We start from the raw sequence: 144179 nt of genomic DNA on the forward strand, positions 1-144179 counted from the left end.
CCTCAATATGTCTGTATGCTTTTACATTAAACTCTTTAAAAACCCCCACACAGAATCTACACCATAATTTAGGGAATTGGATGTGAGTGAGGGCTTTGCCGGGAACACAGCATCTATACATGTGACCTCTCACTATTAGTAGTAATGTTATCCCTCAGGAGAACTACCCTTTTGTCCTGTCCTGGCCATGGCACTGTAAAGTCCCAGAGAACACACCCGCCATGTGACCCACGCCAGTACTGCTCTTTACTGGGTGTTCATTTTGACATCAGGAAAATAAAGCTTTATCACTCAAAGGGTTTCTGCCTCCGTGGAGTTTCTCCTAGTCTCCTCAAAGGCTGGGAGTTAGCGACCCCTGGGTGTCAGCAGTGGATGGTGCGATGGTGTGTGTGGTGGTGGGCGGGGGTGGGGGTGGGGGTGGGTGGGTGGGTGGGGAGAATGCACGGATGTTTGGCCCGTTTCCTCAGGAGGCAGTGTGTCATCTGCCTTTCCCTGGACAGAGGGTGTAGAGGTTAAGAAAACCCGGTGGAACAGATGCCAGGGACAGATGTTATCTAATCTGGTCAAGGAACATAGTGTAAAACATTTGGAAACCCTCAATGGTGCACGGGGATGGGGACAAGCATGGAAGAGCAGAAACAGTATCACCCAGATCTTCCTGGTAGAATTGCCGCAGCTCAGAAAGTGAACATAATTGCCGTTTCAAACGGTCTGGATTTGATACGGAATCTTCTGGAGTGGAAGCTTGACTGCACCGATTATCTGGGCGATGTTGCTCAAGGTCCTCCTCCATGGCTTTCAGCCCCAATTTCCTTATCTGTAAAACCTAACACGAGGCTGTGGTGAGGGGGAATCGGGCAAGGCAGAGTGGAAACTTGTTAAACAAGAGCTGTTCTTGTTAAAAGAAAATGAATCATTTTTCTAATTCCTAAGACATCTTCAGGTTTACTTGTGCCTTCTTAAGAATTCTCAAACACTGCAGTAGTTTTCTCTACTGATAGTATTTACTGACTCCCCTCCTCCCGCCCTGGCCCCCCAAACCCCCCACCCCAGCCTTGGGCTGCGGGGTGGAAGGAGGGAAGACTGGGGCAAACCTGGCCTCCTGGCACCGTGGGGCCTGTCATGGCGGCCCAGCCACAGCTTAGGTGATGATCTCAGACTGCAGAGCAAGAAGAATGGAACGCGCTGGGGGTCCGCGCAGCTCACACGCTGCCCCACCTGCAGGCCCGCAGGCAAGCTGGGCGGGATCGCCGCTCTGTGGGTCCCCGCCTCCAGCCGCGCGGGGCCCACTCGGACCCCGGGCTCATCCTCGCGCTCCGGTGCCCACCTGGGGAGGCGGGGGTCCATCCAGGCCAGGGCCCAGGCGCGCTTGGCCTGGGAAGGACGCCGGCCTCCTGGAGCGCCCCCGGCCCGCGCGGGGCCCGACCGGCACCCGGCCGCCTCCCCGCCCCCTCCGCGCGTCGCCCCGCCGCCCTCGGCCCCCACCCACCGCTCCTCCCCTCTCCCCACCCTCCTCCTCCGCCCCCTCCCCTCCCCCTCCGCCTCGCCCGCTGCTCGGAGGAGCGACGGAGCCGCCCGGGCCGGAGCGCAGGCGGCGAGGCCACCGCACCTGCAGCGCGCTCGGCGGCCGCACGGGCACCTGGCCTCCTGCCTCCCGACCTCCTGCCCCCGGGCGCGGGTCTCCCCGGACGCCCGAGCCCCCTGATCGGCTACGATGACCACTTCCCTGCAAGATGGGCAGGGCGCCGCGGGCAGGGCGGCAGCCGGGGAGCCGCCGCTGGCCGCCCAGGTGTGCGGCGCTGCCCGGGGGAGGGGCGACGCCCGCGACCTGGCGCGGGGCCCCCGGCTGCACGCGCGCGCGCTCCTGGCCCCGCCGGACGGGCCCCGCGGCTGGGCGGCCGACAGGTAGGCAGCCTCCGGGGCGCGGGGGAGTGTCCGGGGTGGCGGCCGGCGCGGGGGTGAGGAGGCGGTCCTCGGGGGTGAGCCATGTGCCCAGAGCCGGGCCAAGTTTGTGAAAGTCTCTGAAGACAAGTCCCTCGGAGCTGGCTGCTGCCCGATCGGCGGGACATTGCGATCTGGCAGAGCCTTATAAATAGCATCGCCGGTTCAGGGAGAGCACCCGGGCTCGCGCGCCTCTGCCCACCCGTGTGAAGTGGGAGGCCGAGCTGCAGGCCCACCGCCCAGCTCCCTTCCTTCTTCCTGGCCGCGTATTGAAAAACAAATAAACAACGCCTTTTATTTTTATAGATTTACAAAATCCTACCGTAAACGAGTTCACCTCCCGCATAGAGTCTTACAGCGACCCTGAAGGAGGAGAGCAGGGATGGACACTTGAGCAGTCTTGCTGTTCAGCAGGAAAGAATAGAGGCTTTGAAAGGTTTCCCAATTGCCACAGCATTCAGCTCTAAGTGCCTTTAGAGTTCACAATTTTACACGCACTTTAGAAAAGGAAAAGGCTGCAACAATACACGATTCTCTTAGTCCTTTACATTCATACATTTAATTGGGACTTCTTTCAGATGTTCAAAGTGCTTCAACTTCACTGAAGTTAAAATTACTTTCAGTGGACTAGATATTTCCACTAGCAACTTCTATCACTTACCTCCTCAAAAACACTGACTTGCGATTTAGTATCTATAAGTACTTGAAAAACCAGCAGACTGTGTGTGGGCAACATTGTGAATGAAATTTGAAGTGAGATGAACCACAGCTATAATTAATAAACCATAACTTCCAAAAGTGATTAGTAAAATGGCATAGGGATGAATTCACTCTATTTTTATAGACTTCGTCAATTCAATGGATGCATAACAATGCCTAACTCCTAAGGGTGATTTTTGCATTCATAAATATATAGTATGTATTTGGGCTTCAGGGAAATTATCAAAGTGCTGGAAATGGGGTTTCCATGCCTGGTGACTTTTTACCTGCCCCCTCTTCCCAAAGGATAGGATACTATACATGATTGTATATTAATTAGCATTTTATCTTAACCCACAGAAAGTACATCGCAGACTGTTGTCACAGAGTGGTGCATGTTAGCCTTAGCTTTTTAATTCTGACAGCAATTATATTTTACTTTCTGTTTTATGTAAATTTCATCCTGTGTTCTCTTGGTGTAGGAGAAAAAAGAAAGATCTTGATGTTCTGGAAGTGTCCTCTATTCCAAACCCTTTTCCTGAGCTATGCTGTTCTTCATTTACATCTGTGTTATCAACAGACCTGTTTCCCCAAACAAATTCAAGGAAAAAACAGGTATGCATTTAAAAAAATCTTCTAATTCAAAATTATCAGGAGTTCTACATCTATATAGTCTTTACAATGCTCAATAACTTGCAATATTAATAAAGGCCTATTTTAAATAACTCTATTGACTGACATAGTTCTTTGGCATTATTTGCCCTTAAGGCCTCAGTTTTCACAGTTGTATAATGGGAATTTAAAACTTATCTGTCAGGCCGGCCTGGTGGTTCAGTGGTTGAATGGCGACCTATGACCCAGGAGGTCATGGTTTGATTCCCAGTCAGGGCACATGCCCAGGTTGTGGCCTTAGTCCCCAGTGTGGGGCATGTAGGAGACAGCCGATCAATGATTTTTCTCTCATCATTGATGTTTCTCTATTTCACTCTTCCTCTCCCTTCCTCTCTGAAATCAATAAAACATATATATAGCTTAGCTGTCAGGTTTTCTGGATGGTTTAAATGAGAAAATATCTGTATAGTGCAGAGTCTGAGAGCTATTATTCACAGAGTAGGTGGAAGAAGTCTATGGGATAACTAGATTATCAATTGTAGGTCAGGAATTGGAAAGGGGGGGCAGTGATATGGGGGATGAGAAAGGGTTTGGCTGTTTGTTTAATACCAAACCAACCTCATTTACTAAAGGAAAGTGATATAGTGAATCTGTGGCAGAGGTAATTGGAGTTTAGGACCCCATGTCTTCTTTATTTCAATGAATTCCTCTTACTGAAGGCAGAAGGCAGATGACTTGTAAGTGATCATTAGAAGAAGGACTTTTATTTTTATGATTTTCTTTCTTTATGAGTTTCTAGTGTGGGACCGACTTAAGCAAATTAGATTTCAAGGTTGAAGCAAGTAGGGGGAGATCCATCACAATTACACATTTTGCAAAGGAAAACAAACAAACAAATCAGTATATTCTAGAATAATCCTATCTCTTCTTAATATTCTTCCTCCCAGTTTTGAATCAAGAAAACAAGGAGAGGCTTCACTAGGCAAAATGTATCTTGTTCTTGCAGGGTAGAAGCAGTAAGTTTAAACAGTCAGATGCTTGCAGCGAGGAGAGAGGGGAATCATTTTTGCCCATCTGTTGCTCCCTTTCTTTTTTTCTGCACTTTTACTACCTGTGGTGGGTTCGGTAATGTATGCTTATAGTTTTAGGGATGGAGGAAATGCCCCAGGAAAGAGATGAATCCTTCTTGGTAACATGTAGTAGTAATTCCATCCATGGGATGTGGTGTTTTGACAGAAGTCTGGTATAACAAGGCATATATACTTCTCTTTGGTGGAGGGAGGGTGAAATTTAATTGGTGCATGTACCTTTTGGAGAAGGACTGGAGAGAGTGGGAATAAACATTCCCAGAGCAGACGAATGTTATGAGTTAGTCCTTAAGCGGTGGGACTGAGACTTTGGACGGGGAGATGAACAAGAAAGAGACTCTCTTGAGAACTTTATTGTCAGAGTGAGGTTTAAAGGAAGAGCCCAAGGGAAAAATGCCATTCTGAAATGTCTGGGCCTGTTGGGAGCTTGGCTTTTTGGGATATAAAATGGAAGTATGGATGACAGATTTGACTGTGTGTCAGTGTGGTGGAAAGAATTGATTCTGGATTGTCCATGTGACCCAGAATGGGAGAAGGAAATGTCTGGTGGAGTTTCACAGACTCCCCTGTGTATGGAGGGCTTGTTATGTTCCTTGCGCCTAGGCCAGTGATGGCGAACCTATGACACGCGAACTCATTTTTTTGGTTGATTTTTTTTTTAAATGGCATTTAAATATATAAAATAAATATCAAAAATATAAATCTTTGTTTTACTATGGTTGCAAATATCAAAAAATTTCTATATGTGACATGGCACCAGAGTTAAGTTAGGGTTTTTCAAAATGCTGACATGCCGAGCTCAAAAGGTTTGCCATCACTGGCCTAGGCTCTGAGACACTGAGCTAAGCAAAAATGCCATCCAGAGGGTGTTTACTGAGGTGGGGCTTTGATTTGGGGTTGGGTTAATTTTGTGAATGGATATTGAGAATGCCTGTGTCTAAGAGATGCATCCATGGGGCAGGTTTCTTTTGAATAGAGAGATAATCAGTATTGTATGCTTATGTTAATAGAATTAAAAGAGAAAGAGTGGGTGTTGATGTGTGGCTAGTCATCATCCTAGAGTAAGACATCTTATCTTGGGGAAGGACATTTCTTCAGATCAGGCTTAGCAAATGGCAAGATGGGATAAGGGTGCTGTATTACTGTCTCTGACTGATTTCTTGCTCAGGCCTTGTGCCCTGTTTCCCCAGGGACCTTCTCAGAGAGCTCCGCACCCATACAGACAGCTGTGCCGTTTCATTTCATGAGCAGAGTTCTGGCCTGAGTCCTGGGGACCAGCCCCAGGGGGGTGTTCCCACCAGAAAGGGCACTTCCTGCTGATCTCTTCCTCCAGCCCAAGGGTTAGGGTCTCTAAGTAGAGAAGGCTGTCCCAAAGTGGAAAAGAGGAAGGTTCTTTTTCATATATTTTTTTAATGTTTTCTTTTCCCTACCGTGACTTTGCCTTAAGAATTTATCCTTTGTTTTAATTCCTTTGTATATGCTCAGTTCTTTGGAATGAGTGAAGTTTTGGGAACCCATGATTCTATGTCAGTGATTTCCCCAAGGTTGTGTCTTGGTAACACTAATTACCCTTTTACAAGATGATATTTATGGACCAGTTGTCTCTGATCTTTGGTTGAGATGATGCAAAAGACAGTATGGAATAGGTACTATTGAATATTATACGTGGGTGAAACATTCTAGGGAACGATGTCTCTTTTCTTTATATTCTCTCTTTCTTTTGGTTTGACTATTCCAGTCATTTTAGCAATTCTTTCTCCCCTTAGAAATGCTAAATTTTATGTGGCTTTTCAAAACCACAGTCAAATCATTTCACAGGGTATATATATATGTATATATATATATATACACACACATACACACATACATACACAATATGAGTTGCCTACATAATTCATGAGTGGTAAACTGCAATGAAACCACAAATAAGATATGCTTTATCTCTTTTTGCAAATACAGTATCCCAGAGTATTCAATACTGTTGGCATCTCGTATTTCTTTTTTAAATGAGAGCTGGAATGAGATAAAATCTGAATTCTTCACTTACTCTTCCATTCTAGTATTTTTATAATATTGGCCAGATATATTTCCCAGGCATATTTCTTTGTGTTCACCAATAAAGCAATTCCAAAGTGTATTGTCTTTTTGTACTTGGACCCGGCTCGTATAGTAACTCTGGTTAATTGCTTCCCAGGACTATGTAGTAAAACTAATTCAAAATAAAACCTCTGAAGATTTTAAAGATAAAAAGACACCCGTGAGAAACTGTGTCATGGAATGTTCGAGCTGGAAGAAGTCTTCAAGATCATCTAGTCCAGCGGTTCTCAACTTGTGGGTCGCGACCCCTTTGGCGGTCAAACGACCCTTTCACAGGGGTCGTCTAAGACCATCCTGCATATCAGATATTTACATGATGATTCATAACAGTAGCAACATTACAGTTATGAAGTAGCAACGAAAATAATTTTATGGTTGGGTTACAACATGAGGAACTGTATTAAAAGGGCCAGAAGGTTGAGAACCGCTGATAGTCGAATGAACTTCTTTTACAGATGAGCAAATAGAGGCTAAGAAATGCTTTGGCTAAAATATGGCTTTCTTTTTTATTTTTAAAATATATTTTTATTGATTTCAGAGAAGAAGGGAGAGTGAGAGAGAGATAGAAACATCAATGATGAGCGAGAATAATTGATTGACTGCCTCCTGCATGCCCCACACTGGGGATTGAGCCCACAACCTAGGCATATTGACTGACATGTAATTGAACTGTGACCTCCTGGTTTATAGATCGAGGTTCAACCACTGAGCCACGCTGGCTGAGCAAATCTGGATTTCTTGAGGCTTTGACCATCTTTTTTTGAGGAAGATGCAATTTCCAAAGAAATGAAGAACCATAAGCGTTCTTCAAGTAATAAACTTATGGTAGTGTTGTTAGTGATAACTCTGCCCCTTATACAAGAGTAGGGGTGACAAATACCATTTGTTAATATTCTAATAGCTAAGGACCTGAATCTTTTTATTCTTTGACAAAGATAACTGTGTCATTGTGTTTTCCCCTTCTAGCTTTCTTTTTTTTTTTTTTTTTTTTTTTTTTTTTTTTTTTTTTTTTTATTGCTTAAAGTATTACAAAGGATATTACATATGTATCCATTTTATCCCCCCACCCTAGACAGTCCCCTAGCCTCCCCTATCACCCAGTGTCTTATATCCCCTTCTAGCTTTCTTCTCCATCTTCAACCTAACATTGACAGGAAAAATTTACCAAATAATTAGTCATCTCCAAATAAGATCTATTAGCATTGCTAATAACTAGCTTTTGTATGTGGTTTATGGTCCACAGGATGTTATCTCACAAGCACACCAGTAAGTGGGTCTCTTATCCAAATTTTAAGCTTTAAAAAAGGAAATGCAAAAGCCAGAAGTGATTTGCCTATACATCTGCAGTTTAAATAAAAGGAGATCAAAAAGATGATTATGTCTCAATGTGCTTTGCCTCTTATCACACTAATTCTAGTGTATTCTGTATGCAATTAAGCCTTTTTGTTACTTAAGAAAAATGAAAAATATCTTCCAAATAATTAAGAAATGACTTTTCCATAAGCTCTGCCTTTGAATTTTTTTCCTTTAATTTGTCAAGGATGATAAAAGGAAGTTCATCTCTTCCCAAATTAAGGGCCTCTTCTTTCAATCCTTTGTGATTAAGTAATTATTCCATTTTGTGCCGTGCTGAAACTGTGGGTATAATCCATTAGCCACACTCTCATATACTCATTTCTTCAGTATACACAATAGAAAACAATAAACTCTAGCCTATGTTCCCATTTATCAGATTTTGCAATTATCAAGATTTTTTGTATCCTTTATTTCATTTATTCCTCTTTAAAATTTTTATTGTCTTTGTTGAAATTTTATAAAGTAAACCCTATACATACTGTTGATTGTATCTTTACCTAGTTTTGTCTGAATCTCTGAAAAACACACACATTTCCTTAAAAGGCCATTATTCCCTAACAAAAACATTAATTTACTTTTAAAACCATCTATAATCAAATTTTCTCATTTACAACCACCTAGAATCAAATTTCTCAGTTGGAATGGTACATCAAATGCTAAAATTATAAACTGGCTGTATTTCAAAGTCTTTAAATTAGTGTTTTGGAAATTTAAATTTATTTTCACATGAAACGACATTATAAGTTATATTTAGGCCACCCAAGCCATTTTACAAAATCCTATTTGATGTGAAATGAAATGCAGATATCATGTAAAGGCAAAAAAGAATAATAGAAACAGTACTTGCTTCTATTAGGGTTTGAAACAAATACGTCTTTCCAACAGCAATTACTACTTTTGAATGTTGGCACTTGATGAATATAATTTTTCTTGGAGAGGAATTTGAAAGTACACAGATCTTTGTAGCAATATTGAAGCAGGCTTTAGAACAGTACTTCTCAAAGTGTAGTCACTGGACCAACCTTCCTCAGAATGAGCAGGGATGCTTGTGAAAAATATAGAAACTTGAACCTGTTCCAAAACCCACTGAATAACAACACTGTGAAGGGCATAGGAATTTGACCTTTTATTATTTTTCTCTTTGACATACGTACAAAATCAGCGGTATTCTTATCCTCTGTTGCTTTCAAACTCTGGGGGCAATCTGACTTTTTAAAATTGTGGACAATTTCATTTAGTTGGTGAAAGGTAGGAATACTACAAATGGACTTCAGCCGCTATTTTGACCTGGTATTGATTGTTTGGAGGAAACAGAACCTCACATGAACTGGCCTGAAAGGTTATGGTATAGTGCTTGAGGGCCAAAAGTTCACTGATCTCATGAGAAATTGGAATTGGAAACTGGAAAGTCAGCAAAAATCACCACAGGCACTTTCTCCCTTCTCTTTCTTTTGTTCTCCCCCAAGCATAGCACATAGTCTCTGCTTCGTGTACATCGATTTCACTTCATGACATTCTGCAGTCCTGCTTGTCTTGATTGCGTGTCAGTGCAGGTGTCCCAAACGGCCACCCCGATTGGAATAAATATTTCCTCCTGGTAACTGACTGGAGTCTATACCTGGACAGAGATTTTAACCCAGAGTGTTAAATTCTTATTCAGTCAGCTGTGGTCAAAGGGACATAGGGACCTGGACCAAGGCTCACGAAGCAAGGGTTGTGGGAACACATTTTGTGAACTGGAGGTGCAGGTTCAGTAGGTATGGTATATAGCGGTGGAGAGAAAACAGTGGACGGCTAGTGACCCAGAAAAAAAGATCCCACAAAACAAATTCCTATAATAAGTGCATGACGTGGTGACCCATTGATTGGTTTGGCTGACCAGTTTCTTCACCTCAGATCACTTGATTCACTTGAAGTCTATTTATTTGATATGGTTTCAGTTGATGCCACCCGTCAGTGATGGGAAACCGCCTTGGCCATTGTTCTGAGCTTGCATCTTAGTGAGGCCCCTTAGCTACCAACTCTAGTTTCTCCCTTGTTCATGTTAGTTACTTTCATTTGTAGCAGAAGACAGCTGTCTCTTCCTATTTTACAACTTAAATCCCTGGAAAATATTCTGTTTGTCAAGGTTTTATTTCCAGTTCGAAGATTGCCTCTAAGTTTTGGTTAATTTGAAGGGTACATTGTTGTACATTTGTCTCCAATATGTGTTTTGTTTTCCAGTTCTTTGAAAGCTCAGCTTCTGGTTTGTTTTCTCCTTGGGGCATATATTGTTCTATCAAGAGAAGGAAAATTGGAAACATTCATGGTTCAATATCAGTGTGGATCTTAATTAATATAAAAAAGATTTCTGCAGTCCTATGCATGTTGGTTTCAAAAATATCAGTTTATGCCTGGCTGCGGTGGCTCAGTGATTGAGCATCGACCTATGAACCAGGAGGTCACAGTTAGATTCCCGGTCAGGGTACATGTCCTGGTTGTGGGGTCGATCCCCAGTGTGGGGCATGCAGGAGGCAGCTGATTAATGATTCTCTCTCATTATTGATGTTTTTTTCTCTCTCTTTCCCCTTCCTCTCTGAAATCAATACAAATATATTTTAAAATAAGCCAGGTTATATGAAATAGTAACAAATTATGTTGTGTAAGCATTTGATCAGGGATAAGCAGACTTGGGAATTGTTCTTTTGGCACCTAGAGAAAGGACAGCTCAAGGGAGAACCTGGGAAGTGACTACAAGCCTTTGCCAAGGTGTGGGAGCCGAAGGGAAACTTTTGGAATGAATTCACAAGAGAAATGGGAGAGCCAGTATGGGGAGAACAGCCATTAGTTCTTGCCCTTCCCTTTGGTCCCACTTATTTAGTATTTTTTCAAAGCCGCAGAGAAAATAAGAACACAAAGGAGGATATTCTTAACAAGTTTATGACTGTTTCTATCTATTCCACAAGATCATTTGTAAGTTGGCTGTTTATTTACATGCATTTTCCTATAGGTGTAATGTTACATGTGGTGGTTAGATAGGTATGGCAGTCAGTAAAAAATTTTAAACCCATAATAGCTCCAAAGAATAGTACATGTACAACATCCTGTATACCATTTTTAATAAGTTTCTATGGAAAGAGGTGAGTCAATATGATGTGATTAAAAGATATTAGACTGGGAATAAAGAAGCCTAGTTTTTTTTCTCTTCATTGATTTTAAGGTATTACAAATATGTCCTTATCCCCCCACTGCCCCCACCCTACCCCCCAATCCTGCCCTCACCCTCAACCCCTGTTGTCTGCGTCAATTGGTTATGCTTATATGCGTGCCTACAAGTCCTTTGGTTGATCTGTCCCCCTTACCCCCACCCTCCCCTACCTTCCCTCTGAGGTTTGAGCATCTGATGGATGCTTCTCTGTGTGTAGTTTTTAATAGGGTCCTGCTGCTGATGGGTGAGTGAGAAGAGACTACTGCCTACACTTTCTGGGCCTTTGAGCACTGCGATTTCTTCCTGTTCTGAGAGCAAGAGATTCCGATGGCTCTTGAAGAACTAATGACTCCATGTAGTACGTACAGGAGTCTTGGGAGGTTTCTTTGGTTCCATTGCCCCAGAAGTTTTTTTCTAAGCCTTTGTTCCGATCTTCCCACATGTTCACCACACCTTTGATAAAGAGTCCATTGGGATGCCATGGGGCAAGGAGCAAAGGAGCCACGATTGTGGAAATGATGGGGGCAGGCGGGGCTAGTTAAACCACAAATTGTGTGTCAAAGTCAAGGTCCAACTATTAGAGAGTCAGAAAAGGTATATCTGGAAGTGGGGCCAGATTAGGTGGTACAGTTATATTTAAACTTAGATGTATGGATATAAGATTAGATGTGGACACTTGAGGCTGACGTAGGTCCAGTATGTACCTGGCTGTTCTCCACTTTCAAGTCATCCATTGGTTGCTCAAACCAGAAACCTAGGAGACCTCTTTCTGATCTTTGTCAAGTACAGCTCCATCTTTCATCACAATAAACTAGAAGCCATAAACTTGTCTCTGTCTCCACTGCTATCATCCCAAGTTAGGTCCCTGTCTCTTCCTGTACAAAAGCCTCATAAATGGCCTCCTTGCTTCTACTTTTGCCTGTTTTGGTCTATTCTCCATTCACTTGCTACAGTAAACTTTCAGAAATATAGATCATATCATGTCATTCCCTGGTTGAAAACTTTTCTATAGCTGAGAATGAAATCTAAATTCTTATCTTAGCCCATAGGTCTGTACATGGTTTAGCTTCTGTACACCTCTTAAAATTCACCTGCATTCTACTCTTTGTTCATTATACTCCGGCCATGGAAGGGCGATCCTACCCATTTGTGAACTTGGCAAGCTTTTTTCTACTTCAGAGCCTTTGGCTTGATTGTTTCCTCTGCCTAGAACCTCTTTTCCTGACTCTTCACATAGCTGACACCTTTTTAATCTTAGCTCTCAGTACAAGATCATCTTATCAAGGAGGCCTTTTTTTGACTAGTCTACCTAAGGTATCCCTCTACATCTGTAAAGGGTATGCATTTCCCCATTTCCATATTATAAACACTAAATAATTCAACTATGCCACTACACCCCCACCTCCATCACACAACCTGTTGTATTTTCCTAGCTGTACTTACCATAATCTAAATTGTCTTTTTTATCTATTGGGTCTAATTATTATTTTCCTCTCTAAATAGAGTGTGGTAGGTTCATTGTTTTGGAGTTCGTTGGGAAAAGAATAGATAATTGAGTTATTGAAGATAATTAAAACCAATTTTAACAAATTGTATTTTGACATATTTTTCTAATCATGATCAATCATTTTCTTCCTCTTTTCATCAAATTAAAAAAAATATATCCAATTATATTAACAGAGTCTATGAACAAAGATAAAGTTATATGCTAGAATACTGGACCAACTGGATTTAGTAGCATATACATTTTGCTTTCATTACACACATAGGATCATGTGTAATGAAATTAATGATATATTTCTGACTTTATACATTATTTCATAGAGTTATAAGTGAAAAGTGCTTGATGGACTGCTGTACTTTCTTCCAGCTTACTGTGTATTAACAAAAATCCAGCCCTAACCGATTTGGCTCAGTGGATAGAGTGTCGGCCTGCGGACTTAAGGGTCCCAGGTTCGATTCCGGTCAGGGGCATGTACCTTGGTTGCAGGCACATCCCCAGTGGGAAGTGTGCAGGAGGCAGCTGATCGGTGTTTCTCTCTCATCGATGTTTCTAACTCTCTATCCCTCTCCCTTCCTCTCTGTAAGAAATCAATAAAATATATATATTTTTAAAAAAATTCACACATTTAGCAGAGTTAAGTGGAAATATCCATTGGGTTTATAATATAAGTCTTTCAGAGCAGGGGATTGGTGTTAGCACATTTTTTAATTATTAACTATTAATGGCGTAGTTGAATTATTTAGTGTTTATAATATGGAAATGGGGAAATGCATACCCTTTAGTGTATAAGACTTTCCAAGGGGTGTACAAAATCATAGATTTAAGAAAATCTGCTTCTAAATCCCCACCTTCCAGTGTACTTTTTTCTAAAACTTATCTTCCTGAGAACCCACCAGTGTTCACAATAACTTTCTCACCTGGTGCATTACCCAGGGGCATGTAAACCTCCAGGGCATCACATACAGGGAAAGCTTCTTTTAATAATGAATCAAAGCACCACAAATCAGAAGCACTTCCTATCTTTTTATGCCTTACACATATTTCTCTGAAAGGGAGATAGGGTTGGAAATAAGAATTTTGGCTAGTGTTGAAATGTTCTGATTTAGATAAATGATGGTGTGATGGGAGTAATGACAAATTTTATTTATTTTTTTGTTTTTCAGCTTTCAATTATTGACTTCAGTTCTTCCCTCTCCTGTTGTCAGAGAATGGATAACCTTTGAGGGAGAGTTTCCTAAGAACAAAGCAATAGTGCATCAGGGAGAGATATTGAATGCTGAAAGTGGCCTTTGGTCATGTAGTTAAATGTATTTTCCCCTGTTCTCAATACTTAGGACCCATCAGTAGCTGAAAGAAAGCACACTGACAAACACCTGATGTGACAGAGGTTACTGCTGTGGCGAGGATCCTTGGGAAGCCAACCTGAAGAGTGGCTTTGCCTGTAGAAAGTTTACTAGGGAGAGCTCATGGAAACATTACCTGTGGGAATAGACCCAGGGGATAGGCACAGTGCAGCCCCAGCAGAGACCTTAGCCAATCCCATAGGAGCTCTGGATCTGGGATGACCCTTCAGAATGATTCACAGTTAGGGCCGAGGAGCGGGGCTGTCCAGGAAGGACTCTCTTCAGCCTAGTGCAGTGGCTGGCAGGGCGGGCTTAGCCAGGCGGTCTTCATGGCTGACACTCTAACAGCTGGGAGAACGAGTGCTTCAGGGCCGAAGGGTTGGGACGGTGTGCCGCAGCATCTGCCACAGTCAGTAACTGATTCCTTTAAATGTAACAAATTCCTTCGGGGACTACCACAATTTTTAGATACATTAGATAAAACTCAAGGAAGTAATATGTACATGATTTTTTTTCAGATTTTGTGCATTTTATTTAATATTGTGGTTAAAACCCATTTTATGAAATCATATCGTGAGATATTTATTCGTATGCTAGTCAATTCCCATTCTATTTTATTAAAAAACTTTAATATTTCTTAATTTCTGTTGACAAAAAATATTCTAGCTGCTAGACTCATTTTTAAAAAACATATACCTTTTGCTTTCATTAAAAACATAAAGACATTTTTATCACAATGTAATTCCAATTAATGGGGCTATTTCTAATTTTATACTTGATTTTTATTTAGTTAAATAAAAAAGCTGAAAGTCAAGGTGGAAATGACACTCACGCAAAGGAATTTCATGCCCTTTTTGACACTTCATCATACTCCTCAGAACTCTTAGTTCTGTATTTAATTTTGATTGCTTTCAGCTATTTCTCTTATAAGATATAGTCAATAATTTTCAGTAAAGATTTTTCTTTCTCAGAATGCCTATTGATAATCTCTTATTGAGAAAAGTAAAGCGGATTTTATCTGATAGAGACCCTAATTGCTTTACTGGATGATGGATCATTAAAAAGATTCTAGCTCAGGTGGAATTTAAAACCGACATTGCTTTTCACCACCTCTGCACTCTTTTCTCTCTCACCCAGATTAATTTTTCTTCCTAGCTCATCATAGTTTGTCACATATATGTGTTCATTCTCTGCCTTTTCCCATTAGGAAATAAACCTTAAGAGAGGGTAAGGACTTTGGTTTATATATCACTGGATCAGTGGAAACTGCAATGCCTGGCACTGAATACATTTTGCTGAATGAAAGAATAAATGAATGAATAAATGAATGGGGAAGGACCAGAGAAGTGGTTGTTATTAAGGACAGAAATGAGGGGATATTTTGGAATTTACTGATAGTTTAATATAAATGATAAAGAATTTGCAATGAAACTTAGAAAAGTGAAAGTAACTAACTTAGTTTAGTTACCATGAGGGGTCTGATATTGTTGTTAAAAGAGATCCTAGAGAGGATAAACATTTAAGTATTGATTTGTCACTTTTAGCACCTTCTAAATTTGGGTCATCCTTACTCAGAACAAATTCTATGTTTTTGTCTCTTTGGTCCCCTTGTAAGCATTTTCAGTTTTACCAGCTCATGTGTGCCAGTTAAGAAGCATGTATACTTTATGGGGCTGAGTCCAGTAAAAGCTTTTCGCTCAACCCCCATTCACAGTGGAAGATTACTTTCATTCTTGGGAAGGGTGACATCTGCGTGTGAAGCCCAGTATTCAGATGAAAGGGTACTTTGGTATTATTCAACTGTGTATTGGCAAGACTCAGGCCAGTATCTAGTTTCTCTTTAGAGACATTTTGCATTATATTACAGTACTCTTACTGTGCTGTGCCAGGGAAATTAAGATCAGCTGGAACACTCTGTAGGTCATTGGCTTGGAGTCTTAGGGCACTGGGAACTTGATGTTTTGTTTTAATGACCTCATTTAGGCTGAACCTGCCTTTGTTCCAAAGGCATAAGGGTCTCTTACAAAACCAAGTCTGCACCTTTGGAGAGGTTTAGAGAAAGTGACCAAAATATTTAAAGGCATTGGGTCGACGTCCAGGTAAAGAGTACTTGATAAATTATGGCTCTTGAGTCAAGAAAGACGAAGAGGCACAATTCAAGTCTCCTCAACTTGGTTGTAGCCATTAAATGTCATGGTATCCGAAACCTATTTGGAAGGTTGAAGGAGGTAGTTTTAAGAAAAATGGAAGGAAGAAATGTTGATGGGTCATGGGACTTGTGCTCAGGTAAATCGTCTCTGTAGAGATCTCCAGAGGACATCACTCCTGTGGAATGAGGCACCTCCTGCATATTTCTCCCAGTGGGACATGTATATGCACGTGGGGTGTGTGAGGATTGTGGGAGGGCCGTACGGAAAGTTGTATGATGAACACGGAACATCTTTCTGGAACATAACTTTTAATTGAAAATAGGGGGAAACAGTTTCATATTTATACCAGAGGCCTGATGCACGAAATTCATGCAAGGGGCTTGGCCCTCGCAGCTCTGGCTTCATCCAGAAGGATGTCCAGAAGATTGCTCGGCTGTCCAGTTTAATTAGCATATTATGCTTTTATTATTATAGATTGTTATATTTATATTTATATTTACACACTCCTATTTTTAGAAGTAGAATTCACAGGTTATGTGTATATTTAAGACAGATTAAATACCTTAGAGTTATTGCCTACCCTGAGATAGACAGGGCTATGTGATTACTTTCTTTGCATTCAGTAGTTCTGGTGGAAAAATTAAAAAAAAAAAATTAGTTTTGTTTTCAGTTCTGTGGGAAGTGGCTCTTTACAATCCTCAGGACATTTGGTTATCATCTCTTTTTTCCCTCTCAGTTCTTCTCTAGACAAAGTTCTTTATCTCTAAAGCTTCTCTTATTTTATTAGTATCTATGTCATTAATATTGAGTATATTGGCCCAACTGGAGTGGCTCAGTTGGTTGAGCATTGTCCTGTGCACTGAAAGGTTGCTGGTTCCATTACTGCTCAGGACACATACCTGGGTTGCTGAGACATCATACTTTCATGGTATAACTGATGTGCCTGATGGAACAGAACCTGTTTTAGATTTAAAAAAAAATATTTTTATTGATTTCAGAGAGGAAGGGAGAGGGAGAGAAATATAGAAACATCAATGATGAAAGAGAATCACCTCCCACACTGGGATAGAGCTCACAACCCGGGCATGTGCCCTGACCTGGAATGGAGCCATGACCTCCTGGTTCATAGGTCGATGCTCACCGCTGAACCACACTGGCCAGTCCCGTTTTAGACTTAGCCAAAGGTTTCTTTCACTTAGCATTAGCTTGGACTCAATTAGTTTAGTTCTAAACATATCAAATTGTAGTCATATAAAATTTAAATATAAACATGCTTTTTACTTCTTTGAGAAAAATGATTCTTCAAAAGCAATGATTAAGACTATGTCCTGGATCACGGAGGTCGGTGCCGCTATAACGCAGCGTAGTTTCGCTTATGCTGGTTTCCAAGGCACATACATCCTGCTTTTATATTAGTGGCGATACAATTTTCAAGGTACTTTTGAACATGTTATCATTTCTATCCTTTGAATATCTGACTATAGTAGGTATGTGAGTTAGTTTTGTCTCAGTTTTACAGATGGAAAGGGATAGGGTCAAAAATCCAGGTTAAATCGAACGGTATTGCATGACAGAGCCAGGACTTGAACCCAGATTTTCAGATTTCAATTCCAGCCCTGAATGCCTAACACAGAATAGATAGGTGAACTTATATTTAAAAACTAGACACAAAAGCAATATTGCAGATTTTTATGTGGTGAAACATGGAGTGTGACAATAATAAAAAGAGTTGTCCTTTAAGATGCACATGAAACCCATCCTTAATATATTCTGATATCCCATGACCACCAGTTTTTTTCCTATGTGTTGGTATATTGCTTTCAGGAGACCAAACCTTTTCATTATGGTTTCAAAAAAAAATGTCAGAAATCCTTATTGTTATTTTTTAATTTGTAGCATTTTGAATGATTTTTAGAAACCAGCAGGAAAATTGGATGATTCTCAAATCAGAATGTGTTTTGACTGAAAGAGTTTAGTTATACTCTGAGGTGTTAAATTAATTTTCATTGACAGGCCCTTGCCTGGGATTTAATTGAGATTTAAGTTAGTAAAAGTCCTGCCCTGTGGCCTAGAGAACAAGGCCGAAGTAGATGGAGTGAAGAGGAATGTGTTTTCTCTTGCTTTTTTTCTCTTGGGCGGAACCCAGGTCACCTCAGAAATTGTAGATGTTTGGTGGTGGACCTGTCCTGCCACCTTAACAAGTCCAACACCCATCGTTAGAATAATTACAGGTCTATAATGTCAGTGTAGAGAATAATGGTTTTAAATCATGGGATAAAAAATGATTCAAATATTTAGAGATAGAATTAAATTCCATTATAAAAAAAAGTTAGCAATCCTTTACTTATCAATATGATTACCCATTCATCTTCGAAAAGTTGTGGGTTTTTTTGGTTTTGTTTTGTTTTGTTTTAATCCTCACCTGAGGATATTTTTCCATTGACTTTTAGAGAGAGTAGAAGGGAGGGAGGGAGGGAGGGAGAGAGAGAGAGAGAGAGAGAGAGAGAGAGAGAGAGAGAGAGAGAGAGAGAAACATCAATGTGAGAAAGACACGTGGATTGGTTGCCTCCTGCACACATCTCGACCTGGCGGGGAATCGAGCCTGCAACCGAGGTACGTGCCCTTGACCTGAGTTGAACCTGCAACCCTTCAGTCTGTGGGCCAATGCTCTATCCACTGAGCCAAACCGAGCAGGGCAAAAAAAAAAAAATTTTTTTTTATAAGGCTTTAGGGTGGCAGTTTTCAAATCTCCGTAAGCATGTCACATGCTATGGAGTTTTTGATATAAGCATAAATGATTGGTCCTCATTTCTGAGCAGTCTCTTTCCATAGGTCTGGAGTGGGGCTGAGTTACTAAAACTTTTAACAAGCACTTGCCTGGAGAGTCTTATGATTCTGAGGCAGGCTCTCTGTAGAACACTTTGGAGGAAACCATGGGATAATCTGATTGAAACAGCAGTTGGCAGGGCATTTCCCCAACAGAGGAATAATTGGGAAATACACCTTCCTTTCTGGAGGTGGTCTTACTTGTACATCCACATACTTTATACAGTATATGTTTGTGGTTCTGTAATATTTTTTCTAAAGGATAAATCTTTTTTTTTTGTATTTAAATGGCAGTTTATTTCTTAAAATATCAACTTAATACATTAAACATATCACTTTTTACTATTATATTTTTAGAAAATTTTAAGTTTCCCTAACAAAAAAATGAATCATTCACAGTATGTTAAAGAGGTTCATTTTTACTCTGTAGTCAATATAGTTGGGTCAGGAAACTTTGGGTTGGGCACAGGGGAGGAGAGCCTATCATACATGCTCTGAACGAATGCTTCATAGTTCCCATTCATGTCTGTAACTGCACTTAAAAAATTGATACACACATGTACATACACATAATATTTTACATAGTCTATAACTCCTTTTTACTTATAAAAGTATAAAGGATAAATCTTGTCTAAATATTTTTTGCTTCATTTCAAAGCTGATTAGCTTTTGGTTGAACTTTAAATTGCATTATTTTTAAAAGATAAATTGTATTTGTTGTTTGAAAATGAACCTCAGTGGCAATGGGAATTGTCGGGGCTCCATGACTGTGAAAGTGGTTGTTGAAGTAGGTCACACAGGGGCGCTGTTGAGATATACTTTTGTCTGTGGTTAAGTTCCAAATACAGACAGCAGAGGGGGCATGCTTTAAATGTCCCAAAGGATCTGTGACCTGATTGTTTTAGTATAGATTAGTCTAGATCAGCAGTTCTCAACCTGTGGGTCGCGACCCCTTTGGGGGTTGAACGACCCTTTCACAGGGGTCGCCTAAGACCATCGGAAAACACATATGTAATTACATATTGTTTTTGTGATTAATCACTATGCTTTAATTATGTTCAATTTGTAACAATGAAATTGGGGGTCACCACAACATGAGGAATTGTATTAAAGAGTCGCGGCATTAGGAAGGTTGAGAACCACTGGTCTGGATTGTATTGTTCATTCATGTCATTTAGACTATTAGAGAAATATCATTCGTTGAAATAAATGATTTAAGAAAGGACCACGTGATCAGAAGCCTTTAGCAGTTAATTATTTGAGGAAAAGTATTTTAATCATGTATTTAAATAATTCTGATTTCTATTCACATTTTCATAATACATTATGAACAATGGTTCTAGATACCATTATTCTTAGTTGTTAGAGTCTGATATGCTAAAGTGTTAGTTGACCCTAAAACTGGAATCGACAGATACGTCCTATAGATTATTTGTTGAATAAAGTTTTATAGTGTTTTGCTTAAGCATTAAAGATATATGTAATTCAGGTCATATTAGATGATTAAAAACGTTTGAAATAAATCCCATATCCTATAACTTTTTTCCCTCTCCTTCCAGACTTATTTATATAACCTTGATATTTGCATTTTATGTGGCATTTTTACATACATGCTTTCATCAATAAGTGTTTAGTAATAATAGAATATTATTAATTATTGTATTATTTTCCATATGAACAACTATAAACCTGCTTTTGCCCCACCCGATATAACTAAGAGAAATTATAGGCATTTCTACTAGATTGTAAACCCTTGATAGGTGGGCTTAATTTTTTTCTTTATAATCCATTTTCACATAATTTTGAAACACTTAACAATATTAATCGTATAAATGAATAAAGATTAAAATTGTGACCTCTCTCTATGATTGCATATCTGTGCTAGAAAGAGGTTGAATGCACCGAAGATTATTTTGAAAGAGGTTGAATGCACATTCCCCTCATTTCTAGCTTCTGTGTTGAATGCAAGTGTCTGTGAAAGTTAGTCAGTTTTTGCCTTTGGCTTTCTCTTTTACCATTAATGTTTCCTCTCACTGATGGTCTGGGGATACTGCCTTACACTCTTGTTATGATACTATCAAAATGTGGAGCTGTGCAAAGGCATCGGTGTGATGTGGTTAATCCATTAATAATAAGGGGAATATCTGACATGATTTCTATTCATTGGAGTAAGATTAAATAAATGAAAGTTTTGTAGGTTATTTCAAGGATTCAAGGCTAGATATTGGAAATATTTTTTTTCAGCTGTTTTTTTTATAACAAGTGAACTATAGTTCTTTACTGAAGCAGAGTAATTTGCACTATGACCATTCCAGCTTTCCTCAAGGAGAAGACAAAAGTTATGCTTTAAAGTTCAAGGTAATTTTTGTTTTTTATGTTTCCTTGAGCCTGATTTGAAGTGTAAAAATAAGATTCCAAGAAGTCCCAAGTTAAAGAACATATTATTCCACAAAATGATATCTTTGTGTATTTATCAGTTTTTTGCTCTTGCTATTCTAAACTATTTTCTATTTTTATCTTCTAGACAAAATGTACTTTAAATAATCCTTCAAGTACTCAAGAGAGAAAACACAGCAATGAAGGAATCCCAAAGAGTAATTTTAAGAGAGACTTAGACTATGTAAGGAAACATTTTATTAAGGCTCTTGGTAATTCTTAGGGTTTTTTTTGTTTTGTTTTTTAGGACAACGGGAACTAAAGATACTTGGATTCTTTAGACATCCAATTGGGCACAAATTCTTTAGAAACTCAATATTTCAAAAGATGGACCTTAGCTCTATTTGCTTTACTAAACCTTGACTCATTAATGTCATAGCTTTTATAAAAAGCAACTGTTATGTCCCTAATCGCTTTTGTTTGGGAAAAATGTATATGTAATTAGCATGTTCCAAGTTGAAAGTTGAGATATAGGTACCAAATATTGAATGCAGAAGATTGGGGAATAGCTGGTCAAAGTGGCAGGTGCATGAGATGCCAAGAGAGAAGTAGCACGATGATAAAGAAAATAAGGAAAGTGGAGATGGGTATTTAGGACAATTTTCAGAGACTGAGGAATATTCCTACTTGTTCATAATAAAATAGTTTGAAGAGTACATACTTCATCACATATACAGCGCATACAAAGTAAGCAAAGGGAAGAAGGTTAGTCTTACCATGACTTCCCAGAATACCTAGTGAATAGCAAAGTATGAATCAGAAAGTCTTACCACTTGCAAAAGAGAATACCTGTCTGTACACATCCTGAAGAGTTTTGATAGACTTGAGATTCTTAAAAGGGTTTCTGTGATTTTTGGCTTCCTACATGTATAGTCAGCAATAAATATCATTCAATGATTCAAAATGAGGATGACGCCTTCAAGGAAATTACTTTCCAGGCGTCTGTAACATCATTCTACAAAAACAATTATTCAAAGACTTTACTGGTGGAAATTCAGATAAGGATGCTGAATAAATAGTTCCATCAGGCTTTGTGTATGTGTAAGTAAGAAAGCTCTACTAAAGCAGCATAAAACAATATAAAAAAATGTTTGGTGATTTGAAAAAACCTTGCCTGATTTCTTACATCAATCTATATTTGTGAAAGAATATAATTTTATTTTATATTTATAATTTAAATTTACATTTCAATAATTTATTTGAACTATTATATATTATAGAAAATTAGGAACTATATACAAATAAAAGATAAAACTAGAACTACTGAACAAAATCTAAAAACACAATTGTGTTGCTTAGAGATAACTCCTGTTGATGTCTTGGGTATCTGGCCCATCCTTCCTACCTTTTTAATGGATCTAAACATAATTTTAAAAATGTTTATCAAATACTCTATATTGATCTAGAGTCACAAGCTTTTAGCAGGAAAGGGCTTTACTGAGGATTTCTTTTCTTGTTTTACAAATGTAGGGACTGAGCCCCAAATGAATTGAATTACTAGCCAGTACTTGGCTGTAATCCTTTATCAACCAGAGTGAAGGCAAGAGGAGAACCTGAGTTGATCTTTGTACAGTGTCACTAAATGCAGGTCCCACACTTCCTTTAATTTCTCAGATTGTTAGCAGGTTGCCATGCACACAAATGCCAGACTGCGAAGATGCAGGCTGCATGAACACAGTGTGCCCAGTGGCTGATGCCAGCCACCTGCTTGGATCCCAGCCTGGCAGTGCCCAAGAGACAGGGCCTCCAAGTCAGAGCTGGCTTGTTCAGGGTTGGGCCCCAGAAGACTCTCTCAGATGAGTAGTAGCCTATGAAGCAGAGCCCTGGACCAAATTTACCAAGTGTGGGGCCCAGCTGCCCAGAGTAAAAGCTACTCTACTGCTTTGGAGAAGGCAGTGGGGTCAGGAAAAGATTTCAGAGAACTAGAGAGGATGATGGAGAAGTGAACTGGTCTGAGGCCTTCGGAAACCTCTGGCCTCCAGACTAACTGCCTGAGGATTGGAGGATCCCAGTCCTTCCTACATCAGTCCTCTAGTTCTCTGAGGATTAGCAAACAAATAACATGGTGTTGTAGGACACAGGGGAACCTAGGCAGAATAACTTTTCCCCTTTCCCTCTTTTATTGAAAAAAGTAAGTACTGTTAAGACACATTGAGCCCAAGGCTCTGCTTGAGGTGTTATTGATGTGCACAAGGGGGAGGCAAAGAAAAGGTAACTGTGTTTTGTTTCGGTTTTTTGTTGTTTGTTTTTTTTTTAGTCTTGAAACACCCCAAGACTTTTGGTACTCAATAGACACTTTCAATGCAATGTTTTGGTCAAAACCCCTTACTTAATGGCCTGGGATGGAAGGCGGCCTCAGTGAGATGCTGACAATAAAAGCAAACACTAATGTAATCTGCCTGAGAACTTTTTCCATCCCTAGTCTTAGAAAGCCTACCATTCTGCACACAAGACTGATGTGGAAGAGGTTTTGTTTTTGTTTTTAAGTAAAATAGCTATTTATCCAGCCTCTTGTCATACCAAAATGTTTTGTGCATATACCGTTGCAATTAGCACACAGGCAAACTTAGACATCAAGTTACATTTCATGTTACCTAATTATATAAAAATGTAAAGGGAAGATGATGTATCAATTCCTTTTAACACAATGAGCAAACAATTCAGCAGTAGATATGAGGCACAAAATCTTAGTAAAATGACACAGACAAAACAATAATGTAATTCTCACTTAAGTTTAACTTACCATATTTTTTTATGACTATACAAAGATAAACTTTTAAAATGTTATATTTACTAAGATTCTGGCAAGAGCTTTATGTAACAAGACACAGCATACGAGGCCTGCCACTCGACTTGTATATGGTAAGCCTCAATGTTACAAACAAAACAAAACAGAGGAGTATTTTTAAGTGTCAACTCATCTCATTCACTGCGAGGTTTGAGAAGAACTGTCATTGAAATATACAGAAATTTCCATGTATTATTCCAATCAGTTTAGTATTAAAACTGAAAGAAATTTCTTAAGCTTGATAGAAATTCATTAAGGCCAAATACTTTACTGGGTCAACCATAATTGATTAGGATTACAGCCACGTATTGCCATGCTATTCTTACCCATGCGATGTAGATGTTTGCAAAATAATCAAGTGGCAGTTTTGCAAATATGGATTAGAATAGATTAGTCACCATTGATCTGGTCACCATCAGAATAGATCAGATCACCATGACTGATTTTAATAGAATATTGTAATAGCAAAATAATGGAGTTAATGTTTTCATACACTGAAGACTATAATGTGTCTTGTTTATCAAATTTAAAGAAGTGCAACTACTTGCATAAAGTGCTGTCAAAGTAGTTTCAGTTGTAGGAGCAGATGAAGCAGTGCAGCAGAGGAGACGTGTTGACTCTTGCAGGATTTCTCCAGTGTCAGGGCACCATGTGCTGACTGTAGAGTATAGATTAATTCGCTCCTGATCATCATCTAAGTAATAGTTTTGTTGTTTTACTCTTCTCCAAACTATCGAATGCAGTTTCATTTGGGTGTGGCTTGATGCCATTCTGTTTATTAATGCCAATTCTATTCCGGGATTCATACATCAGAATGAGTTCAGTCTCCTTCCAGGTAGTCACTAGGAGATGATGTTGATTCCAGGGATGGTGTTACTACTCAGGAGTTTCGGAACAACTGACTTGTTTTAGAGATTGATAGCAATCTTCACAAACATTCCCACGGATGGCTGATCTTAATTCCTTGTGACTATCTGATTTTGAGAAAGAGCAAAAGGTTGCTGAGAGCCAATTCTGGGGAATGACAGGAGCCCGCAACTGAGGAAGAGTACGTAGTTAATGAGGCTCTGCGTTGCTTGCTTGACTTGAACGTTTTTGGTATTCCCTGGGGGGATATAGAGACTGCTTGTGGAGAGGCACATTGTTAGAATGAGGACATAGGATGTCTGAAACTTTCTGTGACATCTTCTGGAGAACTGCAAAGTGGAATATTTTAACTAGGATAGTATTTTTTCCAAAGGTAATTTCAACTAAATACATCCTAGCAGGACAGCATCATGAAAGCAAACGTACCATAGCCGCAAATCCCTGTAAATAAGCAGTTTTTGCCGAAACCAGTTTGGCTCAGTGGATAGAACGTCGGCCTGTGGACTGAAAGGTCCCAGGTTCGATTCCGGTCAAGGGCATGTACCTGGGTTGCGGGCACATCCCCAGTGGGAGATGTGCAGGAGGCAGCTAATCGATGTTTCTAACTCTCTATCTCTCTCTCTTCCTCTCTGTAAAAAATCAATAAAATATATTAAAAAAAAAATAAGCAGTTGAATACAGTCTTATAATTCAGCCCCTTTAAAATGTCTGTAAATATACACATTGGCTCCTGGCGAGACCTCTATGCCCTGTGATGTGTACATCCAACAGGTAAAAGCCGTAATTCTACTCAGTTTTGTTGTGCCACTGATATGTATCATTATGTGAATTTTATTTAAAATACATTTCTTAGAATAATTTATCTGAATTGGGGATTTTAATAAAGATCTGGGATGTTTAAACTGAAAGTATCTTTTTCTCAAAATAGCTTTTCCTGCAGCAAGCTGAACTCAAAACTACTGCATTGACTTTAGAACCATGTTACTAAAATAGCTTACAACTCCTTCCCTTTATGCCAGAAAATAAGAGTCTCTTCTTTGTTAAAGATAAACGGATAAAGATGGCTGAAAATAAAGATATAGGTTTATTTTTAAACATTTTAGAATGAAGCACCACATGACAAGAGCTACATGAATAACTCCTGAGACAGTCACTTTAAAAAATATATTTTTATTGATTTCAGAGAGGAAGGGTGTGCAAGAGAGAGAGAAACATCAATGATGAGAGAGAATCATTGATCTGCTGCCTCCTGCACATCCCACACTGGGGTTCGAGCCCGCAACCTGGGCATGTGCACTGACCCAGAATTGAAGAGTGACCTCCTGGTTCATAGATCGACGCTCAATTACTGCGCCACACCAGCCAGGGTGCGACACTCACTTTTGAAGGTTTTGCTCATTTGCTGCATCTATATATTCTGCTATATTTGTTAAATCAGTATCATCGCATAGTCACACCGCATAAATATTTAAACATGTGGTCAAAATGCATATTCTCCCACAATTACAGTTAAGAATATTTTTTCTCTCTCCACCTACAGACGGCTCTGTAATGATGTCCACATTTGCTTTCTTGAAGTTTCTGCTGTGACCACTGGCAGAAACAGCATAGCGACCAGATGGTCTGTTGCATTGAGTAGAGAAATTCTTTGGCCGTTGCTTAATTCAGTAGTTCTACTCGGCCTGCACAAGAAAGTCTAATGAGGGAACATAAGGATGCTGCTGTTAAGAGGAGGTAAATTGGCAATATTTCTGCATTTCTTGCCTACCCTTGGCTGGGCATCATTGGAAGTTTCTTTATCTTTATAAAACCATTAAATGAATAATTTAAATATTAAATGCATTTTTTTCTCCATGTGGCGTAATATTTTAAAAGGTTGTTCTACATTTAAAATGTTACCTAGAGAGGATATGAAGACTGGAAACACAAATTTGTCTCTTAACAATTGACGAGAAGTTGGCCATCTCATTGGGCTTAAGAAATATTTTGTGACCACTGTGATTCTAATGGGGAAGGACTGGGATGAGTAGGAGTGAAATCCGGAACAATACAGGGACTGTCTTTGGGACTCTCTATGTTTTATATCAGACGTTATCATGACAAACACCATCTTTGGAAAGACCCTTCGCATCCTCACCTCCTTCTGATGTTGTCTGCAGTGATTCCATGCCACTCCCTATGTGGTCTTTTACTTCTGTGAGAATATTGTCATGGCAGCTGCAGTTTTCTTTACAGTTGGTCCTAATATCTAGAGTAAAATTTTGCTTTGGAAGATAATGCTAAATGTCAGTTTCTGATGGTAAGTTTAGCAGACTGAATTTGGGGAAAATAAAAGTGAGTAAGTATCTGTGCTTTGAATTATTTCCTGGAGCTTCACTTATTGACTGCCTGACTGACTCCTCTCTCCTCTCTCTCTCACCCCCTTCCCATCCCATCCCATCCCATCCCATCCCATCCCATCCCATCCCATCCCATCCCATCCCATCCCACCTCAACCCTTCTCCTCCATTCCCTTTATTGCCAGTAAAGTTATTTGTTAGTTTGTTGTATGAGAGTTGATGGGTACAAACATTAATACATTTTTTGTGTCAATTTCAGTATTAAAAATACTTATTTGTAGAAATATTGGAGATGAGGATGTTTGGGGAATACAGCATTCCAATAAACTTATTTTAAAAAACAATCCTCACCTAAGGATCTGTTTTATTAATTTAGAGGGAGAAGAAGAGAGAGGGAGAGAGAGAGAGAAACATCGACGTGAGGGAAACATCAATTGGTTGCCTACTACATGTGCCCGGACCTGGGATCAGACCCACAAGCTTTTTTTTTTTTTTTTTTTTTAAATATATTTTTATTTATTTCAGAGAGGAAGGAAGGAAGAAGAAAGAGATAGAAACATCAATGATGAGAGAGAATCATTGACCGGCTGCCTCCTGCAAAGCCCCCTACTGGGGATTGAGCCCACAACCCAGGCATGTGCCCTTGACTGGAATCAAACCCGGGACCCTTCAGTCTAAAGGCTGATGCTCTAACCACTGAACCAAACCAGCTAGGGCCCCACAAGCTTTTTGATATATATAGGACAACACTCCAACCAATTGAGCAACCCAGCCAGGGCCAATAAACTGAAATTTAAAAAATATTAATCAAAAGACAACTTTTTATGCAGAAAATCTGCCTTGGTCAGAGTAGTGCACTTGAAATAATGAATGCCAGGCACCATGCCTGAAGCACATAGGGTATTTATAGTGCATTTGAGAAAAAAGCTCTATTTTAAAGGATTTTTTTTTCACTTGACATTCACTCTTGTTTAATAATTTGTCTAGGTATAGAATTCCAGGCTCAAAATAAATGTACTCTCAGACTTTGAAGCTATTAATCCATTGTCCCTCAGCAATCAGTTTTGAAAATAAAAAGTTTGTTGCCAGTTTGATTTCTGTTTATGTGTAAAACCTTTTGTCTTGATTTTGGGAGCTCTGTAGTCTATTTTCTTATTGTTGGAGTTATGACATTTCACTAAAATATGTTTAAAACACTGTCTTAAAACATTCACTCTTCCTGCTCTGTGCTTGGTTGGCTCATTTCATCTGAAACCTACAGTCTTTATTTAGCTAAAAGAACATTATGTGTTTCATTATTTTCCCTCTTCTGTTTTCCCCTTCTGGGTCCCACTTTTGCCAAGCATTATGTCAGCACTGTGGTTTTGAGCAAGTTAACCTCTAACATCTTTGATCATCAGTTGCATTACTATAAAGTGGAAATTATCATCCCCAGGAGGCCAGTACCCAATATGGTAATTATTCTTTCTCCTGCAGATGCCTTGCTCCTCTAGGCTTATCGTTTTGATCAAGGCACTTGAATCTAAATATAGACTTCTGGCTCCTAAAGTGATGTCTGGGCTGTTTTTAGCATGAAGGTTATTGGACATGCCTCTGTTCTTCTTCAAGGTAGCACTGGCTCATTCCTGAAGGCTTCTTTGGATACTGTAGCCTGTGTTATATGGCACATTCAGAGATCAGCACAAGAGGAGACAAAGCATATGTGGAAACAGGAGGTAGAATGTTAAATGACAGGGTGACACGGCACTTTGTTATAAGGTAGAAGTCTATGAAAGAAAACAGTGGCATCTACAGTATTTTCATATGGACTCACCTGATGAATGTGTGCCAGATTAATTTCCCCAGAAGGACAACTTTAGTCACATCACTCTGCTCAACAATCTTCACTGGACCCCCATTGCCTACAAAATTAAAGTTAATTTAAGATTCTTAAAGTTAATTTTCTAGTTGTCCAAAATATTGACTCCAGTGAACCATCCCAATCTTGTAGCCTGCTATTCTCTACCTATTCCTTTAGTGTAATCAGAATATATTACTGTTTCCAGATCTATGCCATGTTCCTTTTCCATGCCTGGAATTCTCCCTGCCTCCTGCTCCCACCAGTGAAATCCTTCCCTTCGAAGGTCCACGGCCTCTTCCTTTAGGAAGCCTTGGTCAGTCTCTGTATGGTTGAAAGCACATAATTTGTGCATCTCTTCTGGCACTTAACATACTACACTGAAGTGACTTTAGGTAGGAACTATGTCATACTCACCTGTGATCTACTTAGGTCTAACAGTGCTTCGTGTGTAATCTGTACTAGGTAAATATGGTTGAATGAATAAATAAATGCATGCATTACAATCACACTGCATGGTGACATTTTACATGGAGAGGAGTAAATTTGGAGTGTTTTTTTTGTTTGTTTGTTTTTTGTTCTTTTGTTGTTGTTTTTTAATGGAGCTGACGTGACCAAAATTGTACTTCATTGACTATTTTTATTAGAGGTTTTTATATTGTCTGTATGATCACTTCTTATTTTTTGTGTGAATAATGATAAGTGTTTGCTAATGACACAGGAATGATGTCAGCTACTTGGGAAATAGTTACTCAGCTTTCAGTCCGTTTTCAATAGTTTATATGAAAAAAATGAAGATTAAATATAATACTGCTGGCGACTGAAAATATTGTATGCATTTCAATGAAATCTCTTGTGCCATCCAACTTGTTTGCTTGGGAAAAAATAAACCAACTTGTTACTTGGGATTGATGATAATAAATCTGCTGAGAGTTGAGGTCTATTTTAAAATGCATTCTGTCTTCTACTTCTTTTCCCCTGATGAAGTTGAAGATACTGAAAGATCTTATTCTTTAAGTTACAGCATTCCCTGTAAAGAAGTGTGTAACTTTTATACAGGCACTTGGGGTTTCTTGATGAATATGAAGAGGAGTAGGGAAAGACATCCCCTGGGAGTTTGTTATGAGTGATTTATAATATTTGAGAGAAGAGCAGCCAAAATTTTGTCTTTAGTTGGTAGGCTGACATTGATTTGTGGCAAATCAATGTATTCCTTTATATTTTTGCAACATTGATGACATTTAAGAAAAAAAAGTGTTTAAACTTTCTGTAATGACTTATTTATTTTTTAAACAATGGAGAAGACTTTTTAAAAAATATATATTTTCATTTATTTCAGAGAGGAAGGGAGAGGGAGAGGGAGTTAGAAACATCAATGATGAGAGAATCATTGATCGGCTGCCTCCTGCACACCCCACAATGGGGATCAAGCCTGCAACCCAGGCATGTGCCCTTGACTAGAAGCGAACTGGGACCCTTCAGTGGACAGGGTGATGCTCTATCCACTGAGCCAAACCAGCTAGAGCTGAAAATGACTTTTAAATTGTAGGAACTTGCATTATTTTAGTCATCTGATAAATATACACATATATTAGTTTCTTTCAGGTCGTGAATATGTTTATAAATTCATATTAACATTTTTCTCTTTATGACTAGGAAAATACTTAAAGATCATTTTGTGTAAATAATTCATTTTACAGATAAGGATTGATTCTCTGAGAGTTGGTAGAGGACTAGGGTCAAAATTCAAGTCTTCCAGCTTGTACTGTAACAGAGACGTAACTTCTGGGGATAAGCACATGGACATTTTGGGAAGAACCAGTATTCAGCCTGCCTCAGGAAACAAAGTATAGTTGGAGAGACAGGCTCTAGAGAAAAGAAGGGGGCATTTTCGAATTTACTTGAAAATATATTTTGTTTGGTCGTGGAAATCTATTTTGTGGTTGATGATTCCTCTTAAAATGGAGTATGTTTCACTTGCTTGAAGGGAGGAGCACAGATAGGAGATCCACAGATGACAGTGCCACCCTGCCAACTAGCGCGCTCTTGCCTTGAGCTAGTAGTTAATGAGAGCCTGCTAGAGACAGTAGGCTCAGGAATACAAAGGTACCAGCACATGGTGTTTCTTACTGTCCTCTGACTAGAGGTTCTGAGGGAGTTTTGAATGACCATTTGGCCAGAGGTGTTTAGAAAAGATTCCTAGGTACTAAGTGACATGAGATGACTTCATAGACAATTCAGATATTTGCTGATTGTATGAGTAAAGTCAACTTTCTAAATATGATACTAGTATATTGTAAAGATATGGATAATGTATCATAGAATGTACTAGTATTAAATTCAACCGCAGAGATAATTACTCAGAAGTAAAGGATACAGGAAGAATTCTTAAGGAGCCATTGTCAGTATTAGAGCAGTCAGAGCTTGTGGCTTTTTACTTTCTTTTGACTTTTAATTTCTTTATTGATTAAGGTGTTACATATGTGTCCTTATCCCCCCATTACCACCCCCACCCCACTCAAGCCCTCACCCCCCTGTTGTCTGTGTCCATTGATTAGGCTTATATGCATGCATACAAGTCCTTTGGTAAGTGAAAGATACATATCACATGATCTCACTCATTTGTGGAATATAATGAACAACATAAACTGATGAACAAAAACAGATCCAGAGACAGAGAATCATCGATCAAACTGTCAAACCTCAGAAGGAAGGTAAGGGGTAGGGGTAAGGGGAAGAGATCTACTTTCATTAAGTACTTTACCTTTAACTTGAGTAATCTTATAGGTTTTTTTTACATTTTAATTTTTATATGAATAGTAAATGAATTATAAAAATTAAATACCTGAAAATAACCAGCTCATGATCACATCTCTTCTCAATCTCACCTTTCTAACTAGAGATGAATATAATTAAAAATTTGGCATGGATTCTTCTAGTATTTTTCCTATGGGCTTACCTATACATACATATATAGCTTGATTTTACACAAATGGGGTCACACTAAATTACTGTTCTGTAATTAAAAAAAAATTCAACAGTATGTTTGGCAACCTTAATTGTTAATCCAAACCTTAGTTCTATCAACTGCTACCTAACAATCCATAGTCTGTCTGCAGTACATTTTATCAATCTGTAACCATTTTTAACATACCAATTATTTTCAAAATTTTCCTCTTATAAACAGTGATGCAGTAAACATTCTTCCAGATGCCTTTCTAAATATTTATGCTAGTCTGTAGATTATGGAAACAGGAAGGAAGTAGTAATAGCAAAGGGCATGGCTTCTCAAGATTTTTATAGTTGCCTCAAATGTCCTTCCAAAGTCTGTTCCCATTTATTCTACTTTCATCAGTATCTGAGAGTATTGCTGTCTTCCTAACACTGTGTCATAATTTGACATTTTCAGTCTTTGATATTTTTGTCCAGTAGTGAAAATGCCTTGTTTTAATGTTGAGACAGAGTATCTTTTTCTGTTTCTATATTCAGTGAGACAATATGTTTATGTGTGTGTGTAAATTGTGTAGTCATATCTGCCCTTTGTTCATTTTTCTTTGGGGATGTATTTTTAGGAACTCTTTGTGTATTCAGGACATTAATTCTTTCTTAAATATCTTGCACGTGTTTTCTCTCAGTCTGTGCCTTGTACGGTATTTGGATTTTATATGCGAGTCTTCTATACTATAAACATTAAAGTATTTATGAGTTAAACTTGTTAATTTTTTATATGGCTTCTAGGTCTGATTTAGGAAAGTTTTTTTTTTTTTTTTTTTTTTTTTTTTTTTTTTTTTTACCAGAAGATTATTCAACTACTCTAGTTATTTCTTCTAACATGTTTATAAATTAGTTGATTTTTAGAAATTTCTCTATAGTTTTCTAATATTGGGAGTGTGTCATGTTGGGCTATTTTAAAAACAAAATTCCACTGAGTGAATTTGAAGATCTAATGAGCTTTATTAAGTGATCATGAATCAGGCAGTGTCCCATCTAGAAGAAGGCTCCAAGGGGTTGTACAAAATGGAAGGTTTTTATAGGAAGAAGCGTGTAGCAAGGAATTATTATCAAAGGACAAAGGATTATTTTTAGGCCAGGACAGTTTTGTGTGTGTGTAGGGGGGAGGGGGGGCAAGGTAGGGGGAGGGGGAGACAGGGTTTTATGGGTAGATTGCATCTTTTATTTATTTATTTATTTATTTATTTATTTATTTATTTAATTTTTTGGCAGGAGGATGGAGAGGGATTTTGTCATTCTTGTTGACCAGAAAATTCGATACTTGAGTAATTGAGATTACATTTCTGGTGAAGTTTTGAAACTGCGATAAAGTCAGGTATTTAGTCTAGGTTTGTTATAATGGGGGTTAGCACAGGTGATACCATTTTGGGCCTGTGATTTTCTCTTTAACAGTAAAAAAATCTACATCTTTTGTTTACGCTTATGGGAATAGTTAGCCTTTTTTGGTTGTCTCATCTCTTTTCCATTCATTTCAACTGTTGTATGTGCACATGCATTTGTCAGTACCTTTTAGAATTTGCATGACTATAGTTTTATATTATATCAGTTATGGGAAACACTTTCTTCTTCTAACTTTCTTGGCGATAAGTGTACATTTTCTTTACACTGAAATAGTTTGAATAGCATATAGTTTATTTTTTCCTTAAAGGTTGTATAAAATTTATCTGTTAAAAAAACAATTTGGGACTGGGCCACTTTATTTTTGGAGTAGCTCTGACAACTTTTTTCTATGGTAATTGAATTTTCTATTTTCTGGATTCAATTTGTATAAATTATATTGTCCTAGAGAATTATCCATCTCATCCATGTTTTATTTTTAACTTTATTTTTATCGATTTTAGAGAAGAAAGGAGACGGAGGGAGGGAGAGAGATAGAAACATCAGTGATGAGATAGAATCATTGATCGGCTGTCTCCTGCATGCACCACACTGGGGAAGTGGTATCTTAATATTCTTTTAATTGCTTTATTTCTCTGGAGTTATTTCTCATTTTATACACTGGTACTTTTTTCTTTTTTCCCCCTAGATTTGTTTCACAGATCTACTTAGTTTAATGATATTTTCTAATTTTGGATGTCAATTAATTTATTTTCACTTTTGTTTATTAGTAGATAAGTTTAAGGATATGAAATACCATATGATGAGATGTTATCTGTGACCTGAAACTTGACCAAGTTTTTTAAACATTCTTTTAAACACAAGTTATAGTCTCTGATTTAACCTTAAGAGTTCAATATGTAACAGTTAAAACTATTTTATTAATTACATCAATCTTTTATTTTTTATATTTATACTCCTGTTTTAATCCACTGTTGCTTAATGGTTTGAGAGGGATGGATAATAGTCTATTAATAATGTTTTTCTATTTGATTCTCCTCATATTCCTTGTAAGGTATATTTTACAAATGTGTATTATATGATACCTAGATATTCATATCAGTATTTCTTTGTTGTAAATCACACCATTCAACGTTATACATTGCTTGTGCAGTGCTTTTCTGTTCTGAGTTCAGTCTTGCAAGATATTGACCACTGCATTGTTTTCTTCCTTCCTTCCCTTCCTCCCTCATTTCATTCTCCATTGTTCCCTCTTTTCTTCCTTCTTTACTGTGCCCCCATTCCTTTCTTTTCCAATTTTCTGAATCACTTGGTTAAAGGAGTCTCTTTCCCACAGACTAGAGTGCAATCTGCTTTATGCTTCAAATGGAAACTTTGTTTCTTTTCAGTAGGTGAATTTAGCTCTCTGACAGTTACTGAGATAAATAAAATTTTGGTATTATTACTGTTATATTATTTTACAGTATGTTTTAAAATTTATAGATTTTGAAAAATTTCACAATTTGTTCTGCTTTCTTAGCTTTGTGTTCTTTTCATTAGAAAGGTTATATTTCTGTTGTCATTATGACTAACTGCATGAAAACCCTTAATCCTCTTATTTTTAACTTTATTTTTATCGATTTTAGAGAAGAAAGGAGACGGAGGGAGGGAGAGAGATAGAAACATCAGTGATGAGATAGAATCATTGATCGGCTGTCTCCTGCATGCACCACACTGGGGATCGAGCCTGCACCCAGGCATGTGCCCTGACTGGGAATTGAATCGTGACCTCCTGGTTCTTAGGTCGATGCTCAACCACTGAGCCACGCTGACTGGGCAATCCTTTATTTTTAAAACATTACTCATTAATCTCCTCTGAGGAGCAATAACAAAATTAATATTTTCCCTCTTCCTCCCCCTATTCTACTAGCTAATTTTAGTATCATAAAATAATTTACTTATATTCTTCTGTGATTCATCAGTTTGAAATAATATCTTTTGATCTCAGTAACATTTCATGTTCTTAGTTTTCACCTTCTTTTTTGGGGAGGGATTGTTTTATCATTTCTGCATTGTTAAGGCTTATGTTACTTATATTTTATTATAGCAACATAATCACTTAAGGATTTGGTTCCATAATTAGTTTCAGTGTTTATTCTAGTCCTTTTACTTTGATTTTTCAAACCATCTCTTAGATGACTACAGTTTAATCTTTTAATAAATTCCTGAAGAAGACCCATGGGAACAAGATTTTGTATTTTTCATATGTTCAAAACTTTTGAACATTGTCTGTTGCCTTAATGATTAATGAGTTTGGCTGGATTTAAAAATCTCATATAAATTTTCTTCCCAAAGGATTTCATGGGCATTACTCCATCTTGTGGAAATTATAACTAGTGGGGTCTACTGAAACATGTTGAATGTTGTGGAGAAATACTACAACAGAGACTGCCCCCCCCCACCTCCTCATACACACACTGTAAGATACTAGAGGCCCCGTGCACGGATTCGTGTACATTGATAAGAAATTAATTAGAAGGTGGCTGGTGGGGCAGGACTGGGCGAGACTGGCCAGACATGCCCTGGAGCCAACCTCCCACAGTCCCTCCCCAGCTGACCGCACCTGGGGTGGCCAGGGCTCAAAGGGCATCTGCAGAATGAGCAGGGTCCCTCCAGCAGGTGAGGTACCTTGGCCTGGCCTGTGGGGATCAGACCAAAACTGGCAGTCCCACATCCCCTGAGGTGTCCTGGAGTGTGAGAGGGCACTCTGCAAAGTTGCTGTTGTTCGGCAGCTCCTGCGTTGAGCATGTGCCCCCTAGTGATCATTGCGCATCATAGCTACCGGCCGGTCAGCTGGTCAGCCGGTTGGTTGGTCGGCTAGTCGCTTAGGCTTTTATATATATAGATTAGAGCTTTTTTGCCTTGATCTCCAAAGGATTTTAAAATTTGAAGTCCAGTAACTTTACTAGGTGTCTTGTTGACTATTAAAGTGAGTTTCTCTGGGGAGCTGGGCAGCATTTTCACTAAGTACTTTATTACAAAAAGTTTTCTTTTCTTTTATCTTTATATATTTATTCTTTTCATTATTTTGATTTTCTTTTGTGAAGATTCCAGTTGCATGTATTATATAGATATCCTTTACTTGTCTTTAGATCACTGTTTCTAATATTTCTTAAATTTCTAGCACTTTTTCTTCTCTCTTTGGCTGCTGTTCTTGTATCTGTTATCTATGTACTTCAACTCTGATTTCACTATAGATTTCAATACATAGCAATTAAATCTCTTGAACTCTGCCATCTAATGCTTCATCCCCTCTTATTATCTCAGTGTTTCTTATGCTTTAATTTTCTTCTTTGTATGTGAAAGATATGATTTTGCTTATTTCTTTTACTCTTGGTTTAACGTATGACCTTATGTCTGATTGTAGGCAGTACTTTTGCTGTAAGTGCCCTTTGTCTGCCATTTGCTTTTCTTGTACCTTTTCGCTTTTCGTTAATACCGTGTTTGCACAGATTCAATCCGTTGTTTCCGTCTTATTATTCATCTTTAAAGGGGGTGGGTTTTTCTTGGACTATATTTATGGGAGGATCTTGGGGAAGACAATCATGGTAAAAAATATTTTCCTCTTATGTGTTTGAATTTTTTTGTCTTTATTTCTTCTAAGCTAATGAGAATGGAAAGGTATTACTCTCTCTTTTGTTAATATAATGACTTCCCACTGCTACAGAGGTATGGTGTTCCCTGAAAAGATAGATTTCTGATCTCCTGTGGTTTCTATTATTATTATTATTATTATTATTATTATTATTATTTGTGTGTGTGTGGGGGGGGTGTGGTCTATGCTCATGAGGGATATTGATGAGAAATTGGATAATATTCTGCTACAAGTGTGATTCTTATACCTTGCAGGTAAACATTAATTTTTCTCTAAGGAAGTGTTAAGAATTTTATTTTTTCTCTTTGAATTTGTCACATTTTCTACTATTTTTTCATTCAAATTACTTAACCATCTATGTGATAACTTTCATAAGGTCATTGAACTTCTCTTCTACCTCTTCTTTTTTTTATTTTTCCACTTTCTTTTTTTAAATTCTTTCTGTAATTCATATTCTGTATGTGTTGCTCTTTGGGGATTTTTTTCTTTTTCTTATCATTTCTTTGACTTTCTTTTCACATTATATGAGATACTCAACTTTATCTCTCACACTACTTATTAGTTTTTAACTTTGTTTATTATAATAATATCTTACATTATCACATTTCTATACTATTTATAATATCCAAGAATGGGGTGGTTTTTTGATTACTACTTTTACATAGCAGAACATTTTATTTTATCAGTACCATAGCACCTTGAATCTTAACTCTATCTGAGGAGTTCAGTTAGACTTTTCAAAACATTTTTTCTCCTCAAATCTTTCTCATATTTTTGGAGGGGGTTCATATTTACATTCTTTTTCAGGTTGTTTTCTTCAAATGTTTAGTGATCCTTTCATGTCTACTATTAATGTACAATTATTTATTTAGATATATATTTTTAAATTTTTCATCTCTTGTCTCTTGGAAGTTCTGGGTTGTCTCCATCTCTGCATTACTTTTCTCTTAAGTATTCACATAATATTTATAATGAGCTTGGATTTTCTTTAGGTATACTCTAAGTATAATTTCTTGGATCTGCTTTCATCTCATTTCTTTGATATGTAAATTTTGGCTTTAATTTCATATATTCTTCTCAACTTAATCCCAATAACTTTCTAGCTTCTAGAAAATTTTAAAATTAATGATATACTGAAGGTAACTTTCTTTTGTCCCAGCACAGTTTAAAAAAAAAAAAGGATTTCTTCTTTCTTAGCAAATTTTTCTTTTTCTTTTTTCTTTTCTTCTTCCTTCTTTTTCTTCTTGTCATTTTAAGGTTTTGGTGATATGAGGAAATATAGGCACTTGTTTTCTGACTGTTCTCTTGACCCATTCTCTGTAAAATTTTAATGAGTATTTTTCTTAAAACCTTAAAGTGTCTGAAAGCTAAAGAGGTTAGACAAAATGTTTATATTTTTATAGCCTATACTTTAAAAAATTGTAACTTATTTTGTAAGCTTATAGTCAGGAAAATGTAATGACCTTTGTATGCACTTGGCTACCTGATCCTACTATCATCGTTATTATCTCTGAACTCTTGACTTCTTTCTAATCTGGTAGTACAGATTTCTCTCTCTTTGGCTCATTTAAGCCTTTCTGTTTTCCTTGCTTCTAGTTACCATTCTGAGAAATAACACAGTTCATCTTCAACACTGAGGTAAAATTCACAACCTATCAAATATTGTTGCCTTCAAGGACAAAGTTAAAGTCTTCAGCATGACTCTTCTTGCCTGGTCACGCCCTCCATGTTTTTCCAGACTCATCTTTGTATACTTGTCCTTTACCTGGAATTGCACATATTCTTGAAATGTATGTCTTCCTGGGGAATTTGTCTACTACCTCATGGTGAAGTTCAACTCTTTCTCTTTTGTGGTTCCAGAACTTAACATATTGGTATAATTATTTTTAACTGTCCATCTGCCCTCCTGCTGACAATAATTCCTTGGTAGGTAGCATAATGCTCCTCGAAAAATATCAGGTGTAGAAAGCATATTTTTATTTTTATTGTTTTTAATATGTTTTTATTGATTTCAGAAAGGAAGGGTAAGGGAGAGAGAGATAGAAACTTCAATGATGAGAGAGAATCATTGATCACCTGCTTCCTGCACGCCCACCACTAGGGATCGAGCCTGCAACCCTGGGCATGTATCCTGACCAGAAACTGAATCGTGATATCTTGGTTCATAGGTTGATGCTCAACCACAAATCCACGCAGGCCAGGCAAATGGGCATTTAAAAAATACTTGAATGAACTATGGATTGCTAATACTTACCATCACTTGAGCTTATAAGTCATTCAGTGATTCCTTTGAAAGAATAAATTTTTTTTAAAAAAATATATTTTTATTGATTTCAGAGAGGAAGGTAGAGGGAGAGAGAGAGAGAGAGAAACATCAATGATGAGAGGGAATCATTGATTGGCTACCTTGCAACCTGGCATGTGCCCTTGACCGGAATCAAACCCGGGACCCTTTATCCTCAGGTTGACGCTCTACCCACTCAGCCAAACCAGCTAGGGCAAAAGAAGAAATTTTTTATTAGCGTTCACATCAATGAGAAATCCTGTCTCAGAAGGAAATAGCTATCAAAATGGAGGGGAAAATAAGATAGAGGTAGATCAGATCAAACTCATCAGGTATGAAGACCAACGCTATGTCCTCTACCTAGGGAAGTGAGGGGTCTTAGTGGAGTAAGTTGAGCAGGTACTGAGTTTAGATATAAGACTTAGACTGCCAATTACTATATCAAAATATTTTAAGATTTTTATGAAACTCGTGTTCTCAGGATGAGTTAAACTTAGTGCTCACTCTACTGACTACTAGCAGAACTATGTCAGCTAGCAAAAGAATATCCAAATGTTCCTGTGAAGAAGACTGTGTGCTTTCATTCAGAATAAATCATAAGGCCAGCAATTGTTAAGACGAGAAAGGAGTCTTGTTTGCTATGTAACCAGAGTGACTAATCTTTCCACATTGATTGTGCGTGAACATAATGCCTACTGTGTACAGAGAGAACACTCTGCAGAGGAAACTGGAGACTAGGTCCAGACTGTAAGGTTTAATTTTTTTTGTTAGGCTAAAAATAGGGCATATGAAAGGATTTGTTGGCTATCAAAGTAGTGTAATAAAAAGTACAGAGCATGACATGAAAAATGGAAAAGTTTAAGCCTTAAAAAGAGTCCAAAACAAAGGAATGCTATAATTGCAGATGGAAGAATGGCTTCTTGGAGGGGTGAGTTTTAATGAGTCTTTGAGGGAGATAATGGACCTGGATAGGAAATGCTCTATAAAAACAACAACAACACTTTTCTGTTTTAAAGCTTTTTTTTTTCTTTTCTATATCAAGCCACCAGGTAGATAGTATCATGGTTAAAGAGAAGTTAGACATGTCCTACCCTCAAGGAGCCTACATTTCAAATGATATAAAGTGCATACATAGCCCTGGCAAGTTTGCTCAGTGGTTAGGTGCCAGCCCATGGACCAAAGGGTCATGGGTTTGATTCCCAGTCAAGGGCATGTCCCTCAGTTGCAGGTTCCCCAGTCTCAGTAGGGGTACGGGAAGGAGGCAAACAATCGATGTGTCTCTCTCCTGCTGATATTTTCTCTCTCCTCTTCCTCCTCCTCCCTCCCTTCCATTCTCTCTAGAAATCAATGGAAAAATATCCTCTGGTGAGGAAAAGAAAAAAGATAATAAAGTGCATACACATAGGAAACAGTAGCTGAAGCTTGGCTAACCTAGTGTATTATAAAGAGTAAAGAGACAATATGGAAAAGTTGGATATAGTTTGGATCTGTAAAATGGGATTAAGTAATACCTGCTTGACAAGTGTGTTAGAATAAAATGAAATAACACGTGAAGTGTCTCACTTGATAGGCAATTGATGTGCACGCTGTCTCTCTCTCTCCTGTTCTACTTCTCAATTCCAAGGTAGTTTGTGGGGGAAGGGGGAAAGAAGAGATGCTTGAAGGATGCATGATGAATGAAACTGTCCGAAGGGGTGTGGCTTGTCTTGGGCCTTGAAAGATTGTGGGGTTTAGTGAGTGAACATACATACAAAGAAATAGGAATACAGAATGCGCTTTTGGGAGCTCCAACAAGCTTTTATTAATATTAAGTGGTAGAGGTGATTTGTAAGGCAGGCTTGGAACCTGGAGGCTTGGAACCTGGAGGTTGGCTGTGCTTATGTAGCATTCTTCTTCTGCTCAGATCCCAGTGTTTCCAATACTCGGACTAATTGCTTACATGTCACCATGTGTCAGCTTCATAGTAAATAGGAATCAGAAGTTGATCACCTTTGGGTTCCACATAGCAAATAGCATAATAGGTTATACATAGTAAGGCCCTCCATAGATATTTGTGCAGTTAGTAAAATAAACACTTAGGTACATCAGAAACAAGGGCTGTTGAGTATTATGTGCTGATATTATATCAAATTCTGTAGCACAGTGTGAGAGAGAATATTGTTGGGTGGAATAGTAGAGTGTCTTGGGGATGGCCAAATGCTATTTTCACCTTGGCTTATTGGCTTATGTATCTTATGAACTTGAGCAAGTTCTTGTTCAATATGTACTTTTATCTGAGTCCATTTCTTAGTTGTCTGCTCTTCTGACCTTAGTTTCATCATCTATTGAATAACGAATGCCTCTCTCATAGAGTTGTGAAGATAAAGTGAAAACTAGCTCAGTGCCTGGCTAATATTGGGTGCTCACATAAATATTATTAATGATCATCATAATTTTTATTTTTGTTATTATTAATTCACATTGAAACCTTCTTATGCACTTTTGTGGTGGCAAAATTCACAGTTGTTCTATTAAAATATTGAGCAAAAATTGAAATGATGGACAGTACTATTCTGTAGTGCTTCATAATTAACCCTGCTACATTAAGTTCAAAATGATGTTATGTCAAAATTTCATTTTTGGAAATAAAGACCTGTGAAAATCTAAGGAGAATGCATCTTAGACCCAATACTTTGTGATAGGAATTCAAAGAGTGTTTTTCAGCACCTTCCTGGGGCTCTTCCAGGCCATATACTAACTTGATTTCCTTGTTGGCCATAGCTTTTTATCCTCATTTTTGCAGCAGCTGAGGGAATGAAGGCTCAGGTGACAGCTTAGTGATTGTGAAAGTCATAGTAATGATAAAAAAGTTAAATTTTGAATCAGTGTCTACAATAACTAGGAAGTGAGATAAAGCAGGGTCATTATGAACACTGAGGAAGGATTACTGAACAATGAGACTGTTTATATTGTTTGGGTGTCATCTCAGTCTTTCAGCCTGTTGACTATGAAAAGTATATGTGAGTTTTTCAAAGATAGATACCGTTTCGGTAACATCGAGTCACAGAATGTCACATTTTGTTCTTTGTGATTTTCACTGAAAATTTATGAACTAGTGTTCCAAAGAGATGACATCACACATCAGCAGCTAGTTGTCTGTAATGTTTTTTAAGCCCTTATAGAGCAGGTATGCTGCATAATAAATAATTACAGACATAACTATGGACATTGTTTTGACTTGAGGGATTCAGTTTAGTGTTTTAAAAGCTCCATAGTGTGATATAAAATAGCAACTCTGATTTCCACATACCCAGTTTCAAACTTTGGACTCAGCTTTGAGAACCTCACTCTGTATCCACATCAGTTATAAAATTCTGCATATTCTTATCCCCTTATCACATTTCAAACAAAATGCCATTTCCTTCTTGAGGCCTGCCATGATCTTACTTCTCCTACCTTGGCGCATTCCTGGTATTTGGTATTTAATCACTATTAGACTTACCTGTCCCCTCCTGAGGGTTATTTTTTAAAAAACCCCTATATTTCATATGTCCCTTGGCCTTCCTATGCCCTCTTTTGAAAAGTATCTATTTAGGTCCATTGCCCATTTTTTGATTGGGTTGTTTATCTTCCTTTTGTTAAGTTGTATGAGTTCCCTATAAATGTTGGAGATTAAACCCTTATCAGTGATAACTTTGGCAAATATGTTCTCCAAGGCAGTGGGCTTTCTTGTTTTGTTGATGGTTTCTTTTGCTGTACAGAAGCTTTTTATGTTGATCTAGTCCCATTTGTTTATTTTCTCTTTAGTTTCCATTGCCCTCGGAGCTGTATCGGTAAAGATATTGCTTTGGCATATTTCTGAGATTTTACTGCCTATGGATTCCTCTAATATTTTTATGACTTCCCATCTTATGTTTAAGTCCTTTATTCATTTTGAGTTTATTCTGTGTGTATGGTGTAAGTTGGTGGTCTGGTGCAGCCACTGTGGAGAACAGTATGGAGTTTCCTCAAAAAATTAAAAATGGAACTCCCATTTGACCCAGTGATCCCACTTCTAGGAATATATGCCAAGAAACTGGAAACACCAATCAGAAAGGATATATGCACCCCTATGTTCATAGCAGCACAATTTACCATAGCTAAGATTTGGAAACAGCCTAAGTGCCCATCAGCAGATGAGTGATTAAAAAACAGTGGTACATCTACACAATGGAATACTATGCCACAGTAAAAAAGAAGGAATTCTTACCATTTGCAGTAGCATGGATGGAACTCAGGAGCATTATGCTAAGCGAAATAAGCCAATCAGAGAAAGATAAATATCACATGATCTGGCTCATTTGTGGGATATAATGAACAACATAAACTGATGAACAAAAACAGATCCAGAGACAGAGAAGCATCTATCAGACTGTCAAACCTCAGAGGAAAGGTAGGGGAGGGCGGGGGTAAGGGGGAGAGATCAAGCAAAGGACTTGTATACATGCATATAAGCCTAACCAATGGACACAGACACCAGGGGGGTGAGGGCATGAGTGGGGGTGAGGTGGGGGGGGGCAATGGGGAAATAAGGACACATGTAATACCTTAATCAATAAATAAAATAAAATTAAATTAAAAATAAAAAATGAACTATAAACAAATAATCTCTATTCTACTATGAGGCAGTGACCATACCTTATTCATCAAGTGTTTTTACTGCCTGACTCAGTGCCTGGCACATCGTGGGCACTTCGTTTCATGCATTAGTAGATGAACTGCTTTGATTCTGTTGGAACCCCATTTTTGAAATTGGAGATCATACTTCTTTGTAATAATCAAAGGCTAAATGGAACAAAGAAGATTGGAAAAACCAAATATAGGTAATAAACTTGAAAGTATGTGGTTACTGTGGGCTTTGTCATTGTTGGCCTGACAAAAAGGTTAAATTAGAATCTTTTAGTTCACAAATGGTATCTTTGCTCCCAGTAATAGTAGATTTTTGTTGTTATGTAGTTTTATTTTTAAAGACCATGACAAATCTAACTGGATAAGGATTAAATGAATGCCCACAAACTAGATCTGTTTGTGACATTTTTCTTTATTTCACATTAAAAAACATTCTTTTCAATCACAGTTTACATTTAATAGTGTTGTGTATTAGTTTCAAAATACTGTATAGCAGCATAGTGGTTAGAAACCATATACTTAAAAAAGTGTTCTCCCTTATATTTCCCAGCACCATACATAGTTATTACAGTATTACTGACTATATTCTCTGTGCTGTACTTCACATCCCCATGACTAGTCTGTAACTACCAGTTACAGTCCCTTCTCAGTCCCTTCATCTTTTTCACCCAGTCCCCCAACTCCCCTTCTGGAAACCATCAGCCTGTTATCTGTAGCTATGAGTTTGTTTCTGTTTTGTTTGTTCACTTATATTCTTTAGATTCTACATATGAGTGAAATCATATGATATTTGTCTTTCTTTGACTGATTTATTTCACTTAACACAGTACCCTTTAGGTCCATCCACGCTGTCACAAATGGTAAGATTTCTTTCTTTATTATGGCCAAGTCATATTCCATTGTATATATGTACCATACTTTTTTTAATTCACTCATCTATTGATGAGCACTTGGGTTGCTTGCATAGCTCGGCTATCATAAATAACGCTACAGTGAACATAGGGGTGCATATATTCTTTCAAAGTAGTGTTTTGGGTTACTTTGGATAAATCCCCAGAAGTGGAATTGCTGGATCATAAGACAGTTTCATTTTTAATTTTTTGAGGAACCTCCACAGTGGTTGCACCAATCTGCATTCCCACTAACAGTGCACAAAGGTTCTCTTTTTTCCACATTCTCTCTAGCACTTATTGTTTGCTGACTTATTGATGATAGCCATTATAATAGGTGTGAGGTGATAGCTCATTGTGATTTTGATTTGCACTTCTCTGATGATTCGTGATGTTGAGCATCTTTTCATATATCTATTGACCATCTGTATGTCCTCTTTGGAGAAATGTTTATTCATGTATTTTTCCCATATTTTAATTGGATTGTTTGTTTGTTTGTTTTTTTGTGTTGAGTTGCATGAGTTCTTTATAAATTTTGGATATTAACCCTTTCTTAGATGTATCATTGGTGAATGTCCTCTTATTCAGTGGGTTCTCTTTTCATTTTGTTGATGGTTTCCTTTACTGTGCAAAACCTTTTCCATTTGATGCAGTCCCATTTGTTTAAATCTATTAAGATTTTATTCTTGTATATGGTATAAGGTGGTGGTCTCTTTTTTTGGGATATATTTGTCCAATTTTTCCAACACCATTTATTGGATAGGCTGTGTTTACCCCATTGTATATTTTTGCCTTCTTTGTCAAATATTAATTGACCATAAGGGCATGAGCTTATTTCTGGGCTCTCTAATCTGTTTTATTGATCTATGTTTTTATGCCAGTACCTTGCTGTTTTGATTACTATAGCCTTGTAGTATAGTTTGTTATCTGATAGAGTGTTTCTCCAACTTTGTTCTTTTTTCTCAAGATTGTGTGTTTTGTGATTTCATTTACATTTTTGGATTATTTGTTCTAGTTCTGTGAAATACACCTTTGGTGCTTTGATAGGAGTTGCACTAAATTTATAGATTACTTTTGCTAGTATGGACATTTTAACAATGTTAATTTTTCCTATTCATGAGCTTTCATTTATTTGTATTTTCTTCATTTTCTTTCTTCAGTGTCTTATAACTTTCTGAGTACAGTCGTTTACCTCCTTGGTTAAATTTATTTCTAGGTATTTTATTTTATTTTTTGATGCAGTTATAAATGGGACTTTTTCTTTAGTTTTCCTTCTGATGGTTTTTTTTTATTGGTGTACATCTGTGACTTGTTATATCAGGTGAATTTTATTCCCCCTAGATACCATTGTGAGGAATTATAGGTTTTGAAAATCAAAGTAGGAAACCCTAGAGTTTGTGAAGAGTGTAGTGTTCCTCTTTCTTCCTTTCTTTTTTAATTGAGGAATATGAGATCACCATGCATATAAAACACACCCAAGTGTAAGGCAGTAAAGTGAACCCTGACTAAAAGCAATCTGGATAATGAAGTGGAAAGTTTGTGTCTGAGTTGCCGAGAATCTTTCATTTTGTCTGTGACTACAACAATTACGTTGTGTTTTAGGAATTAAGAGGAGTTCTTCATGATGAAGGCAGGGGGTTCTTCCATGTGTTACGGTTGAAGAGCACTGAGTAGGTGCTAATTAAAGGATCAGTTCATGAGAAATTTTATAATTATAAAAACTCAGATTACCTTTGATCATTTTTAGTGTTTCTCTTACTTTTTATTTAGATATTATAGAATTTTTTCTTGTCAGAGAGCAATGTTTAGTTTTGACCCTCCTGCAACTCTCAAAAGCATAGAATACAATTTTTAGTTATTGTAAGAAAAAAGGCAAGATGATCATTAAAATGTTGGTATTGCTTTGAGCAGTGATTATTGTTTAAGTGGTCTTCATTGAACGAAATATGCTAAGTTACACATACCTGTGCTTTTTAAAAACAAGCAATTTAGACTCATAGTTTACTATCCCTTTTATATTTAGCGTTATTTTTAGGTTGATTGTTTAGGTAATATTCAACAGGAATAGTTAAATGTGTAACCTCATGGATAGCTAAAAGGTTCATGATACTAAAATTTTAGCTGTTTAGGAGATGAAATGCATATAAATATATTAAGAATCTTTTATTATAACTTGTAAATTAGCACTTTTGGACCAATTCTAACTTCAGGATTATTTTTTGTCCCTCTAGAATGCATTCCAGTTGACTCATTTATCAATTTTATGAGTAGCATAAATAAATTTAGTTCATCTGTCTATTTATATACTTTAAGTAGACCAATGTAAACAGTTTCTTATCTGCCATATGTTGAAATGTTTTAGTAAAGTAAAGACAAAACTGGCTAGTCAACAAAGATGGCATTGAATTTCATTGTTTTGGGAAAAAAAGTTAAGTGAACTAGATGCCTGTTAATCTGGCTCTTTAAATATCATCAACAAAAGTATCAGAATGTGTTTCCAAGGACAAAGGCGGAGTTTTCCCCGCTTTGATTGGTTGCTGCTCGGTCCTGTCCCGCAGCCATCCTTAATTGGCTTTGGGTAGACTGGAATCACATAAGCAGGGTGACATTTATTGCTTGCCTACTTGTTTCTTTGCACTGAGCCCTGAGCTTCTCAAGGAGTCACTGTAAAAGATTTCTTTCATTTCGTCCATGGTCTGCGAGAGGAGATCATACTGAGAAGAGCAGGCATGAGCATGAGTGGGAGGAGGGTCACTCTGCCTGCAATTACACCCTTAGTTCTGCAGAAGAGGGTATGTGCTGCTTTCCCTTTATTCCTCGCTGTTTTCTTTTCCTTGTTACTGTGTGTTTATTAATATGTTGGAAACTTTGGTTACATATCCTGAGAGAGACTCTAATTCGTTGAGGCTACAGGTAATTAAAGAATATGCTATTAGCTTTAGACAAAGGGAAAAAATAACATCTTTGCTAGGACATCTTTGTAGTAAAAGCTGCCTGTAACAGCAGTTTGGGCTCCATTTCAGGGCATTGTGATTTAGAGACTATTGAAGCTTTTACTTTTTTTCCCCCTTCTATTGTAACTTCAGGCCTCTTTGCCTTTAGTGCAATAGGAAATCTGCTAGCTATTATGTTTTCTATTTGTCTACTGAGGAACAGTTTCTTTGTTTGACTGTAATTTCTTATACATCCATCTTCATTTTTGTATGGACTATATATAATTGTTTTTACTGCTTACACATGTAGCGCCAGTTTATTACTCTGTGATTTCTACCCATTTGGATTGAGTTTCTCCCTATTTTGCTTAAGAGAAACTTCCCAGTAAATTTCCCTGCGAAAGGGCTTTCTGTTAATTATTAATGCAAGCAAGCCTGTGTATGAAAATAGTTTTTCTGTTAGTTTTTTGCAAAGATTATTTTCATGTCTTGCAGCAATGTATTTTATAAGGTAATAAATACACTGTGTAATGTACCATTTAAGTAAAACTGAATATACTAAACTTCTCTTGAAATTACATCAAATAAGAATATTGTATTGAATTCTTTAAAGAAGCAAATCTCTTGCATAGAAAAAGAAAGCACAAAAACACATTTTTGGCAATATTTTCTCTGAATTTATTTTGGTGCTACTAGAAACTGCAATATTTATTTCCATGCCTGACTTTTAATAGTTAACTGTTGGTTAACTATTAGTGTGTTCCACTAAGTCAAAGGTCATGGTTTAATTTATTTGAAAATGACAACTGTAACGATTAAGATGAATTTTAAAAAATAGAAGTATCTCTCTTTTGTTATTTTCAACTTTTAGGTTTTCAACTTGCTTTCTTATCCTATCCACCAATTTATTCACTACGGACATTGTACTTGGCACTGGAATAGTATATGGTAATTTTCCCAACATTTGTTTGCAATCTTTCTTGATGCCTTTCTCTCATTTTATTATTATTTTTTAATATACTTTTATTGATTTCAGAGAGGAAGGAAGAGGGGGAGAGAGATAGAAACATCAATAATAAGAGAGAAGCATTGATCAACTAGCCTTCTGCATCCCTTCCCCCCCACCCCTCAACTGGGAATTGAGCCCACAACCCGGGCATGTGCCCTGACCGGGAATTGAACCATGACCTTCCTGGTTCATAGGTGAATGCTCAACCACTGAGCAACACTGGCCTTTTCTATCATTTTAAGCAAATTTAATTTAAAATATTGTGCTTTGAATCTTTATTTTGATTTAGGCTTGGCAGTGCATCGATGATGACCATATAGGTTTTCTTAATCACTGGGGATGTGAAAAGGCACATTAACATATGTCAAATCTATGTTCTTATGTTTTTCTTCTTTGTCCAGTTAATATTGCAGTGTAGATTGACCATGAAATGCTCATGAGAATTTTGGACAGTGTGCTGGTGTGGTGGAAAGCATACCACCTGGACTCTCCATTGATTGGCTCTGTGACCTTGGCACGTCACTTAAACTCTCAGGGACATTATTTCCTCACCTGGCTGAGGACAGCTGAGAGATTTTCATTTAGTGCTCTCTTAAGTCTTATTTGCATGTAATTCTGTGAATCAAATCATATATTTTGCATTTTCATAGTTATAGAAAATATTGAAACCATTTTTTTATTTTCTTAGAGTATAAAACATTACAAAAAGGTGCTGTCATTTTTAAAGATTTTGAGCAGTTAGTCTAGGGCGGGCCCTTCCACAAAATACCAACTTCTGTGCATGGGCCATGAAGTTTCAATCACAGGTCTAGGGAAAGTGGTATGAGTACACCATGGCTCTGCCTGGTGAGTAGCAAACCAAGCATACTCTGGGAAGCCGTGATTATAACTGATGTTAGTTCTGAGCTGCCACTGGACACATCACTGGGATTTCTCTTGGTCTTTTGATAATAAGCTTCTTGCTAGGTTTCTATTATAATAATTACAGAAGTCAAAATTCCCTAAGCCCAAATCTATGTTACTCCTTTCCATTGAGCACAGGTATTAAATGTTCATATATTTTAGCACATTGTCATTTGCAGAAAGCACTTCTTTCACCTGATATTGTAACCCCCAAAGGACCCATCTATAATAATAAAAGTGTAATATGCTAATTAGACCAGATGTCCTTCCAGACATCCTTCTGGACGACCTTCCGGACGAAGCCAAGGCCGGAGGGGAAGCCCCGGTTCTAGGTGCCAGAGGGAAGCCGGGGTTCTGGGTGCAAGAGGGAAGCTGATGCCAGCAGCTGGGGGAAGGAAGGCCTACTCTTGCATGAATTTTGTGCATCGGGCCTCTAGTTGTGTATAAAATTGTTCTGAAAATTTTAGAACCTCGTATTTAAAAAATCAAAAAATTTTAAAAACCTCTTATTTTTCTGACTAAAAAACATACACCTGCTCTGGTTACAGCATACTTCCCTCCCCCCCCCCCCCCAAGATAGAAAATCATTCCACACTTGTAATTAACTTGTCATTTCCTGTATGCACCATAATATTTCTCAGAGTGTTTTGGGAGCAGCTTTTTACGTTCCCAAGAAGGTAGGTACTTTCCCCACAGGTTTGGCATAAAGTTTGCTCATCTTTAAGGAGTAGTTCTTGCAAAATAACTTGCCAACTGGAATCCTAATCACTTGAAAAGCTGAGGGCATTTCTGAAAATGCTCAGCAGCACTAAGGAGTACATTTCTAACCAGCTAGTGTATCTGGCTGTAAGAGTCTCCTGGGAGTGATTGGGAACTTGAATTTTAAATATGGCCCTCAACATTATATGGGTCTTTTTTTGTGGCAGATCAAATACACTTTGATTTTTGAAGAGCAGAGTATTTTGGTAGATTTTCCGTCAAGCAAATTGTAAATAAATTTTTGGCTTTCTCTAATTGTATTTAGAACTGATTTCCTTGATTCTAATGAGTCGAAATTCTAGTGAAGATGGTTTTATCACATCTCTTATAAATGATCACATCCTCACCAAAGGTTTGGAATGAATCCTTTACCTCATTTTTTCTCTGATAACTACTAGGTTATGCTTTTTTTTTTTTCCAGATGAGAAGACTGAGTCTCATGGGTGTTGAGTGACTTATGCGAGGTCACTCAAAAGGTCAATGCCAAAGCTAGAAATAGAATCTAGGTCTTGTGACTTCGTGTGTTTCTCCTAGATACCTGTTACCTCCTGAAGTTAACATGTCAATGAAATTGCCTTATAGTGTGTGTAGTTGCCATTCAACTTCTAGTCTGAAAGTGGTTTAGGCAAATTCTTTCATCTTTCTTTGTACCTCCGCCAACTCCCATATGCTCTAGTGTAGAAAACATATTATTCAGAAAGCAATTGCAGGCAACAGAATGAGTGTGTTTGTGTGCCTGTGTGTGTGTGTGTGTGTGTGTGTGTATGAGAGAGAGCGAGAGAGAGGGGGGGGGGGATTTAGAGAAACAATTTATACCCAGAGCTCTAGATTGGTACATTGCATCAAGAAAACACATGTTAAGGTTCCAAAGAGTTAACTAAAGACTCAAGCTAACTAACTTGTAAGGTATACATTAAGTGCAAAAGAAAATCTGCATGTTTTATAGAAAGGCTGCAAAGTCATAAGGCCAGATGTCTATATTCTGATTCGGTGGGTAGAAATGTTTCATGCCTCTATCAGATTAATGTTGTTTTGTAGATTATGCTTCCAGGCATTTCTGCATTCTTTATCTAGACTTTAGTTACAGATATATTGATAAACACAAACAATCCTGAAGAGTCTCAAATCTCAGAGGAAAAGGAATAATTTTTAGAATATATTTTTCTTAAGATTCATATCCTTTTGAAAATATGAAGTTTGTGAGTATAATATGGAGTAATGCCATTTAACAGAATATTCAGTTCCCCTCTATACAAGAGAATAGTTATATTCATTTCCTTCATACAATTAGAATCATTGCTGTATTAAAAAAAAAAAACTGAACATGATTTTGCAAAGAATGAAACATCCTATCACTATTTTGTCCAGAACCTTTCAAGTATGTACAGAATAATCCAAATGTATGCTGCATTCACTGTGCTTCAAGGCCTGGACCTACCGCAGTTGCCCAGCTTCACGTGACACCTCCCTCCAGCACATTGTTGTTCTCCTTGTGCTCCCGGCAGCATTCGCTGTTGGTCCTTCTGTGCTCCCAGCCTTGTGCTCAGTGGCCTATAGACCACTCCAGGCTCCTGTTTGCTTTTCCGAAGGTTGCTTATTGCCTGTGTCTGAGCTCTGGTACCATCGTGAAGCCTGGAATACTCTTTCTCATCCATTATAATGGTATCTCGATTCAGCATCAGTGGACATGCCTCTGTTACTCATTTCTCAATTCAGTAACTACTGTCATGTGACCAATTTATTGTTACCTTTTTTGAGATTTAAGTCTTATCAGCTATCTTATGCTTTCTGGCTTTTCAAATTTGACTTCAAGTCTTCTTTGTGTACCTTGGGTATTTTTTGTATATCTTATCCTATGTGGTTTTTAAAATTTGTCTCTTTTTGTCTTCCAACTAGGTTTTTTAAATTTAAGGGAAAGGCTCTTCAAACAAACTGCTTTGTCAGTTGCAGGCTGAATTAAATTTTCTGTAATCATAAAACTCAAAAGGAGCATATTAAACAGGGAAGATACTTATTTTTCTTTTACTTTACAGGAAGAATCAGTCCAAAGCTGATGTGGCGGCCTCAGCTTCTTGCTTTCTCTTACGTCTTCCTTCGTGTGTGTCCCTTTCCTTTTATGGAAAGATAAAAGCAAATCTGCAGGCATCCTGTTCACCTTCCCGGCATACAGCGTGGGGAGGACCTAGGGCATGCTGGCCAGTTCTGTGGGATGTTAGTGTGCTGCTCCGAAATAACCAGGAGCGTCTGCTTATGTCCTACTGGCCAGGACTGTGTCACATCGTCAACCCTGGACACAAGGGAGGCCAGGAAATGTAGGTCTTGAACTCAACTCATTGCCCTCCTCAAATCCTCATCTAATCAGGAATATAGGAAGGGAGAGGGGAAGCGTGGCTCCTGGTGGGCAACTAGCCATCTCCACTACAAGTACCTTGGCTGTATTAGGCATCCAGTATGTATTTATCCCTTGGATTTTTATTGTCATTACGACAGATACAAAATATGATTATGCTCTTTGAACAAATGTTTTCTATTTCTTGTATGCAGATAGTAGAAGGGGTGCTGAGTGGGGAGAGAGCAGGTTTCCTGAGTAGGAGAGTTACAGAAAATCCACATATGGCCCTGAATTCAGATGGTTGGCTTGCTTGGAAGGTGGCCACAATGTGGTCGTGAGTATAATTATTGCCCAGAGCTCTCATTCTTGCCAAACCTTGATCTTTCTGCTGCCCCTTTAATTTTTAATATGGGGTAACTTACTTACATATTCACCAGGAAGGGTGCCACTGAGATGAGTGGGTTTTGTGTTTTGACAAAGTATTTTTTTCCCCCCTGAGAAGTGAGTTTTTGAGAAGTGGTATAGTAGAGATCCTGTGTTTTGGAGCCAGGAAGTCCTGAGTGTGAGCTCAGCTCTGTCACTGACCAGTGGTATGACTTACAGTGCCTCTTTTAAACCTTTCTGAGAATCAGTTTTTCTGTCTTGGAGATAATGATGCTTCTGTACAGAACAGTTGTGAGGATAAATAGGGTAGATATTTAAAAATACTTGCCATATAGTAGTTCAACAAATGTGAATTGCTACCCCCCTTCCAATTTGTAAAATGACATGTTTTACTAGTTTCATAAACACTTAAAAATCTCCCTAGTTCTATCAGTGGACTTTAATTTAAATTAAAAAAATTTAAACCAACTATTATATGCTGATAAGTGGTTGTTAGGTGATAATAGGCGGTTCTGTTATTTCTCCTTTTTCTATCCTAGGGAGTATCTGGTAGGGACTCATGGGTTGTATATTTGAAAGAAGTAGAATTGTGCCTTGTGTGTAGACATGTTTCAGTAGACAGAGGTGTCATTGCTGTAATGTTAGTGACATGATGGCAGGGCTGTGTCACTTTTCATCATCACTGGACTTAAGTGTCTGGCACAGGGAAGGTGCAGAGTGGGTTTAAATTGCTATCAGTTCAACAAACACAATTTTTAACAAAATAAAAATTGGGCTCCTCTGGCACTCACCAGCTATTGACCTTTCTTCTCTACGTTTGTCTGTCTGAGGCATTCACATCATTTTTCTTGGGTTTCATAACTTGTGGTATAAAGTCATGTGCTCAAGGCCCACCTCGGCTGGTCCCCCTGCCTTTTTGTTAGCGTGTCCGGCCCCAGCTTGCTGCTGCGGACAGTTTGGTGTACTCACTGCCTTCCACACACACCAATAAAAACATAAACAGCCATCAGCTGTTCAGCACTGATTACACATTCTCTTTAATCCTCATAAGAACCCTGTGAGGTTGAGGGACAAGTTGGGAGGAGGAAAATGAGGCTTGGAGACGGTAAGTGTCTTACCCAAAGTACACCACTAATGTCAAAGCACTTCTCTAATATCAACTGAGTGCTATCAGTTTGCTAGCAGTTGGTCCATGTTCTAGAATGAGGAATCTGAGGCTTGTGGCTGATGAGCTGGCAGTCTAGGACAGAGGTCCTCAAACTTTTTAAACAGGGGGCCAGTTCACTGTCCCTCAGACCATTGGAGGGCCGGACTATAGTTTAAAAAAACAACAACTATGAACAAATTCCTATGCACACTGCACATATCTTATTTTGAAGTAAAAAAACAAAACGGGAACAAATACAATATTTGTATTTGCATGTGGCCCGCGGGCCATAGTTTGAGGACCCCTGGTCTAGGATCTGTTCACAGAGCGGGCTCCAGCGTCCATCACTGCTGTGAGCACCTGGACTGAATCTGCAAGAGAACAGGGCCCGTGCCCCATATCACTTTGTAAACGACAGCACTTGGTCCACATTTGGCAGTGAAGGCAGATTAAAAATAGCTGGCTTGTTAACAGTCTCAGACTCTTGCTGGGGCAGTCTTACGGCTGGTCTCCTGGCCGTGCCCCAGCACCCTCAGCCAAATCGAGAAAATAAGAATCTCTTTTTGGCAGAAAAGGGAAGCAAGACCTTTGGTAATTTCAGATATTAAACCCTCTGAGAGGATAAAGATTTTCTACCCCTGTAAGATATTAAAAATGCTTGCTCTTAAGACAGCTCCAAAAGAGAAATTAAAAACCATTTTGGCAAAAATAGCATTGTTAGTAAGTGATTATAACTTCCTACTTAGACATCCATATTTGGACATATACATCCAGTCGTGTTTGTGAACATGTCAGGAATAGTATCTCTGTTTCAGAAGTCAAATTAGTTTAGGTAGTTCTGTCAAGATTTGAAGAAAAATTTTGACCTTACCATTCTAAATGCCAGAGAGAACCTCCCTTTGAGATTCCTGGTGACTTTACACACACACACACACACACACACACACACACACACACACACACACACAGTATGTACAAACAAATTCATATTGAAGTTTAAGATGTAGACATGATTTACCTTAAAAATTCAAAGAATTGAGGATATTTAAAAACAGATTTAAACTTTATTACAAAGCTTGTAATTATATTAAGCAGGACCTCCATAGGGTTAATAGTGTTCAAGTTGTAATTGGCAAACCATCTTATTTCTTCCTCTTTTTTTTCACCCACTGAGAAATCAAGACTCCCTCTGCTGGCTATTTCAGTATATGCAACTTTCCTGGCAAATTATGCTAAGAAAAGTGAAACAAAGGAAAACATTTTTGGATATTCAAAAAGCTAGGTCTTTGGGACACAAAAGCATTTTTATGTCCTGGTGTTCAGTTATCTAACACTTGCATCTGCGATGTTCTGTAGACGTAGCAGCTTAAAGGAGCATGCAAGTTGCATGAGCAGAGTGGAGGGAACAGGATCAGGTAGGAGCCCAGAGACAGGTTCCACGGCCGGCTCTGCCAGTGACCAGCTGGGATCCCTGGGCAAGTCACACCCTCTCCGGCCTCAGCTTCTTCACTGGTAAAATGAGAGGATTTTAGTGCCTGTTCTCCAAGAGCCCATCTAATGGTTACATTTTAAGATTCTAACAGCATTGATTCCATTTCTTTCACAGGAAAATGTGCTACACGTGTTTCACACTGACAAAGTAAATATTTAGGAAAATGAAGCAAAGGTAAAATTACAAAAATATATACAGATCGTTTGTCCCTCATGCTGTCACAGCATGGCAATGTTAGGTTTGGAAAGTGATGTTTTGTTTGCTATTATAAGTTTGTAAAATAATACCCCCAGATGTCCCAGAAAGACCGAAAACCTCCTGTTTCATTGATTCGGTGAAACCTTAAGTTATAAGATGTATCGTTATTTTATATGTTTCTAATTAGACTATGACCAGCCACTGGTGGTAAATTACATCTAAGTTTCGGGGAGGTCAAATGTGAGAAAATGTGCTTATCGGAATCCATGAGATAAGGTAGTGCCTACAGGGCTTCAGCTGATGCCAGCCAGCTCAGGAATTGAACAGTGTGATGTGTCCTGGCTTCCAATAAATCTCTTTCCTGCCCTGGTGTTTCCCCCTCTGTCTTCTGAGCACTCGTCCTCTCCTCTTCAACTTGTCTTCCTTTCTCACCATGTGAGACGGTTTTTAACTTTTTCCCTGACACATGTCTGGTGGTTATTCTGGGAAGAAATGATGGCTTAAAAAATGAAATGAGACACTGGGGTAACACTGCGTCCAACATAAGCATGACCAGTGGTTTTTTGCTTTAAATATGAATACGCATTGACACTTGCGAAGGTCTTTTCACTTTGAGGAGGGATTAGTCATTACTGGCATCTTCGCGGGAATTGAATGTGTTTCAAGAACACCAGGCCTCAGAGAACATTCCTTTGATGGCGTCATCGGATGCTTTAGGGTGGGATTTGGGTTTTGACCCCCTTTATTTTTCATATTGGATTTAGGTTCTAGGATAACATTTATATGTGTATATGTATGTGTGTGTGTACCTCTACATCCATGCTTTAGGATATTTTTGGACTTAGTTTTTAGTTTGACTTCTTTCATGATGAAATTGGAGCTGTGTGGTGTGTTTTTTTATTACTTTTTTTTTCTTAACCACATAACAGAGCAAACTGAAAGAGCTTCCAATTTCTCTTTGTAACATCTCATCCCCTCTAGGGAGAAAGGAGGCCCAAGGAAGGGACAGTCTGCAAGGCTCTTGGCCTGAGGCAAGGATTGCAGAAAAGTAAAGAACAGAGTAGGGGAGTAGAGTCGAGCAGAGGGGCTCTGAGGAACTTTCTGGGCCTCCCTGTCCCTGCAGACTGTCTTTCTTCTCTTGGTTGGAAGCCTAGATGTGGCCTGATTTGGCCGTGTCACTGATCCAAGCTGCCAGGTGTGGCCATGCTAAATCCTCTGCCCTGCCAAGTGTGGCATTTCCAGTAGTGAGGCCATACTGGTCCTCTTTGGCCTGGCCTGATGCTGGCCGGGACACGCATTCATACCCAGAACCCCTGTAAGATCTATATGGGCCACAATACACAGGCCCTTTCACCCTGAATTAGTTCATCTCTTTACCCCGTCATGCCCTGGGATTTTCCTGTGGAAATGTAGTAACATGGGAATGTACACAATTCAGTTTTTGCGGGGAGGTATGGGGGTGATTCACCTTGTGACCTTGAGGATTGCAGACTAATAGGAAGAGCCTGGGCCAGTGGTGACTTGATGACATCACTTCACCAAAGCCCCAAACTGCCTGCCTCTGGTTTCGAATGTGAGAAGAAACAACGTGAAACCTAAATTGTGTAGGGTAGCTTTTCTGTTACTTGTAGCTGGACTGCTTCCTAAATGATTAAATCATCATGTGATTACTTATCCTTTATTTTTTACCTCTTTGTAATCATCTGCTTGTAAAACTATCATTTACTAGTAAACGTAATTCTATATTTTCATTCATTGAAAAAAGGTACCCTGTCATTTATGTGTCTTAAAAATGATCCCTTGTTGTAGTGGCCCCCTCTCTAGTTTGCACTGATGGGAACCAGTGTTCGGCAGTGCTGGGCAAAGATGCTTTTTCCACAGGCACCTGTGATTGCTCAGCTGGTCCTCATAACTCTGTCCCTCTGACCTTGGCATAGTGCTCTATGTACTGGTTCTCTACATATTCTGCTCTTTCAGTCCTCAGTATCTTTGCTTATAATATTTGTCCCACTCAGATATCCTCCTCCCTTCTCCTTTTTTTTTGCATTTTCACAGATTCCTAGATGTGACATGGACCATCAAAGTCACCTGGCCCACCTTTGTTGGCTTCACATATTTCATGAAACCTTGCCTGTCTTTTCTGTTTGGTCCATATGTTTCTGTTCTTTAGAAGTTTGCAGACCTTGCCCTAGCCAGTTTGCTCAGTGGATAGAGCATCAGCCTGTGGACTGAAGGGTCCTGGGTTCGATTCTTGTCAAGAGCATATGCTCAGGTTGCGGGCTTGATCCCCAGTAGGGGGTATGCAGGAAGCAGCAGATCAATGATTCTCTCTCATCATTGATGTTTCTATCTCTCTCTCCCTCTCCCTCTCCCTACCTCTCTGAAATCAATAAAAAAATATATATATTTAGAAGTTTTCAGACCTTGTGAGGTTTCAAAGCTGCTATTTTGGAATCCCAAATATTGTTTCCTACAGGGCTACACATGATGGTTTCCTTCATCACTAAAAAATGTTTGTTTGTTCTCTATGTGCCCGGAGCTGTGCTAACTGCTGGGTATATAATGGGAAGCAAACATTGACATCATCCCTGCAATCATGCAGCCTTCTGAGGTTGGTGCATAGTAATTACATATTCGCACACCTGCATACGTGGAGCGAAGGGCCTGGACCTAAACTGGGAGGGTCACCGAGAGCTTCCCAGCAGAAATAACGGTTATCTGAATGGGGTGTTTAGAGAAGGTGGAGAAGCACTGTTCCAGTAGAAGGTGGAGAGAGTGGGCAAGGCAGCAGAAACAGTATATGCAAATGTCCTGTGACAGGTAGGAGCATGGCTATTTCAAGAAACTTGAGAAAAAGTATGGTTAAAGATCAAGAACGAGAGTGGAATCCTAGGGAATAAAGTTGAAAGGGGCTACTGGGATTTGGAATGGATCTGTTTGTGTCAATCAATTTCTGTATTTATATTGATGATATGTTTTGAGTTGATGTAACTAATTGGGCATGTACTGCTCCTGGTGAAGTAAAATGTATTGTTGAAGATCTCTTGATAGAAAGAATTTAAGACTCCTTACTACTTGATTTCTCTAAACTATATACTATTTTTGCTCTAGATAAGTAAAAAGTATTTTGACAGCTAGCAAAATAATTCAGGATGGTAGTAGGAAACATCAGCTTTTCTTGAGCTGTTAGGGTCTTTTGGAACAATCTTTCTTAAAAATTATAACATTCTGTTAGAGATTTAGAATAAGTACTGATGAATATGTTATTTTCCATTCTCTTCAAGGGAACACAATAAGTTGCTTAATTCAGAATATCTGAGATGTCTACTCTTATCTTAGGACACTGCGTTCCTTATTTAGAAGATTGTAAAAACCCAGGGCTACTCTGACCTCGATTAAAAATATTTCATATGACTTAGGCACAGTTGCATTTGTATTGAAATAATAGAGGAAAAAAACAAGCATTAAAAAATGGCTTTATAATCCTACAGTACTTGGATGGTAAACTTTTACAGAGCTGTACAAATAACCTTTATTTTGGGATATAGTTGAGAGCAGGTTTCTATGGTCCTTGTTCCTTATTTTCTATTATATATAAATAATATATATATGTATATATATATAATTAATAGATATAATAAATAAATGATTTTTTTCGTTTAAAAGTTATATATTTTTCATCATGATAAGATCTTGGTATTAAATGTGGTATTTAGTTATTTTAAGTTAAATATTAAATATACTTAATATTTGGGTGCTCTGTTTAAGAATTAAATGTGGTACTTAAAGGTAGTTAATGGGAAAATTAAATTTGTGACCTTAAAATTGAAACTTTGACCAGAAGATAATAGTGCTTCAGCAGTCCCTTCCTTCCTTTCTTTCTTCCTTCCTTCCTTCCTTCCTTCCTTTCTTTTCTTCCTTTCTTTCTTCCTCCCTCCCTTCCTCCCTCCCTTCCTTCCTCCCTCCCTCCCTCCCTCCCTCCCTCCTTTCCTTCCTTCCTTCCTTCCTTCCTTCCTTCCTTCCTTCCTTCCTTCCTTCCTTTCTTCCTTTTCTTTCTTTCTTTCCTTCCTTCCTTCCTTCCTTCCTTCCTTCCTTCCTTCCTTCCTTCCTCCCTCCCTCCCTCCCTCCCTCCCTCCCTCCCTCCCTCCCTCCCTCCTTTCCTTCCTTCCTTCCTTCCTTCCTTCCTTCCTTCCTTCCTTCCTTCCTTCCTTCCTTCCTTTCTTTTCTTCCTTTCTTTCTTCCTCCCTCCTTTCCTTCCTTCCTTCCTTCCTTCCTTCCTTCCTTCCTTCCTTCCTTCCTTCCTTCCTTCCTTCCTTCCTTTCTTCCTTTTCTTTCCTTCCTTCCTTCCTTCCTTCCTTCCTTCCTTCCTTCCTTCCTTCCTCCCTTCCTCCCTTCCTCCCTCCCTCCCTCCCTCCCTCCCTCCCTCCCTCCCTCCCTCCCTCCCTCCCTCCTTTCCTTCCTTCCTTCCTTCCTTCCTTCCTTCCTTCCTTCCTTCCTTCCTTCCTTCCTTCCTTCCTTCCTTCCTTTCTTTCTTTCCCTTTTATCATCTGGATTCTTGTTCATATATTTGTTTAATCAATGCTTTTTAAAAAATATATTTATTAGGGTGACATTGCTTAATAAAATTATATGTTTCAAGTATACAGTTAATTCTATGATACATCATCTGTATATTGCATTGTGTGCCCACCATCCAAAGTCAAATCTTCCATCACCATATATATTATCTGCTTTACCCTTTCCTACACCTCTTCCCTCTGGTAACCACCATACTGTTGTCTGTGTATATGAGTTTTTGTCTAGCCTTTTCTTTTTAACCTGCTCAATGATTATACCTCTTCTCCCCTCCCTCTCTGGATAAGTGGGGGAAGCTATCCAGTAGCTAGATGCTTACCTATGGATCCAGTGCCCTTTCTGCTTGATGGTGTTGCCAAATGACCAGATGAAAACCCTGAATACCTTTGAAATACCCTTGTATGGATCAGGTTGGAAAAGGACATGGCTCTCCCTGCCATCACATTCCTGGGGTCTGCAGGGAGGAGGGGAAAGGCTGACTGTTTAGCCCCTGCCCAGGGCTTTCCTAAGGCATTTCCTATAGTCTCTTCTGAGAATCAGAATCTCCGGTGATTGTAGAGATAAATACTTGGTGTGCTTTGGGAACAACGTGATATATATTGAGTTGACTTTCAAACTGGATCTCTTGACTTTATTTTTGCAGAAATGGCCTTTGTCATATTTTTTAAATATTCTATGTCTTTTAGTCTCAAGACTTCAGAGGCCTCAAGACTTTTCCTGAAAAGTTAACCATGTCTTGCTGTCTCTATATGAACAGTGTTGTGTCTACTGTTTAAAAATGGGTTATGTTACTCTTTTATCTCTTGCCTCCACTTAATTTTTAAGGAGGGCAGTGTAGGGGAGTTGGGTAGAAAGTGTATCCACTGCCTTGATAAGGATGTCAGCCAAAACAGAGATCTGCTCCACCCACATTCCAGCATACCCCCTACCGCGGCTACTCTGTGTGTTACATTTTCATTGCTCTGTGCCATGTGCTTCCAGAGCAGTTTTTTAATCTGTGAACCACTCCAAAGGCCAAGGTTGCCCTGATAGCCAGGATTGCAGCGACATGCAAGGGCTTCCAGAACACGGCCTGCGTGTCTACACAGTTGGCTGTCCTTGGGCGCTCTGTGTATGCTGGTGGGATGTTGTAGACAGACCTTATCAGTACATGTCTCTCTTGCTAGCCAAGTGTTTGTCCACTGACGAAACAAAAGGAGGTTTTATTCTTCTTGAGGGTCTAGGCAGTATGTATTATGCCGGTATACAGTTTCAAATGATCTTGTGGGTAAATGGATATGATTAATATTCTTCTCTCCCCATTTTTTAATGTTATAAAGTAAGCTGGGAATTGGGGCTACTGAACTGGAAATGTGTAATATCCCTTTGTTCAATAGCGTGATGATATGATCTTCCACTCTCTTTTTTACCTCTCAGTGTATGAAGAACACAGGAGACTGGTACTTTGCGATAGCAATTCTTAAGAACAGCTCTGATATTTGGCTTTTACATAATCACAAAAGCTTTTAACTTAGTTTTAAAAGCTATTTAAGTCATGTAGCTTTTCTGGTGACTTGAATTTTTTCTCACATAGGCAGTTTTAGAGAAGTGATACTTTTGGCAAGAGGCACATTAAACTCTGTTAAAGAGTTTAGACTTGGATTAACTTTCTCTTTTTCATAACCTTTAAGGAGAAATAAATAGAAATAAAATGAGACTTTCAACAAAGGCATCCCATTGGTAGTGTAAGGGATTTTTCATAGTTACCAAAAAAATCTAAGAGATGACAGGGACTTACTACCATGGAATATCAAACAAAATAAAACTTTTTATTTTTGTTTAAATTCTTTATTGTTGAAAGTATTATATGTTTCCTTTTTAACCAAAATATAATTTTATTATTTACAGATGAATGTATATTTTGGATAAATGTCAGAATTAAGTAGAATTTTTTGAAAAGTACGGGTTTGAAAACTGTTACATTTTGCTCTCAGCAGGTGTTATTTATTTAAAATGAGTACTTGTTCCTATTCCAGACATTTAAGTTGGCCTAGCTCTTAAATTTATGTGTCTTGATTCTTGGCAACTTATTTTGTTCATATTTGTACTAGCATAGTTTGAAGAACATCCTGGCTTTCTGGGCTGGTTAGAAATCCTTTTCATTTTCCCCGTCTTTACCTCTTGCTCTGTCCTTCCCTCTTCATGAATTTGGCTTAAGCTTCAGAATGTTTGCAATTTTTCATTTACTTAGCCCTTCTGATATAAAAGATAGAGCATGAAAGATAAAAGGCATGCTCCTGTTTACTGTAACAAAACAAGGGGGTGTCAGGAAATGCAGGGAACCCTTTTAGCAGCCACCAGGCCATTCCCAGCCCCCCAGTTTCCTGGTGTGGAATGTGCAGTTGGTGTCTGAGGAAACTGAAACCATAGCTGGTCTTTAGGCTCGGCTCTCCTTGTCCTCTCAAGAGTGGTCATCTTCATGTTGCTTTTGGCAGGAGGACCCTCCAGTGCTCGGTCCAGTCATTAATCACAGCAGCATGGATATGGACAGCATCCTTTAGAGTCCCAACAGGGTGCTCTGAATCTAGCACAGATACAGACACGGAAGGTGCACTCTAAGAGCAATGGCTTACCCAGATGCAATTATGATTCCAAATAGATCTTGGGATCTTAGGGACTCATGTGTATTAACCACAAAATAAGTGAACTGAAATGAAAGCTCAGACAATCACATCTGACTAAAACTCAGAACTGCCACTAATGATTGGCAATATCGACTGGGATTATTAGTATGAAAAATTATATATGAGTTGCTCATTGAGAAGAATTTGACAGGAGATTTCTGTGGGGTAGGCTTGGAAGTGCAAAATTGAATGGGCTTATATTTCATCTATTAAAACACAGTCTCATGGCCACAAGTAATTGCAAGGGAGAAAAGAAAAAGGATTTAGTGAACTTTTAGCAAGTCTGGCAAAACTACCATACTTGAAATAGAGAAATCTTTTCAAAAAGTCTGATTTTCTTTACTGCTTTTATTGTTAGAGTATATCTGGGAATAAATCACCCATGTTACTTGGATTATTTACAGGATTTAAATATGACATAGAAAATTTTTTTTTTAATATATTTTATTGATTTTTTACAGAGAGGAAGGGATAGAGATAGAGAGTCAGAAACATCGATGAGAGAGAAACATCGATCAGCCGCCTCCTGCACATCCCCCACTGGGGATGCGCCCGCAACCCAGGTACATGCCCTTGACCGGAATCGAACCTGGGACCCCTCAGTCCGCAGACCGACGCTCTATCCACTGAGCCAAACTGGTTTCGGCGACATAGAAAATTTAAAATATTGATAAGAGATACAGAACTTTTGAATAGACCAGAGTGGTAGAGAAAGGTCATCTTCTTATAATTAATTTAATTAACATGTAAAATTATATCATTCATAGTGGCTAATGGCTTTAAATGGTCTTTGTCCTCTAGTTTAGACATGGAAGAAAAGAGTGGAAATTGTTGGATAAAGTGACTTTGACATGATACAATCAAGTCTTGGGATAAGAAATCATTCACTTAATGTATAAATAAATTAGATGTTGATCAAAATGTATAAGCAATTTATAATCAGCTCAGCCAATAAGTTTGATGACTTCCTATAATGTTTCTAATATAATATTTTAGCTTATTTTCTTATTTCTACCTACACAGGTAATTAAAATCTACAGTGAAGATGAAACCAGCAGGGCTTTAGAGGTGCCCAGTGACATAACTGCCCGAGATGTTTGCCAGCTGCTGATCCTGAAGTGTCATTACGTTGATGACCACTGCTGGACCCTTTTTGAGCATCTGACTCTCCTAGGTCTAGGTAAGGACACGGAACCATGGTCAGGTCATTGCTTTTCTGTTCCTTATAGTTTTGATCATGTGGCAAAAATTTTCTTCAGATACAGAAAAATAAAAGAAAATAATGAATAATTCTTTATTCTTATTACTTTTGGTATTGGCAGTTGAAAGATGAAAATGGTAGAACAAAATGGACATAAGGATTATAATATTACACGTTCATCACCCTTGTTTTTTAAATAATGATTTATGGGAATTTTAGAGCTAGAACACTGAGTCTAAATTGATGGAGGGATATATTTCATAATAATTTTTAGTAGCACCATTAACATTTTTAAAGACGTTAATAAATAAACTGTTATTTGGATTATTTTTTGAATTGATTATAGGACAGATATGGGGAGTATCCATAGTGGTGGTTCTTTTTATGAGAGCATGCACCCTAAACTTTTCTTGAGGAAATAAGTAATTACTTCACATTTTAAAATCATAAACATACAGAGTAACCTTAAAATTTTTTAAATTGAAAATGCATTATTGTATTGTGCTTCATAGAGAGCTTTTGCTTATTTTTCCAAATCTTTTAATGAGTTATACATTTTTTTCATTCTTCTGCTAGAGTGAGACAGGATTGGCAACAATTTTGTCTCCCCCCTTTTTGTCTCCCCTTTCTTATTTTTGCATATATCAGTGTTAAAAAACATGTTCCCATAATAAGTAGACGAGAAAGAAAGAAGTTATGGCAATGCTGTTCAATGCTTTGAATTCTGCATTAATTTCCTCCGGGCACTGTAACAAATTACTACAAACTAGGTGGCTTAGAACAACTAAATATTAATTCTCTCGCCGTCTGGAGGCCAGGAGTCTGAAATCAGTATTGTGTATTCTTGGACTGAAATGAAGGCATTGTTAGGAGGCACTTCCCCTTCAGCTTCTGGGGGCAGCTGCCATTCCCTGGCTTATGTCTGTATCACTTAGGTCGCCAACTCTGTCATCATCATGTCGCTGTCTCCTCTTCTGTTTTTCAGATCTCCCTTTGCCTCTCTACCATAAGAACAATAGCATTTAGGGGTCTACCCAAATAATCCAGGAGAATGTCCTCAATACTAGTTCCTTAACATAATCAAAGCTGCAAAGTCCTTCTTCTAATTTCATTTTTTTTTTTTTTTTTGCTATGCAAGGTAATTATAGGTTCCAGGGATTAAGGTGTGGAGATTATATATATATATATATATATATATATATATATATATATATATCCTATCTAATAAAAGAGAAACATGGTAATTGGCATACGACTGCTACCCTTCCCATTGGCTAATCAGTGAGATATGCAAATTAACTGCCCGCCAAGATGGCGGCCGGCAGCCAGGCAGCTTGAAACTAACATGAGGCTTGCTTGCTTCAGTGGCTGAGGACTCCAACGTTCCCCGCCTTCCTTGCCGGCCTCTGAGCTTGCAGTTTAAGAAACATTGTAACAAATATAGAAGCTAAACAAAACCCCAGAAACCTGCTTTCAGCGAGCCCGGGATCTCAGAGCTGGAGTTATACATTGTTTCAATTATAGAACTGAAACAAACCAGATACCTTCTTTCAGCAGCAGAGGCCTCAGAGCTGGAGCCAGAGCTAAAGCTGGCCCAGAATAAAAAAGAAAAAGAACAAAAGGAGCAGTTGGGAGCTTCAGTCGGCCTGAAAACAGCCCTCAGCCCCTCACCCAGACTGGCCAGGCACCCCAGTGGGGACCCCCACCCTGATCCAGGACACCCTTCAGGGCAAACCAGCCAGCCCCACCCATGCACCAGGCCTCTATCCTATATAGTAAAAGGGTAATATGCCTCCCAGCACCGGGATCAGCGGAGCCACGAGGCCTCCCAGCACCGGGATCAGCGTGACAGGGGGCAGCGCCCAAACCCCCTGATCACCCTATGGCTCTGTGTGTGACGGGGGCGGAGCCACAACCTCCCTATCCACCCTGCTCTTTTCGTGACAGGGAAAGGCGCCCCAACCCCATGATCAGCCCTGCTCTGTGCCTGATAGGGGGGAGCTCCCCAACCCCCTGATCGCCCTGCGGCTCTGTGTGTGACAGGGTGCGGCGCCTCAACCCCCTGATCGGCCCTGCTCTCTGTGTGACAGGGTGCGGCGCCCCAAACCCCCCCTCCCATGGGCCCTGCTCTGCCGGGGTCCAAACCCCAGCGGGTCCAGGGGTCCCCAAAGGTGTGGACGGAGTCAGCGAAGAAGGAATGTCACGGAGACAGCGTTCAGTTGATCAGCAGCCTAGCCAGGATCTCCAGCCCGGATCTCCAGAGAGGTTCTGCTTCGGATCTCCAGCGAGGTTCTGTAGCCATGTTCCCTCGCTAGGTTCTCCAGCCAGGTTCTGTCCAGGCTCTCCAGTCAGGTTCAGTGTCCAGGTTCCAGTCAGGTTCTCCTGCCAATCTCTGTAGTCAGGTTCAGTCCAGGATCCCTTGCCATGTTCTCCCGCTAGGCTCTGTCTCTAGGCTCCAAGGCCAGTCCCGGTCCAGGATCCTCTGGCATGCTCTCGCCAGCGAAGTTCTTCTGTCTCTAGGCTCCGTGTAGGTTCTGTCTTCTGAATTCTGTCTCCTGAGTTCTGAGTCTTTCTGTCTTGTTACAACTGTATTTATACCAGTTGATTCAATCCTATCAATCTCTATTACAAAGGTTAGGGCGTTTCTTATCTCCATTCCAGGGAGAAAAGATTATGTAGTTTAAGCATGATTGTTCGTAGTTAAAGGGATTAATTACCCGCCTGGCACTTAGTTGAGGGGTTTTATTCCCTCCCTAACTTCAGGGGAAAATCCCTACCTGGGGAAACAACCTTTCTCAGAGAGGAGACCTTGGTTAAAACACATAGTGCCAAGAAGGTGAGCAAACATATTAAGAACAGTATGCCATATATGCCAGGTCCCTTGAAAGAGCAAGCATGGACCGGCTCCCGGCACTGCTCTGTGTGTGACTGGGTAGAGCCATAACCTCCCCATCGGCCCTGCCCTGAGTGTGAGAGTGGCGGTGCCCCAACCCCCTGATCGGCCCTGCTCTGTGGGTGATAGAGGGTGGCGCCCCAACCCCCTGATCCGCCCTGCCCTGAGTGTGACAGGGGGTGGTGCCCCAACTCCCCTATCGGCCCTACTCTGTGAGTGACAGGGGGGAGCTCCTCAACCCCCTGATCGGCCCTGCTCTGTGCATGACAGGGGGGAGCTCCCCAACCCCCTGATTGACCCTGCTCTGTGCGTGACAGGGTACGGAGCCCCAACCCTCTGATGGGCCCTGCTCTGTGCGTCACAGGGGGTGGCGCCGCAACCTCCCCATCGACCCTGCCTTGAGTGTGACAGGAGGCGGTGCCCCAACCCCCCAATCGGCCCTACCCTGAGCGTGCCTGAGGGTGGCATCGCAACCTCCCAATCTGCCCTGCTCTGTGCATGACAGGGGGCAGCTCCCCAACTCCCCAATCGGCCCTGCTCTGAGCCCAACCAGGGGCTGCACTTAGGGATTGGGCCTGCCCTCTGCCACCCGGGAACAGGCCTAAGCCCCAGGTCGTTATCTCCCGAGGGGTCCCAGACTGCGAGTGGGCACAGGCCGGGCTGAGGGACCCCCCTCCCCGCCAAGTGCACAAATTTTTGTGAACCGGGCCTCTAATATATATATATATATATATATATATATATATATATATATATATATATATATTTTTTTTTTTTTGGGGGGGGGGGTGCGGGTGGGAGTTAGACATAAACTCTTTTGCATTATATGTCTAAAATTTTAGTGATAACTCATCAAAGTGATTTTAAATAATCACTTTGTAGTGACAGCTACATTATTTCCTTCCATTTGTTTAAAGAATTGAGAGTTGTATACCTTAGTCATGAGTCATTCACTTTCTTGCAAAGCTAGCTACCAATATATAAAGTGCTGCCTTTGTTTGATGCATAGCGGGTGTTTACCCAAAGTAAGGTTCAGTTCAGAGGAGAGGCTTACCTTTGTGTTATGGAATGGAGTAAAGATGATGCTGGCAGACAGGGCAGGTTCTGCTTTTTAAAGATGCTGGAAAGTGGTTCCCCTAAAACTCCCTGCATTCCCTGGACCCTTCAGGAAGTGTTCGTGGACTTCCGGTTTGAAGACTGTTGTCTTAGGGCATGCCAGGATCTCAGGGAGAAGACAGAGTGGAGCCCATGGGAAAGAAGCTGGTAGTCCGACAGTGTCCACAGTGATTCTGAACCCCAGCCCATCCCGCCGACCACCTCTCCCCAGTCACAGCTGATGGTCCATGAGCTGCAGTATGTCAGCTGATCTTGACAGCTGAGCATGCACCTGCCAGGAACACCTGAATTCTGAAGGCATATACTCCATTGGCCCACGCGATGTAGTCTCACCTTCCCCGGCCAGAAAAAGCTCCGCCTATACTTTCTTCATTGCCACTTGTGACTAATTTAGTTCCATTCATGATAATTCATCTCCTAGAAATAAGGTGTTAACTCTCAATAGGTACCTGCCATCTTCCAAACCATTTCACTTACTTATGCTTGTCGGAACATAGCTCTTAATTAGAATAATACATAATTACAGTATTTTAGACTCTTAAAATTTTCCTTTGGTGAGACTTTAAACACACCTTTTTTTTTTTTTTTTGTATAGTCACTAAAATGTATCCTTAACAAATAGCTTGAAGTAATAAAAATCCTGTAAATCAGCAGTTTTCATTGAGACCAATGCAAGTTATATTAAGGAATAATGCACAAGTCTTTCAATGTAGAGGCTTTAAATGGAATGCTGAGAAGTAATTTGAGCTACATACTAAATTAGGCTTTTAGACATCAAATTGAAATAAATTTCTCCATTACTATATTTCCTGGAAACTACTGAAATAAAATCAAAGGTGTGAGAATATTGTCTCATGGCTTCATCAACCATGCATTAGACCAAAGTTCATGAGAAAGAAATTTAATTCTAGAACTTCCTGTATTCTTTTGTTTTTTACACAGATTATACTTTACAACAGTAAAAAACTTATAGACACTAATGCTACCCAAATACTAATGAATAATTGATTTACCAGCTTCCATTTCTTCCTCTAACAATATAACAGCATAACACTATTGGCCTCCTTCAGCATAAAATGTAAAACCAAGATGTTTATTTACACACATTTAATTTGCATGTGTGTGTCTGTAGATTATAAATACTCTTGCAATATCCCATCCATCTAATAGTGATATTGAGTAACTTTTTCTTCATTTGCATATTAAAATGAATGAAAAGAACTGGAACAGGTTTTTCCCCCTTAAATGTGATATGAAGTGCAGATGCTCTTTGTCAATAGAATGTAGCACTGACACCATCACCTTTAATCTGCTGTGAGTGCTGTTGATATAAAGAACTAAAGCACAAATGATTTGCCAAAATTTTGATGACCAGCTTGTCAGCTCTGTATATTGCTGAGGAGACATCCTTGATCTCTTTGCGATTAAGGTAATGAATTTTCAATAAATAGAATTCCAAAAGAGAGGGGTGGTATCTGTTATTTAAAAAAAAATATTTTCAATGCAAAAATAATTCAGCTCATTGTAAGTACCCGAGAGACAATGTCAAGAAAGAAGTATTATTATCCATAATTTTACAATATTGAGATGATGTTGACTAGTTTTAACATTATCACTAATTATACTGTATATTCACTTTAGTAGATTACTTCTTTTTGTGTATGGGTGTACTACAAAAACATTGAGTATTTTAACATTTTTTTCCCCACTTTATAGATTATAAAAAAACTAGGAACTCTCCCTGACTTCGCTTCCCCTGTTGCTTTCCTCAGAGAATTTATCAAATATCTATTGACTGTTTTATACCAAGCACATTCTGTGTGTGGATCCTGGGGACATCATATTTAAAAAAAATAGACAAAAAGCACTGCTTTTGTGAGTTTTCATTTGAGCAGAGAGAAAGATGACTAAAATGTGTGGTCTCTTAGGTGATGATGAGCACTGGGGAGAAGAGGAAGGCAGGGGGAAGAGGGACAGTAGGAAGCGAGATGGAGGGGAGATGCACTTTAAACAAAGGCACCAGGGAGGGCCTCTCTGACAGTGAGACATTTGAGTAGAGACCGAAGGCAGACAGCAGCTGGCCTTGCAGTTAAATGGAAGACAATATTTCTAGACAGAGGGAACAGCAAGTGGAAAGGCCTGGACCAGGCAATGCTCTCATGTGCAGGAAGCAGCCAAGTGGTGGGTGTATCTGGAGTGGAGTCAGTGATATGGGAAGTAATGGGAGGAGGAGTTCATGGAGCTGCCATGGCGCACGTCAATTCATTGAGGTCTCAGAGGGCTTGCAGGGGACTTGACTTGCACTGAGTGAGAGGACAAGAATTGGAGGTCTGAGTCAGAGAGCAGGGTGATCTGATTTGGTTTTTACAGTATACTACTAAGGAGGCCAGGAGACAAGTTTTGACCTTTTGGAGACTGAGCAACTTAGTTTTGCATTTACATCAAACTCCCTGTGGCTTCCTGGATTGGTCTTTGCCCATCTCTCATTTCTGCTAGTTGTACAGGCTCCACTGTGCCATTTTCGCATGGTGATCGGCATACTTACGGGGTTTAGTGTTTGCAAGGTCCTGAAGCCTTATGGGCAAGAGCATTTTGACTTATGGGATGAGGAGTATTGAGGGTTTTCTGCACTTAAGTTCACTTTAATGTCAGAGATAAGCTTGGGAAAGTTTTAGAAACATTCTGTAAGTAACTGTTGCTTCTGATCCCTCAAAGCACACTTCAAATTATTAAAGTTAGAAAGACATTCAAAATATATACTGGTATATTTATGGATTCTAGAGTCTGTTTTCAGAGTCTTTTCTGTGGCAAAGGAAAACTCAATATTCTTAGTATTTTTTTTTTTTAAAGAAGGGCCTTCTTTTTTTTAAAATATATTTCTTTATTGATTTCAGAGAGAAAGGGAGAAGGAGAGAGAGAGCTAGAAACATCAATGATGAGAGAGAATCATTGATCGGCTGCCTCCTGCACACCCCCTCCTGGGGATCGAGCCCACAACCCAGGCATGTGCCCTTGACCGGAATCAAACCTGGGACCCTTCAGTTCACAGGCTGATGCTCTATCCACTGAGCCAGACCGGCTAGGGCAATATTCTTAGTATTTTTGATGTGAATGTATATGTGTGATAGCTACTGTTAATGGGTATCTTCTACATGCAAGGTACCGAGTGAGAGGTTTTACATTAATTTTGATAGATGCGGCTAATACTTCATCTCATAGCAACCCTGCAAGATATGTTTTTTTAATATTCATTATACCCATTTTGCTTATAATAATACAGTGACTGAATGATGAAATACCTTGCCTAGAGTCAAATATGATACAAATCTAAGTTCTGTCAGATTCTAAAGTGTATGCGTTTCCATGGAAGCATGTTGGTTTCTCCTCACTCCAAAAGGTCAGGCAAATGTTCCTGGGACTCCATGGTTAGTTTGTCTCTGTCACACTCTCCATCTGTGTCTCTCATGGGTACTATAAATATAAGTAGAAAATTCAAAATTTTGAACCCTCCCGAACATTTTCAGATAAATCTTCCATACAGAGGTAGTATTGAAACCATTGGGATCAAACCTGAAGCACCAATCAGAAAGACTGTAAGCACCCCTATGTTCATAGCAGTGCAATTTACAATAGCTAAGATCTGGAAACAGCCCAAGTGCCCGGCAGTAGATGAGTGGATAAAAAAAGCTTTGGTACATTTATACCATGGAATACTATGCAACAGTAAAAAAGAAGAATCTCTTACCCTTTGAGACAGCATGGAGGGACCTGGACAGTATCATGCCAAGTGAAATAAGTCAGTCAGAGAAAGACAAGAATCACATGATCACAATCATATGTGGAATCTAAGTAATAAAACAAACCGATGAATAGAGTGGATCCAGAGATATGGAAGCATGGAACAGAATGCATGATCTCGGAGGGAAGGTGGGGAGGGTAGGTGGGTGGGAGGTAATCAACCAAAAACCTTGTATGCATATATGCATAACCCATGGTTACAGACAATAGGATGCTGAAAGCCTGGGGTGGGGGTGGGCTGGAGGGAGTCAATGGGGAAAAAAAGGGGACATGTGAAATGCTTTCACAATAAAGATTTATAAAAAGAGAGAGAGAGAGAGAGAGAGAGAGAGAGAGAGAGAGAGAGAGAGAAACCATTGGGATCAAAGTGATCCAACTTGGTTGACTTGATATCAGCTATTAATGTATTGACTGAGTCAGAGGATCACCTTGGAAATGACTTGTCCTTGAATTTATACACAACCCGAATGGTGATATGCTATTTGGAGCTTTGAATACAATATGAGTAGTTCATAGCCTCTGCCCATAATTATTAATAAATACTGCTGAGAATTTAAATAGGCAGGACTAAATCACCGAAGGCAGCTAAACATCCTGATTTTGTTATGAATTGCTGATGTGCCTGATTTTGGATCATGCTGGGATGAGTTTATAGTTGTCTACACATTTTTAGAGGCATTGAGTTTAAAATATCAGCGTATCAACAAATATTTCCCCTCTCCTGTGTTTTGTAATGGGCGTGTTTGCCTTCACAGCCACTGGATGTCACTATAGTCCCCCAGATGGAGTCCCCAGCTTTTACAATCATCGCTAAGAGGATGGTGGGGAGGAAAACTCCAGTTTTCAGTCCTCAGGAACTTAATGGGGTCCATGTTTGTCTTGCTCCCGTTCTGATTCCTAATTGAAGCCATGGTATGAAGCAGTGGCAATTAACACAATACCTCAAGCGCATACCTCTAGACTCCTCGGGAAGAGGAATTAATTGTATTTCAGTGTCCTTGCTAGGGACAGCTGAGAGTTCCATGATGAATTTCATTGTGGAGTGGCTTTAATAAGCAAGATGAATGACTGGAGGCTTTTAATGATACCATTTTTATGTGTGCAGCTAGACCCACGCGGTCTCTTTAAGACAGAAGCGCTGCACAGGGGCAGCGGGGGAGCCCGGCACAGCCACCTGCTTTGAAGCTGCTCCTTCACTTCTTTCTTTCTTACAAAAGCAGCTCAAGAGTTTTGTTCCGTTGTGTGGAGCTGCTGTGCAGTTGTTCTTTCTGTGCTGTTTGGAATCTACCAGCCATCAGCCTGTGACTACCCTCATCACCAGCAGAAGTACCCGTGAGGCCTTCAGGACACATGGCCCCGTGCCTCCCTCTCTGCTGAGACTTTGGAGCCCTGCCCCGAGCTCTGGGAGACACGGTGTCCTGATAGCACCCTAAGGTTAGAGATGGAAAATATGACACTAGCAAAGAGTGCTCGTCGCTAAATCTGCCTCCTGGTCCAGATGTTTTTTTTTTCTCACTCTCATAGCCTGAGTTCAGATCTCACGGTCTGCCTCCTGTTATCCTTTTTACAGACCTCCCTCTTGCCACTGCTTATTCCACTTACCCATCTGCATGCAGGCCCGGTTCTCCTTGCATTAGGTTCAAGGTCCTTTGCAGGGCTTCTGTGCCCTGACTGCGCCTCCTGTCCCCAGCCTTCGGTCTCGCCCTCCCTTTCTCCCGTTTATTTATTAAAGAACTGCCTATAGTTGCTGCATATGCTATGGTTACTGCTCCTTGATTTGCTTGCTCATGCTGTTGAGATTCTCAGAAAGTCTTTGTTGCCCATCTTTACCTGGCTAATGGCTGTTTATCTTCCTGGGCTTACTTGAAATTTTATATAAAAATATCAATAAAGTATAACCCTTAGCCTTTTCCTAAAAATACGTAAGAAGACAAGGTAAGAAGAAAACCCTCAGCTGTCCAAGCTTACTGACAGCTAACCTAGTGCTGCCATCTAGGGCACTGGCTCTCAACCTCTGGCCCTTTAAATACAGCTCCTCATGTTGTGACCCAACCACAAAATTATCTTCGTTGCTACTTCATAACTGTAATGTTGCTACTGTTATGAATCGTAATGTAAATATCTGATATGCAGGATGGTCTTAGGCGACCCCTGTGAAAGGGTCGTTCGACCGCCAAAGGGGTCGCGACCCACAGGTTGAGAACCGCTGCTCTAGGGAGAGGAGAGAGAGAAAAGCAGTGGGAGGCATTCCACGCTCAGATTCCTGAAGCAGAGTGGCCCTTTCCTTATGACAGTGGGTAGGAAGACACATCTGCTTCTTCCATGTGCCCAGCCCCTGGGCACAGGCTTTTGCTGCTCAGAAGCTGTTCCTTGAGGCAATCAGGATACTTGCTGGCACTGACCCTTCTCATACAGCCCTTAGGGAATTGCAAATCCCTCATCTAACAGAGTGGTGCGGAAAGCACTAGGCGCGGCAGTGATGAGTGGCCTCCTGGGAACGGTGCTTCCACAGGTACACGCTATTGATGGGCGTGGGAACAAGAAATTTGGACAAGAAATACATATCATTAGGCTGCTCAAGCAGGATTATCTATTCATTTATTTTTAATGATTCTTTATTGTTGAAAATATTACATATGCCCCCTTTTCCCCCCATTGACCCCCTCCAGCCTGCCTCTGCCCCCCCACCCAAACCCCGGCCTTCGCCACCCTATTGTCTGTGTCCATGGGTTATGCATATATGCATAGAAGGTCTTTGGTTGATTTCCACCCACGCACGCTCCCCCGCCTTCCCTCTGAGATTCCAAAATTAGAAAAATAAAATCTAGTGCTATAATAATAGGGGAATGTTATAAACTTTGGAAACCAATAGGATGTAAATTATGCAGCTTCTGCTTATCTTTTTGGAGTTCTTTCTTTTGATGACTGATATGGGCTCATGTAAAATTATAGTGATGATGATTGAACAAAAATACATATTTGTACCAAATGTAGGAATTGTGTATGTGTATATATATATATATATATATATATATATATATATATATATATATTTATATACATATATGTTTACATGTATACAGTGTTTTCCAAATTTTGTGCAAAACATATACACAGCTATATATATGTGTATATATTTACCAGAGAAAAAGCCAGAGGAATATACTGAAATGTTAACTGCTTATTCCTGATTGACAGATTTACAGATGGGTTATGATTATCAGCTCTCTGTGTTTTTAAAATTTTCTGCAATGGAAATGTATTGTTGTAGTAATCAGGGAAAAGGGGATAAACACAATTTTAAAAACCTCTTGAAGAGATTTTTAAAGACTTAGACATCTCCCGGAAGTCCAAGTTGGGGCAAGTACCCACCTTCTGTGCTGCTATAACACTTTTGCAACTATCTTCACAGTGCTCATATTATTGCAACGAGACAGTAATTCCGTGAGAGCTGGAACTCTGTGTATACATACAGGTTTGTAACCCAGGATTTAGGACAACTAAACGGCTTTTGGACTAAGCTGTACTAAACTGGAAGGTATTTATATCAAACAGTTCAAAGGATGGATTATAACGTATACAGAAGGCAGAGACTTGGAAAAGAAACCAACATGCCGTGCCCACATGGAAATGTACTCTGAGTTTTTAAAGCATGCGTTAGGTGACTTGGAATTCATAGGAGCCGTTTCTTAACTGTTCAGTTATTAGCAGGCAGCTTGAGATTACGTATATGCGAACACTGTGGGAAGAGAAGGCTTTCTATGAATACAAGTTGTGATCGTTGGGCCTGAGTTAATATGAGGACTATTTCGATTTGCTGAGGAATTAGCCACAGGCCTTTATACCCATCAAGCTGAAGTGTCAAGATCGTTCTCCCCTTGGACTTGGGGAGCTGAATTTGGCGTGGCGATTTTCCAGGGGACCTTGTTGGTACTAAGCAGTTTTCTTAGGTTAAGGAACCTTTTAGAAACCGAGCCCTGTTTTATTCTTTGCTCCTCCAGTTTTTGTTTTGCTTGGTCAGAAGCTGTTCATTTTTATCTGAAAATAAGATTGACAAAATGTGTGTAGTTTCTACCTCGCACAGAGAGAAGTACAAGGACCATTTGTCTCCTGGAGTTTCCTGTAACAAAGGTATACAGAGAATTGTTTTCTGGGTGAATTAGAGGTAAAAGCCACTCTTGTTTCTTCTCTTATCAAGTGAGGAGAAGAGTAGGGACTCGGGTTTCTATTTGAGCCCCACGCAGTACTTTCAGTGGATTCAGCGAAGAAATCCCGGCAGAAGGTCACAGGTGAACACTTTCCATTCTGGGAGGATTGAGGTTTTTTTTAAAGGACTTTCAAGTTAAATAAACTGTTCAGAAGGAACTTCTTTCGTTTCCTTTTTTTTTTTTTTTTTTATAAAGAAAACCTTTCTGAAAATTAAATAGGAAACAGTTATATGTAGTTATCATTATTTGTTAGTTTCATTTTGCTACCATAATACTACACTGATCTATTAGAAACAAAAATTACATTTAAAGCAATATGAAGTTTTTGGTTTTGTTGTAAAAAATATTTTTTTTTACTCTTTTGGAGACTTTCTTTCCTTTTCTTCCTCCTTTTTGGTTGTGGCTGTGTTGAAGTGATTTAAGAGGGCCTCTCTCCGGTTTTCTTTTTCCAACATAGGAGTGGCATTTGATCCTTGTAATTCACTTTCCAATGCCTGAGAAATACTTCTCTTAAATTAAAAACGTTAGAAAATATAGCTATATCTTTAAAGTTTTAATAAGTTATTTTAAAGTAGTATTTTAGATGGATTTATGAAGCTTTAAACATAAGATATTTAAAATAATCATGGTGAATTTATGTGAAAGTTGCCTGGAGTCGCTTTTCAAATAGTTACTCAAAAAGTATCTGAGTTCATTCTGGGTGATAGTTTCTAATGTCATTGTTTTGAAATGTTGCAACAAGGAGCCCCCTGTTTAAATAATTATTTGTTTTATTTAGATGTTTTAAAATATATTACAAATTACTAGGATTTCTTGGTTATAATCTGCTTGGTTTTTGAATGGGGCTAAAGAAGACTAAAGAGAAAGTGTATTGTAAGCCCTCTAGACTGGTATTTTGTTTTGTTTTGTTTTGTTTTGTTTTCCTTCTTTTTCTTAGGTCTTGGTGATGATGTCTTATGCCTAGGCTCAGGGAAAACAAAGCTGGCCTTCTGTAAATCTTTGCCTCCCAAAGGCATATTTCTCTTCCTCTCAAAGTAATCCATTTAGGCATCCTGTATCTTCATGGTGAACTTTTTCCCTATTAAGGTCTGTATTTAGTTGGATATTTGCCTCTAAAAAAAAAAGCCCCACTAATTTTTTGTAAGATGTGATTACCTGATTATCAATTATGTCTCTTCGGGTTATTTGAATTATTGTAGCATTAATTATTTAACATAATGAGACTTGGTTGGGGGGATGGAATATGCTAGTGTATCCAAATTGGGATGGAGATACATAAACTTAAAAAGATTTTTTTTAATATAATATAATTTTTAAAAAGCCAGATTCTGTAATAAGGAAGTTTTAACTCCATTACCAGATGCATATATGAGGGAAGAACCTGTAGCTGCATTTTATTTGGACTTTATTTGCTTTTTTATACGTTATCTGAATTGTCAGTGAAATAGTATCAAGAGCCCAGCCAGTGTTGCTCAGTGGTTGAGTGTAAACCTATAAACCAGGAAGTCACCGTTCAATTCCTGGTCAGGGCACATGCCCTGGTTGTGGGCGCAATTCCCAGTGTGGGGCGCGCGGAAGGCAGCTGATCAATGATTCTCTCTCATCATTGATGTCTCTCTCTCTCTCTCTCTCTCTCTCTCCCTCTCTCTCCTTCCCCTTCCTCTCTGAAATAAATAAAAATACATTTTTTAAAAATGGTATCAAGAAGTTTATTTAAGGGATTGGAAAGTATGTCTTTTGCTTTCTTACATACGGTAGTACTTGCTAGCTTTATTTGAAGAAATTTTTCTTCTGAAGATTACCAGCAGGTTTTCCTGATGCTAGTACTTGCATTATTTAAACATGTGGTATTATACTTCTGTGAAATTTTCTGTAGATTTCATATCCCTTATCTTTCCTGTCTGATTGACATGCTGGGCTTTATTTGCAGTCAGCAAAGCCCTGGCTAGACTGCCGCTTCTTTGGTGAGCCCATGTATTTTCCTCATTCTTCTTTTGTTACATGTTTGCTGTAGCTCTTAAAAGCACTTGGATTTCCTACTCTTGTTGTTTTCTTGTCTTTTTTTGATGCTTCCCAGATTAAAATGATTTGTGTTACTTTTATGTACAGCTAAGACTGATATAATTGGAAATATTGCCCATTATTTTCTTTCCTCTTCCATTCAAAATGTGGTTGTTTATTTTCACTTAATTAGTAAATATGTATTGAACACGTTTCTTTTTTGGGGGGGGGGCACATTTCAAAATAAAATAATTGGAGGTAATTGAAACATGAGAACCACAGGAACATGAGAGTGATTTTAGATGAAAAAATAGAAGGAATGAGCAGGATATAAACAGACTCAGTAGACGTGATTGAGGTTTCCCTTAGGTGGCAGCTCGAGTGATGGCAGAGATAACTCTGTGCAAAGAGTGTTGACTTGGGGCCAGACATGTGATGCCATTCGAATTCTGAGATTTGCTATTCTGAACTTCAGTTTCATTTTCTATAAAACTGAGATATAACTTGCTCATTAGATTATTGTACTAGTGTCCTAAGGCTTCTGTAACAAATTACCAAAAACCTAGTGGCTTAAAGCAACAGAAATGTAATCTTTAGGAATTCTGGAAGTGAAGCCTACAGTTAATTTCACTGGCCTGAAACCAAGGTGTTGGCAGGGCCATCCTGTTTCTGGGGGTGTTAAGGGGAACCCATTCCTGTCTCTTTCAGCTGTTGGTGACTGTCATCATTCCTTTGCTTGTGGCCACATCACCTGAGTCTCTACCTCTGTGGTCATGTGCCCTTTCCTCTTTTCTGTCAAATCTCTTCCTGCCTCTCTCTAATAAGGATTTTTGTGTTAGGATTTTGGGCCATCCTGGATAATCTAGGATATTGTCCTCATCTCAATATCTTTAAGATAATGACATTTCTAAAGGCTTTGCTATACAAGATAACATTTACAGGTTCCAGATATTCAGAACTATTTTGGGGCAGTATTCAGCCTACTGCAGATATTATAAGAATTAAATACAATAATGAAAAAGGCCTCAGAATGAGATTTGTAGATATATAACTTCCTTTATTTCTATAATTGAATACATTTTTGACCTTCTGTCTCCTGTCTTCTTAAGAGCAGACAGTTTAATCTTTATTTGTTTGCTTTATGGATTGTTCTCAGTCTTGTTGGGGTAAATAATAAATTCAGGTTCTAGAAAGGAGTTACATACAAGTTTAAAATATTCTCAGTTGAAGAATTAGACCTACTTTTACTCCTCCAACACTCTGGTTGGGCATTTGAGTCCCAGGAGGGGTATTTGTTTAACTCTAGCCCAAATCTTGTCCAACTCTTCATGTTCTGAACACTCTTGTTCCTCTCAAGCGTATTGACTGTGCCATAAAGCCCCTTAAGTTCATGGTTTTCTCTTGTCCCTTCCATGCTCCTTCTGGGGCACTTGGTGCCACTGCAATGCTCTTTCCCCATATTGGGGTTCTATGGACTCATCTGTCTCAATATTAGACTCTGCTGTTGCTTCTTTACCGTGCTAGATGCCGGGCTTCTACTTGAGGCTAGAAGTCTCATGGGCTACAGTGTGGGTTGGACCACACAAAAACGCATCTGGTGTACATCACCATCAACTCCTCACCCTGGGGTTCTAGTTCTGGAAGGGGATAGGATACAGCGTCATTTGGGACCTACACCATCTGCCTACTATCTAGCTCTCTCTCAGTCTCCACTCCACCCTTTCCTCCACTAACCCCTTAACTCTAGCTCCTTCCCCAGAGGACAGAGGGTGGATTCCTTTAAGTGGCAATGGAGGATTGGGTAAGCATGATTCTCCCCAAGCAGTTATCTCTCAAAGATTGATAAAGTCTATTTTGAAGTACAAAAGAAAAGAAAATGCATCATTTTATCATTTCCCTCTCTGAGTAGTATATCCTGTAAGGGGAACACATGTGCTTTACTTAGTGTTAAAGAGAAGCAATGGGTATAAAGAAACAAACAAGCAACTATCTGGCTTAAAACCTTGACATTTTCTCCCACTGTAATTGGGAAGAATATAGATATAGTGCTTAGCACATATTATGTTTAATAATGTGGACATATGTCATAAGCTTGAAAATATCAGCTGGGTTTGTGTGAGCAGACATATGTAAGGATAGAAAGATGGTCAAGGATGCAACTTCCTCTTCAATAGCTCAATGACTCTTGGATCCTCCCTTTCCTCGCCCCAGCCTACTTCTCTTACAGTCTTTCAAACTCAGTAATGGCAACACTATTCTTCTGAGAACTTAGGCAAAGACCCTTGGTGTCTTCCTTAACTATCCTCTCTCTTTCATTCCATGTCAAACTTGTCAGCAAATACCATTAGCTATACATTCACAATACATCCAGATTATGCCCACGTTTTACATGTAGACTGCTACTCTAATCCAAGCCACATCATCCATCACCTTGTTAATTATAATATTCTACTTCCACCCTTAAGCCTCTTAAGATCAGCTCTGCACTCCGCAACCAATGTAATCCAATGAAAACACACCAGTTCATGATATTCTCCGTTTGACGAGACCTCTTATCTAAATCGGAGGAAAACCGGATCCTCACTGTGAACTGCAGCATTTGTCCAATCCCCTCAGTGCATTACTTCTCGAACCTCTTCTGGTACTCTCCCTTCGCTCCCTCAGCTTCAACCACACGGATTTGGGGCACCGGGCCTCTAGGTGTTTAATATTTCTAGGAACTGCCTTACTGACTTTGATTTTAGACAAACTGTGTCTGAGGAGGTAGAAAGTCTACCAGTTAGGAATGAAGTGGGACTGAAAGAAACTGTTGCTGGAGATTTCACTTCAAGGAACTTGACAGATGTGATGGCTAAAAAGGGGAGCATGAATTAGTTTGGAGAAAGGGAAAGAAAAGAATTGAGCCAAGGACTGCATCTTAGGATGGAGAAGGAGCTACATGTAGGAGCTAGTCAATGAGACAGAAAAAGAGCAGTCAGAGTCAGGAACGGAACTGAGAGTGTTGATACACACTTAGCTCAAACTCATCCATATTCATTGAGCACTCTTGCAGGAACTTCCTTTCAGAAGAATAAGCTTCTATTTAAGTATGACATTACTTTCAAGGGTTTGGGTGTTAGAGGTCACAGATCACTATTGAGTGTTGAATTTCTGAGACACGGATACTTTCAAAAAGGTCCTAGAAAAAGCAGATTCCTTATTTGGCTGTTCTCTATTTCCTGTTTTGCATCAGTAATTTCACAGTTTCTTTACCATTTTATTGCAGTATGACATGCCTTAAGAAATGTGAACAAACCATATGTGGACAACTCGAATTCTCAGATATTGCATATACCTGAGTATTCACACTCAGATTGACAGGATATTTCCCATGCTCCATGGCTCCCATCAAGCACCCACTTACCCACCCACTATCCACATTACCTTGATTTCTGACACCGTAGATTTATTTTACCTGTGTCGAACTTTATGTAAGTGAAATCATGTAGTAAATACTCTTTGTGTCTGACTTCTTTTATTTAATATTATGTTTGTAAAATTTACCCATATAGCTGCTTATCACTGTAGTATTTATTCCACTGGGTGCTTTACACAACTTATTCATTCTCATATTGATAAGCATTTGGGTAGTTTCCATTTTGGGGCTATTATGAATAGTGCTGCTAAGAATGTCACAGTTTCTTATTGAATAGGTATTTTGCACCTTATGTTCACTGCTTTAAAGTTGTCATTGCTTATTTCATTTAAGTGACTTTCCTCCTAAGTGCCTTCCCATCCTACCTAATTATCTTCATTGTTAATACAATATGTATTTCCCTGAACATTACTTTGAAAGTATAAAGTGCCACAATAAATTAGGTTTCTTAAAAATGTTATATACTTGAATTAATATTTTCCTTTTGAAGCATTTATTCTAATTTTTCTTAACTATCCAGATTATGTGTCGTAAATGTGTATTGAATCTGTCAAAATTTTTCTTCTCTTCATGGGCTGCATTGTTCATCCTGGAGGCAAATATTTTAATTTTGGCAGCATGATGAGCTGGAGAAAAAGAATAACTACCATATTCTTAATGCTGATTTGTTATCAAACTTATATTATCATTTAAATAGCAATAAAAGAAGGTTCACAATTAGCAAAAAATGCATTGTGATATTTTATGTCATTTTTCTCTTCAGGTTCCAGTCTGCTTTGGTATAAAAATCAGTTATTACTAATTCAAAATTGAAGAAAGTTTTACCAATCTACCTATTTCAGAATCAAGTTGAAATTTTGTATCTTAAATAAACATACATACATAATATATTTTATATATTTGTGTGGATCTATACATCCAAATGTATATTTGTCTACCTAGCTATATTTTTATCCATCCATCTATCCATTGACATACTAACTGAAACATTCTTTACAGAAAGAATAATAGAAGATCATGAACTGGTGGTTGAAGTGCTGTCTGACTGGGGAATGGAAGAAGAAAATAAGCTATACTTTAGAAAAAATTATGCCAAATATGAGTTCTTTAAAAATCCGATGGTAAGTGAAATCCCCATTAATAGTTGTGGAAAATAAATCAATTAGTTGAATTTTATTTTAGTTTATGTGAAGAAAATTGTCACATAAATAAAATATAATTCCCTAATTGGTAATGTGTAGGTAAGAATTGTGGTCCTTTATAATTTCAGTCATATTTCTTTTTCTTTTTAATTTAATTAATTAATTTATTTTTAAAATATATTTTACTGATTTTTTACAGAGAGGAAGGGAGAGGGATAGAGAGCTAGAAACATTGATGAGAGAGAAACATCAATCAGCTGCCTCCTGCACACTCCCCACTGGGTATGTGCCTGCAACCAAGGTACATGCCCTTGACCAGAATCGAACCTGGGACCCTTGAGTCTGCAGGCCAACGCTCTACCCACTAAGCAACCCCAGTTAGGGCAGTCATATTTCTTCTTACTCTAACATTGATTAGTCCACATCATCACAGAAATTCATATACATGGTTTTCAAGAACTCTTGTTTCTTTTTCTTGCTTTTAAAGAAAACCAAATTCTATACATTTGATTTAGGGAATGAATTATTAGATATCCTGCTTGACGAAGCAGGTTTCAAAATATTATAGTTTAATAGTTTTCAGAGAATTTGGGAAATTTAAAATATATATAATTTCTAAAGTAAAAATGAACTGATGATTGTTGGGGGTGTTGTAACTTAAACCAGAAATTTAAGATGGACATGAATCTGGCCTTGGCAGGATAAGATAGTTCAGTTGGTTAGAGCATCATCCCAATATGCCAAGGTTGTGGGCTCAGTCCCTGGTCAGGGCACATACAAGAATCAACCGATGAATGCATAAAGAAGTGCAACAAATCTCTCTCTCTCTCTCTCTCTCTCTCTCTCTCTCTCTCTCTCTCTCTCTCTCTCCTTCTCCCCTCTGTAAAATCAATTTAAAAAGATTGACATGAATCTTGATATTACAAATTATTTTGTTTTTAGCACAATAATCACTGAGCAAAGTAGAAATTAGATAAAGATCAGTGTATTATTTAGTAAATACTGTTTTCATTATAGTCCTCTTTAAATGATAATAAATGTATGTCACATTCTAATGAAGATTAGGGATCTGGAGAAGTCAGAATAGCCTCTGGGATTATTATTTAAATTGTGTTTTTTTGTGCAGCTGTAGCACTTTTATACTAGGTTTTGGATAATTGGATTGAAATAATCCTTTAAGGAGAATATATGATACTAAACATAAATAGAATATTTCCAAACCCTGAAAGACTTCTTACTGTTTTATTTGAACCTATTAATGAAAACATAATGATCTTTGACCAAGAAAATAAGAGTTGTAATAAAAATGAAATAGAATTAGAATTTGAAGGGAAACTGTTTTCTTGTTATGAATCTTTATAAAAAGCAAGAATTTAAAAGTCATAATTATAAACATATGGTTTAGTGTTTATTCTGAGTTTTATCTATTTTTTAAAAATGTAAACAGGCTATACATTCATTTTGCAGACCTGTAACAGTGGTTCCCAACTGGGGTGGTGATTTGACAATGTCTGGTGATGTTTGTGGTTGTCACAAAGTGTGTGGGGAGGGCTGCTAGTGAGCAGGGGCCAGGAATGCTGCTAAACATCCCACAATGCACAGGACAGGTCCCTCTCCCCGCACCACTCAGTATTATTAGACCAAATGTTAATAGAACTACTGTTGCAAAACCCACTCTAGAAGCAGTAATCTAGATATATAAAAGGCTAATATGCAAAGTGTCCCCTTGGGGGTTCAACCGGGAGGCCAGGAGTTCCATAGCTCCCTGTGATGTGCGCTGACCACCAGGGGGTGGCATGGAATGAAAGAAGGCCCTGGCCAGCAGCCGGCAGCTGGGTAAGGAAGGCCCTGGCCGGCAGCCAGAAGGAAGACCCCACCAGCAGCCGGAAGGCCCCAATCGGCCCTGATCGCTGGCCAGGCCTAGGGACCCTACCTGTGTATGAATTTCGTGCACCAGGCCTCTAGTGTAGAATATATTTCCCCAAACTTGTCTGATTATAAAAATTATCCAGAGGAGGGGGAGAGTGCTTATGAAAAACACAAGATCCAGGACTACCCGGGACTATGGAATCAGGCTCTTCAGGAATGAGGCCTGAGAATTCCTATATCAAACAACTACTCTGGATAAATTTTATGATTAAACAAGTTTGGAAAAACAGTTAGTGGAAAGAACTGGATTTCTGCTCTCTGGCTCTTCTACACTGTGGGCTGTGACCTTGACTATGCTTTTCACTTCTATGAACTTTGACTTTCTAAAATGGAGAGGATAGTCCTTCAGTGCCTGCTAGAGTGGTTGCAGGATTCAGGGAAGAGATGCAGGAGCAGGCACTGTCTCGAGGGCAGTGTTTTGTGGAAAGTGAGGTATGGAGATCTCTTCATGGCAGCATCTGAAGGTGTCTGCTACTCTGGGTCCTACTCTGACCATCTCATTGAAATACTGAGGGCAGAGTCCAGGGACTGGCGTTTTTCAAAGCACTTCATATTCTCAGCACACTGATTTAAAGAACTTTTGCCTGAGATTTCAATGGTCACAATTGAATCTGTTTTATCACCGGTTGTGGGATAATGTAACCTGTATCTTTTTGTCAGTATTTTTTTCCAGAGCATATGGTGTCTTTCTCAACGGAAACCAATGGTGAGATATCCCCCGCACTGATTTTGCAGGTAAAATACATTTTCATTAAAATATTTAAGTAATAATAAAGAGAAACTTTAAGGTCCATATTTATAAATGTCCAGAATTTGCAATGTTATGCCTTGAATGATTAATTTTTGCTGGAGGTACAACTGAAAAGAGCAAAATCTGGATAAAGAATTTCTGAAATCAATAAGACTCCCTATTAATCTTCCCAGTTTGGGCCAATTATCAAAGAATTTTAAACATTTAACAAGTATGTATCATGAAAGGAAACTTGCAGTTTTGCTCTGTGATGTGTTTAAAGATTATGTTAGTCTTTTGAAAAATTAAAATTTCCAGTAAAATGTAGTCATTTTAATAATAGGTATTTAGTATTAAGTTTTATAACAAATGCCCTCAATCCTATTTGTAATAAAATATTTAGCTATTAAATAGGAGGAGAAAAAAACTATCTAGAATATATCTATTTCATACACTAACATTTGTAATATCTATGACAGAAATATCTTAGCTGAATTAAAAGTACTGGTTATTTAATTAAAAATCTCCTTGGTTTTGCACTTTTTGGGCTAATTTCTGCTACACTGGCTATAATTGTAGGTGATCATTTCCCAAGTCATTTTCATTATAGTAAAATAATGATTTTTGTTATTTTATTTTATTGTTGATAGAGTACTAGACTTTACACTAGCAGCTCTAGAGTTATTACTAGGTTGAGGGTGAGCAATTTCTTTATAATGGGTGCTATTTGATCTAAGACCTGGACACCCCCCAATCCACTCAATATTTTCTGAACATAAATGAAGAAAACTTTCAATATTTTCAATATAGATTCTACTTTAAATATATTGATAATGAAATATATTGGATATGGCAGATTCATTTTCTGTGAGCTTCTTATGAGGTTATATTTCATTTTGCACTTCAAAATGTTTTTAAAATATGATTAGTCTCGAGAAATATTTCTTAAAGCTACTTATATGCTACTGGGTTTTCACAGATGCCCCCTCAGAATATTTGGGTAAATGGTAGCAGCAGTACCCAGCACCTCAACTCTCAGCCTTCGCAGTGCCTCACCAGTGGGATAGACAGGGTGGTGGGTTGGAGTTTTTCTTCCACCACCTTTGAAAAATTCTCCTATAATGTAGTTATATTACTTTAATGTTAAATTATAAAAACAAGAAAAACCAAAGCCTTGGAATCAGATGGTTTTGCATGAGGCGCTGACCTCTTCTGTCTACCGAGGCTATGTTTCCAGTTTTCAAAATGTTTTTTTCTTTTCTAGTGTGACCTCTATGGCCCCCTTTTAAAAATTTAATTGGTTTGCTTTAATAACTTGGAAAGCACTCAAACTAAAAATTGTACTTGCCTGTTTTGCATGTCAATTAATTAATATCTGTGGCTCATTAAATTTAAAAAAATTAGTAATTTACTTAAAGAACATAAATATCTACTAGCAGCCTTTCCCTGAGTAGCCTTTTAAAATGTTCCATTGTTTTAGCTAATAATTTCTCTTACTTTCAAGTTTTACCTTTTTGCATTTATTTATTAATAGGCATTTTTATTTTCTTCTTCTAAGTAGATGCTCATGCATTTCCATTGTTTTATTAATGACACTTAGCACAGCCACTCAAAGCTATTTCTTTTCATTGTCTTTTTCCTGACCACCACATGTGCCAGTTAATTACTACTGTGTAACAAAGTATTCCAAACCTTATGGCTTAAGTACTCACTCACACTTTGCCAACAATTTTGTGGGTCAGAAATTTGCAAGGGTTTCGCTACGTGGGTCATTTCTGACACATTGATTCATGGAGGGGTTGAAGAGTCCCTTGTAGGTTGGCTTTTCACTACATGTGCCTGGTCCTCCTTGGCCTCTCTGTCTCTCCCCACATGGTGTTTCATCCTCCAGGATTTCTCAGGGTAGTCATATTTCTTATGTGACCGTTAGCCTCCAGGAGTTAAGTAGTGGAAGCCATCAGGCTAGTTAAGGACTATAGTTACTAGTAGAATTGGCCGACTGTCACTTTTGCCAATTCTATTGGTCAAAGCAGTCACCAACAAGCCTTGCTGAAATTCATGGGGCATGAAGAAACAGATTCCGCCTCTTTGTGATTCAGTGGCCAGATACTTTGCATAGGAACACATGGAATGGAAGATATGGTTGTAGTTCTCTTTGGAAAACATAACCTGGCATACCTACTCACAACTGAGAACCCTAGAGACAAAGAGATAGAGTTTGCTTTACCCTCATCAAGGAGGTGAACTTGGCTTAACTTTCTCAATAATTGAATAACTGAAGTCAGGATTATGGTCCTACACCATAATAAAGTTGAAATTGTTAAGTTCTCAGGAAAAATCATAGAAAAGGGTGAAAAGTGTCAGGACTTAATTCCACAGATGAAGTGCAATTTTTCATAGGGACATTCAAATAACATATAATTTTAATGTTTGGCTAAGTATTGATAACTTAGAATGTAAACATATTTTGTAAACCTATTCACTGGGAGCTTGAAAGACTGATTTATTTCCTGTTGTGTATGTATTGTCATTTCTATAATGGTATATAGATGGTATTGATATTGTTAGATTTTACAAGTTCATATTTGAAATCTGAACATGATTAATATAAGGCTACAATATCATTGATTTAAAAATTAATTTCTTTTTTCAGATGTTTCTGAGTTCAAGCACATATCCTGAAATCCATGGCTTCTTACATGCAAAAGAACAGGGAAAGAAGTCTTGGAAAAAGATTTACTTCCTTCTAAGAAGATCTGGTTTATATTTTTCTACTAAAGGGACATCAAAGGTATTTGGAAATATAAATGATATGTTATAAATCATAGATGTTGTAAGTTAAAATGAGTTTTACTTTGTTTTCTTTATTACTTTATTACTTGATCTCAAGAGTTGGTAATGTTTTTGGATTCCAAACATTTGTTCTAATCTGTTTGAAAACTAACTATGCAGCTTTATTTCCCACTAGATACATCCTTTGATGGAATCTAGATGATCTTATTTCAGTACCACATCTTCTGCTCATCTCTTTCCCATTATGAATTCACCTCCTTCCTCCTTACTCTGCAGTGCAGATTTTGAGGCCCAATATAGTTCACACCTTTTCTTTTTACGCCAGGTCATACTGCTAATCTTGCCCACTTCTGAACTTTGATATTGGTGCCATTAGTAACACTTACTGAGTCCGTAATTGGTCTTTAATGCCGTTGGGTCTGTTAGTTTTCTCCCCTGAGGAAATTATGTTATGATCAGGGGTAAATGTATTTGTTTGTGTGCTTGAGTATGTATACCTATGTCTACAGTTGCATAGACACACATGTGCAGATGTCCATACCCACATACATAAGCACTCACACATGTAATTCATACAATGCTTGGCACTGTGCAGTCTGTGTTTCTGTGTAGTATTGTCGATGTAGACTGTGCCATATGGTGTGTGTTTTATAAGTGTTGACATTCCATGCCATGCAGTGATATCTTTCAAGTAAAACTACTTTGGGGAGTTTTCATGAGAGGTTATTTTAATTGTATTTTGTCAGTGATGACATTATTGATTCTTTATGGGTAATCAGTCCTTTTTCTCTGGATGTTTTCCAATATTATTATAACCATTGATGTTCAGTAATTTGTCTGCCATATTTCTAGGTGCATTCAAATATATTCTAATAAAACTTTCCTGATTCTCAACATATGCATTCAATCTTCAAATTCCTGTTTTTCTTTTATGCTGGGAATGTTCATCCATTATTTATTTCCCATTGTCATTATTTTATCCTTTACCTTTTTAGGAGGCTTAGCTTGTGACTGCCTAACTTCAGTCTTTTCCTCTGTCTTCCTGGCGCCTTCTTCCCTTTCTCGGTGTGTCTCTTATAAGGATGCTTGTCATTGGATTTACGTCCCAAACAAATAATATGAAATAGTTACAGTTTCTTGGGTGTTAAGACATGGACATATTTTTTGGGATGCTATTATTCAACTCAGTATAGGAAACCAGTGAAAATTTTTTAGCAAGTGAGTAAAATGATTAAGTTGTAAGATTAGTATGACCATAGTGAGTTTTTAAAAAATCAAGTAGAGAAAGAGAGTGAGGAGGAGGGAGCAGGGGAGGGAGGGATGGAGAGAGGAGAAAGATAGAGAGAGAGAGAGAGAGAGAGAGAGAGAGAGAGAGAGAGAGAGAAAGAGAGAGAGGGAGAGAGAGAGAGAGAAGAGGAAGAAAGAGGGAGATGAGCAGCACAGATCCTAATTGGATGATAATTTTGGTAATTTAGGGTGGAGGTGATGGGATCTAACCTGGATACATAATTTTATCCTGGCAGTGGTCTTCCCCCTGCCTTGGCAGAATCCTAAGCATCAAATCCCTATTCATAGCCTAGACCAGGGGTGGGCAAACTTTTTGACTCGAGGGCCACAATGGGTTCTTAAACTGGACCGGAGGGACGGAACAAAAGCATGGATGGAGTGTTTGTGTGAACTAATATAAATTCAAAGTAAACATCATTACATAAAAGGGTACGGTCTTTTTTTTTTTAGTTTTAGTCATTTCAAACGGGCCGGATCCGGCCCGCGGGCCGTAGTTTGCCCACGGCTGGGCTAGACCGTAGCTTTTTCAATATAGTGTTTGACTTTGCTGTGCATCAGTACATAAGGTTCTCTTTAGTCTGTGCCCAATGAGCTCATGTTCCATAGTCTGTACATGAAATGATTTTGAGTTCCACTCAAAAAATAAATTTGAGGTATTATGGAACCTCAAGAATTATGACTGATACAAATTATGGAGATTATCTAATGTCTAATGCTAACATTTCTACCTGGCAAGGAGACCATATCCTGTCCTTTTTCTGTGAAAAGGGTCTCAATTTATTTTACTTTCTAAAGACATAGGCTGTGTGGGAATTAGATAACCACTGCTGTAAGCCTTGGAATATGACTGTGACTTATATTTATAGGGAGGCATCTAATGACTCTCCTCTCCAAACCCTCTGATGTATACATGCACATGCTTAGCTTTTGTTAGCCATGCCAACTCGGTCTTGTAGTCTTGCTAGTATAATGTCCTAAGCCTTGATATGCTTTAGTGATGGGAAAAATCAATCAAAAGAGGAACGTCATCATGGCTGTATGAACTTCCAGTGTTTCTCGAGCTGTCTTTTCTCACATTCGAATGACTTGACTTGTACAGTATATCAGTGGACAGGGATGGTCTTATTTCATCTTCATAGAAATCAGACACTTATTACTAACAAATCAGTTTCGCTATAGGAAGTAAGCTTGAAAGGCCATACCAATAAGAGGATCTTTCTCCTTTCTCCTCCCCTGTTTCACGGGCCCTGGGCTGGGTCTATTTTAGCAGTTTTCTTTTTTGTGTTATTTTCCCATGGAGTTGGAACTATAGTCACTCATTAGATATAAATGCCTCAGAATAGTAACATGCAGAGAACCACGTATGTGCATAGCAATTCTCACTGTGCCAATCATCGGGGACAGCATAGCCTGCTGGTAAATGACTGAAATTTTTGTGGATTAGGATTTGAATGGGTTGCTAAAATTGCTGAATAACTCCCAGGTAATGCTGGTGTGGTCTAGGACCACACTACCAGTAGCAGGGTTGTAAAGAACAAATGTATTTCAGTCAGTTTTGATTATATACTCAACCCCAGAATTAAACACTTCTCTAAGTTATTAACCTATCGCAGAATAATATGACCCAGTGATTTCCCATGACCAGTTCTAAATCCCATGGATTTTCCAGAGAAGAGATAGCTGTTCAGGATTCCGCTTTGCCTTGAAAATCAGACACAACCCATTGCCAGGTAATTTCCCTGAACTTGTCGGCACAGGCTTCCTTCTGTTAGCGAAGGGAGATAGGCATGCCTCCTGTCGCTGCCTGCCGTGGTGTGTTAGGCAGTACACAGGCGTGAGGAATGGTTATTTCTGAACGAAGCAGGGTCATTGTCTGAGGCTCCTTTTTCTTCTCTAACTGCTGCAGAAGCTTAAACAAACCTTCTTCCCTTTAGTGAACTACAGTGATTGAAACCCAGAAAGGAAAACATTTCCAAAACCATTCCTTCTGGCTTCTGTCTTTTGGAATCCTTTAAATGGTAGTTGAAGGGAATAATTTTAGAATAGTATTTTTTTGTATATTGGAAGTCAAATCATAAAAAGTTGCTACTCCTCAAATTAAGTAAGATTGTGTCAAGCCCCTGGTTATTTAAGGATAGAGTGTCTTAGTTTTTCTTCCCTTCTGTTTCTGTGACATTATTTGGAGTTCCGTGGCTCGCTATGATGTGCAGTGACCACCAGGGGGCGGCACAGAACATGGCGGGTGACCAGCAATGGTGGCCGGGCACTGAGGGAGCAAGAGAAGGAGGAGGCGGGGAGGCAGGGGAATCTGATGGGCCCTGGCCAGGCTTAGGGACTACACCTGTGCATGAATTTCGTGCATTGGGCCTCTAGTGTACTATAATAGAGATGCACAAGATATAGTGTAAAATATATACCTATGTCAACACTCACACACTTTCTCTTTTTAGGAACCACGGCATTTGCAGTTTTTCAGCGAATTCGGCAATAGTGATATTTATGTGTCCCTGGCAGGCAAAAAAAAGCATGGAGCACCAGCTAACTATGGATTCTGCTTTAAGGTACAGGCTTAATATTTTGATAGATGAGTAAAGCAAGCCTCAACCTTTTAGGTAAGCTTGAGTTTCTTTTTAATTTCTTTTAAAAAAAGAGAGAGAGAGACAGCTTTCTCTTACATATATGGGAGAATTTTAGTGGCTTTTATTTCAACAGGTGTTACCTTCAAGATATGCATTAACGATAAACAATGTGCTGTGGCCTTCTAGCCTAACAAAGCGCGAGGGCCCCGAGACCTGAAAATGCTTTGTGCGGAAGAAGAGCAGAGTAGGATGTGCTGGGTGACGGCGATTCGATTGCTCAAGGTAATCTCACCGTAGTTGGGCGTTTCTATTAAATGCTGGGCGTACCATCAGGGTTTGAAAATAGCTGTAGTTCAAAATGCAGAGATTCACTATGAGTCTGTGTGGGTATGTGAGGAAGAAGAAAAATCACCACCTTCCAATGTGTGTATTTTATTTTTGTCTAAACGATAAACATTTGCAGAGTAGGGGTAGAGTAACCTAATATTTATCTTTTATGTGTGAAGTAAGTATTCCATGTTTAGAAATGTTCTGCTTTTAATTTTGTCTAAGAATGTTACACATAGAGCCAGGAACAGATGGGAACTTCTGTACATGACTTAGTGTATATTTTAAAAACATGGCCATCCATCCAATATGAAGTGCGTTTTAAAATGGGCCCACCTAGATAGGTTCAGTGTAGTGGTTTCGTGTTTCATTTAATTGTTGTGTAAATCGATTTCTATTTTAAGTACAACTCAAATAGTTATGTGAAGATTACTATAGGTATATTATTAAAACATCTACCTTTGTGTTAAGTAGAAATTACAACTTCATAAGCATAATTTGTGGGTAAGCGTTTTGAGAGGAGTAAGAATGTTCTAAAGGTAGGTAGAGAAGAGAGACATAGAACTGATGTCTTCCAAAATGTATAGAAAACATTTATTTTTCAAATCTATATGCTTGCACGTTTAACAGAACTTTACCACAGAAGTCGTGGCTTCAAACAATACAAATGTATTGTCTTGCACCACTGTCATTCAGAAGTCTTAATTGGCCTAAAAACAAAGTGTCCGCAGGGCTGCATCCTCTGTGGGAGGAAATCTATTTCCTTGTCCTTTCCAGCTTTTAGAGGCTACCCAGACTCCCCGGCTCAGGGCCCCTTCCTCTCCTGAAATCCAGCAACCCGCACCGAGTTCTATTCACACAGCATACCAATGGTTCTCTCTTCTGGTTCCCCCTTCTACCAGATCTCCTCCCACAGAGGACGCAGCCCTGCTGACACTTCGTTTTTAGGCCAACTAAGACTTCTGAATGACAGTGGTGCAAGACAATACATTTGATTCAGATGTGGGCATCGATGGGGCCATTATTCCGCTACCACATTGGTGTCCCCTATTTGCTTCAGTTATGGTAAAGCTTTTCCAGGTGAGGCTGGAGAGGGAGGCAAGCATCAGCGAGGCCCTATTTTTAAAACAAATTATATTTATATACATATATATACACACATACATATATATATAAATTTCAGAGAGGAAGGGGGAGAGAGGGAGAGGGAGAGAGAGAGAGAGAGAGAGAGAGAGAGAGAGAGAGAGAGAGAGAGAGAATGATGATGATGATGATGATGATGATGAGAGAGAATCATTGATCGGCTGCCTCTTGCAGGCGCCACACTGAGGATCAAGCCTGCAACCCAGGCATATGGCCTCTCCTCCCCCTCTCCTCCCCCTCTCCTCCCCCTCTCCTCCCCCTCTCCTCCCCCATACCAGAATCAAACCTGGGATCCTTCAGTCCACAGGCCAACACTCTATCCACTGAGCCAAACCAGTCAGGGCTTTAGAAGGAAGATAAAACAACCTCAAAAAGAATGATGTATATAACGGATTAATTTCCAGAGCATTCACAAGATGCCATTTATGTTGCAAGTCTTCCTTCCTGAATTGTTTTCAATTTTCAATTGAGGGGTTATTTTAAAGCAAATAGGTGAACCTGGTGAAAGGGAGAAAAAGAGTGAGGAGGGAGTGTGGGAAAGAGAGGCTTTGTAATGACTTCCATGTGAGGGCAGCCTGGGACCCCTTTCTCCAACCTCATCTCCTTCCATCCTTTCTTTCATTTTATTGTTGGAACACATCATAATTCCCCAACTTGTACACTATTTCAGGCCTCTGGGGTCTTACGTGGACTGCTCTGTGTCCATGTAGAGCTCTTTTTCCCTCCCTTTTGGTACGGATTCAAAACCCTTTGCCTTTCTCCTTTCCTTCTTCTAGGGAAAAAGAAGAGAGGAGGAGAGCCCTGACTGGTTTGGCTCAGTGGGTAGAGCATCGGCCTTCGGACTGAAGGGTCCCAGGTTCGATTCTGGTCAAGGGCATGTACGCTAGGAGAGTCTTTCTAATGACCTTTTCCTGTCTGTGCGAGGTACCCTCCCCTGGGGCCCAGTGCTATCCTGTGCTTATCTCTGTCATGGTTCTAGTCATATTGGATGGAAATAATCACTCTGATCCTCTCTTCTAATTAGAGTGGTTCTTAACCTTCCTAATGCCTCATCCCTTTTATACAGTTCCTCATGTTGTGGTGACCCCCAACCATAAAATTGTTTTCGTTGCTACTTCATAACTGTAATTTTGCTACTGTTAGGAATCGTAATGTAAATATCTGATATGCAGGATGTATTTTCATTGTTCGCGACCAACAGGTTGAGAACCGCTGGTCAATAGAAGATCCAGAAATTGACCCAAGCCATTATACTCAATATTTGACAAAGGAGGCAAGAGCATACAATGGAGTCAAAACAGCCTCTTTAATAAATGGTGCTGGGAAATTTGGTTAGATACATGCAAAAAAATGAAACTAGATCACCAACTTACACCATACACAAAAACAAACTCAAAATGGCTAAAGGATTTGAATGTAAGACAGGAAACCATAAAAACCTTACAAGACTCCATAGGCAGCAAAATTGCAGACATATGTCGTAGCAATATCAGTTTATAACTGCCCAGTTCAACCAAAATAAAGTTGTAGTTTTGAAAAAAAAAAAAAAAAAGCAAACCCTGTCAGAATGGCTACCATCAACAAATCCATAAAGGACAAGTGCTGGCGAGAATGTGGAGAAAAGGGAACCCTCGTACACTGCTGGTAGGAATGCAGACTAGTGCAGCCACTATGGAAAACGGTATGGCGTTTCCTCAGAAAATTAAAGTTTGACTGAGAATCGAACTGTGACCTCCTGATTCATAGGTTGACGCTCAGCCACTGAGCCACACTGGCTGGGCCAGTCAGGCCCTTTATTCTGGGGCCAGTGAGAAATTGGTGAAGGGTTTCAAACAAGAAAGTGATATGATCTGTTTTATACTTGAAAATATTCCGAGCCAGGAGTCTGGGCTTGTCAGCACAGACATGCTACTGGAGGACTGAGTTGGTTTCCCTGGCAGGTGGTCAGTGGGGCCTCTGTTGGATCCTGTGGCTAGTGCCACTGGGCTTGCCTGGTGTTAGGGGTATCTTTAGATGGTCTCCTTTAGTTGTCTATTGTGTTATTTCCAGAGTTTATCATGGCACAGTAAGTCCTCACTTAATGTCCTTGATTGTTTCTTGGAAACTTCAACTTTAGAAACGATGTATAATGAAACCAATTTTATTTTAGTCTAATCGATAAAAATAAGATTTAAGTTCCTGTGGCATATTTCTAGTCACAAAAACATCACCAAATTTCTAAATAAATACCCAAAATGCTTCTAACATTTAACCACTGCAATAAATGTGAGCTATATATACAGTTAAGAAAAATGTATAAAAACAAGTGAGGTAATGATTTCCCAATCTGTTCAGGGTTGAGGTTGGCGGAGCCCATCCTGGCAGCTCATGACCCAAGGTGGGCCCAATGCCCTTCCATCCCAGGCCCACACACCCACACTATCTGAGACTGGGACAAGGTGGACACGCCAGTTCACCTCAGTTGCACATGGTTGGGATGTGGGAGGAAACCGGAGTCCCAGAGAAAACCCACAAAGACATGGGGAGAACATGCAAACTCCACGTAGACAGTGGCCCTGACTAGGAGTTGATTTTTTTCCTCTTCGACGTTAAAATGAAACTAGAGGCTCTATGCACGAAGATTCGTGCAAGAATGGGCCTTCCTTCCCCTGGCTGCCGGCACCGCCTTCGCGGTAGCATCGTAAGACTTGGGCTGCCAGGCTGCAACTGGGAAATGGGTTTAAACTATAGAAAATCGTAGAAAATCCGAGACTTAGGCAAGGGATTTGCTCATGTACAATGTCCTAGTTACATGTCTCCTTCCCTTTCCCTCAATTAAAACTGTGCTGGCTTCACTCTAACGTATTTTTTTTTCTTTACCTGCCCCTCTATAGGGGCAGGGAAGTGTTAAGGTGACCTGTGCCCTACCCCTCGGCCAGAGTTAAATGCCTACCAAAGACCTCCAACAGCACTGAAGCAACTACCTAACACCACAGGCACCCGGGACAATACATCTTTGAAGAAAACAGTCATATTAGTCGGTAGCGGGCTTTTCACTGCAGATAAATAAAAGGTGGCCAAGCAGCATGCACCTTGTGAAAGTGTTGGTTGGAGGTTATTGTATATTCTCCAAAATGAACTTGACTAGGAATTAAGCTCCCCTGTGTTCTTTTTCAAAATTATTGTAGGTTTAGAGTTGATTTATAATAAAATTTATTAGGTCTCATTAATGTCAATCAGACCTTAAATTAGAAAAATAATTTTTAGATTTTGAGAGAGAAAAAAAAGAATAAAGAAGTCAGCACATAGAATTTTAAATGAATATGGGTTTATATTCAGGTTGAAAGCAAAATTTTGAAAATAGTGACTTTCTGCACTCCACTCTGATTTTCTGTCTAATTACCAAATCTATCCACCTCACTGAAATTGCTTTTAAGGAAATAGTCTTTATAGTAGAGACTGTAAAGACTATTGGGATGTTTAAATGGTATTCACCCCAAAGGTAAAATTGGATTCCATTGTTTCTCTTAAATCTCTTTTTATAGAGGACCTACTTTAAAGTTCATCCTAGCTCCATGAAATGGAGAGTTGTAGAGTGTAAACAGCTCCCCGCCACCCCCCCCCCCCCCTAAAAAAAGCCCGTCTGCCTCAGGGGTTGCTTCCTTCCTTCCTTTGTTTTAAAATAAAGTGACCTAAATCTTAGGGGTTATCTTCCAGTTTCAGATGGAGACCCCTGCAAGATAAGTGTGGTCATTGCAGTTGGCATACTTAATGTTTCTCAAACTAATAATCCAGTTTATAGTTTAGACCCATTTCCCAGTTGCAGCCTGGCAGCCCAAGTCTTATAATGCTACCCCGAAAGTAAAGACGCTGCAGTTCTGATCTATTGCCATTATGTTGTATTTTGTGACCCTTTGTCTGAAATCAGCCTGATTCCCCACCATTTTGATTTCCCTGAATGTAAAGCCATACATAAAACCATGTCATAATCGTATCGTTACCGGAGGAGATACACTGCCGAAGGTCTTTGACACAGAGCCCTGCCATGGATTGATCAGAGACGATGTGATCCATGCCATGGATTGATCAGAGACATTGTCAATGACTGATTGGCGAATTTTGCCTGGTTTTGCTTAGGAAGCGTTTGCAGAGTCTTTGTAGCATAAAGCCTGGCACCCTTCCCAAGCGAGTGTTCTTATCAGTAAGTGACATACCCCTCTAAACAGTTTTAGTGCTAGTGGTGCTAAAAATAACGTATAGAAATGTCAGTTCCAGGTCTTCATACTGGTGAGCTACACCTAAGAGTGCGTCCAAATAAAAAACACTGTGTTTTTAAATGTATCCTTTCAAGGAACTGAATGCTTATCTTACAAAAATTTTGTTACTAATTTATTAGTTTTAAGGAACACTTATAGTTTTTATTTTGATGGTGTTTAAGTAATGAAAGTATTAATTGCCATGACTTACCTGTGCAGTAAAAGTGGTGGAATGTGTTTTTATTCATGTGTTCTGCAGTATGGCATGCAGCTGTACCAGAATTATATGCATCCGTATCACGGTAGAGGTGGCTGCAGTTCTCAGAGTATATCACCCATGGTAAGCTCCAAATTATCAAACCTATATTTTATTTTATATTATATTAATTTGCAGTTACATGGCATTATAAATGCACATGATAATACATCTACATTCTTTCCTTTTGGTCAAGTAAAGCAATTCTTTGGCATTATCTTACCATAATGTTATATTGAATTACTTATTTTTTGATTTTGTATGATTGCAGCCTATGTGATAAAATCGCAGCAGCAGAGTATATATGAAATATTCAATTAAAATAGATAGCTACATGTTAACGAAAATGTTTAAATATTTGAAAGAATTACTTGAGTCCTTTTGTCTCATTATTTGAGGATTAGATCTTAATAAGATGATATATGGAATATTTTCTGTGGGGTTGTAAATGTTTCCTTAATTATTGATTTTTAGTATGGGCTTATTTATTTCTGGAATTGTTATACTAGTAGTCTACTATAAATATTTGAAAATTTTAAAGCTGTACTATACACACGTGTACTTTTTTGCATTCTGGCTCTCTAACAATAACATTTTAAAAGTTCCATGTCCTTAAAAAACAAATGGTTTTACAGAAAACCCAGAAACTGCCAGCTGAAATATAGGTCATGCATCATTATATTAAGTCTACTGCTGCTTCTCAGATTTATACTGAATACAACATGGATATTCATTTGCAGACACACACACACACATACACACACACACACACACACACATCTTTATTCTTTAGGACCAATTTCAATTTTCTGTGCATTAACACAAGAATGTTGTTTATTTATTTATTTATTTTTATTGTTGACACTATTAGAGATGTCCCCCACTTTCCCTCACTTTGCCCACTTCCACCCAGCCCTCTCCCCCTTCACTCTCACCATCTCCACATTGTTGTCTATGTCCATAGACAATGCGTATGTTTTTTTGGTTAATCGCATCATCTTCTTTCATCCAGTCCCCCTTACCCCAAGCCCCTCGGACCTCCGACAGTCTGTTCCGTGTATCCACACCTCTGTTTCTTAAAGTTTATGTTCTGTTTTCACCTGTGCTTCTTCACATTGAATATATTAGGAATTCAGACATATGTGCCTGTGTTACAAATCAGCTAATGTGCTGCACTTCCATTTAGGTTAAAAATATGCTCCGCATGCCTGTGACCAAGGCAGGCACATTTCCCCACATGTAATGTAGCAGATGAAATGCTCAGTTCTAGGAATGAGGCATGAAATAATGTTGATTATGAAGCCTGATAGGCTAATATGGAAAAAGAACTCCAATTCTGTAGTTATGTTGCTTTAACTATAAGTTATGGAAGAGTAACTTCTCACCTTTGTATCCTATTACTTTTAAGCCTTAAAATAAGAAACAGGAAATGTAATGAAATTCTATATAAGCAACTGCTTTAAGGTATTTTTATAATTTGTCAGCTTATCTTTATCTTTCAATCTATATGAATAAAAAGAATAATGAATTTTATTAACTTAATCCTTTTCTAAATCCTTCTACATTTCTTTTAGAGTGTAAAGTTATTAGGATGAGTGTGTTAACACCAGCTTTGAAGGCAATTATTGTTTAGTGCCCTCTTAATCATAGGAAAAAATTGTCACAAAGAACTTTCTGGTCTCATCACTAGCATACAAGTATGTTGTTATTCTTGCTTGTTTCCATTGAAAGTGATCCTACTATTGATCAATATGGGTATGACAGTTTGGTTAGTGTAGCTTTCCTTGTTCAAGACCATGTATAGGAAATGACACTTCTCAAGTAAACCTGGTTGGAAATAGGATTGGAAGAGAAGGAGTTTAGGTGTCAGTGTGGTGAGGACCTGTCTGTCCTGTATGGCAGTTGTCATGATCAAAGGGCATTTGAGATTTGGGTTCCACTCTTCTTAATTTACATGAAGGAAATGAAGATGTTGGGGGAGTATTTGTATTATCCACACAGAGTCCTACTTTTCTAGATTATCAGTGACCTATGTAATGTATACCAGCGCCCTTCACCTGCCTCTGTTGGTTTTCATCCCAGCACTATTTTCGGAGAAACATCGAAAAGTTAGTGTATTTTAGTTATGTTTTTGAAGGAACAATAGTATCATCTTATTTTCAGAGATACATTTTGAGAAAGGAAATGAGAAAAACATGTTCTTATGCCATAATGAATATCTTAGCAACATATAGCACTTAATAGCCACCCCTAACAGCCTTTGAAATGAGAATCATCAGCAGATATTTTAGGAAGCCAAATATAGTTGGTCCTTTTTAGGGAAAACAAAGGATTCATTTAAAGGATCATCTGTTAATATAGTCCTGGCTGGAGTGAGGGGATGGGAAAAACAAGTCTACAGAAATTCTTATTCTTTCTCACTTTTTTAAAAACAATATATTTTATTGATTTTTTACAGAGAGGAAGGGAGAGGGATAGAGAGTTAGAAACATCGATGAGAGAGAAACATCGACCAGCTGCCTCCTGCACACCCCTTACTGGGGATGTGCCCGCAGCCAAGGTACATGCCCTTGACCGGAATCAAACCTGGGACCTTTCAGTCCGCAGGCCGACGCTCTGTCCACTGAGCCAAACCTGCCAGGGCCTTCCTTACTTTTGACCCTGAGCTGGACATCCTGTGCCACCGTTTCTTCCCTGTACCCCACTCTGTGGTACATAAGGGTACCCTAGATAGAGCCTGTCAGTCACTGCTTTTACCATAAGCTGCCCGTGTGACCTTAGTGGAGTCACTGGTGTCCTGCAGTATAGACAGGGGGTGGTTGAATAATCTTCAGAATCAATTTCATCTCTGATGTCTTGTGGCTCTGTATGAAGCAGATGAGAGATAATATATGAGGAAATTCTGTGCCCTCTTGCTAAGGACTGTACTGCAGTTTTATCTAGATCTTTTAAATGGGGTGGCAGAGAGTCAGTGGCTAGTAGTTGCCACCTAGTTGAACTGCCTGAAAACCATTTTATATCCATTTAGAAGTTCTGGATCTGATCTCGCTGTGTGGCCTGGATAATCCAGACTGTCCCAGGTCTTTTCTCTCTTTAAAAAAAGAAAAAAGAGGCATGCCCTTAAAATCATGGAGCCTTTTTATTAGGGCTTGCCCTGTTTATCCCACTAGAAGAAAGAGCTGGAATTAGGGACACATGCTTTGAAAAATACACCGATTCTGAATGTTATCAACATTGCTTTTCTATGTGAAAGAAATTGAGCTGAAAATGACCTTTTGAGTTCAAGTCTGATCTTGCTTCACTTCCATTTCTTTGTCCACCAAAGGTAAACTATTAATTTTTCATCCACCACCTGCCATTCAGCAGAAAATATTTGCTATATTTCTGTGTTTCCTTCTAGTGCAGCAGTGAGCAAACTATGGCCCGCGGGCCGGATCCGGCCCGTTTGAAATGAATAAAACTAAAAAAAAAAAAAGACCATACCCTTTTATGTAATGATGTTTACTTTGAATTTATATTAGTTCACACAAACACTCCATCCATGCTTTTGTTCCGGCCCTCCGGTCCAGTTTAAGAACCCATTGTGGCCCTTGAGTCAAAAAGTTTGCCCACCCCTGTTCTAGTGTAATATAGCAAATGAAAAGACTTATTTGTATTGTAGATTCCCTACTTATGTCAAGTAATTATGGAGCATAAGATCTTGTTTTATATACTGGCCTATCATATTATAGGAAACAAAAGTAGAACACTGGGTACATTTATTGTCCTCTCCTAACAGTATTTTTATGTCACTGGGACCTTGAGATCACAAAGCCCATCTTGGCATGTGAACTAGAGAGATAATAAGGATACAGCTCCCATTATGAGTGAGATTAGGTACTCTGTGGTTTGAGCAGGTAGAGGCTTTTCATTAAAGTTGGAAAAGCGGAAGTACATCCAACTGGTCCACAGCCCAGCACAGAAGATCACAGGTGAGGAGGGCAAAGTCAGGTGTGACCGAAAATAGAGATTACAGGGACAGCGTCTGTCTGGCAAGAGCAACTGCCAGTTACAAAGGCTCCTGTAACAAATGAAAGATTGCAGGCCAGGTCTCTAGAAATAAAGTTGAACCTTAATAAGATTGTGGACTACTATAGCCTGGTCTGAAGAGGAAATAACAAATGCCAGAACGTGCAGTGTGTGACGTGGGGATAAATGAGCCCCCTGATTTTTCTGTGTGTGGACAGGGTTTAAAACACACATGTGACTGTGGTCTGTGAGGCCAAGCTGGGAATGGCTGAGTCCATGTGCAGAGAGATAAAACGGCCTTAAGCCAGGAGTCTCTGAATGCGATTGGCTCCTCATTTACCGTTAGACTTCCATTTTTTGTTTTGCAACTCTGTTAACTAGTGGAGAATAACTGGTAAACATTGCCCATGCTGGTTTTGAATGTTTTTTTTTTTTTTCTTTTGGAGAGTTTTATTTTATATTTTTAAAAGTGAACTCAACCATATATGCATAACACATGGACACAGGCAATAGGTGAAGGCCTGGGGCAAGTTGTGGGGGCAGGCTAGAAAGGGTCAATGGGGGGGACATATGTAATATTTTCAACAATAAAGATTTAAAATAAAAAAAGAAAGGTTATTTTTAAAAAAGTGATTTGGCTCAGTGGATAGAACATTGGCCTGCGGACTGAAGGGTCCCAGGCTAGATTCCGGTCAAGGGCACAGGCTCGGGTTGCAGACTCCATCTCCCAGTTGAGGGCATGAAGGAGGCAGCGGATCAATGATTCTCTCTCATCATTGATGTTTCTATCTCTCTGTCCCTCTTCCTTCCTCTCTGAAATCAATAAAAATACATATTTTTTTAAAAAGAGAACTTTGTAAACAATATTTTTTAAATTTATTTTTAGAGAGGGAAGAAGGGAAAGAGAAAGAGAAAGAGAAATATCCGTGTATGAGGGGGAACATCAATTGGCTGCCTTCTGCGCACCCCCTACCGGGGATCCAGCCTGAAACCAGGCATGTGGCCTGATCGGGAATTGAACCATTAACCTTCTGTTGCACGGGAGGACACTCAACCAACTGAGCCACACCGGCCAGGCTCTTTTGCCGAGTTTTAATTCTTAAAAACTGAGTGACACTCTTAACTGGAGATTTTGACAATTGTCTTTTTTTTAAAGATGCACGACGTGGGGTGGCATACTTTTAAAAAGATGGTTGTAGAGCCCTAAACAAACAAAAGGTATAGATAAAGTCCAGGTTTTGGATATTTAGTTCATGTTCAGAATAATACAAATACAAAGAGTAACTGACAAAAAATAATCAGCAAGATATTATTTGTTTAAAAATGTCTTCTTGTTATATCAGTTCTTTTGTCATTGACCTATTTTTGCAGCTCTCATTTTGCCATATTTATCCTCACTAAATGAAACGTTATTCATAATATTAAATCAAATAAAATTTAATAATATGGAGTTATCTGAATTATTTTACAAAATTTTATTTTCTACGTTAGATGAAATTTGAGATGATAAACTTAAATACATATTTTAGTCCTATTATAAAATGAGCACTATTGCCCGCCAGGGTGGCTCCGTGGTTGAGTATTGACCCATGAGCCAGGAGGCCACCTGTTCCATTCCTGATCAGAGCGCATGCCCCCTTGCAAGCTCAATCCCCAGGTAGGAGGCATGCAGGAGGCAGCTGAACAATGATTCTCACCGTTGATGTTTCTATCTATCGCGCATCTCCCTTTCTCTTTCTGAGATCAATAAAAATATATTAAAAAATAAAATACAGACAGTTATAAAAATAGCACTATTTTTCTAAAGAAGTGATATAAGTCAATTTGTTACAGTTTTATCATATCTTGAATCATAACCTATAGCTGTTTCATAAGTAGCTAGATTTGATATTTAAATGATAACTGTCAAAGCACAATAGGGAGATGAGTTTGGAAGTAATGGATATTTTTACAGCAAGGGCTAAAAATTCATTTCTAAATTGGTGTTTTCCTGTTTTAGTAGAAAATATGAAGAGAGGGTTGTTTTAGGAGAAACCATGCTTACCTTGAAAGCCTTTAATTCCTTTACTCAGCACTTAATTCAATGACCTTACCTAATACTGTATAACTTATTTAACCAAACTATCTTATAGCATTGTTTTATCTTGAATATGTATTTTTAACATTTTGATTTCTTGCTAGCCACCTTTGGAACCACATCCTAGAATGAAAACCTATTGCCAGCAAAACACTGTAAGATAACTTCAAATATATTTTCCTGGTTAAAAAAAAAATATGTTTTCTTTTCTTTTCCAGAGAAGTATATCAGAGAACTCCCTGGTAGCAATGGACTTCTCGGGCCAGAAAAGCAGAGTTATAGACAATCCCACGGAAGCCCTTTCAGTTGCAGTTGAAGAAGGACTCGCATGGAGGGTACAAATCGGTTCATGTTCTTTAAAATCATTGACGATTTCAGTTTGTTTTACCCAGAAAGTTGAAATGTGTTTTTCCCTTCTTTGTGCAGAAAAAAGCGTGCTTACGCCTGGGCAACCATGGCAGCCCCAAGGCCTCTTCACAGAGCTCCGCCATAAGCATGGGTATGTCTGCATCTGCACTGGGATTGCACGGGAGGGCATTCAGGCATACTCACTGAGGGGTCATGGTGGAAAGTTTATATCATTAAACTGCGATCCTTTCATGCAGAGCTTTATATTCCCTCCCTCTGTTTCTTCAGTTATCCACCGGTCTCAGCCGTGGTTTCACCACAGAATTTCTAGAGATGAAGCTCAGCGATTGATCATTCAGCAAGGACCTGTGGATGGGTAAGTTTGATTTTGAATGGTCGTGATTTAAAAGAAAAAAGAAAAATATGTATTATTTTTAAATATATTTTTATTAATTTCAGAGAGGAAAGGAGAGGGAGAGATAGAAACATCAATGATGAGAAAGAATCATTGATCCACTGCCTCCTGAACGCGCCCTACCGGATATTGAGTCTACAAACTGAGCATGTGCCCTTGACCAGAATCAAACCCAGGACCCTTTAGTCCGCAGGCCAACACTATCCACTGAGCAAAACCAGCTAGGAACATATATATTTTTATTGATTTCAGAGAGAGGAAAGGAGAGGCAGAGAGAGATAGAAACATCAATGATAAGAGAGAATCATTGATCACCTGCCTCCTGCACGTCCCTTACTGGGGATTGAACTCACAACCCAGCATGTGCCCTGACGATAAATTGAATGGGTGGCATCCTAGTTCATAGGTCAATACTCAACCACTGAGCAACACTGGCCGGGCAAATGGTCGTGATTTTGATTTCTGCTACAGCCAGTAATTACTTATTCAACAACACAAAGATTTTTGACTTCAGCTTATTGAAACAGAAGTGACTGTGTTCTATAAGGATGGTTGCCAATGTATCCTAGCAATATCTATAGAATACCTGTTCCATTGTGTAATGATCACTAATATTAAAGTTTGATGCAGGGTATGTTAAGTAGAAAGTTGCTTATATATTTAGATGGTCTTTTTTTTCTTTCTGTTTATATTCCAATTTTTTCTCTAAATTTTAAAAGCTTATATTAAAAGTAATATAAACCAATAAGAGTACTTCTTGACTGTTTCTCATGTTATCTTTTAGTGGAGTACTACGGGAGATATAGTAGAAATATAAAATGTATTATGAATGATTGATAATTTAAAGAATTTTCCTTTTCTCAAAGTATTTCAGATACTTCCTATAATACTGGCTAAATTCTCTTCCCAAATGCAATACAAATTAATGAGGTTGTGTTGAGGTTTGGGTGATAAATGAAACCAACATCAATTTAAACAAGGGGTGACGGGCTCTTACATCTTTCAATGGTTGGCTTAAGATGATGACAAGATTTCAAGGTGATTTAATACTGACATTTGGATAAAAATGCATCTTCACATGGAAGATTATTAATAGCAAGTCAGAATTCCACTAGACTCTAAATAAGAAAAGATTTTAATATGCTTCCCTGCGTGGAGCATGGTCCTGTTAGATATAAATTTGGATAGTCAGCAGAATTACTATCTGATGAGACCAAGAAAATAAATAAACCACAGAGAACAGATAAAATGTTTTGTGAGATTATAATTTCCCTTCTTTCTGAACCCAGTTTTTGTAAATTGAAAGAAATAATTGCATAAAGATTATAGTATCTTTGTATTTTTAATTTAAAAAACATGTGTGTTGTGTTTTTTTTAAATTAACACTTTGGAAAGATGGGCTGCTGCCAGATAGTCCACTAGGTGGCAGTGGTGATTTATTGGGGAATGGGGAGGGACTCACAATGAAACTCCCTTTTGTCCCATCTCCCAGTGATACAATGTCAGAATCTCACACAGCATAGATAACATGGATAATCTCATCAGAGATCTATGATGTCTCAAATGTGGCTGCCTCTTTGCCTGGGCACACTGAGATTAGGACTGGAGCCACCAGTGGGGACTGGTTGCTCAGTCTGTGTGCCAACAAGAAATACAAAGCTGGTTTTGCATTGTATTGCCAGTGAGTACAAATCCACGCCAGGTAACACTTTTCTCTTAGGATATTACTTCATGTCTTGCTTTTATAGCCTGACATTATAAAGTCTTTTCTGATGCATTCTTCAGGGTCAAAGTATATGTTCTTTGGGTGTTTCTTTATCTTAAAATATTATGCTCAAACATTCAATAAATGATTTCTGGATTGATTTTTTTTTAGAATATATTCATTTCTCACTATCTGTTGTACATGTAACAGTAGGAACCAGAAACAAAAGAAAAAAGGGAGTCCAGTGGAGGAGATTAAAAATTATTTCATTTTAAATAATTTTCTCTTTTAGGACCTATTATGACCCAGAACTTAAAATGAAAATATGCTAATGCCCCATTCATTCTCTGTACAAAACAGTTGCATGTAAATACCCAAATTCCCAGTGGAAAAAAGGACACAACACTAATTATTGATACCATGATAGCATTACATTGGTTATTGAGAGCAAACAATCTGACAAATGGGCTCGATAGTTATCCTTTTAAAATTAGCACTAATGACAGTTTTACAGTTGAAAGTAATGTTAATACCAGATCATTTACCAGGTTGGATAATCCCATCATTGAATACACAATGAAAGAAAACTCTGGCTGCATTTATGTATATATTTTCTAGATTCTGTACATGCTGTATTTATATGAACACCATAAGTAAATGTAGAAACATACTAAAATTCTTTCTCTCTCTTTAGAGTTTTCTTGGTGCGGGATAGTCAGAGTAACCCTAGAACTTTCGTACTGTCAATGAGTCATGCACAAAAAATAAAACACTTTCAAATCCTACCAGTAAGTATTTTGTGATTTCACATTCCTATATTAGAGATGATTTTAATGCATAAGCTTTCAGAAACTTTGAGTTTCTTTAGTCCTTTTATTAAATATAATTTGGGAGCATGTGCTTTGACTAGAGTTAAGGTTGGCATAAATGGTTTTATGAGTCTGAACTTATATAAGAAATACAGGAATTGTAAAAATTAAATTTTCTTTTTCCCATGAAATACAATTTAGCAATTTTGTATAGGCCTACTGCCACCTATTGTTAAAAGGCCACTACAGATTCTTTCCTAACTTCTACTGGTGATTCTTTACAAACCATTATTTTAAAGCCCTTCTCTCTGATCCCCAAATGTTTTTTGTGTTTTGTTATTTTTGAAGTTTTGTTTTTAATCATTGTGGATGGATATGTAGGTGCTGTAGAACTGGAGATCATTTAAACTATTCTGAACACATTTAAAATGTTTTTGTAATTCTGCTTCTGAGTGGAACAAGTTGCTTTGGAGTTTTTATTGCCTGTGTGTGTGTGTGTGTGTGTGTGTGTGTGTGCATGGAACCACGTAGTATGCAGTAGAGAATTATTCTACTTTCAGGAAAGTGTTACATGAGACTGCTAAATTACTGTTTCCTTTTGAATGGTTCTTTTTGGAATTATCCAAAGTCTATAGGAAGTATCTTTCCTACTTCATTGATTATGTGAATGATGTCCCTGGATAGTATGAATTGCTTAATGCCAGAAGATCACACTGACTAAAGAAAAAAAATATCACTGTCATCCCATTAACATAATGTTTGATTGCTTCAGAATCAATTTACAGATACAAATTGTGTGAATATTCATTTTTAATGTACTAAGTGAGCCTGTTCGGTAGACAACATTTAGAAATAGAAATTAATATCTGTAAGTGGGATCATTAGTAGACTGAATAGTGCAGATTTCTCACTGTATATTGATTCAGAATAGTCATACTATTCCAATTACAGAATACTGCATGAAGTATAGCCAAATTGCTTATTCTAGGATCAAATGATATTTCCTTTACATGCACGTGAAATTACAAAAACAAGTAGGCATGCCATAACATTTTTTTCACTGTCCTTTAGTTTTATAAATTTGTTAATTTTGCCTGTATAAAGACACATTATGCAATGGAATGTGATTTTCCTGCATATTTTGCCCTTCTTACCAGTTTGTTATTTTTCTTCCTGTAGGTGGAAGATGACGGTCAGATGTTCCACACCTTGGACGATGGCCACACAAGGTTTACGGATCTAATCCAGCTGGTGGAGTTCTATCAACTCAATAAAGGTGTTCTTCCTTGCAAGTTGAAGCATTATTGTGCTAAAATTGCTCTTTAGCCAACCTAGAAGTGACTTGTTAAACTGGTGAAGAAACAAGGAAAAAAAAATACAAAAGGAAAAAGAAAGACCATAAAAAGTGTGAAAGCATTGCTATGGTGAAAAGAATTTATTTCACCTCCAAGTTACAAAAAATAGTTTGTGCATTGAAAATAAGCAAAGATTTGGTTGCTATTATATTCCTCATTTAAAATTCATTAGTTAAAATTAAACGTCTGAAAAAGAATGGTTTGATGTGTTCTTGTGTGATTTTACTTTAATATATTATTTTCTTCAAAGATGCATATTTGAAACAATTTTCTGTCCTTAATATAGCAACATTAGAACTTTCAACTGCAAAATATGAAAAAAAAATTGGGTTCAGAATTAATTATTTGAGGACTGAGTTTAAATTACTTTTTTATATATTAAATATGATTAAAAACTCAAATTATCAATTAAAAGAAGCTATCCACAACCTGTCAATAAAACTAAAACTATTTTTAATTATATATTTTCTAAATTTACTATAACCTTAAAATCAAATGTTATTTGAAGTAGCAGCTTAAAATTATTGTGCAATATATTGAATTTTTTCAGGATGAGTTTTATTACATTTTAAAATTATTAATTGTACTGTAATATTTACACTGCCATTGCACCTATTAGTGACACATTACTCATTGCATTAAAAAAATTCATTTAGTGATTAACTGGAATTATCCAGTCATGTGTCCCTTAATAGCAGTAATACATTTTGGGAAATGTATCATTAGGCAATTTCATCCTTGTGCAAACATAGAATACGAGGGGCCAGGTGCACAAATTCGTGCACCTTGGAAGGAACTGTGGGCCACGAGGCTGCAGCAGGCACAAGGGGCGGGTCTTGGCTCATCCTCCGCACCCCCATCCGCTGTGGCCCCTGATCCTTTGTCTGCCGGCAACCCCGCTCCCGCCGCCACCGTTCCCATGTGCTGATGGCGCTGGCCCCGCTCACATCCGCTGATGGCGTGGAGCGATTCGGGCCGGCAACAGCAGCGGTGTGAGTGGGGCTGGTGCCGCCAGCGGGGGCGGGTGGAGGCTGCTGCCTCAATCGCCCCTCAGGAGCAGGGGAGGTGGAGAAGCTCTCAAGGGCAATCAGGGCCGATAGCTGCCACTCGCATCTGCTGATGGTGCCAGCTGTGGATGCAAGTGGGGCCGGTGCAGACAGCAGGTGTGAAGGCCGGGTGGGACCGTGGCACGCGGGAGCAAAAATTTTCAGTAACTACCAGAGGCTCATCCCAGTGATAGCGACCGGTACCTCACCTTGGTCTGGCATCCCCCCACTCACCTGCTCCACCAACCCGCTGCAGCCAATGCCTGCCATGTTCTGTACACATCCCCTGGTGGTCAGCACATGTCATAGCGACAGGTTGTTTGGTTGTTCTGGTTGTTCCACCAATTGGTCTATTTGCATATTAGCCTTTTATTATATAGGATGGGACCATTGTCATATATGCAGACCATCATTGACCATATTTAGTGCATGACTGTATGTTTGTGAGAAAATGGTCAAAATATAGAGGGAATTTTTATAATTTGCATATGCTTTCTTTTAGCATATAATCTATGACAATGTTACATTGTCACCTTGATATTTCACATTTGTCCCCATGCTGAAAACTTTATGAAGGCTCCTTAGATTGTTACTACACTACTAGATCATTAGTTTGATTAAAATCAGTGAAATCAAAGGCTTAAACTCTATTAAGATTCTAATAGGTAAATGTGTGCTAATATTTTTGACTGCCCCCTTTTCAGTATTTCACCTAGGCAACATCAATATAGAAGCCAAAGATTTTGGAAATGAGATACTAATCTCTCATCACTTCTCTGAGATCATCTGGGAAGTATTTGATGGGATTCTATGATTCTGCTTTTTCCATTTTCTGTGGCCAGGATATTCATTTAAAAAAAAAAAAGATAAGAGAAACGAATTATAAAATAAACATTAAAATTATACAAAATTTTGCCCATTTCTTCTAATTGATTCTTATAACAACATTGTGGGAAAATTAAGTGTGTTTTTTTGAAAGTGAGATTTTAAAAAAAAAACAATATTTCAAAACTGCATATTTTAGTGTTAGATAAAAGCTGTATATTCTTTATAACAACATCTGAAAACATCCATAAAATGTTAATTTAAATTAATTATTGCTGAAAATAATTATTGATTAAATTTTAAAATATTTATTTAGCTAATGCAAACCTATTTCTAAAAACATTGAAACTTAGAACATAAATTTGATGCTATAAAATATAGATCTGGGGTCTGTAAAGGCTTGGAAGACACATAGGACCACTAAATGGAGGAGATTTCAAAAGAGCTCTGAGTATTTCTAATTTATTTCCAATTTGTAAAAATTGTGTTTTGAATTGAAATGCATTTTCTCATTTTGCACCCAGTTCAAATTGACAATATCAGAAAATATAGCATTTTAAATGCTACACTCTAAACTGACCAATTTGTTCTTATCTTTGTTATTTGTGTCTCTAGCTTTATTCATAATCTAAAGTTATTATGGAGCCCACATTTTGAATGTAATTGCTTACTTTGAACTTAAAGCATGAGTCAAGAAAAATCATTGAGGAAAGGTTGACATTATCTTTCCTTTTTCCTCTGATAAGTGTTTTAAATGTATATGTGTGTAAATCTAATAGGAAATTAAATCTGAGATTGTCAGACACACTTATAGTTAGTACAATATTAAAATGGCTTTCCAGGAAAAATGTGAATTACCTTTGAATTATTTTTTTGTTTTAATTTAGCCATGTTCTGCTGTCTTGCACCATTTTGGATAGAGATTAGTGCAAATAAGCTCTGTTTTCTTCCTTTTTCTTTTCATATGGTAGAGTTTGCACACTTCCCTCTCCTAGAAAGAAGCAAACACAGCAGACCATCCGGTCCACATTGTCTTTAAAATGTTCTATGGAAAAAGGAAGTGATTACTTTCAAACATTCAGGAAGTCCAATCAAACAAGATAAAAAATAAGAGTTTCAATCAGAATAATTACTTATTTCACATATATAATGGTGTAAGCCCTGACTGATTGGAATATATTAGGTGGAGATTTTTGTTTTAGCTCTGCTTTACGGTGCTCGACATCAATGAATTAGATTCCGATGTGGTCTCTGCCTTCTTATCACCAACAATGCCAACTCTCCCTGTGGTAGTTGTATTATGGTAGTTATATCAGACTATGTATTATGATTTTTCTGAAGAGAAAAGATTGTCATCGGTCATGGTTACAATTTGATGTTTCAAGCTAGTTCCACTATTTAGAAAGCTTTCTATTACCAGGCACTTTTAAGTCTTTTCATGCCTTGGATCTGTGCACAGAGTAGTATGCTTGAGAGGTAGAGTTCTCCTAACACGTATTGAACACCCAACCAAACTTTATACCTGCCTCTTGTGGGATGTATCATCTCCTTGCAGCCCTGGCTCCCACAGTTTTACCTTCTGGGACATTTAGGCTTGTTGGTCACTGGGACACTGCTTGTAATGTCTCTAGTTGCAAATACTTCATGCCACAAAATACAGATGTGAACAAGAGAAAGGCCAGCCAGCCACTTGGCCGAGCACATAACTCTACTCACCCCAAAGTTCATTACAGAGATCCCTCAACTTGAGAAAGGTATCCAAGTGAATTTCTAACCAGTGTAAATAATTGTTCCTGCAGTTGGGGTATCACGTTAAGATTATAGCTCTGAAGTGGACTTTGGTGACTTGAATTCCAGCCCACTATATAGTAGCTAGGTAGCCTTGGTTAAATCAGTTTCTTTATTTCTATCATCGTCATTCATTTTGTAAGTTGCCTGTAAAGTATCACACGGTCTAGAATCTTAACATTTTTTTTTTACGTTAATGATTGTACATTTAGAAACCCCACCTCACTGGGGCATTGCCCTTCCCACCACTTGTATGCCCTTCCTGCCAAGAATACAGTGTACAGTATATGTTGTGCCTCTGCTCTCGTTTCTGTCCTTCCAATAAGACTGCTTTTATGGAAGCAGGCATAGTTACAGTACAGTGTGTGTGTGTGTGTGGGGGGGGGGGTGGTGCCCAGCCCGTCTGTAGGACAACTGTGCCCACCTGTACCAGCCCTACAGATTCCCCTGCTTTCTTCTTACTGATTAAAAATCTGAAGTGAGCTTTGCGACTTTTACACATTCCACCTCCCTCCCCTGAAATAACACTGACGGACAGACTAGGAAACAGGTGTGTATTATGTGCCGTTGAGTTGGCTCCCACTCCTGGTGACTCCAAATGTGTGATGTCCACAATGTTCTGCCCTCAAAGCCCTGCTCAGCTCCTGTAGACGCCTGCCTACGGCTTCTTTTATGGAGTCAATCACTCTCATATTTGGTCTTCCTCTTTTCCTGCTGCTTCCTATTTTTCCCAGCATTATGGTCTTTTCCAAAGAACCCTGCCTTCTCATGATGTGCCCCAAATGTAGAAGACTTGCTTTAGAGACCCCCACCTGTACAACACAGGAAATGGGCTAATGTGTGGCTGAGTGGAGAAAATTGAAAAGACTACTAGGTGATTGGTGCAAGTCTGAGAAATTAATAAACTTTCACAGGATGAATGTGTCCCTGGTCATCCCCTCACAGTGGATTCTGCTTCCCTGAGAAGTGCTTGTCATGTTAGTGATCAGATTAGGAGCAAAAAAAATGATGTTCTTACCTTGTGTGCTTGTTAAGTTCACTTCAGCATGTATTGAGTGCCTATTATTTGAAAGACACTTTTAGAGCCTGTGAGATTGAATAACAGAGTATGGATATGCAAGTCCCTGTCCTAGAAGCCAGGCTGGGTAAGTATCTATAAATACAATGGGAGAGAGACATTGGCAACACTTGCTGAAAGATGGGAGGAATAAGGTGGGTCCCGAAAGCCCGGTAGGAGTTACATTTAGCAAATCTTGCAGAAAGAACTGTACAGTGTCATCAAAGGGACAGTGGTAATGCCAGGCAGCACGGAAAGGACATAGATTGAATGTAGGAGTTTTTCAGCAAATGGTAGCTTCACTGTAACTGGAGTATACAGGGTATTGTGACAGAGATGAAAGTCATGGCGAGTGGCACTAGAAAGGCAAGCTCCTGCTGCATTAGGGAGAGCTTCATTGCGAGGCATAGTGGTTTATATTTAATTAAAGAAAGCCAGAAGTTCCTCAATGTATCACCCCACTAAAATTCTTACCTGTTTGAAATCAGGAATGGGCTTTATTCATCTCTTTATCCCTGTATATTGGAAATTCTCAGAAATGTCTGTCGAATGAATCAGTAAAATAATGAGGATAGAAGCACTCCAATCATGTCTGAGTTAGAAGGGCAACTGTGTAGAAGGTAAGGATGGGCAAGGGGATAAAAGGAGGGTAACCCATCCAGAAGCCAATGAAAGAATCTTGCCAATAATCAGGAAAGCCTGCTCTAGAGCCATGGGTGTAAAGGAATAATTTTATGGAGGGAGAATCATTAGTGATTCGATGAGTGTGATGAGGGATAAACAAAGAGAGGAGTCAAAAATAATAGTTTTAGGGCCAGAGAAATTAGGAAGATGGTTATATATGAGGGTGAAAAGGTTATGATTTTAACAAATGTCATCAGAATTATTAGAGAAAGAACTGGTTTTATTTAGGTGGCAAAAAGACTTAAGAATATGGATATTGAGTACATAATTTTTTTTTGATGTGTGCTCTGTAGTTTTGCAACTTAATACCCTTTCATTTTCCCAAACCTGACATAAAGTCATTTTTATTTTCTCTATTCAATGTAAGGCCCTGGCAAAGAAAGACTGTCTTGTTCATGATTGTCACCTCAGAACTTACTCAAAGAATGGTGGTAGGTGCTCAATGCCGATTTGTTGACTGAATCAATTCAATGTACAGGAGCAGAATATGAGGTCAGTTTGGGACTCCTAAAACTGGAGTTTCTGTGGGACATCCATGAGGCAATCATTCCAGACCTCTGGAAATATAAATCAATTTATCTGTCTACTTCTATCTCTCAGTCTGCCTATCTATGTATCTATCTATCTGGTTTCAGATATTGTGCAATAAACATCAGAATTCAGATATAGCCTGTGGTCATTTACCTACGCTTGGAAATCATTTTGGTTTCCATCCTTATTTTGTTTTAATTCATTGAAAATTTATACTCATTTTAAAATTGGTTTCATATTGAATTCAGTCGAAAACGTCCAAGAATCGCCATCTGTTTTTCTGGGCCAGTGGCATGGCATTTTTCCCATTTCACTTTTTAAATTGCTGAATCTCAGCACTCATCAAGATCCTACTGGATTGTTTCCCTTGATGTAATAATTCTAAAATTGACAGGAAGACAACAGCCAAGACCATTTAGAAAACAGTGGGATGCTACTACCACACATATTAAAATGTAAAGTAAGAGTGATTAAAATAATTTTAAAATTGTTGTTGTTGCTGACGACTCACCAGAGAAGAAAGCTACTCCTTTTCCTCTCTTTACTTCAGGAAACGGAGACCAGCATTGTGGTTGTGCACATTTGAGGTGCCCTTACACATTCATATCCTACACATCTGAAAAGAGGTGGTAAAACCTCGTGTTTTTTTACTTAAGGACTATTGAAGGGTAGTAAAGGGTAAGGTACTCAAAGAGGAGGAAAGGGATTTTTATGTTGCATGAGGAAGCGGCCTAACCGAAGAGAGAAATATAGCTCAGACATAATTGAGAAGCCAAATGGGTTGTTTGGAGGAGCAGAAATCTGTGTCCATCTTATCACAGCTCTGTGGAGAGGTGAATGATTGGAGAATGCCTGCGAGAATAGACTCAAGTAATTATCTTTGAGACTAGAGACAAGGGCTTCTGTGGCAGAACCTGTGATCAGAAGTAGCCTGGCCAGAGCGCCAGCAGTGACCTGATGGCAGGAGACCCATTGCAGCAACTTTCCTTAGCAAAAGGACCACAGGGTGCTGATCGCCAAAGAGAAAGATCAGGCCCTGGCCCACATTATCTGCGAACATGCCTTGAATTTCCACGAAGGTGAGACTTGTTGCACGTGTCATTGAGCAAATTCATATCCCTTTTAAATGGGAAAAAGAGAAACCAGTAAAAGAATCGAGAATAGGCATGGATTTAGAAATCAGTAAGTGACTCATTGCCTTTTTAGGTTTGATGGGACAACTACTATCTTATAGCTTCCTATGTCACTATGCCATACTAAAATTCAAATAGTTCAAAAACCTAAACATAAAGTATTGTCATAAAAAACTGGAAAAATTAATACGAACATTTATGTAAAATTGTGGTTGTATTTAATCATGATATTGAAGCTATAAATAAAAGAAGATTTGAAACATACAAAATTAAAATCTATGCAAAAGGGAATTACCACTATAAATAAGGCTTAATAACAAAAAATGGATAAAATATTTATAACATTATTAATAAGAAATAAGTATAATATACAAAATGCCTTTACATATCAAAAAGCAAGATATGCATTCCAATAGAAAAAGGCAAAGAAATGATCCGGTAATTAAAATAATATATAGCCCCCCAAAAAAACACCCATAAAAAGATGTTTAGCCTCATTAACATTCAGCAATCAAAATTTAAATTTGATTAGTTATTTATTTTCCCAATAGTTTAGTATTAAGTATTGTCAAGAATCTAGGGAGAAAAATCAAACATCTCCACAATGTTACTGGTGGGAATTTCAAGTGTTGCCTACTTTTGGTAGAACAGTTGGGCAATATTTTTTACCATTTTAAGAAACTGAGATATAATTGACATATAACATTGTATTAGTTTTAGGTGTACAACATAGTGATTTTGTATATTTATATATTTCAAAATGATTACCACAATAATCTAGTTAACATCCATCCCCACACAGTTACATTTTTTTCTTGTGATGAGAACTTTTTTCTTGTGATTAGAACTCCTTTAGTAACTTTCAAATATACATTACAGTATTGTTCACTATAGTTACCATACTATAACGTACATTCCCCAGGATTTATTTATCTTATAACTTGTACCTTTTGACCACCTTCACCTATTTCACCCCCACCTTCCAACCTTCACCTCCGGCAACCACAAGTCTGTTCTCTACATCTATGATTTTAGGTTTTTGGTTGTTTTTTTGTTTTTTTAAATTTATTTCACATATAAGAAACAGTATTTGGCTCTTTCTGTCTGACTTATTTCACTTAGCATAATGCCTTCAAGGTCCATTCATGTTGTCACAATTAGCAGAATTAATTAATTAATTAATTAATTAATTTAATTCTCACCGGAGGATATTTTTCCATTGATTTTTAGGGCGAGTGGAATAGAGAGGGAAAGACAGAGAGAAACAGTGATGGGAGAGAAACACATCGATTGGTTGCCTCCTGCACTTACCCTGATCAGGACTTGGGCCGGGGAGAAGCCTGCAACCAAGGTACATGCCTTTGACCAGAATCTAACTCTGGACCCTTGGTCTGCAGACCAACACTCTATCTACTGAACCAAACGGGCTAGGGCAGGTTTTATTTTTTATAGCTGGGTAATATTTGTCAATGTGTATGTGAAATAGAAAATGTGAATTCCCTTTTATTTTGAAACTCTATTGCTAGTAATTTAGTCTAAGGAGGAAACTGGTCAAGTGCATCAAGATGTACTCATCAATTCACTCTCTCAGTCATTTATGCACTCATTCACACACAGATGTTTGTCAGGCCTGTCATAGGCTTGGCTACGAACAGCTGGATGCACTGCAGAGACAATGTGTAGAGCTTATATTATGACTAAGGACATAGACACAAACCAGAAAAGCAAATTAAGAAATAGCTTCCAGTTACTTCTAAGGAACTACTAACGAGAATAAGAGGATAGGTAATGTACAATAAGAGCTCCAGAGAAGACCTCCCTAGGGAAGTGCCATTTAAGGGGAGACAAGCAATGAAAAGAGAGTTAGGTGAAAGCCCTGTGGATGAAGGACTTCCCAACCAGTAAAAGGACCCTGTGCAAAAGCTCAAGGGGAAAAACAGCATTACATGTTTGAGGAACAGAATGGTTGGCATGTTGTGTGAGGAAGGAGTAGTACAGATGACAGCGAAGAGACAAGTAACATTCAGGTCATACAGGCCCTGTTAGGCCATGAAAAGGAGTCTGGGTTTTATTTTAAGGGTAATAAAAAGCCACTGATGTCCTTTCAAGAAACAAAAAGTGATAAAATGGGATTTATATTTGAACAAGCTCACTCTTGAAGCTTTGTGGATAATGGATTGGAAGTGGGCAAGAGCAGATATTTGTTGCAGCACTATTTATAATAGTGAAAAAAAATGGAAATAGAAAATACCTAGGGGATTGATCATAATAATCATAATGGAGAATTATATATCTGTATGGAAAAAAATATCCACAATTTTTGAGTAAAAGTGTGCATGTGCACACATGTGCACGTGCTTGCTGGCAAGTACATATGAGAAAGACGGTCACAAAAATGATAGTAGAAGTGGTTGACTCTGCCCTTCCTATAAGATAAAATGAGTGGAATTTTATGTGTTTTTATAGTTTTTTATGAATAGGTATGTGTTTTATAATTAGTAAAATAAATTTCTTTTCAATTTAGAGAAAAAAGATAGACTCATCTACACAGGGGAAATCGTTTAATTCATTTTATACTCTCTACTTTTCAATTTGCCTCCTTCAATTGTTTGCCATTTCTTACTGTGAACTGGCATTAGGGTCCAGTAAGACACACATGTGGATTATTGGAGGTCTTGTCCCTCCAATGTACTGTTTCAATCTGTGCATGCTATTCTTCTGCCAAAACATGTGGATTCGTTATTTCCCATTAATTCTCAATGGGCAATGAACACACATCTTGGCAGACACCTGCTAATTCCTTAAAGAAAGAAGTCTAAATTTAGGCTCTATTTCCAGGCTACGGTCTTTGTAACTCAAAGAAACTAGATAATTCTCATTAAAAGAGACCTTTTTGTTTTCGATCTTCTCATATTAGGCTAGCTTTGCTTTTATTTTGAAAGACGTAAAGATTACAAAGTGTCAGCTTCAAACTATCAAGTCCTCTTCCAGCGACATTATCCAGACACGTGTGAATCCTACACAGGTCCTTGGGAGCCCGGAGGTTGTTTGAACATGTTTTCTGAAAGGGCATCCCTTTTTTGCTGCCTTACATTGGAACACTGTGACATTTTACTACAGTAAAAGGAAGAACTTACCTGGAATTGTAATCCATCTGGTTAATTTTCAATCCTTTCAAAAAGTGGGAAACAATAGCTGTCCTTTCTCTAAGTTCTAGATGCTGTCTCTCCTACCCTTCCCATTTATCACCCCATCTCCATGATACATTTTCCTTGGTTTCTCATGGAAAATAGCTTCACCTTTGTGCTTTCTTGGCCTTATGTCTCTTACCTTTTTGGTTCTTCTCAAAATTGTCCTTTACTCCAAGTGACAATTATTAACTTAGAGTCATTAAATCATAGCTTTCAAGTAAATACTCAAATTCTTCGTGCATTAACTTGGTTCTTGAAATCATCCACAACTCTTCTGGTTGGTTGAAGGCTTAGTTTTGGGATTTGGGGGAAGAGGATGATAATAATGATGATGATGACTGGTTAAATATTAAGACTGCTGAATGCACCATAGAATCTTCCTGCATAACCATGACATCCCCCGGTACCTGTATATTTACCTAACTTTTGTTAAAAAAAATTACATAAATAGAACATCTCATTGCAGAAAAGTCTGACAGAAGTAAAAAAAAAAAGTTTACCTGTAATTTTACCACCCCCAGAGAACAAAATACTGCTAACACATTGATATAGGTGAGTATAAGTTATGTATTGCCTTTGAGTGTTTCACATTAGTTATGCTCTGCCTATTTAACATTATTTTTTCCAGGTGTCTGACTTTTATTTATAAACAATCAAATTATTTTTATCTTATGTGCACTGCCTAGAAGATTTGAATATTTTTTCATTTTTAATAACTTTTGAATGATTTAATGATCAAATTTTGGGAAGTGACAATTTAAAAGAATTGTTCCACTTATAAAGATGAACCGCTCCCCCATGTTGCCTCCAATAGATTGTCTAAAATTTTCTGCATTCTGTATGCAATTCCATGTTTTGTGAATTAAAGATAAGAGGTTCTTTCCCTTAGTGCAGTGTTCCTCAAAGTGTGGTTTGTGAACCAACTGCATTAGAAACTTCTCTCATCGATTCTGATAGAGCCCAGAAATCTACATTTGTATTAAGCAGTCCAGAGATTGTGATGTTACTAAGCTTTCAGAGCCACTATCTTAGTGCACTTGACCACTCCTGCCCAGTGCTAGTCTATGCCAAATGTGTCCCTGTTTCCAAAATTATAGCAACAAGACAATTCACCAAATTCCCACTACTGTAAAATGATAATATTGATTTCCACCGATCATATAACTAGTGAAGATGTTTTCTCTTCTCACTATGTTTCAGTTTGTTCTTTATTTTTAGCTCACTGGGGTGAAGAACTTCATTTGAGTCACTCTAACTCAGCAGTTCTCAACCTGTGGGTCGCGACCCCTTTGGGGGTCGAAAGACCCTTTCACAGGGGTCGTCTAAATACATCCTGCATATCAGATATTTACATTATGATTCATAACAGTAGCAAAATTACAGTTATAAAGTAGCAACGAAAATAATTTTATGGTTGGGGGTCACCACAGCATGAGGAACTGTATTAAAGGGTGGCGGCATTAGGAAGGTTGAGAACCACTGCTGAGTCTAACTCATAATACAAAAATGGTTTACGCTTTTAAAGATTAGACATGTTATGCATTAAATTGATGTATAGGTTAACCTAACTAATGTTAATACTAAAGAAAGAGTAAATGTGTAAAACACAGCAATTTTTGTTTTACAAGTCACACTGAAAACCTAAAGAATCTGAACATTACTAGGGGACAGCCAGTGGATGTCACCAGTGCGCCATGGATTTGCAGAACCAAGCCTTGTTTTTTGCTGTTACCTCTCAGAAATAACTGAGGCTGGTGGTTTTATACGTTTGCAACATCCATTTTTTCCCCCCTTTCTTATAAATTATTGACTGATTCTGTACCAATTAGTTCTACCAGTTGGTAGGTTTGTTACCAAGTTAAGCTTTAAGACAAGAACCTGGACTCAAATCATTAAAAATTTAGAGGCAGTTGATTAAATATGCAGATAGTCTGTGAAGCTATTTCTTGAAACCATTGTATTGCCTTTTAATACTAATGATTTGTATAATTAATAAAAACAAGCTTGAAAGCATTAAAGAAAGAAATGAGATATTAAAGGCAATTGGGCTAAATTCCAAGAAGTAAGAATATAATGCGATCAGGGCACATTCACCCTATAAGTTAGTTCTAGCTGTTTTGTTTTAATAATGTGCCTCCTTTTTAGCAAAGACTATGCATTGAACTCTGCAATTGTTTTGGAAATTATGTGTTGGATCAGTGAGTGGTCTGAGGTCTAATTAAATACATTTTGAGGATTGTATACTTTTTTCCTTCCAATTAAAAATCTTAATTACTCCAGTGAATTTTCTGATTTGAAGGTTTGTTGTGAAGTATAAGCAGTGAAGCGTAGATGTCCAGATCAAATTGGGATTGCTGTGGAGATCCCTTGGCTTACAATAAAGCTATTTTTAGTTAATTATAAAATTATGAAATTGCCCTTGCAACTCTGACCCTCAAATTCATGTTTTTAAAATGCATTTTCCCCCAGATCATGGATTCTTTTTTACTATGAGCACAGATTTGGAGACAGTCCAGGTCTTTCCATTGTGTGATAGCAGAAAAAAAACATTTGAACTCATTATACTTCTGCTTTCTTAGCTGTATTATAGGGCGAATCAAACAATACCTATTATTGGAAGAGATATCTATTATTTAGGAGCTCTGCTAAGTGTTAGGCACTATCTATCATAGGGTCTTTGCATGGTTTACCTCATTTAATAACTGAAAAAAAATCTCAGAAGGTATGTTGTGCTATTCTGATATCACAGAACAGAAAACAGAAATAAAATACTGGAGATTGCTTTTAAATCCTGGAGTGTCTGGCTGAAATGCCTAAGATCTTCTACACAAGGGCTCTTTTTCAGTAGATACTGCTGTGGCCATGCTTGCAAAAACCCAGGCATTGCCAAACATTGCCCAAGCATTGACTTTAATGTGTTCCATGGGTAGTACATTGACGAAGGGACTGGCAATGTGTGTGCCACTGACAGAAAATGTTCCTGGACAGAAAATGTTTGACAAGCCTCCTCCAGTGCCCTTCAAAGAGGGCTCAGTCTGTGCCCACCCAAAGGATTGAGTCCAGTGACTTACACTTCAGAGATTGTGGAGTCAGAGCCATGTAGAACATTATTAAGTTTGGCACATTGCTATAGGAAAAAGAATATTAAAGAAACTTTCGATCGTAACTTAGAGATGGCAAGAACGTGAAGAAGATAAACAATAACTTCAAGGCAATTTTAAGATTCTGGATTTAACACTGGGATTTACTATTTCTTTGCCTGTTAGGTCTGGACCTCACCTGTTTGGGGCTGATTATCAATCCTACCTCCGTGGGAGACATTTTTCTGAAGATTGCTTTTGTAACTCCAGTTTTCACTGGGGTTATCATTAACTGTGTACTCTAATGTCATCCCAAACTCAGCACGACACAATTATATCTGCGGGTAAACATTGTGAGCCAATAAAATAGCAATTGTAAAATGATTTAAAATAAGCTAAATGATTAAAAACAAAGGTTCTGGATTTTTAGAAGCATATATGTATATATAAGTATGTTGGTGGTATAATTTGTTTCCTATTTCTTCACATTTTAGTGTTTGTTTGCGTTATACCCCCCTCTCCAGGATTTTGATAAAACTACTTTATTTTGCAGTTGCTTATATGTGTTGCTTTTCAGTTTCTATTTAGTAATCATGTACCTATCTATATCTATACCTCTACCTAGCTATCTATATATCTCATTTGTTTTTCCAAACCACACTATAAAGCCTTTGGATAGAGGACCCCTGTCACTGGATGTGTGGTTGGGAAGGACCTATGGGAGGCAGTATATATGTAAGATGCAGGAGGTGGAGGGTGAAAAAACCATGAGCTCTGGGCTCAGAAAAACAGGGATTCAAATCCACTTAACAGCTCTGAGATTTGGGGACAAATGGCTTCTGTGTACTTACCATTTACAAAAGGAATTATTATCATAAGGATTGAGATAATATATATAAACCGTGAGGCCTAAGACTTGTCACAAAATCACTCAATAAATGCTGTTTTAAAAATTGTTACCTTTTTCCTTACTCTATGGGAACACAATAATCATTCAACATAGTTTGATTAAAAGGATAAAGGACTGCTATTATATGCATTACTTTTAAACCCATTGCTTTTTACATTCGTTCTTATCACTAGAGGCCTGGTGCATGGATTCGTGCACTGGTGGGGTCCCTTAGCCTGGCCTATGGGGATCAGGCCGAAACCAGCTTTCTGGCATCCTCCGAGGAGTCCCGGATTGTGAGAGAGCTCAGGCCAGGCCGAGCGACCCCACTGGTGCACAGTTGGGGCCCAGGAGGGACTGCAGGGGGGCTCTAGGGCATGTCCTACCCATCTCGCCCAGTCCCAATCTGCCGGACCCCAGCAGCAAGCTAACCTACCGGTCAGAGCATCTTCCCCCTTTTGGTCAGTGTGTGTCATAGTGACCGATTGAACAGTCAAATATTTGGACACTTAGCATATTAGGCTTTTATTATATAGGATAATCTTCTAATGCTCTACCTCCCAAATAGTTTTCAACATGAGTTTGTTGTCTCCAAAGCTCTGTGGGTTCTACTTTGGCTGATCACTGCCTCTTTATTTTTGATGTGCTCTCATGCCCTCCTTTTTACATCTACTTCCCCAGAAGTAGACTTTTTCCTCACCCAAGGCTGTCTTCACTTATTCACTGTCTTGCTGTACTTCAAAGTACAACTTGAAATATACCTTTTCCATGAGACCTTCCAAGATAAAAATATTAGATTCACACAGCACACAGTTCTTTCAAATTTTTACATCTCTGAGGCTATGATGAAGTAGACTTTGTAAAATTAGCATGCGTTTGAAACCCACTACATGGAAATGTATTTCATGTATTACTTTCCATCCTCTGGTTGCTTCCTAGTAAGGTAGGCACTCAAATATTTGCTAATTTGACTACTAGCTATATTTCTAACCAAACCATATCAGAAAGAAAGAATATAAAACAACTAGAGGCCCGATGCATGGCATTCACGTAAGGGGCTCGGCCCTCACTGCCGCTGCGGTGGCTGCCTTTGCCTTGGCCCCACTGCCGCAGCTTCGTCCAGAAGGACACCTGGTCTAATTAGCATATTACGCTTTTATTATTATAGATCTTTCTCCAGAATTTTAGAAAAAAATTTCTCTCTCCACCATCACCAGTACCTCTATTCTTTTCTTTTGTTGAGGAATATGAAAATAATTTTAAGCCCATTTGTAAGTAATAAAATTTTCAAATAATGTTTTGGCCATAATTATTTTCTCTACCTCCAATGAATCTTTTTAATGTCTTTTGATCATCTCCTATGTCTTAGATACTGTTGTAGGTGCTAAGGAAATGAAACACAAAGAACATAAGGTTTCTTTCCTCAAAGAACCATGAAAAGGGAGGAGGACAAAGCCAGTAACAAGTAAGTATAAAATTATGGTTGGTGCAGTGATAGAACTCGGAATATAAAGGATACACACAAAATGGGCAAATTCAACCTGCTTTCAGCTGCCACTCTTTTAAAAAGAAGATATTGAAAGGAATTTTAGAGAAAGGACAGGGGGTTTTAGGTAATAAAGAGGGTCCATGGGAGAGGACTGCATAGATGGGGGCTTGGAGATGCCAAAATGCTTATCTTACTTGTACAGAGAATAGAGAAATGCCACAGGATAAGGGGGGAGGAAGACATACATTCAGGATAAAGGGAAGGCACAGGATATTGGGAAGAAGGAACCATATTGTCACAGAGGATGGGGGAATGTTGCAAGATAAGGGGAGAAAAAGAAGGGGGGGCACCACATGGGCTTTGGGCTTTGAAACTGATACTACGTAGCAGAATGACCAATGTGGAAAGCATGGGGGTCCTATTTATGGAAGGGTCCAATTAGAAATGGTCAGGTTCAAACAAAGAACTGCAGCAGCATATATAAACCAGAGACAAAGAGGCATGACACAGATTTTTTTTTGGATTTTGATTTTTTTCCCATTAAAGAGAAAGAGAGAGAACAGGTTTTGCTAATTTGGGGGCCCCTTCCCAGGAGTTTGCCTTTGGGGACACCCCTGCCTAGATGGACTTTGTGTATGATTCTAATAAACTTCTACATTTTTTATTAAATAAATCTGTTAGTCCACAAATTTATTCTTCATCTTCATCAGACAAGGACCCACGAGAAGAAGTCTGCAACCCGTACTCCATATTTCATATAACCTCACATTTCAATATCATCTCACAACTTGCCCATGAAGATCTTGATTTAGTGGGCCCACACCCTTTCCTATATCCCTTCACTTCTTTTTCCTATTGAATTAACTTCAGAAAAATTTAACACTTATATCCCATGTTGGAAATTACAAATATATGCATGTATGCATGTGCAAATATATATTTCCTTCACAGCCCTTCTCCATTTTATGCATGAAGCTACCATCTAGATTTCCTCTGATGGCAATATTGATAATATGGCATATAGACGGATGACATTTGCTATTACCTTACAAGATCATCAAGAATATGGACAAGATCTATTGTTACTGTAAACATCTGTAAAGATAATAACATATTATATTTCTATATCACCTGATACTCTTCAAGGCATTTTTATGGAGATCTGAGCCATGGGGATAATGCTTTCTAGGAAAGATGTACCATGTTCATAACACAGTACAATGGACAGAATATTGGGCAAATGCCACATGTGGCAGCTTTTTCTTCACAAAGGCAGTCTAAATATTTAAGTAATTCTTGTCATGTCAGAGAGTGCAAATGTTCTTCAGGTATGGTTGGTTGATTTTATAAATGAGTTTTTCCACTTTCCATAGTTACATCAACAGACATTTCATTAAATTATATTTAAAGATTTGACAAGACAGGTCCTGTGGAAAGCATGTTAGCTTAAATCTCACCATCTCGTCACACTGTGATTGGTCTACATGAGGTAGAGGCTGAAAGGGTGGGCTTAATCAGCATGAACATTTGCAGAAAGTAATGAAATTTAATAATAAATAATTCCAAGAGGCCTTGTTAAGCTGGAACATTATTATCAAACTGAATATACATGTTGACAGCTATGCCAATAAATTTGAGAGCTGTGAACATTTACCACATATAAAGTAATGAAGGTCCTTTAAAAGGCTGTGCTGCTCTTGTTCTAGGAGAAGGATTGCTACCTGACATTTTTTTTCTTTTTCAAAAGGGAAAAATGAGTCCGAAAAATACTTCCAGGGACACATATGCAAAGAAATGCAGTAGGTCTAAATAAAATGTAAGAAAAAAATCCTAAAAAATGGTCATCATATTATCTCTATTATCAAAATTAAGAATACATATCTAGATTGCCACAGCAATTTCCTTGAGGTTTTATAGCTTATCAAACTGAGAGAGTGTTTTTGGATTTTAGTTATGAATAGAAATATAAGACGATTACTTAATCCCTAGATCTTGATTCTGAATGCAGAACTGAACACAAACTCATTATACTTGCTGCATTGAACTTAATAAAATTATGAGTGAATAATCAAATACAATAATTAAAGACAGATTATGTTATTTTTGCAACTACCAATAGTTTTTACAAAAAGGTAAAAGAAGCAGACAAGCTCTGTTAAATTTGTTTAGAATCCCTTATTACAAAACATGGATACATTTAGGCATTAAATTGCCTTGGACATAAAAATACCTAGTATGCAACTTCACATAGAGAACTGCCAGCGTAGATGATTACAATTGAGCTAGGGCCAGAAGAGAATCAAATATATTATGGAGGCTAAAGGATAATAGATGAATTTGATAAGGAGACTCATTCTAATGAGGTTAGTTTTAGGCATAATTGCACAAACCCTATCATCTTGGAAGATAAACAACATAATCCCCTTAAAATTTTTTTTCACAGAGTGTTCTTTGGACTTCAACAAATTTTTATTTTCTTGTACTAGATCCAATAAACAGAAATGAAAGAATGAGGATGAATGACTATTCTTTGATTGTTGTGTTTTCCCATAAACATATCAAACCACGGAAGATTTAGCATCTACTTGTCAATTGTAGTCATCAACAGAATAAAAGCTATCTGGCTTGAATTGTCTGGGGGGAAAAAGTCCTGAAAATGCATGTCCTGTGTGATTCAGGGCATGTTGTAACTATTACACTGAATTCTACATTAGTAGCATTGGACTGAAATGATTTTTCCCTTAATTTCTGTGTGTCTATCAAATAAGGGATACTTTTAGGCAGGAATTAGGAAATCTGCTCTTTCTGTACTTCTCAACCCTGTTTCAACTTTGCATTGACTGTCTTCTGTGGATGTCTTCTCTAGCTACCCAGCTCCAACCCAAACTATACCATGATAGACATTACTAGGGCTTACCAATATCCATTTCCCCCGCTTCCAAGCACATAGAAGACCAATTTCTGGGCTGAATGGAACCTGTGATTTGTTCTGGCCAAGAGACTGTGTGTTGGTGAAAAGCCAGTGGGCCTTTCCTACTTGCTCTTGACACATGAATGGAAGGGATTTGTCCTCATCCTCAGGGTGATCCGCTGCAAGGATTAGAGGAGGATCATTTATGCAGGGGTTGTCCCCCACAGAGCAAGATTCCCTTCACAAGGGCTTTGGTGCCGCTCAGTCTACCTCTTGAGTGTTTCCCTCGTGGAGGAGTTTGTGTCATGCTCCAGCATGGTCTGAAGTTGTCCACCTGGAGTGCTGGCTATGCGGCCTCCAGGAAGGTTCAGGACAAGGTCAGCCTCTGCCTTTGCCTTGCCCAGGGACACCTGACATGAGCTACAATATCATCTTCAGGTGGCTGCTACTTGTGCTGGGCTTGGCGGTGCCAGGAGAGACCAAGCTTTGAACCACGATTGGCTGCCACTTGTGCTGGGCCTGGGGCCACTTAGCAAGAGTCATAGGGTATGCAGAGACCAGATGCTGCTTGTTTGGGGTTCATGAATTTTTGAGAGATTTTAGAAAAGTCTCAAGCATGAAGCAAGACAGGCCATTTATATGGAAAAACCACTGGGAATAGCTTGGGTTGGCCTAAAAGTTGAGTGGGAGGGGGTCTCAGGGAATCACCAGGGTGGGCAAACAGTTTTAGCAAGGTCAATGGAGACTCAGATATTGTGTCCTCCTGCTGACTCTGTGGGGGAAGAGCTCAGAAAAGGAACAATGGACTCTGCCAGCACTTCTGTCTGTGAGAAAGCCCTCAGCCCTCGCTGAACAATTCAGTTCCTCCTTGTATGGCCTCGGTGCCTTCCCTGGTTGGACAACTCAGTTCCTCCTCATATGTTTCTTGTGCCTTTTCAGTGCTGGGACTCAGAGTGAGTAAGTCTGTGTGCAGATCCTTTAAGTGAATGTTTGGGACTCCAACAGCCTTATGTGTCACTCCACCACAATCCCCTCCTGTTTTCACAGCCAGGAGTTATGGGGGATTCTCTTCCAAGCACTGGAACCCTGGGCTGGGGATGCTGTTGTGGGGCTGGGACCCTTTGTTCTTCAAGGGTGACCTCCACGGCTAAGATATCTCAGCTCCTCCTACCAGTCTTCACGTGGCTTTTTCTGTATATCCTTAGTTATAGGACTTCTGTTCAGCTAGGTTGCAGGTGGTTCTCAATGATGGTTGTTCTGTAGTTTGGTTGTTATTTTGATGTGGTTGTGGGAGGATGTGAGTACCACATTCACATACCCTGTCATCTTGACCAGAGCCCATCTTTTCCTTGATCTTTTTTTTTCTTCCCCAAACATGTCTGGCTAGTTTAGAGCTATGTCTCCCTATATGGATTTAAGAATCAGTGTGTCAAAGTGTATGAACCATCCTATTGTGCCTTTGATCAGAATTGCATTGACTTTATAGATGCCCATGGCATTGTGGCTTTGTCTACATAATACACTTGAATAAAGACTGATACATACTCCAGTCTTTGATGATAATCGAATGGGACTCTCAGGAGATGTGAACCTGTGTTAGAGGTGCTTTAGAAAGAAGAGCAGGTGGTGTTTAAAATGGAAAAGAATTTGGGAGAGGATTCGATTTTTAAAAACAGAAATAAGAAATGAGAAAAAAATATCACCATGGCAGGGAATGAAATGACATTTTATCAGATTTGTGGACAGGGTGAAGGGGGTCCTGGAAAAAAATCACACAAGAATGCTAGTTACATTGTTTGACTCTTCAGTGTCCTGAAGTTGGAAACTTTTGGAGTGCGTTTCAAAGTGGTAACCCTTTCCTGCAAATAGCAAATAAATTAGTTTTAAAAACCACTGCCAAATGCAAGCTTCAGAATCTGCCAGTTTAAATGGTCTGTGCCAATGCATTCTTGTACACCCCAGTTGCCTCTGCCAGCGCGACCGCTGATTGGATACTGATGGATGGCATTGCTCTGTTCCCCGGCAGCACTTTATAAATAACATCATGCTCGGATCTACAGCACAATGGCAGTTCCTATTTTTTGCAGCATCGGACTGGCTGGAAACAAATGATTTCCCTAATAGCTGGCCTCTGGATGGCTATTGGACTCTGGGTCCACCTCCGTAAATATGTCAACTAGGTATTAAAACACAATGTTTATGTCTTTATTAATATAAACCGTTAGGCACAAAGCAAATTTACTATTTAAATGCACCTGTGCTGCCATTAGCGTGGAAAGAATAACTAAATAAAATAAGTGGATACCAGGGTAAATTTCAAGTACACCGCCCCTATTTGTTAGGTAACCATTACTGGGTGGCATTAACTCATGTTAGCCCTTTATGCAACCAGTATTTCGCTTACGATTATTTTGGAGAACATATGTGTTTTTTCACAGATTAAAAAAAATATTCCCTGACAATATTTGAGTGAGAAAAGTTTAACCATCAAAAATTTGGCCAAAATAAAAATGTTACCAAAATTTCAAGATTTGTCATTTTAGAGGTATAGGCACTACTAAACTTGATGGCATTAACAGGAATTTACATCACTGATTAGGGATTCTATAATAAGAATGCCAGGTGGCTAGCTAGATTAAAAAAGACCCAAGAATAAATTCCACAAGAACTTTACAAAGGATATTGTAAGAATTGTGGACTTTGTTAATTATTTAGAGCTGCCAGGGGTTATATTATCATTTAATCAAACTTTTCCATTTTACTGGTGAGAACAAAGTTCATCTCTAATTCGAAAATTATATACAAGACTATTTTAATGTCATGTTGTATGCTTCCCCTATCCTGTCTTGTAGTGATACCTCCTTTCTGAACTCCAGCCTTAGAGAATGCCCCAAAATTCTTAGATTCTGTCACACTCTCTTGTACAGACTTTTGCTTTTTTTTTTCCATTTTAAATGCTATTACCTCCACTACTTAATCCATGCTATTAACCTCCTACATCTTCTTTGATAAACATAAGAATTGGTAACATTCACTGCATACGTATTATATGATACTGTTCTAAGCATTGACATCACTTTACTCATTAAATTTTTATATTGACCTGATAAAGTACATAATATTCTCACTCCCATTTGACAGATGGGAAAACTAAGACACAGGCATCTTAAATAACTTGAGCAAGAACACTAAGTCAGGCCCTAGCCACTTTGGCTCAGTGGATAGAGTGTCAGCCTGCGGAATGAAGGGTCCCTGGTTCAATTCTGGTCAAGGGCACATCCTCAGTAAGGGGTGTATAGGACACAGCTGATCAATGATTCACCCTCATCATTGATGTTTCTATCTCTCTCTCCCTCTCCCTTCCTCCTCTCTGATATCAATAAAAATATACTTAAAAAAAGAACACTAAATCAGGTTATCCAATTAAAACTCAGAAAATATATCTCCAATGCAGGATATTGTAATCTCTATGCTACCCTGGCACAGGTTCTGCTCATACTTTACTTGCTCTTAAAACCCTTCTCCTACCTAGGAAATCTCTTCTTGAAGGCCCCATGTATAGCCTCTTGCAAGGTGAATATTAGTGGATTTCATTTTGGCTCTCCTACTGTGAGCTTCTCAAATGCATGGGCGGCATTACATAGAAATTGAAGTTTATATAAAAGTAACAGTTCTTTTATCCATTGCCCCCAGTGTGACCGTGTGTGTGTGTGTGTGTGTGTGTGTGTGTGTGTCCAAATTTGAATCTGCCACTTACTCAAAATGTGACCTTGGAAAAGTATTTAACCTATTGGAGCTCAATTTTTCTCATCTGCAAAGTGGGGATAAAAATAGTTGCTTCCTCATAATGTTATATTAGAAAGATTAAGTGTATTATGCACATAGTTGCTCACGATGGGTTAGTTGTTATAATAATTATTATCTTTATCTTCTGAATGTATTATACCATAGCGGCAGATTAATATTTGTTGCATAAATAGAGCTATGAGGGCCACAGTTGAGCCAGATTTTATTCTGAATTTACCAACTGGTGACACAGTGGTTTCCTGAAGTTTGGAGCTTAACCTTCAATACAGAGACATATCCCTTCCTTTGCTAAGTTGTCTCTTGCTTAGGGTTCTGCTTGGTAATGCATTTGTTATCTTAGCTAAAATATAAACTCAGGCTGCCTATGATATTATTTAGGGCATAGGGCATAGATATGTGGTTTTTTAAATGCACAGATGTTTTCTGAACTGAAAGGACAGACATTGAGAGAACTGAGTCCTTTAAGTAGCTCCTTGAAACAGAGGGAGGGTCTACAGTAGAGTGGTGATCTGAGCCACAGAGCTGCCGCATGACCTTCAAGGTATTATTCTAGTTTTGTCTAGAAAAAAGGAAAATAAAACTAAAACAACACTTGGTTCTCTTTTTCGGTTGCCCCAGTGTGACTGTGTGTGTGTCCATGTGTGCAGAGTTGTGGGCCAGGCATCACCTTTGTCAATACCTTTTTGAAGAGCTGGCTTAGCACTAGAGTGGAAGGTAGGAGTCACAGTTCTGAAGTTTTTGCTTTTAAAATTATGACCTGAAGTTATAAAACTGGAAACTGTGTAAACAAGTATGCAAGCACAGAAGCCAAAAAGGAATGATCTCCTCTCAAAAGAATGACACTGTCCATGAGGAAACCTGTTACAGACCCAGTGTCAAAATACAAGGGACTCATCAGTATGCTCAGCATCCAAGTCCCAGGCTACGTGGAGAGTACAATGGTGTGATCAGATATCCAGATAAGTGAGGCAACCGCTCCCCTCCCCTGACCTCCAGGGAAGTTGTCTGAGAGTATTGAATGAGGTCCCATTATTTAAGGAAAGATTTTGTCCAATACAAGATAATGTTGGCATGTGAAGAAGAGATACTTATAAATCTCCATGACCAATCAATTCTTCACTTATCAATCAAAATAATCTGTTAAAATGAGAATACAGACCATTGTGCCTCTGTTTAAACCTCTTCAATGGTTTCCATTGTCCACTGCACTTTGAATAGGCTAGAAGGTTACTGCTATGACCTGCAATGTCTTCCATGTTCCAGACCCTGCTTCCCCTTGCAGTGTCATCCACAGCCCTTCTAGGTATCCTCCCAGACCCAGGGGCCTTGTCAACTTCCTCACTGAACCTGGGGTTTTCCCATATCCTTCTACCCAGAACACCCCCCCACCCCCCAGATATATGCATGGATGGTTTTTTTCTCATCTTTAAGGATCCTTTTAAATAGTATCTCAAGAAAGTCTTCCCCACCCACCTTACCCCACTGCATCTTATTCTCTATCATTAGACCTACTTATATCTTAATAAAACTTCATAATTTGAATTATGAGTTTTTGTTCATTTGTTTACACTTGTGTATGGCCTTTCTTCTCTGTTCCATGGTGAGCTCCAAGAAGGATCTTGTATTTCTGCCTTGTTTATCACTGAGTAGCCAATACTGGGCTTACTGTGTAGAACATAATGTGTGGGTAGGTGTTCAATAGCATTTGTTGAATGAAGAATGAGTGAATGAATCAATAGTTCTAGTCCAGTCTCATAGAGAGCTATTAGGTAAATCAGTCACATGAATTGGAGCCCCAAGCCAATAACTTCATATGTTTATGAGGATCCATCAAGTTAAGACTGGTCTTTTTCTCCTTGCTATGACGGAATAGTGAGTTCTGGAAGCCAATTTAGAGAAGAATTCCAGATGGCAGTATGTCTGAACTCTGGTGAAGGTGGGGACTTATAAGATATTTAATGAGTATTTTCTATGTGCAAGGAACTCTGGGGGATACAAAGCTAAACCAGATGTAATCTCTTTCCTATCACATATTATAATTTAGAGTATGGGAGTGATCCTATAAATAGGTAAGTCTGGTGTGAGTGTGGTAGACAGTTCAACACTGTATGTTAAGTGCAATTGTGACACTGTGTGTTAAAAACTATGGGGTAATACTTGTCTTTTAAAAATAGCACTTTGAAGGTAGTGGTTCTGTATCTTTCTAACTTAATCTGTTCTGTATATAAGCAAGTGGCTTTATGTATCTTGAAGTCTATGTGCCCTTATAAAATTCTAGCGGGGACTGGCAAATCAATCTGTCTGTCTTTTAGTTATTCAGCCAGGAAATATTCTTGAATCTTTTCCACAGGATTGGGCCCTGTGACTAGTATGCGAGGCACCAAGGATAGTGCTGTGAAGTAGAGGCTAGGTCCCTGTTCTCATAATGATCTTGCATTCCTGTGATAAAAATACATTAAATATGAACTATAGTGCCAGATTTTGAGAGATATATTGACAGGAAAGTATAGAAACATAGAAACACTGGGTTGATGCGTAGAGGCATCCCTAAGCATGAGATATTTTACCTGAGGCTTGAGGCTTGAGGGATGACCACAGCTGCCCAGAGGAGAGCTTACAGGAATAGCCTCCATTTAAAAAGGGGCAACAGTAAGTCTGGAGTTAGGGCAGGGATGTGTGTGTGTGTGAAAGGCTGGGAGAAACCAGTGGGGTGAGAGTGAGAGAGGGTCATAAAGATAGATCATATGGGTCTTATAGGCTATGCATGAGTTTAAATTTGATTCTAAGAAAGAGCAAGGGGGCGTCAATGAAAAGTTGTAAGTATAGGATTGATAGGATCTGATTTATATTTGTAAAGGGTTATTGCTATGAAAAGTGGAGCATGAGTACAATGAAAGGCTTCATGATCTTTGAGATTGCTTTTAAACATATATTTCCATTAATGATAATGCAACTCAGCGAAAGTACCCTATGTGCCAAGCACTGTGCAGAAATAAGCAGTTGGCATTGCTGGGTGTCATCAACAATATTACTGGGCCATATTTTTCAAAATTTATTTCCTCATTCATTGTCAATTTCCTTTTCATGATTAACTAAATCAAAAGCAAATGTTTGGGGTCCTTTTAACCTGCTCACCTCAACCCCTCGCTCTCTTTCTAAGCAGGTCTGTAATTTCCCAAAGTGGCGCGTGGCTGTGGCATGCAGTACTTATCCTGAAGAAGCAGGTTCTTCTGGGGTTTATGCTGGAGTCCATTTTTCTTATCTTTCTCAAATGGCCGAAGTTAACTGATTTGAAAGGGCCTCATTTTAAATTACATTCATTCAGTGAAAACAGAAATTAACACTTAGAGACATCTATATGCTAATGATTGTAGCTCAGGGAATTCATTTCTAACCTTTTCAAAAGGCACTGGTAAAGAGCCATTTCACTTGAAAGCAACTTAGTAAAACGAGCAGATTAATTAAATACCATAAAATTTCTTTAAAAACCTTTATTTCATTTATCATTTATGCCATTATTTTTTCTTTTTTATGTGAGCTACCTTGGCTCAGATCATGCCTTTTAGGACATATTATTTAGCAGATTTGACATGAATAATGCCAAATCCAGACAAGTAACGTAATGCCATGAGTTTGGAAGATTGTAAAGGAAGAAAAGACAAACTAAGAAAATCCATTCATCAAGGCCACTCTTAGCTCATGTTGTAGCTTTGTGCAGTTTTTTTAAGTGCCCTTCCCTCTAGTAGCAGAGCCCTGGGCGAGGACACAGGTTCAGGCTTGGTGAATGAAGTCCGGGTGCAAAAGCCCCTCCTACCCTTTCAGTCCCTTGCCCTCACACAGTGAACAATTTGCACAGCTGTACATGACGTGACAACCTTTCCTGGCTCTGAGCCGCATCTCGTTCTCTTATTTATCTGTATTAACTTACCTCTTCTGACCTTCATCCGTGATTGCATATGCCTTTAACACTAAAGTTTAAGTTCTACCATCAAAGAGAAGCAGGCTTCCCCCTAGTCCACCCAGCCCTAAAGAGGAAACTCCACTCAACATTTTGGAATAAATTGCATTAATTGAACTGCCTGGAGAGGAGATTATATACTGGGACGGGGCAGCCCCTTCAAGGGGTTAGAATACATAAGCCAAAAGAATTTGAGGTTATGCATAAGGTTAAATTTGAGTATAAAGATAGATCAAGTAGGGTCTTATAGGCTATGCAAATTTAAACTTATGCATAGCCTATAAGACCCTACTTGAGGATCTAGCTGTAATCCTTCTATCTTCTTAATGCATCGAAACATTTTAGAACATGGGTGTTTTTAGAAAATATTATTGAATAATGGTTTCTGCTTTATTTTGTTAGAGCATGGGGTTTTGCAGTCAGACTTGCTTATGAATCCTGGATCTGCCTGTCATTTACTCTTTGTATAACTTTGCGCACCTTATTTTACTCTTTGAACTCCACTTTCCTAATCTGTAAAATGGGTACAATAACACTTCTGGGAGGATTAAATGAGAAAACACATGTAATGTGTTTGATAAGATGCTAGGCACAGCGAAAGTACTCAGTGACAAGTAATACCTGAAGTGATGAGGATAAATTAAAGGAAGAAACAATTGGAAATACTGCTTATTTCAGAAACTGTACTCACTAGTGAGTACAGTTTCTAATGATCCCAAATTAAGCTGAAATAAGGGACCTCATAACTAAGCTGGTAATGTTGTATAACCGTTTTAAAAATACTCTTTAGTCATTCTTCCCTTACTTCTACTTGAACCCATACCTAAAAAGTGACATTCTATAGTCATCAAAAGGAATCATATCAATAAATTAGTTCATGGTGCATTTGTTTTTTATTACCCCTTCATTTTTATAACAACTGTAAATTGGATGTTTTGAGATATATTTATGCCCATAAAACCTTTGTCACAATTATAATAATAAACATGTCTATCACCCCCCCCCCCCCCCCGCAAAGTTTTCTTGAGACCTTTTGCAATCTCTCCATTTACCCTTCTATCTTCTACTCCCACCTAACTACCTCCGCATCCCCAGAAAGCCACGATTCTGCTTTTGGTCATTATAGATTAGTTCGCAGTTTTTAGAATTTTATGTAAATAAAATAATACAACATGTACTCTTTCGTGTGTGTGTGTGTGTGTGTGTGTGTGTGTGTGTGTGTGTGTGGTTTTGTCTTCTTTCATTCAGCATAATTATTTTGAGTTTTATTTTTAAAGTCAACATTTTGACCCCAGTAAAAGCAGCTTTTATACTTGAGCAGCACCCATGTTGTTGCATGTATCAATAATTTATTCTTTTTTCTTGCTGAGTAGTATTCATTTTATAGATATAACAATTTATCCATTTACCTATTGAGGGATATTTGACTTGTTTCTAGTTTGGGGCTACTACAAATAAATATGCCTTGAACATTTCCATAAAAGTCTCTGTATGGACATATGTTTCATTTTTCTGAGGGAAATAGAAGTGAAATGATTAAGTCCTATGGTAGGTTTCACTTTTTAAGTAATTATTAAATTGCTTCCAAAGTGGTTGTGACATTTTACATTCTTTTTATCAATGTATGAGAGTTCTAGTTGCTCCATATTTTCTCCAGTCCTGAATATGTTAGACCTTTGTTATCTCTGCCATTCAAAGAGTGATATAGTAATATCTTACTGTGATTTTAATTTCCCTGATGACTATCTTGTGTTCCTTTGATGTCCTTATATCTTTTTTTGGTGAAGTGACTATTAAAGTATTTTGCTCCCCTTTTTATATTAGACTAGAGGCCCAGTGCACGAAATTTGTGCACTGGTAGCATCCCTAGGCCTGGCTAGCAATCAGGGCCAATTGGGGCCTTCTGGCTGCCGGCCAGAGTCTTCCTTCATTCCATGCTGCCCCCTGGTGGTCAGTGCACATCATAGCAGGCAATCGAACTCCCCGTCTCCCAATTGAATTCCCGAGGGGAAACTTTGCATATTAGGCTTGTATGTTTTTTTATTATTGAATTTTGAGAGTTACTTATATATTTTGGATACAAATTCTGTTTCAGAAATGTGATTTGCAAATATTTTCTTCCTGTCTTTTCATTGTCTTTATGATGCCTTCAAGGGATATTCTTAATTTTGATGAAGTCCAATTTATCAATTTTATATTTTATGGAACTTTGCCTAATTTATGATTACAATTTTTTTCTATGCTTCCTCTAGGAGTTTTATAGGTTTAGGTTTTATATTTAGAACTATGACCCATTTTGAGTAAAAATGTTTATATGGTGAAAGATATGGATCAATGTTCATCTTTTGGGGTATGAATATTTAATTTTCCCAGTACCATTTGTTGAAAACACAATTCTTTCTGCATTGAATTGCCTTTGCACCTTTGTCAAAAATCAATTGATCATATGTATGTGGATCTATTTTTGGACTCTCCATTCTGCTCCATTGATCCATTTATCTATTTTAAAGGCTGTGGTATATTTTGAAACCTTTTAATTCTCAAGACAGTTTGCTGAGTGCCATTCTATCAGTCTCCCACTCTTCCCATATAGCTCAACTGGACAGTTCAGTTTAATTTTGTCTTTCTGTGAAATTTACCCAGAGTGTATTTTGACCCAATTTAAAATGGGTCAAAAATCTCTCTCTACCTTTTGTCAGTTTTGTTTTCTAGTTTTCATTTCTATTTGGTTTGTGCTTATTGGGGAGGTGGATGCAGATGTGATGAAAATGTCTTGAATAACTGTATTTTATTGCACACAAACCTATAGAAATTGGCATAACTTGTCAAATTGCACATGGTGGGATAAGTAGTGGCAGTGGAAAAAATCAAATCAAGAGCCAAATAGACATCAAACCCTCACTAAAGAAATTCTGCTAATGAATGTGTCCATTTCTAAAATTATGTCTATTTTTTCTCTGTCTACTGTAGGCACAGAGGGAAACTATTCACTTTTGCTTTAGATATGACATTAGGGCCTCTTGAAAGCAGAGGCAGGACAGAAATCCCAGGGTGAGATCCATTTGAGCCTGCTTGAGAGCAGGGCTTCCTCAGGTAGGATTCCACTTGTAAATCCCAGCTGTCAAAATGTGATGGACAGAGCCTTAGAGAAAAGAGCCAGCCTAAGGGAGGAGTCTGGAAAGTATGTGAGTTGCAAACTTTAAGGCAGGGAAGATGGATATCCACCCCTTAATAGGTCCAAGCTGATTGGTGAGCTCCTCGTTGATGGTAATGAAGCTATTTTTATACTGAAAGCTATATTATTTCCAGCAATTGTCATGGTTACACAGACAAAAAGGAAAAGGCGAATAGTAAACTTTCTGAGTAAAGGAGATGGCATGAAATTGGAATCATTTAATCATTTTTTCTAACAACAAAACAGGTTTTTTCTAAGATGAGTTAATGAACTCTGGCTTACCCCTGAAGCCATAATATTCCACTGACACCAGTCTCCTCATCTGCTAAAATGAGGAGGTTGGACTACTAGTACATGATCTCTAAGGTCCATTCCAGCGCTGACAAGTCTATATGATTCTATGGTTGCTTAATCTATTGCTCAGTGGCTGGAGGTTTTGCATTTACTATATGCAGAAACAATGGGGACTTTGAACTTGGAAAATTTTAAATTTTATTTGCATCACAAGCTGGATTACAAAAGAGAGACAGAAAGATGTTTGAATTTAAAAAACTGACCTCTAATAGTTTGCACCAGAGATAGCAACTTGCCCATTTAATGATATGTTGTGAGGGCAGGACATGGAAGCATGAAAAATCCTGCTGGCCCTGGTTAGAGGTACAATTTCAAATTCATGATAGGTTAGTTCTTCTCTCAGAAAAATAACCTGCTTTCTGTGCTAATGACAATCCTCTTTCAAAATGGTTCTCAAACATAATTTGGCAGAATGCTTCCAGCTAATATGGTGGCTGCTTATCAATACTGTGCCTAACACAACTGGGGTGCTCATCTCCCAACTCTATGGAGACATTAAAAGAATGCATCAGAATTCTCTCAGACAGGAATCTACAAGCAGGTTATTAAGATTGTTATAACTCCGGGTCAAAAATGGGCAGGACTTTATTTTATTCTATAACATTTCTATATCATGGAATCTAGAGATAAAGTGGTAGCACATTAATCCCCTATTTTCATTCATTAAGTCACCTACATTTCTTCCAACCTATACCTATTTTTTTCGGGAAAAGGTAAAAAAAATTATAGTCTATGTATGTATACAGCCTTAGCCTTGGCTTAGAGAACCTTCTGTAGCCTTTTCCTCAAGGAACTTACTATCAAAGACCTGATTAGCAGTGCACAATAATGAATGCCCTTGGTGGGGGCACAATTATAGGACATGTTTATGTATTGCTAGAGGCCTGTTGCATGAAATTTGTACACAGGGGGTCCCTTAGCCCGGCCTGCACTCTCTCCAATGTGGGAACCCTCGGGGGATGTCCGACTGCCAATTTAGGGCAGATCCCGGCAGTCGGACATCTCTCTCCCAATCCGGGACTGCTGGCTCCTAACCGCTCACTGCCTGACTGCCTGATCACCCCTAACCGCCTCTGCCTGCCAGCCTGATCATCCCCTAACTGCTCCTCTGCCGGCCTGATCACCCCTAACCCCCTCTGCCTTGGCCCCCGCCACTGTGGCTTTGTCCGGAAGGATGTCTGGAAGATGTCCAGTCTAATTAGCATATTACCCTTTTGTTAGTATAGATGTGTTTACTATGTATCAGCTGCTGGGCATGACTCACAGGTGAAAAAGATCATATTATTTCTGTCCCTTGGATTAAAACACTGAATCTCAGGGGATCAAAAGGAAACACAAAATCCATGGTTGCACATATGCTGGACTTTAGATTTGGGGTTTGAATGCTGGTTCCTCGGACGCTGAGGTTTGTCCCCTTTCCTCAGCACTAGGGATGGCAGACAGGTTTCATCTCAGCTGCCAATGCTGAGTAATTGACGGAGGGAACTGGATTGAGAAAGATTCTGAGGACACATCCGGGATCAGAGGGAAGTGCGTTGGTCTGTTTGTGGTGTAGCATGGATTCTTGAAATGTCCCATACTTGTCCTAGCGCCTGCTGGCCAAATATGTGACACACACCTAAACTATTGGAGGAATGAAGAGAACGGAAAGCTCAGCAGAGCTTCCTGTAACGGGAAACTTTCTTAGAAAAGCTAAGAGATAAGCCAGCTCTGATAGATGGATAGCACTTGGACAAGTGGACAGAAAGCAGCGCAGCACTCCAAAAGAGTTTGAGATGTGGAGCAAGAAGAGAGCGGACCTCAAAGAAAAGATGGTGTAATTTTATGAAGCTGAGGCACTTGCCTTCACGCCTGTGTTAACCATAGGGTGCAATGGAATACGAGTAGTTTGTGCCTCTGCGTTTATGCCACTTGAACAGTCTTTCTGTGTTTCATTAGTTGCCAATGAGTTCTCCCTTTGTTTCTGTGTTTGGTGTTATGGAGTCCATTGTTGTAGTGATGAGAGCTCAGGGAGACCATGTAATGACAGGGGGAAGCACTCGCTGGGGAAAGAGAAAACACTTTGAAGCAGTGGGACTCCCAGGCTGCATCTGGGCACCACGCCAGCTTTTCTGTCGCTGAGGAACTTGCCAAAGAAACAGCTGGCGATGGCTACAATTCACCTGTGATAAAGACCACCCACTGAGACCACTCAACAGACTAATCAATGATTTATTAATTGTATCAATGAAACAGATTATTTGATTGGCTTCAAGGGATTCAAACCCCCCTTGGCAGTCAGATACTGCCTTTGAGAATGGCCTAACCTTTCTCAACAGAGGCACACATTTCCCTCCAGTACTTTTATTTGAAGACACTCCTGGTTACAACTTTTATACCAAAATATATCGAAACATCATATAGTGTTTATTGACATTTATGGAAGTGTCAGGAAATTCCAGTGAATGAGCAGAGCTGTTCCCCATTCTGTCTGTCTTGGTTTGTAGAATTTGTCCCTGGGGGCAGTGCTGACCCTTTGGGGGTCCTAGAACATCTTTTTTTTTTTTTTTTCAAATGAGCTGCTGCTTCCTGGGATGCATCACAATTCAGTCCAACTGACAAGTTTTGCCAGAAAGAGTATATATTAGGTCCTATTGCATTGATGATTTACTCAATTCTCTCTGTGATACTGGGAGGTGTCCTCAACCCAGTCCAGGTTTGATCCAATTATAAGTTGGGTTGCCTACAAAGGATCTCGATGACTTTTTCCTGCACACTTACCAGTGGTCAAATGAACAGATGTAATACAATGTGGGGACACTCATCCTTGCTTGTCCTGCCACACGCAGTGGGTTGCCAGCTCATAGTCTATTTGACTGGTGGATCTCAGACAGGGACTCATGTAGAATTAATTAATTAATTAAATCAGGGCCTTTTCCCAACCAGCAAGGGGAAGCAGGGTGTAAGTTTTATAAAGGACCTGCTCTGGGCCCCCTTCCAAAAGCCAGGGTCAGTTTGTGTGGCCCCATTGTTCGTGATTCCTTTTATAATTCTTGTGTGCTATTTTGAAATGTGGACCCTAGCCCCCATTTGGAGGCAACCAGAACAGTGCCACTTACCATTCTGATATATAAAATGTCTATAGGCAAATTTTCCATATCTAGAAATATATTTGTATTATATTATTTTTAAAACACTCCTCTACCAATACTCTCCTCATCCCTGGCTTATCCTGATCCCATTAAATAAGGGCCTGATCTGTGAGAAGACTGTGGCCCTTTCAAGGATATATGCATTTTAATGGGTTTGCTTAAGGCCTGAAAAAGATTCAAGACACAAAGGACCGAGTCAGTAACGGTGGGATTTCAGGCAGGATGACAGGCATTGAGGGATATACTTTTGGCCAGATTCTGCCTGACTCCATTCAAATTTCACAAAATAGACAGTTGTCTATTCCATAAGCAAATGGACAATAGCTTTTTCTTCTTTTCTCCCTTCATAATTTTGACATAAGCTATGCAGTGGAAAGCAGGTACTGACTGGTTGTATCCATTATGTATGGGGGCCAATTTTATTAAGGATCTAGGAAATCCCTCCCTTGATGGCATATTTAGAAAGTACTATTGGCATCCCGTCCCTCCGTGTTACCAGTGAGTGACATGTCAATGTCTTGATGCCTGATGTTAATTATTCACTTTCTGCCATTTCCAGAGCCTTGAGATGGCTTTCGTCCATGCTGACACATGGAATATAGCAAAGAGCATTAGTGGATTCCAAGTGTAACTATGAGAACAGAGAAGAAAAAATATGTGTGTGTGTGTGTGTGTATGAGTGTGTATACATATATATATATATATATATATATATATATATATATATATATATTTGATCATTAGCCAATTTAGTGGCATCTAGCATATGTGGTGAGAGCACCATCTTTTCATACACTTAAGAAGCCACAGTAACTGTTCTTTCCTGATCATCCCCCAGAGAGCACACTATTTTATAATTTGTGGAGTGTTTTTTTTTTTTTTTTTTTGAGGATAAAATGAGGTAATACATTTGAAAACATTTGAAGATTTTGAACTGGAAAATACAGTTCAGCATAATTTCAACAATGATGATTTTCATGTTATCCGTTTGGCTGCAAGTTACAGGTTACAACTTCTTAAGCAGCAGGGCTGACATTAGTTGGGTTTGGACTGTGAGTGCCAGAATGGCACAATCATGAAAAAGGCACACAGTGAAGCAGAGGAACAGGAATGCCGAGGCATTTGAATTTTATTCCCCGCTAGCTAGTAACACATCTTGTGCCTTGGGCAAGTAATTTAATCACACCAGTTCTTTGAATCCTTATCTTTAAAATGCAGAAGTGGATCAGTCCATTTTTAGGGATCCTTGGAAAAACTTTGTTTAAATATGTGAAACCTCTCATCAGGGAAACTTGCTACAGGTCTTTCCTTCAACCTCAAAAATTAGCTTTGGTCTCCAGGTCCCCTAACATGTTAGATTGTAAGAATTTGACAAAACTGAAATATTTCCTGAAAGTTGTTTTAACGCCAATAGCTATTATCAGCATGACATGCTGCCATGTCATTATAGTACATGGAAAGAACCGGTAAAAAAATAAGAACACAAATAAAACTTGGGGAGAAATATTTTGCTACTCAATACATTTTTGTTGTCAGTCTGATTTATCCAACTACAAAGAAGCAGTAAATGAAAGTTTTTTCTTTTTTAAATTTTCCTTCCTTCCTTCTTTCCTTCCATCCTTCTGAATCCTATTCTTTATACATAAAGAAGTAAGTTTGATAGAATCAGTGCCCAAAGCTAATGAAGTGGTAGAAAAACATTACAATTGGTTGTCATTAACCTTCTGAGAACGCTTTTCAGGCATTCTCACCATTTGTGAAATATGAAAGGGCTGAGACAGAAGCAACAAGGGAAATGCATTTTTAGCAGTCTCCTTCTAGGAAGCCATAGTATTTCTACGTTATGTTCCCATGTTATACACCCAAACTATGTCAGCATTTGGATTTTCCTCTGATATGGTGATATTCTGTAAATGGTTTATCATTTTTGTGTTATTTCTCCATTTCAAAACTGCCTTGTAAATTAAGTAGATTAAATTGGTTGTAGAAAAAAAAAGATTTATACATCTCTAAAAGTCTTAATAGTAAGGGGATATTTGAATAGTAGCGTAAAAAAAGGAGGGATTCAATATCTAATTCTGTTTATGTCA

The 144179-nt window shown here is 38.6% G+C and overlaps 1 protein-coding gene across 2 annotated transcripts; it reads left to right on the top strand.

Annotated features, from left to right (window-relative positions):
- The first annotated feature begins 1535 nt into the window (after positions 1–1535).
- GRB14 (growth factor receptor bound protein 14) lies at positions 1536–109237 on the top strand. Of its 2 annotated transcripts, XM_059704254.1 has the most exons (14): positions 1536–1905; positions 3123–3255; positions 64294–64450; positions 82902–83023; positions 85634–85708; positions 88357–88494; positions 92234–92344; positions 92549–92644; positions 98327–98407; positions 104627–104743; positions 104835–104907; positions 105045–105132; positions 107571–107664; positions 108865–109237. In XM_059704254.1, the coding sequence occupies exons 1-14, from the start codon at positions 1715–1717 to the stop codon at positions 109009–109011; spliced, it is 1623 nt and encodes a 540-aa protein (XP_059560237.1). In that variant the 5' UTR covers positions 1536–1714; the 3' UTR covers positions 109012–109237. The 2 variants fall into 2 exon arrangements, with proteins under 2 accessions (XP_059560237.1, XP_059560238.1); XM_059704255.1 differs by lacking the exons at positions 1536–1905; positions 3123–3255 and adding an exon at positions 47464–47667.
- Positions 109238–144179: the final 34942 nt, after the last annotated feature.

The sequence above is a fragment of the Myotis daubentonii genome, chromosome 7 (assembly GCF_963259705.1).
Source record: "Myotis daubentonii chromosome 7, mMyoDau2.1, whole genome shotgun sequence".
Taxonomy (NCBI): Eukaryota; Metazoa; Chordata; class Mammalia; order Chiroptera; family Vespertilionidae; genus Myotis; species Myotis daubentonii.

What these genes read in the sequence shown, in the direction of transcription:
- GRB14 (XM_059704254.1), top strand. Translation starts at nt 1,715, where the DNA reads ATGACCACTTCCCTGCAAGATGGGCAGGGCGCCGCGGGCAGGGCGGCA. An exon ending in ACTATGGATTCTGCTTTAAG is followed by an intron (nt 92,345 to 92,548) that starts GTACAGGCTTAA and finishes GTGGCCTTCTAG; the next exon opens with CCTAACAAAGCGCGAGGGCC. An exon ending in GAGCTCCGCCATAAGCATGG is followed by an intron (nt 104,908 to 105,044) that starts GTATGTCTGCAT and finishes CTGTTTCTTCAG; the next exon opens with TTATCCACCGGTCTCAGCCG.